Here is a 144,179-nt window from a genome sequence, read left to right on the forward strand (position 1 = left end):
GATCCTTCAGGCATGATTATATGCTTATTTTCCAATCATCAAACCTCTTAGTTATTACCCCAAAAGAAAAGATGGTGGTAGCTGCCAAAGTTATGCTGAATACCTCCTATCTCATGAACCAAGACACGAGAATGCTTCGTTCAGGATGTATTTCAGAATCTTTTATAAGCCTGAGATTGGAGAGTTACCACATTGGCTTCCTTTTAAGGAATGTCAATATGCAGTGTCAAAGAAAATAGAGCCAATCCTAAAATTTTTGGTCCCAGCACAGACAGTTGATGATTTTTGGGCCAGTATTTTGATCCCAAGGTTCATTTCGATTGGATTTTCCCCATCAATAACACACTTTTCAAACTGCAACTTTGAAGTGTACATTCCAAAACCAATGTGCTAGGCAGTTTGGGTTGGTGCAAGGAATTCTTGTCCCCCATACTCATCCCAGAATTAAGGATTTGGCTAGTACTAGGCCAAATGTGACTCAAATCTCCCTTATTAGGGAGTTAATTGGATAATTTCAAGGGACCAAGGCAAGCTTTGAATTAAAAAGCTTTGTAGCTAATCCATCTTCTACACCATAATTCAAAAATTCTGGGAGTGCATTCGAGCAATAATTTTTACTAAAGATTTGGATAACTGCCTTTTAAGGCTTGACCCAGAAAACACCCAATCAGGTATATTTAACATCACTCTTGTTGTAACTGTTTTAACTTGATACCGTTGTTTTACATTTTGATTCCTTGTTTATACAGTTTCAATTCCCAAGAAAGTTCTTGTCCCAAGTCAAGAAAAAGGGAAAAAAGTCAAGTCTATTGAAGACTTGTCAACTTCAAAGAAAAGAACTAGGGGTTCTCAAACTTTAGGTACCCTTCAGCATCCTCCATTAATGGCAGATGCTATGAAAAGTTATAACCCGTCTGATCGACGAGGGAAAACAACTCAAGCAGTGATAGCTGAAGACTCATAAATATTGGGGTTATACCAAAGAGTATGAACTTCACACTTGCTATTTGTGTTGTAAATTGATCCATCGAAAATATTATTTTGGTCTTTGCTAACATATATCTTTTCTATCAGAGAACAAGGAGAAAGCTTCAGCTAAAGGCCCACTCAGAGGATGAAGATGGTCAAGATAAAGGTTCAACCACTGACCTTTCAAAAATTGCAAAGCTTATGTCTCCTGAGAATAAACCCAATTCTCCTGCAACCTCACCTATCAAACCTCAAGTTGAAAATCAGAATGAGACAGAACTTGATAGAGGTGAGAATCTTCTAGTGGTATAGCCAACAGAAACATCCACTGTCCCAAAAGTTGTGGTGTTTGACCCTATCGCTGAGCTTATCCTTGGTTATGATCCCCATGATCAAAATGTTCCCACACTTCAGGGGGATAGGGGAACCCTTGAACCAACATCTCCTAGGGAAGAAGAAACTTCTGATTTGAACTTAGCCTTCCTATCCATCGACTAGCAGTCATAACAGAGGAACAGGATACTCAGCCACCTGCCCTGTCTATTCCTACTGTAGGACATGATCCTCTTCTGTTGATAGAGGCTATTGAAGTTTTGGAACAACCAGAAGCAACATAAGTCTTTCCTATTGTTGACCAAGAAGTGGCTTTTACAGCAAAAACTCCAATGGCTTCACCTTCATCAGTCAATGAGGTGAATCCCGATCTGATTAGAATGCAACCTCTGAATTGGACCTTATGTTGAACAAAGCTAAGCCATTCTCTGAATCCTATTCAAGGTCCATTTCAGAATTTTCTGATTCTTTAACCCCCCCCCCCCAAGCACCTATGAGCTTAGTGAAGAGACTAAGGGTGAGGTGAAGTCCTTTTTTGGAATGCTGGAACTCCCATTGGTAGAAATTGCTGCTGATCACTTCTCAGCTTTTACTAGCTGTGTAAATCATTTGGTATCCAAGAAAATTCTCCCATTGTCTGAGCATATTAAGCTCGAGGAGTTTGGTTCAAACCTAAGTGATGACCTAACTATAGTAGCTTATTGCCAAAAGGAGATGAAAAAAAAGTATAATACCATGAAACAATTTGCCAATGTCTCGACGAAGTTAGACATAATGGGGAACGATATCTGTCGGTTGAAGAATGAGTTACAACAAATTGATGTAGAAGAAGCTGGACTCCTTGCCCATTTGAATCAACTCAGAGAACAAAGAAAATCCCTATTGGCCCAAAAAGAGTTGATCAACCATGAACTAGCCAACATTACTTATGATGAGCAGGGGATTAAAGCTATCATATCAGTGGCCAAAGCTGATTTTCTGAAGAATCAAGAGAGATTCAACGCTATCAACAACAGATGGAGTTATTTTCCAAACTGTTCATGGAATTCAAATAAAAAATTCATTAATTGTTTTGGATACAACTGCAATTTTGGCCTATATGTATTAGGCTTCTTTTAGTTGTTACTTTTATTTCTCTTGTAACAATGTTCAGCCTATTTTAAGGCTTATATTAATTAACTTATGTTTAGTTAATTTTTATGTGATTCATATCAAACCTTTAGTCTAAGGTTTAATCTGTTTTATTTAATCCGTTGTAATTAACTCAACTAAACTTTTAAGATCGAGTAATCAATGAACCGACTCTTGTATTTCCAAAAGTAGAATTACAACTACAATCATCCGTTTGATGAATTGTAAGGGAAAGGCTGGAATTCTCTAAATTGGTCCATATTGTTGACATTTTTTACACCCCTTTGCATAAGAAATGCAATCCTTTCTTATAGTTGGCCTATAATAACCATACCTTTTAAGTAACCATTTCATCTTTTCCCTAGACTAATGAGATCCACAAATTCCTCTCTCTTTGGGGTGGTAAGCCATGAAGTTCTTCAGGGAAAATGTCGGCGTACTTGCAAACGATGTGTGGTAATCCCACTTCCATTCTATCGACTTCTTCCAATTGGGGGCTAGCTGGCCATCCAAATAGTTGGTTCTGCTATATTGACCTACTCGTCATCGAACTCGCCGCTTGTCTATCCCCCTTAAAATAGAAATGAGTCCCTTCTAGGGTATAAGTTGTCACTATCTTTTGGTGATAGTTTATGACTGCTTGGTGTTGCTGATAGCCAGTACATCCCCAGGATTACGTCAAAATCTGCCATGTCAATCATTCTAAGGTTGCAGGTCAGGTGCAGGTTGGCTACCTCGAGTTCGCACCCCCTACACACTAGACTAACAGCTATACTTCCCCCCAATGGTGATGTTACACTCGTACTTAAGGGTTCTGTTTCTAGGGCTAGCGCAGTTACGCAGCTAGTAGATATGAATGAATGTGATGCCCTAGAGTCAAACAAAGCTTGTACGCGGGTACTATATATAATAGAAGCGTACCTTGGATCACAAAGGGATCTTGCTCTTGTTCCTCAGTCTGCAGCGCAAAGATACACCCTCCAGTGCCTTACTGGGTTCCCATGGGCTGCTTTCCTTTATTTTACCCATTCTGCTGCTACGATGGACCTCCAAGGTTTTGTCTCACAAAATCGATCAATCCAGGTTGTTGAGCTTTCTAATTTCCAAAGTTCCCATTCCTTTCTCTTTGAAGTTGGGGGCAGTTGCACTTATAGTGACCCATAGCCTAGCAGTTGAAACACTGAACTATTGCTATGTCTCAACCACCTCTCTTTGGTTCGCCACTTCCAGGGATAGCAGTCCTTTAGGGTTGGTTGTTTTGAGGCGGGTTAGAGGGTTTGGTGGGGTAGGGTTCACGGTTGGCGCTGAGGGGTTGGGTTCGGATTGGTCCACCGGTGCTATTATTTGCCTTCTTCCATCGGGTTTTGAAGTCAGTCTCCTCACCTTTAGCCGGAGTGCACACTTCACAACTTCGGCATAGGTGGTAAAAGCTTGAGCCACCACAGCCCTTCGAGCAGTTGTCAGCCCCCACTCGAACCTTCTTGCCTTCTTGTCTTCGGTAGGGATGGAGTTTAGGGCATAACGGGACAGCTCCTCATATTTGGCTGCGTACTGGGTGACGGTCAGTGTTCCTTGCTTCAGATTCAGGAATTCATGTTCCTTGGCTAGGCGAAGAGGAGTGGGAAAGTACTTGTCGAGAAACAGGGTTTTGAACTCGATAAAAGTCATGGTGGCTATGGTATGGGTTGCTTCCATCAGGTCCCACGAATAGCGGGCTTCTCCCTTCAATTGGTATGTGGCCAAGGCCGCCCGATCTCCATCTTGGGTAATTCCTAAGGTTCTGAGGTCATTTTGATTTCGTTTAGCCATGTTTCGGCCACGACGGGATTGGTGTCTCCGTGAAAAGTCGGGGGTCGGGATTTGCAAAACTCGTTCATCGCTTGTGTTTGGGTCATAGGTCCGTCGTCGTGGTTTTGGTTTTGGCGGTTAGCGTTCAAAGCGGCTATGAACGCTTGCATGATTTGGGTTAGGTCTAGGTTTGCGTTAGAGGATTCTCTGTTATCGTGTCCTAATCCGTGGCGTGTATTCACCATCTACGAGTAAGAATCGGAAGGGGGAGGTTTTAGTCTTTTTAAACAATTTTCTTTTTTCAAATGGTGTTTCTTTCGAAAGTAGTTTATCAAGTAGTATGTAATAGTACTCTTTACATAAAGCAAGTTTTTTTTTATAGATAAGTAGAAAGATACAATCATAAGCATAGAGTTCTACTACAATGGCAAGCTGAGACTCAAGGATAAGCACATACATGAATTGTGACTAAATACTAAAGGTATCATATAAGGACAAGTAGTAATTGAAATAAGGCTTTTATTAAAAACATAGGAAGAGTACAGCCTAGGATATTCTTAAACAGACAGAAATGATCCTAGTTTTCGACATCCTACATCCCGAAGGGTTACAATTGCTCATAGGTCAACTTAAGGTATGCCTAATTAGTGTCCTCAGCATTTGGGGTCTCGTCCTCTTCGAAATTCCCTTCACCTAACAGGTTTTCCTCCTCGGTCACCTCGTTGGTGTCCTTATCACCAACGACTTCTTCCTCCTTAACTCAAACCTCAAAGTTCTCCATCGGGGGTAAGGCACCAAAGAACCCATGGAAGGCATACAGGATTGGGAACATTTCAGGAAACCAAGGGTCCTCCTCCACGGGAATAGGGGTATTCTACTGCACCCTCATGAAATCTCATTTTTCTGCGAGTACAACGGCAATAAAGTCGGGATTCTCCACTGGTTGAGTTGTCATAGCTTCTAAGGCGATTTTGAGTTGACGAGCTTCCGCCAATAGGTCGACTAAGTGATCCAAGTGGTTCATCTACAAGGAAAGTTTTAAACCTCAATTAGAAACGTCTTAGGACAAGGGTTAATTAGAGAAAACTTTTGAGTTTCTATATTCCACATTCGATCCTGGATTTAAGTCATCATCCAATTGTTCGGGAATTCCCAGCTCGGTAGTATTGCCAATTTCCACACCTTACTTCAATCCGAAGATTGTTGTGTTAGAATTCCACCCAATTTGGGACAGTAAACTTAAACTCAATTCACGTTTATGCAACGGTCAAACTATCTTATGGTCTACCCATTCTACCCATGGCCGAGGTTTTGAACCTAAAGCTCTGATACCAAGTTGTAACGCCCCTAATTTTGAGAACGTTAAATGGGTAATTTCATTGAAAAACAAAATAGAGTCTGGCTCATTATTACATCATAACTCCCATGGGAGTACTTTTATTACACAAGGGAAGGGAAACTAAGGTTCCTAACTATTGCTCCGCTTGCTCTTCCATCCTAGCCAACTCTTCGGCTCCAAAAGCCTCCAAGGTGTGCAGCTCACCCTGTTCATCTACCAAGTTTGACACATTATACCAGTGTCGCCACCGATATAATATGTCAGGCTCACCAAAGGTAACACCGTGAGCTACAAAAGCTCAATAGAATAACCCATACCCACTAACCCTTAACTTACAAACAATAGATCACAAATTTAATGATTTCCACATAGTTCATGCATATTTGACAAAACAATTAACAATGACACATCCACATTCACTATCCAACTAACGTAGGTGTCTTTGATTTCCTAAGTTTCTCCTATGCGACATTTCGTACACCATGTCACTATTTTCACCTGTCATTTACCAAATCAACATTTCCAAAATCGTTTTAACACACCCAAACTCGGTTCCACCGCGCCGGTCTCCCGAGTATCCTCACAATGGTTCCGCCGCACCGGGTTCCCATTGGCACACAAAAACATTGAATTTGGCATTGGCTCCTCTCCACGGATAACCAATCCACAATTAAAAACCCTCGGTTCCGCCGCTCTGGATTCCCGAGTATCCCACAATGGTTCCGCCGCTCCGGGTTCCCATTTGGATTTTTGAAAATCATTAAAACAATTGCGTTGGCTCCTCTCCACGGATAACCAAACCACAATTCATCCAACGGTTCCGCCACTTCGGGTTCCCGAGTATACCACAATGGTTCCGCCGCTCTGGGTTCCCATTGGGTTTTCGAAAAAACACAAACACACCACGCAATGGGCTACCATGTCCGGCCACATTGCGGTCTACCAAAACATTTCTCTTTCGCAAACACGTCTTTTCATTATCCACATCCTAGGTGTCATGTTTCCACTTTCTCAATTTCTGTGTCTCGTTACATGCATAGACTTCGCAGCAGGACTTTTCACGTAAGTACACATAAATCATTCATCGTAATCTTGAAACTAAACTAGCAAGATTATCCAACTCTATATTCTTAATCATACTCAAATCACTACTTAAAGCATAACGCCACATGTACGGATGCCTTTGGAGTGGAGACCACTTATGCTTTATCACACGTCAAGACAAATAATCCTAGTAAACACGTATGCATGCTCATAACCATCTTAAAGATCAAAATACGAATACTTTTATTCAAACGTTAGATTCCTATCTTCCTAAATCCATTCTTTCTTCTTTTGTGGAAAGTTCAAAACAACATATGTTTATTGAAGTAAGGATCGTTTATTCAACATGTTTATACTTCTATTAGCAAAAATACGTTGTTGACTATCATGCAATCCAAACATTATGTGTAACGACCCGGATTTTTGACCCAATTTTTTTTAATACAAATTTATATTGTTAAATTTCTAATTCAATAATTAATTAGATTGAATAATTAAAATATATTATTTTGTGTATAATTGATATTATTTGCACTATTGAATAAGATATGTATTTAAACTTTAGATATACAGGAAATCAGTGATTCATATTCATCTCCTATCTTTCCTATCTAAACCCTAAGTAGAACTCTATTCAAACTAACTCTCCACTTCTCTATCTCTCATCCTATACATAAAAGCGTCCAGATACATTCTCACCATGTACATACATGCGTCCACATACATTAGAATTGAAAACCCCCCAAATGTAGCATTTGTCCCCTATCTTTTTATCATTATCAGTATCACTCTCCTTCCTCATTCCACCACTTCTACACTTATCCTCTCACCTTCTCACTACTTTATTCTCTCTCATTATACATATCCACACAATCCGCAAATTGAACACCAGTATATTATTTTACTCCCAATTCTATTGTTGAGTCTAGAATAGAGAGAGAGATAGTTGTGGCTATAGGTGTGTGCACACCGTGAGTTTCGTGGGCACATCGCTGCTGCGGCCCTGTTAGAGTGCCGCCGGACGCTGCCTCGAGATTTCAGAACCACCACGGCGATCTATGGATACCGTACAACACTTATCCGAACTTAAAATCGCGTTTGAGGTAGTTTTCCGAAAACCAAAAACCTTTATCTGCATTTTAACGGAGTTACTTAGATTTAAAGTTTATTGAAGATGATGACCTGCTGTTAAATTGTCAATTTATTTTTAGCCCTATTTATATTAAAATTTAGTTTGGTTGTGCTAGAATGATTAGTGTTATACCCTGTGAAAATTTATGATCGTTTAACAAGTGTTTGATTGTGAAATTATTATTGATGATGCATTATTGATTTGTATTGAGTGAACGTTTACTGTTTAATAAATTATTGGGGTAGATAAATGTTTATGAAATATTCACAAGAATATTTTACTAGTAAAAATTTATTTAGATTGTAAACAAAAAATATTTTAGATTATATATTAGTTAATCTTTAACTTTAATAAATATTAACTAGAATAGCCTCGCATAATTTTGTTATAAAAATCTCATATTAATATTTAATATAGTTAGTAAATACTAAATTTAGCAGTAAGTATTTTCCAATAAAAAAAATTTGTTTGTAAAATCTATAAATAATATGACAGTTAAAGAAAATGTTTAAATAGTAGAAATGTTTTATAAAATTTCTAAACGAGAGAAATAGACTTAATTTTAAGTGTAGTAATTAATTGTTTGACTGAATATTATTTTGTTACTCGCATGATTAATTCTATGACATGATTAATTTGATCGCATGGTTATGTGTTGTTAGTACTTTTAGTTGAAATGTTGAACCGTGTGATATTTTGTTGTGGCTGTAGATTGGACAAATAGGTTCCCTGGGTGGTTACGAGTAGTGACTCATGTAGACGATGTTAAGTAAATGAAAATTGATAAAGTGTTGGAAGTGTGATTGTGTGGATTGTGATTTGAGCCATGGTGATGGCAAGGGTAACCTATAGGGCCCTGTGTTGAAATGGGTTACCTGAGGGGCCCGGTGTTGTGACGCTAACGTATGATACGTCATGGGAAGTTTCTCTTCGAGGAAGAGAATGGGTCCCATGAGACGGTTATAGTTAGTGAGACGTTAATGTATGATACGTCATGGGAAGTTTCTCTTGGAGAAAGAGAATGGGTCCCATGAGACGGTTATAGTTAGCGTGGGGTAGTGGATGTCCGACCCTAATGTACGATACGTCATGGGATGACTCGATCCTCCTGTTATGGTCTTAAGTGAGAACATACTCGGTACATAACTTAGATGCGCTCACCTAGGACCCTGGTGCAGGATAAGCAAGAGGAATGGTGGACCCATGAGACGATTGTAGTTAGTGGATGTGGGAGGAAAGGATCTCGTGGAGATGATCCTTAGATTTCATGTAAGATGATGGATAGTAAAGAAAAAGACGATGTGTTATTATTTTGTACCTTCGGTGTATTATGAATTATTATATCGTTGATCTGCATATTGTGGTATTGGGTTTTAGGATTTCTACTTAGTGAATTATCACTCAGGGTACGTTTGTATCCTGGCAAATCGTTTGCTTCGGCGTTCAATTTGCCAGAGTGTGCAGGATTCCACAGTGGAGCAGTTGATACAGGTGGGACCCCCTGGAACGGAGTCTGGGCCAATATTGCTTGGAATTTCGTATCAAAACTAGAGTCGCTCTGGAGTTGCTTTTGTTACATAGATTTTTGTATTATTTTGAGATTGTAATTTTTGTATAAGGATAAATAGGGGCCTAATATTTTGTAAAATTCAGTGTATTTTAGGGTTAATGCTTTCGAAATCCCTTGAGAAATCGGGGCGTTACATTATGAATGATAGATAACCTTATCTACTTAAAGAAAATGGTCAAGGATATTCCATATTATACTTTGAACTAGAGAGTAAAGACATTCTATTTTCCAACATACCGTTCTACGCTAGACAAGGATTTTCTACCTTTCTTCTTGGCGGTAGTGACGACTGCGAAAAGTAAGTCGGCTAACGGACGAAGTAACTTCCTACGGTAAGCTTCCGGTAGCTTCGAAAGAGAAGGGTTTCTCTCGAAACTAAATCTTGACTAAACTACTTAAACTTTATGGATCGAAAGGGTGGTCGAGTGGCGATTTGGTGGCGGCCTAGGATGAGTTTCTTGAAAAACACGAGAAGAACTCAAGAACAACTCAAGAATAAGGAAGAACAAAGTAAAAACACAAGATTTCTAGAGAGATAAATTGAAAGGTTTCAAGGTGTGAGTTGAATGGCAAGTGAGGGGTCCTATTTATAGCAAAATTTGGCCCTTCCTCTCCTCCATTTGGCCGGCCCTCTCTCTCTCTTCTTTTTCCCATGGATTTGTTCCATGGTCTTGTCTAATCAAGCTTTTCATGCATGCCAAGACTTGTCAATCAAACTTAGGTGTAAGAATAGGTAATTATGAAGATTTTCTAAGGCTTAAAGGCAATCTTATGTGATTATAATCTAGGTTGGCAAGTCTTATTCCTTTTACTCAAAGGATAAAAATTTTCCTACAAACTATTGCCCAATGGTTAATACATTTCCTAGTATATATACATATATATATATATATATATATATAGCTAGGTATACTTAGGCCTAAGTAGTCCTATTAGGTCTAAGGAAAAGTAATGAACAAAGTTAAGCTTTCAAGTGCAAAGTATTGTCCAATGGGTAAGGATTTTCCTAGAAAGCATATAGATATGATTATGGTAGGCTTATATACATATAGCCATGTGTACATAGGTAAAAGTAGTCTTGCTAAGCCAATGGAAAGGGTAATGATTATGGGCTTTCAAGTGATATCCTACTGACCAAAGGTCAAGATTTTCCTAGAAAGTGTACTTATGCAAGTATAGGCTCATATAGGTATGCTTATTATAGCTTATGAGGTATATGTGTGTGTGTGTGTCTAGGAAAGTAACCCTAGAATAATTAGGTTTAAGGCTATTACCCTAGGTTTGCATGCATGGCATGGCTAGGCTTGCTTCTTTTGGAAGCAAAATGATGGCTATGACTTGTCTTGTCCAAGTTATACACACATTAGCAAGTCAAATGTCCATTATCCAAGGGATAAGAATTTCCCTAGCATTTATTAACCAATGGTTAAAGAGATAATGATGATAGGTATGGCCATGAATGACTAGTCATGGGTGAAATGATTACCTCTAAAGGTAATTAGGGTTGGGAGGGGTTCATAAGGCTCAAAGATGGTCGAAAATGTCCATCTAGGATTAGGAAATTGTAACTAGGTGAATTGGTAGTTCGGTTCCTCTAACTAATCGATTGAAAACTAATTTTACTTGCCAAGTAGGATTTCTATTCAAGAAATATAATTTAAAAGGACTAAAATCTAATTATGACGGATTATTAGAAATTAAAAAGGAATTTTAAAAGAAACCCAAGTAATTTAAAATAAAATTTAAATATTTAACGAAATTTTTATTTACCGAAAATCAGGGTCATTACACTTTCGTTCTATGCAAGCTGTAGACATTTAAAAATTCTAGCCTATCACAAATTGCAACGTGTTGCTAGGACATAAAAATTGGCCAATCAAATGTTACCAAGTGCCTAGTCAAAGTCAAAGTTTCATGGACGAGCCAATCAAGTGATGCCAAGTGTCCGTGGTCAAAAGTCAAGAGACATGTAAATGGACCAATCAAATGGTGCCATGTGTCAAAATGATACAGTTATTATTTTATCAAGTCTGGCCAATCAAATTAGGCAATTGGTGAATAATAATATATCTCTTTATATATAATTAGTTTTTTCTAAAATAAAAAGAAAGGAAAGGTAATTATCAAATAATAATTATTCCTTTTTCAATAAAGGAAATAATTAAAGAGATCAATATGGAAGGTTAGGGTTGGAGTCTCCATCCCACATCCTTATAAATAGAGATGCTCCCTCTCATATTTTTTCCATCTGCACATTGAAGCACACAAGCTCCAGAGCTCTGAAAATCAAAAGCCCTCAAGCCCTTCAGAAGACTTCAAGTCTACATCCGACAAGAAGGTTCTTCAGATCAAAGCTTCAAAGCTCCGAAGAACATTCAAGTCAAGTCCACATCAAACAAGATGATTCTTCAAATCAAAGCTTCAAAGCCCTGAAGAACACTCAAGTCAAATCTCTATCATCAAATTCAACCTCCAGAACTTTGAAGATCAAAGCCTCCAAGCCCTTCAGAATTCGCATTCATCCATCACACGCAAGAATCCGGAGTTCTGAAGATCAAAGCTGCAAAGGCCCTTCAAAATCTTTCAAGTCCACATCAAGCCAGACGCTCTTCAGTTCAAAGCATCCAAGCTCTGAAGAACGTTCAAGCCAAATCCACAAATCATCAGTCTCCTTCTACCAAATTGAAGAAGATCTTAAATACCGATTTGAGTCAACATCTGCAAATCTGCATCTCCTTCAACCAAATTGAAGAAAATCTCAAAGTCTGATTTGAGAAGAAGCTCCAAAGCCCTCAAATCAATATCCACAAATCCGTCATCTTTTTCAACTGAATTGGAGAAGATCAAGCAATTCAACTTGAGAAGAAGCTTCAAAACCCTCAAGTCATAGCCCGACAAAGTCGCCATCATCTTTGCAAAGACCGTAGAAGATATCGCCGTTCAAATCGAGATCAAGCTATCAAGCCCTCGTTTCAACAACCGAAGAAAGAATCAAAGGATTAATTTTCTTTGAAAATTGCATCAGAGATTGTAACCTTAAATTTCTCAAATTAATAAAATTGACCTTATTCAGCATCTTTCCATCTTTTCCGTAGACTCGAATTTTGCATGATACACAAGCACCTTCTTCTTGTCTTCTTCCTTTTCACCACTCATAACTTCCTACATAGAAGTCTTTTTTTTTTTTGTTAAAACTTCAATAATAACAAAGAAATCTGTATATGCATGAGATAGATCTTACATTCAATATTAGAAGGGAAATTTTCTTTGAGTAGAGATGAGGTACATGCATCAAGAATTTTAATCTTTTAATTAATTGAGGGAAACATAATATATAGGAGATGAACTTAATGGGAGAAAATATTAACTTAGAAATGAAATCACATTTTTGTAGCAAACCAAATTTCGATATCAAAGATTCTATTATAGGATTGGTTTGATAAATTATATCAGTTCTTTCCTTATTGTGAGACTACACTATATAGAACATAAAATTTGAATCGGTTTGGTAAATTTTTAAAGGATAGATAGGATCTACTTGTACCATAAATATTGAATTATGAATCCATAATTGGACCAGTATAGAAGTTTCCATATAGAGAAAAAATATCCTTACTAAGAGCATCCACAATGTAATAATCAAAATTAAAAGGTTGCTAAAGTTAGCAATATTTGCTCAAAAAAGTGCTCATATTGTAATAATCAAACTTAGCAACCTCTTAGCTACTCATCAAATCTTGGCTTTTGAATAATCAAAACTAGCAACCTTTTGCCAATAATCAAATCTAATGGTCCCTATATTTTTTCAATCAAGTACACCCATTATTACATAAAAACATTCTCTCTCTTCCATCTTCTTTCTCTCCCTCAACAATGTTTCCAGAAAATTATTTTCAAAAACTATTTTTTTTAGAAACTTAAAAAAAAGTATTTACAAAAAAACTTTTTTTGTTTTTACACAAAAACTATTTTTAAAAGAAAAACCGGTTTCTAACAGGTTTTCAAAAAAAAAAAACTATTTTTTTAAAACTGTGTTCTTTTTGAAAAAAAAAATATTTAAAAATAAAATTCACTAAACTATTTTCTTAAAAAAAACCTTTTTTTTCAAAAAGAGTATTCAAATTATTGTAAAAAATTTTAGTTTTTAAAATTTTGTAGTTCAAAAAGGTGATGTGGCAAGTTTTGGTTATCCAATTTTGATTATTACATTGTGAACCTCTACGTTGCTAACCTTAGCAATGTCTTAAATGGATAACTAAAAGATGATGTGGCAACTTTTGGTTATTCAATTTTGATTATTACATTGCGGATGCTCTAAAGAATTTGTTAACTCAAAGAGTTTGTCCTTATTAAACCCACCAAGATTGGTCAAGCTTTCCTTTTGGTGTGCAATTTTTCTTCATTCCTTTTCTTGGATAGTGATCTCAAAAAATATCTTTAGCTAATTTATTTCGTTGTTTTCTTCTCTTCCAAATCCACTGCTTTGAATGTGAAAGGTTTATAAAGCTCAAAAAAAATATCTATAGCTAATTTATTCCATTGTAGCCGAGAATAATTCACCTCTAATTCTTCTCTGTGATTTCAGAATAGAAGTAGCCGAGAATAATTCACGTCTAAATAATAGAAGTAGCTGAAAATATTTACCATCCTTTCCAAATATATCATTTAAATGATCTTCTTGTGATTTCGGGAAAATAGAAGCATGATAACATTTGTACAATCATCTCTATTATAAAACAAAAGAGTGTAGGGACAAGTTGTTGAAACGGTTCAAATTTGTTTGATCTAAGGGTTGATGTGTGCTCTCCAACTCTCTTAAAAAAGTGTCCACAATCTTTCAAATATTTCACAAAAATGTCATCTCTTCTTTTTACCCAACTTCTGTCGCTGGCATAGTAAAAGAAAAAAAAAATTCAGCTCTTGTCGTTTGGGTCCCTCTCTCTCTCTCTCTCTGTCTCTCTCTCTCTCGCTCCTGTCATCTTTCAAATTCCCACCGAGGTTTACAAATTCCGTCGGAAGCTAGGCCAAGAAACATTCCCATGGAATTTTTGATTTATTCCGGCGAAGCTAGTTGAAGAAAACTGCATGAAAGCTGGGCCAAAAAAGCTCTGTGATAGCAAAGATAATGGGTCTAACAAAGAAATCATTTTTTGAAAGCCGTGTGAAACATTCATTTGGGAATTTTTTTGGGAGTTTTTGATGTCTGCTCTAGGAGTGAAAGCCATGACCATCTTTTCTTCAATTGTTTCTTCTCTCACAAGGTGTGGGACACTATCCTTTCCAAACTTCATGTTTCCTGGCCCTCTAGAGCTTGGGCTGATTGGATCGAGAGGAATGAGGAAATTTCAAGGTCAATCTTGTTCTAGTGTGGTAGTTGTTCACAAAATCTATTCCATGGTTAGAGCAAGACTTCTATCATTATCCAATCTACAACCATTTCAAGCAGACGGGGTTGTGAATGAGTGGAACATTAATAGTTAATATTTCTGTTGGTGACTGTTTTTGGAAATTATCTCATGCATCTCATTTGTTTACTTTTTGTAAAGTTGGGCAGGATGCAACAGGATAACAATATGGATACTTGGCTTCTAGTACCTCTATATACAAGGTAAATATCTTAATCTTAAGCTATTCTCTGTGGCAGCTGTTGTTATGGTTCCTTATTAGAATCTGCATATGGTTTCATATAAGCTACTTGACTTTTGAGTGTGCCACTATATGTGTAAACCTGTGAGTTGTGGGATTGAGCCCAATTTCTTGCGATAGGAGGTAATAAATAGTGGGAGGCATTTTGTGAGGGAGAGGCAAGGGAGTTGTGGCCCCTCTGTTGCTTTTAGAATGTTTGAGATTTAGGCTCCGAGGGAGGAGTAGAGTGAGGTGATATAAGCATTGGATTTCTAGTCGGTTGGCTTTATTCAATGTGGATCAGTACCTACGTCAATGTTCTGGACTGTTATGTCTGTTGTTCTGTCAAGTCCTTCGGCTGTTGTTTTGTTTTGTTGTTTTGGTTTCTTTCATAATGTTTTGTGACACATCATTTGTTGTTACTGATCATAGAATCTGTTTAGTTCAGTGGTGTTAACATTTGAGGTGCTGAGCATCATTGGCATAGCTTTGGTACCATATCACTGTTCGCTTTGTCTGCAATTGGTTGTATTGACCTATCCTTGGGGGGTTGTCCCTTGGAATGTTTTTGCTTTTCTAGGGGGCATGTCCCTAGTTGCCTTTTGCTTCTCTATGTTGCTGCAAGTTGCAATGTGGCAGTTGTTGTCTAGTGTTACTGTTGTTTGCTGATACTACTGATGCCTACTGTTGTTCCTCCTACTGCTTGCTGTTGTAATGGTAGCAATTAACTGCTACTGCTGTTGTTTCATACAGTTGCTGATGTTATTATTCTGGTTTTAAGTCTTAGCTACTTGAAGGTGCGTCTACGGCTGTAACTGTTATGCTGTGTGATTCACATAGCTGCTGCTGTTGCTACTTTGCTGTTCAGATTTGCTATTCTGTTTTGCTACAAACTGCTGTCCATGGTGGTTCTTCAGTGAGGTGTAGCTCCAAGGAATGTATCAGGGCTACATCCCAAGATCATTGTATCCCAAGTTGCTGTCCATGGTGGTTCTGTAGTTGGCATTCGTATCTCAAGATCATTCCTCCACTTTCATGTGAAGTTCAGATTGTGCCTTTTGCTGATTCAAGCATTTACGTCTAGGCATTAGGAAGCTTAGATTGAGGCATTCGTAATGTCTGGCTTTAGTTGGTTTCATGTAAACTAGTTACTTCTCGTCATGATGGATCTTTTATTATGCAGGTTGCACTAAGTGTAATCATTTTGCCATCTGTTTCATATCCCTTTATTAGATGGATAAGAAACAACTGATCTATTTTTCTAGTCCTATGTAGCCATTTGGCGTAGGCATTCTCTTTTGTTAGTTTTCTTCTTTTCTTTTTCTTTTCCTCCTGGGGTATGCTCCATGTAGGCTGTATATTCGGTTATCCCTTTTTTATTTTAAAACTGATTTACCCAAAAAAAAAAAATGGTTTAATAAAAAACTGCTCAAATCAAGCTCTTTCCGGTTACTTTTTGCCAATTTCTCGTGGGCACCTTTAAAATCACGTTCTGAACACATTGAGCTACTCAGATCGTCAAAATTTAATCGGGAACTGTGAGATTAAGATTTTGGGATCCCATAAGGGATCCCTTATGGCCTTACGGTGTGGGACTCTCTTTCCTGATCGAATTGTGACGATCCGAGCCGCTTAAAGTGTAAACACGTGATTTTAAGAGTACTCGCGAGAAATCAGCAAAAAAAATAATCAGGAAGGGCTTGATTCAAACAGTTTTTTATTGAACCGTTCAATAAAAAACTGTTCGGATCAAGCCCTTCTCGATCATTTTTTTTGCTGACTTCTCGTAGGTACCTTTAAAATCACGTTCTGATCACTTTGAGAGGCTCGAATCATCGCAATTCACTCGAGAAAGGGGAGTCCCTCACGGTAAGGCCGTGCGGGATCCCTTATGAGATCCGAAATCTATATATATATATATATATATATATATATATATATATAGAGAGAGAGAGAGAGAGAGAGAGAGAGAGAGAGAGAGAGAGAGAGAGAGAGAGAGGGGAGGGATCTAGGGACAAAAGATTTGCCAATACTTTTGACACTAAATCCTATCCATTGCTTTGGATGGCTAGGATTGAAGTATAAGACCACACTCTCTCTTCCCCCCTTTTCTCACGTGTTGTACCACTCTCTCTCTCTCTCTCTCTCACTATTATCTCTCTCGCTCTCTCTCTCTTTTAATTTTAAATCTTCAAATGTGTATAACTTATGTTGTACAAATTCAATTTTGATAAATTTTATATTTCTGAAATCGATTTGAAAAAATCTACAAAATGAGATCCATAATGGATGTAAAATTATGAAAAACCAAACTTTTAATTTTTTTCATGCGGCAATAATTTTTTGGGATCATGTAGATGAATTTGTTGAAAAAACTATTTTTTGTTATCTCTTCTCAATATTCCTATTATTTCGTAAGAATAAATGAAAGGTAATAAAAAAAGAGAGAACAATATAAGCTTTTGTTTTCAAAGAAACAAACTGAGAAAAAAACAACCTCTAAAAATGAAAATTACTTCAAATCCCGAGGGACTTATAGATTGTAAAAAAAATTTAAGGATTCAGCATTCACAAATAGACGTGGAATCTAACCTTAATTTTTTCTATTGCCTTTTCATTTATTCTTATTAAAAAAATAAGAATATTGATAAGATATTAAAAATTAGTTTTTCCAACAAATTCATCTACATGATCCCCAAAAAATTATTGCCACGTGGAAAAATTAAAAATTTGGTTTTTCATAATTTTACATCCATTATGGATCTCATTTTATAAATTTTTTCAAGTAGATTTCAGAAATATAAAATTTATCAAAATTGAATTTGTACAACATAAGTTATACACATTTGAAAATTTAAAATTAAAAGAGAGAGAGAGAGAGAGAGAGAGAGAGAGAGAGAGAGAGAGAGAGAGAGAGAGAGAGAGAGAGAGAGAGTGTGGTACAACAAGTGAGTAAAGGGAGGAAGAGAGAGAGTGTAGTCTTTTACTTTAATCCTAGCCATCCAAAGCAATGGTAAGGATTTAGTGTCAAAAGTATTGGCAAATCTTTTGTCCCTAGATCCCTCCCCAATATATATATATATATATATATATATATATATATATATATATATATATCTAAAAACGTTGAAAGCCAAATTGATGACTTGTCATAATTTGCCCATTTTCCCAATTTTAGTCCTCAATTGGGTGCCCTCTATTGTGCCATGAGGGGTAATTTAGTCTATTGTCCTAGAGTGGACCACATGCTCCTCTTTGTGAACCACAAAATTGATGGCTTGTCATAATTTGCCTGATTTTTCCAATTTTAGCCCTTCAATTGGGAGCCCTCTATTGTGCCATGAGGGGTAATTTGGTCTATTGTCCTAGAGTGGACCACATGCTCCTCTTTGTGAACCACATATGGCCACGTAGCCATTGTAATTAAAAAACCCAATTTTCCTTCCAATTTCCTCTCCCTGTGGAGTAATGCTACACTTAGAATATTTTTTTACAACATTGTTACAACATATTGACGTGGCAGCTTCAGGGGACCCACTGATTAACCCAGCCCAAAAAAAAATTGAAAACTCAAAAATAAAAAAAACGTCAATCACCATCCCAGGTTGTACCAACCCAGCCACCATCCCACCACCGCTAACCACCACCAATGTCTTCTCCACTCCGGCGAGCACTCCTAGGCCTCTGCCCTCGGTGATCACCACCACCGTACTGACGACGAGCTCGAACTTCGACCAAGGTCCGTCTCTCTCCCTCTCTTGATCGATCTCTCTCGATCGAGCATTGCGGCCTTTCTATCACTCTGTCCTTCTCGCACACAGTTTTTGTATGAGCCCTAATCCCTGTTTCAAGTGTTACTAATACTATTGCTACTTGTGTCTTCTACGAACTCTTTTCCTCTTTTAGCTAATGTATTTTGAATTAGGGATTGAGTGTTGATAGTGTTCTAATTTTAGGACTTTTCCCCCTTCTTGATCTATAATATGTTCTTTGATTTAGAGTTTTTTCAATTTTCTCCATGTTAGAGAAATGGAGAAAATCAGGAGAGACCTTGGCAATGGAGCTTCGGAGGTGTTGCCTCGGAGGTGGGTGATTCGATTTTCGCAATTTGACCGTGCTTCGGAGGAGCTTCGGTGGAGGTGGTCGCCGGAGGTGGTGATGGGGGTCGGCTATGGCAGTGGCAGTGACAGCTGCAGTGGTGATTTTCCTTTTCTTGGACCTCTGTAAGTTTATAAATTGAATGGATATTTTACTAAACCCCAATTCAAGATTTTACTGTTTTCACTTTTGATTTTTTTCACTGGGAACGATTTGGGGGAACTGATTTTGAATTGAACAATGGTGGCTAATTTTGCCACTCCTTTTTTTGTTAAAGCCACTTCCCTGCAAGTATATTTTTGCACCAAAAATACACTTGCAGAGGTGTGCCGTTAACAAAAAAGTGAATGACAAAATCATTTCCCTTGAACAATTTTGGTTTTGAGAGAGAGAGAGAGAGAGACGATTTGGGGGAAATAATTTTGGGTTGAACGATTTGGGTTTTTTTTTTTTTTTTGGCGGGGGGGGGGGGGGGGGGGGAGGGGGAGAGAGAGAGAGTCGTTTTTTTTTTTTTTTGTGCTGTAAAGTGGTGGAGCCTACTAGCTTATTGTAAAGATGTTATAGCAAAATGTTGTCATCGTAGCATTTTCAGTTCATGGATCAAGAATTTTAATCTTTTAATTAATTGAGAGAAATAGAATATATAGGAGATGAACATAATGGGAGAAAATATTAACTTAGAAATGAAATCACATTTTTGTAGCAAACCAAATTTTGATATCAAAGATTCTATTATAGGTTTGGTTTGATAAATTATATCAGTTCTTTCCTTATTGTGAGACTACACTATATATAGAACATAAAATTTGAATCGGTTTGGTAAAATTTTAAAGGATAGGATCTCCTTGTACCATAAATATTGAATTAGGAATCCATAATTGGACCAGTATAGAAGTTTCCATATTGAGAAAAAATATCCTTACTGAAGAATTTGTTAACTCAAAGAGTTTGTCCTTATTAAACCCACCAAGATTGGTCAAGCTTTCCTTTTGGTGTGCAATTTTTCTTCATTCCTTTTCTCGGAGAGTGATCTCAAAAAATATCTTTGGCTAATTTATTCCGTTGTTTTCTTCTCTTCCAAATCCACTATTTTAAATGTCAAAGGTTTCCAAAGCTCCAAAAAAATATCTATAGCTAATTTAATCCATTGTAGCCGAGAATAATTCACCACTAAATCTTCTCTGTGATCTCGGAATAGAAGTAGCCGAGAATAATTCACGTCTAAATAATAGAAGTAGCCGAAAATATTTACCATCCTTTCCAAATATTGCATTTAAATGACCTTCTTGTGATTTTGGGAAAATAGAAGCATGATAACATTTGTACAATCATCTCTATTATAAAATAAAAGAGTGTGAGGGCAAGTTATTGCAACGGTTCAAATTTGTTTGATCCAAGGGTTGATGTGTGGTCTCCAACTCTCTTAAAAAAGTGTCCACAATCTTTTAATATATGTGGTGGAGGATCCATAGTAATGCTTTTTTAACTTATTTACTGGGATTCTATAAGAAAATTGATAGTTTTTTGTAACTAACTTAAAAATTTAGTTAGGGGAGTGCCGTAAGCACGGGTAATTCTCTTTCGTGCCACTAATAAGAGGATCACATACTACACAATAATGAATTGATTTTGTGTTTGAGCTATTAGCTAGCAAGTGCCATAAGCACAGATAATTTCAATCAGGGTGCTTATTGCCGTAAGTACGGATAAACACTAGTTTCCAAATATATCGTTAGCTCATCTATCCAAAAAACAGAGCAGTAGAAAAAATATGTACCGATCCTTGGGTCCAAAATATACGGATTCAAAAACTGCTCTCCCATATTATATAGATTTAGGAAATTTAGAAATTTAGGAATTTGATTAGAATAACTCTAAGCAAATTTAACAACAATGCTAAAAAAAATATCTCACATTGTAATAAATAAAGTTACAAGTCTTTTAGCAAATAACCAAATTTCACCCATTCCATAAACAAACTTAACAACTTTTACCAATAACCAAAACTCAATAACCAAACCCAATAACCAAACTCAAAAACTCAAAAACACTCTACATTGGAATAGTCTCATCAAGAAGAATAATTTGGTGTGGTCGGGTGCGTAATTGAAACTCGTTTGCAATTGGACATAGGTGTATTTCGTATTGTGGGGGGTTTTTTTGTGTGTTAGAGATGCAAAAATAACCAATGTGAATGTAGAGATTGTTAAGTTTGATTATGCACTAAACGGATAATTAAATGCTGACGTGACATATTTTGGTTATTGATTTTGATTATTCTCATTGTGATGCCCTAATAGGATTCAAATTCCCGAAATATTAGTCATAAATTACCATTGATTAGGATAGCTCCTACCAGGATTCAAATTTCGGTAATATTAGATTACCATGATTGATTAGGATATTTCAATTCAAATGAGCTCCTTTTGTGGTCTTGAATTTTTCAATATTTACCAAAATGCCATGTTGTAGAAGGAAGGATGAAGATAAATGTGAACCGTCAGATTTTTTTGTATGGGTAGATGAATTTTGGACAGGGATAAATCTAAACCGTTGAGAAAGAATATTTTGTAAGATACCCGTCCTGTTTTATAATATAACTAGTGCTTGCCCGTAGGCACTACGCACCTCGGTAGTGCCGTAGGCACAGGCATTTTTGTAATATATTTTTGTTTTTTTATGCCAAAGCTAGAAGCCGAGCAGTGGGTAAAAAGAATCAATGTTATTTTTGTAATATATTTGTAAGAGTGTGAGTATTTTCTTAAGAGAGTGAGAGAGCACACATCATCCCTTGGATCAAATGAATCTTAGCCCTTCTTTGAACTTGTGTTTGTGTGGTCCCTACACCCTTGTGTTTTATTAGGTAGATATATCTCTACAAAAGTGCTACACACAACGATTGTATAATAATAAAACACAACACACAACAAATCTCTAACCATCCATTGCTATAATAAATGGTCAGAATTCGCTCAAATTCTTTCCCATAAAACTTAAATTTTTCCTTGAAAGAGTTTTTTTAAAATCTAGACCGTTCAAATACATTTGGACGGTCAGAATTACACACACAACCAACACAACGGTTGTGCAAGTAGTATTTTTGATATCTCTATTATAAAACAGAAGGGTGTGAAAACAAATTGTTGGAACGGCTTAGATTTATTTGATCCAAAGACTGTAGTGCATCCTCTCACTTTCCGGTTAAGTATCCATGATTTTCACCTAAATTACACAACTGTCATCCCCTTTCAACAGGGATGCGTAGTGCCCTAGATACGGGCTAACACTAATATATATATAAATAGATAGAGATATATACATATATATAATATAGTGCAGTAGTATGTATACCCGGGTACGGGAGGGTATGGGACGGGTACATGTATTTGGAGGTGGAGATTACAAAATCATACCCGCTTTATATCCGAGCGGGTTTTTTTCATATCATACCATATCCACTATTATTGAGAAAATTTCTGGATTATCCCCGCCTCCAAATGGGCGGGGCGGGTATCCACTGCCATATTAAAGACATCCTAGGGTTTTTCTTAACAAAACAGACGAGAGAGGAGACTAGGGGAGCGGCGACCGCCGACATTGAACTTCTTCTTCTCCGATCCACTGCTCCGATCAACTAGCCGGCGACCTCTCCTTGCTTAAGTTGTAAAACTCTCTCTCTCTCTCTCTCTCTCTCTCTCTCTCTCTCTTTCTCATCTTCCTCTTCTCGGAAAAAATCTGCATATGTACCAAGGAGACTAAACTAGTAGATCTGTTTTTTTTTTTTCGGTTTCTTTCTTTCCTCTCTCCTTTGACAGAATATTACAGTGACTATCCTGTGCGTGCGCGCGCGCGTGTTTTTAGTTTCTAGTGAAAGCTAGGGTTTTTAAGTTATACGATTGTGTATGAAGATTGATTATCTGAAATTAGACTTCTTTATTACTCATTTTCTCTGTTAATTGACTGGTTGAAACAAGTTATCAATCCAATCCAAATACTTTGCTAAATTTGTCTTTTTTAGTCTCTCTTCACAACTCTTGTTACTTCCATGAGTACTTAACTTGGATTCCAATTTTTTATGCATATGCTCCGATGCTAATTTTCATTCCTTACTTTTGGGAGCAGAACTGGTTCTATCTGGATCTGCGTCCACAGCAGAAGGAGATGGGATTGGGATCTGATTTGGGCATAGTCCAATCACCAATTGCAGCAACAGAGAGTTCATCTTCTGGTCAGGAGGAGTTTATTAAAAAAGAGGCTGAATGGGACCGAGAGATGATGAAGGCGACGAAAGAGATCGAAGAGTTAAAGGCTAATTTAATGGCCAAAGAAACTGAAATCAAGATTAAAATGAAAGAGAAGGAAATTGAAATAGAAGGAATAAAAGAGGACAATCGGTTAATTGAAATCAAGAGGATGGAAGTGAAAATGAAAGATGAGGCCCTCGCTCTACGGGAGGAAAATTCGAAGTCGAAGGCAGAGTTGAGGAGGTTGGAAGTGCTGTTGGACTAGTGGAGGAAGGCGGCAGAGGCGGCAGAGGTTCAAATGAAAGATGAGGCCCTCACTTTACGTGGAAAAAATTTGGAGTTGGAGACAGAGCTGGGTCGGTTGGAAAAGCAGTTGGACCAGTGGAGGAAGGTGGCAGAGGTTCAAATGAAAGATGAGGCCCTCGCTTTACGGGTGGGTAGGTTGGTAGATAAGTTGGACCAGTGGAGGAAGGTGCCAGCAGAGGCTGCAGAGGTTCAAATGAAAGATGAGGCCCTCACTATACGGGGAAAAATTTCGAAGTTGGAGGCAGAGCTGGGTAGGTTGCAAGAGGAGTTGGACCGGTGGAGGACGGCGGCATTTGAGAAAGAAACTAAGAAGGAAAGCAAGAACTTTTTGAAGAAGTTGTTGCCAAGAAGATTGTCATAAAAGCTTGTAATTTGTGGGTTTGCTCTATGAGTTGTGGGTTGGCTCTATCAAGTAATATGCTTGCAAGGAAATGGTCTTTAAGAATTCGTATAGGGGAAGTGGGAGAGAAAATTGAACTAAAAATTCATTGTCCTTTTCCCTCTGATCATGTTTGCTGATCATGTTTGTTTTGATATTCACCTCGCTTCGTTTCCATCTCAATTTCAGTTTTCAATCCTTTTTATTTTAAGGTTCATTTATGCCAGTTACATTTTACCCGTTTAAATTAGTTGCTCTGTCAAAAAAATCCTAGGTTTTCCCCTCATTGATTAAAGAAAATGGGGTACCAGGTATTTCGAATAATGTAGAAATAGCTGCTCATCTGCAATGGCAAAGAGAAGATTGCCTATGTAGCTTAAAAATGGTGAGTAAATTTCTAATGCGAACCTGGTTGGCATTTTGGAATCCAAAGAGTTGATAAGAGAAGAGGAGATACTACTTGTCATCGTCAATTTGTCCTGCCACCTGATCAAATGCTGTCACACGAAGACATACTCAATGCAGAAAATGTAGGTAATCTTTAGCCCTATCCTTTAACATTTACAATTGTTACATCCTTACTCATAAATGAAAAACCTTGTTTGTTCAGGAAGGTGCTAGAGTATCCCCCTCTTGTCTGGGGGATACGGTATCACCCCAGCCCAAAACCGTTTGAAATTTGTCACATTCAATGATTTTGAAACCAATTGAAATCATGACATTGTTAAATTTCTCATGCAATTGTTTGGGTGCTTACTTTAAACCATACAAAGATTTTACAAGCTTGCACACTTTCTTTTCTTGTCTTGAAACCCTTCTGGTTGTTCCATATAGATCTCCTCAAGAAAACCGTCTTAACATCCATTTGATGTATCTCAAGATTCTTTAGAGTTGAAAAGGCAATTAACATTCGAATGGATGTTATATGCGTAACATTGAGTAAATGTCAAAGTAATCGAAACCTTCCTTTTATCAGTGGGATTACTGGAACTGGAAGAGAAGATCTGTGAAAAATAATCCAAAACCACACTCTTCTCCTCCCTCTCCCCTTCCCTCCATACCCCATCCTCCGTCTCAAGGCCCCTTCTGTTTTGCGCTCTCCTCTGAACTGTTCTTGCATAAAAATACGAGGTATTTTTGTCCCCAAATTTAAGCCAATCCACCTGTGCTTTATATAATTTGTCATGCCAATATTTCTCCTCCTCGCAAACCTCTTTAAGACTGTTCTCCAATCTTCTATATTCTTTGCCATCAAAATCCGCTACTTCAAAGACCGTGGTAATTTGGTCTTGAATCTTGCAATCGAGTTCTGGAATTGAAGTTGTTCGAATTTTTCCATGCCCTCAGCCTTCTCCTGCATTGCTTGAGCTTCCACTGTAGTGTGAACCACCTAGACCCCGTAATCCTCAACCTCCAACATTCGTTAATAATTGATTCACGCTGAGGTTTAGCAATCCATCTTGAATAAAAAACAAACCGCCTCAACTTCATAGGAGTTTTTTTTATCAAAGTAATCCTTTTTTTAGAACTATTAGCCGGAATACTCTCATTTTCAAACTATTTTTAAAACTAATCGGTAGAGCCACTTCAAAAAGCGCTACCTAAGTAGCGCCATTACAATTGACGCTATTTGCCATGTGGCGTGACGCTATTTGCCATGTGGCGTGACGCTATTTGCCATGTGGCGTTCTGCCATGTGCTACGTTGGTTGTATGACGTGGACTAACGCCACTTGAAGTAGCTTTACTCAAATAACGCCATCTCAAGTGGTTCTACCTAATCAGGTAGCGCCATTTCAAATGGCTCTACCTTATAAAATAACAATGAAAGTAAAAAATCGTTTAAAAAAAATTGCGAACAACGTTTGTGGTGTTTTAATATTTGGCTGTTGAATAGCGAAAACTACTTTTTGCTTAAAGTTGAAAAAAAAAATGCTTGTTCAAAAATGTTTTCACTGAAAAAATTGTATTTATAATTCATACACTATTTTCAGCCTTATTAAATTTGTTCATGCTTTTTTATCTTTACTTTATTACTTCAGCTTGTTTCAGCCTTATTCAATTACTGCAGTCTTTTTCACCCTTATTCAATTTCTTCAGCTTTTTTTAGCCATGTTCAATGCATTAAGCTTTTTCAGCCTTAATCAATTCCTACAGTTTTTTTCAGCATTATTCAAATGGTTGAGCTTTTTTCAGTCTCATTCAATGGGTGTAGTCTTTTCAATTGCAGAATTTTCGATTCTTTCAGCTTTTTCAGCCATCATCAATTCATACAACTTTTTTTAGCCTTAAAAAATTGGTACAGACTTTTTTAACCATCTAAGTTTTATTCGTCATTTTATACAACTTTATCCATGTAAACTGTATTGAACTTTTATACAGCCTTATTAATATACAGCTTTTTGTGGTCCCCTACTGGCTCTTGTCTTATTGGATCCCATTAAGAGTATGAGCTAGGTATTTGGCCAAAGCATTTGTCTATAAATTATCTTTCAACTTTTACATTTCTGTGTAATAATCCTTAGTCGTGAGATAGTTCTATCATATGGCAAACAGAGGAGCAAGAGCTACAAAAACTAATAACCATAATAATTTTGCATTACATAGGTCTAACAACAATACTTATCCTCTAATTTCAATGAAAGAAAATAAAACTGAACATTACAAGTTACAGATCCATTTTAGCAATTGAAAAGTCAAACAGATGCATAGTTTTAAACATTACAAGTTACATATTTGGTACTGAAGATGACGCTTCTCCCCTCTTTGAACATTTTCGCTTGTTATGCCCATGTCCACCACACAAGGTACAAGACTGTTTGTGTGATAGTTGCGCCTCAAGCCAGTCGTCCATCATATCCATCTCATTTCGAAATCGATTTACTTGTGGACGTCCTCGACCCCTAAGATGTTCTTCATCAGGATGAATTATTGGCCCATCGTAGGAAGGCCAATATGGTTTGTCATGCAGCGGTACGAACGTTTCAGAGCTATATATGGCTATGTTTGAGTCAAGTTTCCAAACATTGCCTATGAATCGTGTAGGGTCCATGGCCATTCTATTACACACTGCAATCACATGCGAGCACGGCATCCTCCATTGTTGCATTTTGTTGCAAGTACATGTCTGCTCATTGAAGTGTACTGTGTGCCTGTGATTTCCTTTATATGGGCTAGTTGGATTCATTGGAGTTCGCACCTCGTAGATTTCCGTCTCTCTGTCAAACTCAATCACTTGGTGCCTTCTTGCTCTCATCCTCCATCCATCGTACATTTCCGTTGCGAATTTGCTAAATATTTTACCTGATTCGATCCCCTCCCTTGCTTTGATGGCATAGTTGTAGAAAAACACACTTATAGAATGTCGTCCTAATTGTGGCCACTATGGGGAGGTGTTTGACTTCCTTAAGGACTCCATTAAAACTCTCAGATAGGTTTGTAGTACGCGATCCGTATCGCCTACCCCCATCGTGTGCATAGGACCACTTACGTAGGGGTAGGTCATCAAGATCCTTATTTACTGCACCTTTGGAAAACCTTTGAAGTTTTTGCAGCTCAATCTCAAACTTTCAAACTTGTATTTCACAGGCTGCTAATTTTACTTGGTCGCCCACAGTTTTATTGTACCTCCGTATGTAGTTTATCCCTAAGTGGCGGGCGCAGTATCTGTGGTACGTCGCTGGGGGTCTCCATTGTGGAGCACCTTTGAGATATGAAAGAAGGCCTGAGTGCCTGTCTGAAATGAGACACAAGCCTTGACGTTGAGTAACATAAAACCTTATGCAATCGAGGAACCACCCCCAATTGTCCTTGTTCTCCTTCTCGACGATAGCGAATGCAATAGGGAAGATTTGATTCTCAGCATCCTGACTTACAGCAACAAGCAACGTTCCTTTGTATTTTCCTGTCAAAAAAGTACCATCAACACTAATTACTGAGCGACAATGCTTGAATCCTTCAATGGCAGGTCCGAAAGCCCAAAACACAGCATCAAATATAACATGTCCCGACCTGCCTGTCTCCTTTGTTATGATATGGGTTTGAGTACCCAGATTCCTCTCTTTAATAGCTTCCAGGTATTGAGGGAGTTCCGCAAATGATTCTTCCCAGTCACCGTAAATGGCTGCTATAGCCATTTGCTTTGCAGCCCATGTCTTTGCATACGATGGGTAGTTACCGTCGCACTTATCTTTTACCATTGCTTGAAAAGCCTTGACCTTCGTACTCTGGTCTGCTTCCACGGTTGACATAATCATATTTGCAATGTAGCAAGCGTCGAGCATCTGGTGATCTGTGGTGACATTGAAAGCCAAGCAGCTGTGGGGTTCTGCATATCACGTACTTTTCCAGACATCCTGATCCGGCTTCCTTATTGCTCGAAGTCGCCACGAGCATGGGTTTTGGTTTGCGCATGTGTAGACCAACAAACGGGTTGTGGACTGTTCTGTCTTTGCCACATAATTCCTGTCCATGCTATATTTTTTCACTGTATTTTTAACCTCAAGCTTCGAAAAGAACATCTGCGGAAAAAAAAAAGTTGATAGAGGTAAGAAAATGCAAAATTTTCAATGAATACCACATTTTACCTATGGCATCCATCGTTTCCGTGAACAACACGGGGGTGTAGCCGGTGATTTTATCAGATATATCAAACATAATTTGGATGCTACTATCATCCACGACATCAACTGTGGTGTATTGATATGTTGCATGAGGATAGCTCATAATTGGGAATGGGTATGTTATTTTCATCATTGTTGCCGGCATACCCGCTGCATTCCAGATCATCTCTTGCAAGTCATTAAGAGTTATCCCTCTCACAATTGATAAGGGAATTGTCCTACCACCGACGTAGGACGGGCCGTTTGGTTGTTGGACAACATGCCCACATATGTAAACCAATACGTAAATAGGGTTTGAACCGCTCATTTTTAGTGGAAGATGAAATTTGTAGTTCACGTTGTGTCTAAATTGGCTTTGGAGTTGGCAGAAATGATTTGTAGGGACTTGGCATTTTGTTTAGTCAAGTAACGCCTATCTAAGTAGCTTTACTGAAGACATTGCCTGTGCAAATCGATGGCTGACAAGATTCGGGTCAGTCTGGGGCGGTCTGTGTATGGGGCCCAGTCAGGGTAGCGCCACTTGAAATGGCTCTTCTTAGGTAGCGCCACTTGAAATGGCTCTACCCGTACGGCCTGCGCAAGATTCCATCGGTAGCTCCACCCAATAATGGTAACGCAACTTATAATGGCACCATTCCATAAGGATAGCGCCACTTCAAATGGCTCTACTCTTACGACTTGACAAGATTCAGTTCAGGTAGTCCAGTCAAGGTAGAGTCAATACGGCCTGACAACATCCATTTAGGAACGAATAGTCTATTCAGAGCACAGTTCGGTCCTTAGGGTGGATTTAGCTGTAAAAGTGAAATAGTAATTTATTTTGTCTTAATGCAAAAAAAAAAATCGCATTTCTTAAATTTGCGTCAATTTTTTGTTGATTCATCTCAGTGAGGAAAATCGAAAAAGTATGCAACATTTAGTCGAAACGAATACTATAAAAAAACTTACTTTTGATTCATTTTGTTGAAACGAATGAATAAATGACACAAGTTTGACGCAAAACAAACAAGTGTTTTTTTATATAAAAAAAAGGAAAAATTTCTTTTATATTCATTCGATTTTGACCAAAAAGTTCGATTACTCTCGTCAAGACGAATCGATAGGTCTCAAAAGTTTCACACAAAAACAGTCTACATATTGACGTACTTGCATATACCTGCTTCAACACAGGTTCAACAAAAATAGCAGTTTCAACACACAATATTCAATGCATGTACCTGCTTCCCATTGTCTCACAAATCAATCCAAAATCAGTGCACAATTCAAACCCATTGGCGTACTTGCCATTGACCATAATATTCAAAAAGTAAAAGTTAATTCAACTCAAACCATTCAAACCCATTCAATACATAATACGTACTTGCCAAAACAAACAAAGCACCATGACCCAAGTGTGTCATATCTACCACTGGCAAGGAATCAAAATGCATTACAATAAATCAATACCCATCCATTTCCTGTTTCGGCGTGTCGGATACGGACCCGAACCTCCTAAGACAATTAGGCAATAAAACATGGTTAGAGGATGTCAAACAAGTCTATTTTTAATGAACACAAGATCCTAGGGTAAAATTATAAAGTTACGTAGCTAGCTTTAAACGAACATTTTCTGCAGCTCTAACTTCAGCTCAAAATATGACATTGCACAGGAATAACAAAGACAAAATCTTCATGCATTTTTTTAGGTCTATGAGTCTAGTTTCAAAATCAAGAAACGGTTCGTTATTTCGTCGCTTGAGCTCAAAATTATAGCCGTTTCCCTAACACATGTCTGTGCAGTCAGCACAGTCCGAAACTGCGCGCTGCTAGATTACGAATTTCTACAGAATTTAATACTTCGAATATGATCCCGAAATTTTTACCATAGACAAAAGACTCATAGTGGAACTCTCAATAAACATTTCATAATTTTTTGAGTTTAGGAACTGCCTCAAAAAAATTCCCCAAAATCAGGACAGATTCTAGGTTTCTCAATTCAGCAGATTTCCAGAAAATCACCTCTTGTTCTTCCTGCTATTTTGAACTCTTAAACCCTTCCAAACTACTTCTAACTCACATCAAAACCTCACTAATCATGCTCAACCTCAAAGATCAAAATCTCTGAGTTCCACCAACATTACCAATAAAATCATATCTCCATCTTCAGCAAAAAGTACTAACGTTATCTATATTAAACAAAAAAACCTATAGTATAATATGCACATACCATACCTTTAGTGACAAGCCCGCTTAGTCTTTCCCCCTCCATCCTTGCACATTGTACCACCCATGCCACAACGTGGCTTCTTTCTCTGCCGCTTACTCCTACGTTGGGCAACAACAGGGGTCTTAGTAGTAGACTGAGTCACCTCTCCTCCACCCTCTATGTCTCCCCCTACAATGGAATCCTGAAAGTCCGCCTCTTTCTCAACCTCATCATCCTGACCATCATTATTCTACACAAAATCCAACTCTACCTCCGCCTTGTGTTGCGGGTCAACGTGCAAGTCTTGGGTGTCCAAACCTACCTGAGTGATATCTCCATCTCTAACCGACCCCCCTACATCCCCTTAACTACTTTCATCAATCCTCCTCCTCATATCTCCATCTCCAACCGACCCCCCTACATCCCCTAAGATACTTTCATCAATCCTCCTCCTCTTTGCCTCCACCAAACTATCATGACTGAATGTAGTTGCACCAAATCCAACCACTTCTAATTGTTCCCAAGGTACCTCTGAATGTGAACAAGTTTGAGATGATGAACCACCGCCACCTGTCGATTCAACTTCAACTACTGGAGAGTCAAAAATAGACGCACTCATCACAAACGAAGCAAAATGTGGGAGAGGAGAAAAGCTATGTTCATGTGGTGGTAGTGGTGGTGGTGATGCATGTAGTGGAATTGGAATATTATCGTTGGGGTGTTCCATGGGAGGATGGTCATGTCTGTGGCCAGTTGCATCCTCCTGTGGTTGGAATTCTTCCTCTATTAAGCCCTCTCCTTGCTGACCCAACTCTTGGTTGCCCTTCAAAACACCGTGTTGTGGGGGTTGAAGGCGCAAAACTTTTCAAACACACCCATGTGCATAAGCCCTGCCAAAGCAACATCTCGATAAGGGGTGGGGACCCCTGGCATATTGAGGGCCGTAAGACAACGAGTCTGCAAATGAAACATTAACATATGTTATTTGATGAATTTCGTAGTGGCGTAAATATGGAAAGGATAAAGTTGAAGTTAATTGTTCTTACCACTCCATCTATACCACAACCAACACGGCTAATACATCGACTGGTAATCCTATCATACCAAGCCACATAAGGGTCGTCGAAGGGGTATTCAACTAAGTCGATATCACCCGGCGGTACAACTAGATTAAGTCTATTATTCCAAACTTCTATAATTGTCCGGTACTTCAAGGCCCAATCTAACGCACCACTTTGAAGGGTTTTGCCATGGGGTGGATCTAGAGAGCGAGACGGTGGGGGGATGCATTGGCGGAAACCAAATTGGCGCATGACTCACTCGGGCTGGTGATATTGACAAACAACATAATATATTAGGGGAACAGTAGCCCGCCAAACAGCTCTGCCAGCCCGACAGTATTCTGGTAGAGACTCAAGGAGCTCCTCACTGTATGGGGTCCAAATGACCTGCAAAAATATATGTTCAAAAAATACATCAAAGTAGTTCAATGCAATTAACATGTTTTGTAAAAAAGGGAGAAAGATGGTCATGAAAACAATTAAAGAGTGGGGATTTTAATTTTTAAGCAGTTCAATGCAATCAACATGTATTGTAAAGAAGGAAGACAGATGGCCATGAAAATAGTGAAAGAGTTGAGGTATTGAAGCAAACTTGCATACGTACCTCATCCGGTCTCTGGATGTCAAGGTGGTACCTGTAAGCGCCTACGACATGGGTCGCCAAGTCAGGGGAATGAAATACATCATCCCACCTGAGAATTGTACAAGTTCAACATAAAGAAAGAATGGAATATCCAACAAAAATAACCTAAACGTTAAGTTTTGAACAAAATTAATTTTTTAACTCTTTTGTGCTTAAATTTGAAGTGAAGTTACCGTCCAATAAGTGGAGCACTAGCCTTCGAAGCACGCTTCCCTAATCGTCCTGGGGCAAGGTAGGGCAACCCCTCCCAAGCCCAAGACTGCACCAGTATGAAGCAGACAGTAATCTGTTTTTTGTCAGCCTTACAACCATGGCATAGGTTATGATAGAGATTGGCAAGTGCACCACTGCCCCAACTATACGTCCCAGCTTCATCAAAGTTCTCCAAATGTTCCAAGTTAGCCAAGTGCACATATCCCCCTGTGTGGAAAATGAACACACAATCAGAGGAAATATGAGGAAGGTTCATAATGGACTGTACAAAAATTGAAATATTTTCTACAAACGATGGCAAAATACCTGAGTAGTCAGCAAATATAGTTTCCCCCATAAGCAACAACAAGTAGCCACGCGCCTGGCGCGTAACAACCTCTGGGTCAGCCCCTTCCTCTACTTGGCCAGTGAACCTATCACTTAACCATTTGGCCTTGACCTTCATCCCGTTTATGTCCTCTTTTGTAGGTTGTTCCCCCAATAGACGCTTACACAAATCATAAGGCTTCAAGTTTGTATTTCCAGTCACAGCTTTACCTTCAATCGGAATGCCTAACAAAACCTCAACGTCTTGTAGCGTGATTGTGGACTCACCAGGCCGCAAGTGAAACGTGTGTGTCTCAGGCCGCCATCTCTCTAAAAGTGCCGTAATGAGACCCCAATCCATGGACACAAATGGCAATGAAGCCCTCTAAACGGGCACGCCGTATCAACTCTAAAACAGCGGGTGACGGCCATGGCAATGCTCGTATACCTTTCTTGGCACTACGAACTCTAACTTTTTTTGAATCCACAGACCGCGTGCGCTAAAATAAATTGGTAATTCATGTATTAGATTGACAAATTTACACTAAAGTTTATGAAGTACGTACATTATCCAAATGTCACTTACATCAGCTTCCCAAACTTCTCGAGAGCGGTGCTGCTGTTGTAAACGTAGAATCGACCCATCTCTGGGCCCCGGGTCAGGACTACGAAGCGCATTAAGGTTGAGGTCCATAGTATGACCTATATTTTAGATTAATTGTCAATTTCGACATATTATCCTCATTGCTAAACAAAATATAGGCAAATTTATAAAGACTTGAATAAGGAGTTTTGCACCTACTCAATTTAAGGTGATTTTCAATTTCCCATGAGGTACACTACCCAAGGTAAAAGAATGCGTATAATGAATAGGAAGTGTATATCTTGCCATTCCATACCTATTGTATTATGTTTAAGAAAATATGGATTGACAATAACTACTTTGCTTAAAATTGAACAAGATAAAATGATTGCCCATAATATAACTAATGACCAACAATTCATAAATTTGCATTACACAGATCAAACAACAATACATCACTAAGAACTTTCTTTAAAAAAAAATACAACAGAATTCATTTATGAATCATAAGTGGCTAGCTTTCCATTTCGCTTCAACTAATCCAAAAAACTATCTTATCCTCCAATCCCAAAAGATTTAAGACAAAAAAATTTAAATTCTTTTATGAACTTTCAAGATTCTAAAAGATTTTGAAGCATTAGTTGTAAAGACCCGAAATTTCGTTTAATAAAGTTAAATTGTTTCGTAAATGAAAAGAAAATTACGAATATTATTTGGATAATTGTTTGAGGGGTTCAATGTGTAACAGTTTTAAAGATTTGGGTAAATGAATAATATGCATTTTTGTGAGTATATAAGGGAGGAGTGTGAGAAACACACTCACACCCCTCACTCCCGTCCATCTCTCTCTATCTCTCGGCTCCCTCACTCTCTCTTGCTCCCACTCTAAATTTCTCACACTCAACTCAAAACCCATCCAAAGCAGCCTTCAATCTTCCATTCCTTCACACATTGTAGCCCGTATTGCGTTGGATTAGGCTCGGTGGAGACGTATTCCTTTCGGTTTCAAGAACTGTGGCTAGGGCTTGGAAAACCCTTTAAATTCGTTATTCAATCTTGAGGTAGGGAGTTCTAACTATCAATATATGTTTATGACTTGTTTCTTGTAGCTTGATTCTTGCCATTGATCGTTGTTGATATCGTTGTGGTTGTTGTTGTTGAGAAACCCATTGAAATCTGCAGAAAATCTGCTCGAACAGCTATGTTATCGATACCTCTGGTAATCGTTATCGATACCTTTACGTTACCAAGCCCAGAAAACCCGTTGTTATCGATACCATCTTCATAGGTATCGATACATTTGAACTCCAAAACTCAGAAAATCTATTGTTATCGATACCTTTGGCCCTTGTAATCGATACCCTTGCGTCTGGAATGATTCTGGACCAAATGGTATCGATATCATTTCCCTTGGTATCGATACCTGTTGCTTATCTCCAGCATTTTCTGTTTTGCTTCGTACTTCACCGTTTTGGGTTCCAATCACTTCCAACCCATTCTAATAATCCCCGAATGATCCCTTAACTTGATTACTCGTATCTAATGACTTCGTTGGACGTATCCATGATCTTAAAGCTCATTTGAACTTGATTTTATGAAAGTCGTTTTATAAATCAAAGTTGGATTTGAACGATACGAACGTGTTGATAAAAGGATTTTGAAACTTACGGACACGACGAGAACATATCAGGACATCCCGAAAGGGTAAAGAGCATGGCAGAGGACATTGGGGTCCTTTAATTGGCCCAGTTAGAGCTTCGGCTCATGACACATGTACGAGACACGTCTTGACATATGGTGTTTTTCAAAGTTTGTTCGGTAAGACTCACGATTGGTTTGAAATGGAGTGTTGGACTCAAATTGCTATTATTGTCCATCCGTTTGATCTTGCTGCCATTGTTCATCTCGTGACTATTCCTACATTTCATATGCATACATTGTTAGATTAGAGCTTTCTACTGGGCTAGTGTAGCTCAGACCCTCCATCATTTTCAGGTACTAACACAGGGCAGTAGCAACATGTTTGGAGTGCTTGGATGTGGACACGGTTTTGAAAGCTAACATTGAAGAGTTACTTAACCATCTTTGTAAACCTATTTTTTGGAAGATGTATTTGTAACTCCATTTGACACTTTTGTATATTTTGGGGGCCGTTGAGCCGATGATGTACTTTCTGTAAACATTTGGACAAAGAAATGTAATTTATGAGAATGGAATCGTCAAACCCTTTTTGGGGCATGGTACGGTTAATCGTGAGGTTTTATTGTGGAAAACCCCTTTATATTTATGTTGAAAATCGAGGATGTGACATTAGTTTATTCTGATTGGCACATGGTATGTCGAAGACAAAGCTAGAACATAAGAAAAAGATATGTAAATCAGCACACAGTAACAAACAGAGCTGTTTGAAAACAAATCCACATTACGCGCAAAGAACTTGATGATAACGATTTAGGATGGAGCACGATTCAGAAATTGAATTTTATTGCCGTCGATCCAAGTAGAGTTCTACTGTTGTTGACAACTGGACCTAAGTTCATTATTCAAATTGGAATTGGTTTGACTGTGTCCAACAAAAAAAAAAAAAAAAAATCCTTCTGTAGCTTTCACCAATCTATAGCAGGTATTTTTCCATTTCACCAAAGCCATATCTCACGTGTGGACTGGGGATTAATGCCCTTGGATTTTCTTCCTTACTCCTCTCCATAAATGCTTGTAATCAGAAAATAGTAGAGGGTAGAGAATGCAAAGAAAGCACAGAGAGAGCCGAAGAGAGAGAGAGATACATACAGTGAACGGCCAGCCACAGATTGTGGTCGGTGTTTGACGGCGTCCGTTGAGCGGTCTCGGCTAGCGCGAGTGGGGGGGGGGGGGGGGGGGGGACCTGAGAGATCGCAGAGAGGGAGGAGAGCAGAGCAGAGGAGAGAGGGAGAAGAAGTGCCGTTGGGATTTGCAGTATACAAGCCCTAGCTCTATTGGGGAAAACGCTGTTCTAAAGGACTAGAGCCAATTCGGGTGGCTCTAGTTGATTGGGTAGAGCTATTCCAAATGGCTTTAGTCCACGTCATACAGCCGCGTGGCGCGGGGTATAATTCTGTAACGTCTGTAGTGCCAATAGGAATAGCGCTACTCAAGTAACGCTTTTTGAAGTAGCTCTACCGATTAGTTTTAAAAATAGTTTGAAAATGAGAGTATTCCGGCCAATAGTTTTAAAAAAAAGATTAGTTTGATAAAAAACTCTCATAGAAGATACCTCTGTACGTTGCAAAAGGATTGGACAATGATCAGAACCCCCTGGACTCAAATGTTTTAGGAAGCCAGCCTCAAAATCAACTCTCCAGCGTGGATTCACCAACACCTCTCCTTTACATTTGCCCCCCGACACCCCTCCCCCCCCCAACTACAAGTATTTTCTTTGGCCCAGTGGAAAGGATGTCACTCTCTGTAGAAAATGTCCAGGTTCGAAACCCCGTAAGGATTCCGCTTTTTGTTTTTTTTATTCTCCATAGAGAGGATGACACTCCCTATAGAACATCTTTATTATTATTATTATTGCTTACACCTACTATTACTTCTTTTCCTTTTATTTTTTTCCTGTGATCGCTACTATTAAAAGGCTTTATGGTATACATTCCTCGTTTTATTTTAACCTTTTATAGTAGGCCTTTTTTTGTCAAAAAGGATGTGTAAAAACAATTGCTTCGGCAGAGAGCAGTTTTCCTTAGCTGAAGTCACATAAAAATTTACCTTCGGACTACTATGTCACACGAGAGATTAAATGAATTGGTTATCATAAAGCAATATAATCGGAGTTACATTTTAATTTTAATTTTTTGATGTAATTCAAGCTAAAATCACAACGTAACGTTGATTTTTTTTTACTTTTATTTTTTATTTTTTTGCTTTTTTATGACTTAATAATATGTGGGCAAACAAGTTTGTAGTCGGGCTTAGTCAACCCAAACATCGGGACCAGCCCTGTCCACGTGAAAGGGCCACATAACCAATATCTATCAGCCCATTGTCTTCCACAAAATTCCGAAACTCAACTAACTCCCAATTTGCCTTATCGTTGCGACTGCACTTCTCCTCGTTCCCCAGAATACAATTAAAATCCCCTATGAGAACCCACAGGTTCTACAATCTCCATTGCCTTCGCGGTCAATTTCTGCCAAAGTACTCTGTGTTCAACCATGTCAGTGCTTGCATAAACCTTAGTAAAACGGCACACCGTCCCACTAGGGCTTGTAATCACCACATCAATGAACAATTTATTGAGTTCTACTACATCAACTAAAAAACTATATTTACAAAAAAAAACACAAACCACCAGCAATACCTTCCGGTTCAACACACCAATTTTTTTTGAATTTGATGCGTCACGCTAGCCATTCCAACTTCTTCCTTTTATTCTTGGTTTCGACAAGGAAGACACGGCCGGGGGAATGAAGGTTGCAGACCTCCACCATGCGTCGAACTGTTCGTGAGTTCCCCACCCCCGGTAGCTAGTTCCAAGCCATGACATTCATGGGCCGGGAGGTTGGGTTGCCCAAGCTCGACAACATATTTTGTTATCCACTTACTTTTAAGTTATAAATAAAAAATAAAAAAATCTATGTTACATTATTCTTTTAGCTTAAATAACATAAAAAAATCAACATAAAAATAGAACTCTGGTTATAATGCTTCAAGATTATCATGAACCGATTCAAAGAAAACTTCTCTTAGCATTTTTTGAAGCAAATTCTTCAATTGAGTCGTCGTATTTTACTTATCCAAGAACTCAAGGCCCGTCCCGTTAACTTTTTGTTTTTTTACTTCTTAGGCCTTGTTCCAGAACTCATTTTAAGTACTTATTTTTTAAGAAGGCAATTTTAAACTCAAAAATAATGTGTCTACGCAAATAATTTTCCCAGCAATATGGATCTTGTTTGATAGATCTTATTGAGATCTTTTATATGGTGCAAAAAATTTAAAAAAATAATTTTTTATTTACATTATTTTTTAGTTTAAAAATATGAAATAAGTACTTATTTTTTTAAGAATGTGTTCTGGAATGGGGCCTAGGCCTAGGCTTTTTAGTTGATATACGTGAAGAGAATGACATGTCTCAAAGAGAATGAAAAGTTAAAAAAAATCAAAAAATGCTCTTAGTGGAACTCGATTTATTTTAGTTGATATATTGCAAGAGTTCCATTTTCTTAAGAAAATAAGAAAGCTTGCTTCATATTTTAACTATGATTTGTGTGAAAAAGAAAAAAGGAAAAAAATCTTGTTAGGTCACTCAATTTATTTTAACTATGATGTTTTTTTTTAATATAATCAAATGTAATAACATAACACTTGTACGTACGTTATTGTCGGGTTTGTTAAATCTAAACTTTTCAACAAAGTAATTTAGTAATTTGATTTTCGTAATATTGTGAATTGGGAGAAAAACAAAAGGAGCAAGAACAAAAATAGCAAAATAAAGGAAATAGCAGCTTAAAGAGCCTAGTGGAATTTGAACTCCGGTGTTTGGTACTTATGACAGCGTCCGGAAACCCCAAGGCCAAGCAACTGGTTTGTATTACTAATGAAACATTTTTGGATGATGCTATGGTGTTCCCGGTCATTTTAGAGACACCGTAATTTTTGGCATAACTTTACCATTAGGAGCATAACTAAAATCAATTACAAGCATAACAGAACCCAAACAAGGCATAAGCAAGGAATATCCAAAAAATCAACCAAGGCGTAACTAAACTCAACCAAGGCATAACATATATGTTATGCCTTGCTATGGTTTTGGTTATGCCTTGTTATGGTTCTGTTATGCTTGTAATGGGTTTTGGTTATACTCATAATGGTTTTGTTATGCCAAAAATTATGGTGTCCCCAAAATGATCGGGGACACCGATGTCATTCCCAACATTTTTATATTTATACGTAATATAATTTTTTTTTTGGTTGCCCCAATCCGAAAGGTTGCCCGTGGACTTGCTGGACTTATCCTTAGGTCGGCCCTGCCGGGAAGGGCCCATAAGGAAGGGCCACCACCTCCCTCGTGTCTTCCATGCCCGCAATCCTTCTTTCCTTCCTTGCATCTGTGCCATTCTGTTTACTCCCCTGCAATCGTCTCTTCCCCAAAGACATTCTGTCACCACTAGGCCCCTAAGTTTCACGCTTCCTCCTCTTCCTGATTTTCCTCTCCCTCCCCCCTTCCTTTCTTGCTTGCTGCCGAGCCCATCACATCCGCTTTGAAAGTCAGAGAGAAAATGTTGGGCCAGTGTTTGTCTATTTTTTACTTGTAGTCGACTAAGAGTCGTCGAGCGTGCTGGAATGTGGGTGTTTATGATGGTGGAGTTTGGTTCCTTGCCGTATTTCAGGACTTCTCTGGAAGAAAACTTAATGAAGTGAATGGAGATGAAAGAAGAACAACAAAATGGACTTTATTATTCTTCGAGGTAGAAGTCGATCGACGGTGAGAACACAATCGAACGGACAGTTACGTTACAAGCTACTCCTAGAGCAAGAAATGTAAAGTACAGATAAAAGTAGAAGCCTTTGGGCGATTGATTGGGGACTCTAAATGTCTTCTATTCTTGTATTTATAGGCCGTCATCGACTTGAAATTCAAATCAGATGAAATTCCCTCCTTCGATTTGAATTAAGTGGTTCCATGCTCCCTATTCTTGCTCCACTATCTGCACGATGCGGTTATTTCTCTATGATCTCTCATGTTCCCAATGTTGTAATTGCTTCAACTGCCTGCTTGCATTAACTGTCTTGCCAATGATCTGTATGTAACACATGCTCTGAAACGTGTTCTGGAGTTGAATATTAACCGTAGATCAGTCCACTTGATTTTCCTTAATAGGCTTCACATCGCATTTACATTAATTAGTCTAAAATGTGCTGACACGTATAATATTTTGACCCAATCAATCACATTAGACTAAATTACTGAATTATGGTGTAAACAATGCCCCCCTATTTACCTGAGTTAAAAGATTAACTTGGGTAAATAATCCCTTAGTAACTTACCGCCTATATAAAGCAGAGTACTTCAAATTTTAGGACACGAATCGAGTTTCTTCTCACACCAACACTCTGAAACAACTCTCAAACCCAAATGGCATCGAAATCAAAAATGGAGGTTTCTAGCAATCCAGTTGATGATCCGACTACCGAGTCGGCAACGGAGGACTCCTTCCGATTCCCCGAGTCGTACCGAAATGGGGTTAACCAGAACACCCAAGTCCTGATTCCTGATGATAACGTCAGTTCTCACTGTATATTGGGTCCAGCTTTTTCGTCAGCTCTCCCGGATGGCCTTCCAGAGGTTTACCCTGTGGGGGAACGTGACCCACTTCTCCTACAACTTCCATCGCTTGAATGGTCAGGCTGGGGTAAGAACACTTGCCTTCGCTCCTGGCCATATACCGTTGAAATGGGATGGGTAGACTGGGTAAGGCGTATGATGAAATTTCTCTTTGAAGATTGGAAAACAATGGGAATCCATGAGACAATCGAACTCTCACAATTTCCCTTGGAGATGAACCCTGAACTTCTAGCTGCTGCAGCTTGCTTCTAGTCCAAATCGTCCAATACCTTAGTTCTACATTGTGGTTTATTATCTCCAACAGTCTTGGACATTTCTCCTTTGACCGGCCTCCCCTCCTTAGGCCGTGAGGTAAATGCTCTACTTTCTCTTGATCCATATGATCCCCCATCCATTGTTCCATCATTTGGGGTTAGTTACTCGAAATGGCTAAAGACTCACTACAAAGCCAAAGCATCTGGACCCTACTTTCATAAGAAAGTTGCATTTTACCAATTTTGGATTTGTAGGTTTCTTATGGCAGTTCCCGGGCTTAGGGTTACCAAAGAATATCTCAATTTGGCCGTTTGCATGGCCCAAGTAAAAAGGTTGGTCCTTGCCCCATTTGTGCTAGGATCCCTGTATAAGGGCCTGTTTACCTTTGTTGACAAAAAGATAGCAGATTCTTGTGGTGGTCCCTTTTGGATTTTTCAGGCTTGGTTATATGCATATTTTCCTCAGCTGAAACCTAAGCTGAATAATCCCCTTCGATCAGATGAAACCTTGCAAACATGCCGTAGCTATGCTGAACACCTCTTAGGTTTTCTGACTCAAACAGAGGAATCATCCTTTCAAAGGTACTTCACCTTCTTCTATGAAGATAACAAGAAGAATTGACTTGTTTTCTACCCCTTCGATAAATTCGAATATGCATCTGAAAGATTAAGGCCATGTTTTGAGGGCATTCCACCAGCCTCTCCTCAACTCGTAGAGAAAATGACTCAGTCCAAACGGTTATTCTGGGCCAGCATCCTCCTTCCAAGGCTTATCCCAGTTGGCTTTGCCCTAAATAACACTCCTTTTGGAAATTGTGGCTTCGAAAATTACTCTCCCTGTCAATTTGCTCGACAATTTGGCCTTTCACAAGGCATTCTAATGCCTTTCGTTCACCCAGACATTGTTGAGATGGCTTCAGGTAGGCCAATGATTAAGGCCAAGGACTCTCAAATGATATCCTTGATGGTTAGCAAGTTTCACCATCGTGTGAAAGCCTTTCAGTTCATTGACTTCAAGACCAATGGTGTGACTCTGTCTGCTTTTGATGAATGGTGGTCGACTATGAGAGCCCTTTATTTCAGTGCTCCACTTTCAGATTGCCTGTACAGGCTTGACCCAGAATACAAATATCTTCAGGACAAGGCTGGTAAGCACAGCTATTTATTGGTTTATAATTCAATTAGTTATGCTTCTACTAACATTGTGACATTGTTTCCTTGACAGAGGTAACAGCTCGACTGCCTGATGAACCTTCCAAGGCCATTGTGCCTCATGCAGGAGCAGTTATTCCCATATCGTCTGTACCAAGTGGGAATACCAGGAAAAGGAAAGCCGAAATAATCAAGGACTCTGAAACTAGGCCACGAACACAGACTCTCAGAATCAAGTCAGGTGTGAGCCAGAAAGTTTCTAAAAGTCCTTCCGTTGGTAGATCTAAGAGACAGGTCGATGAAGTAACTACCCCCACGAAGCAATCAACAAGAAAACACACCAAGAAACAGAGTTTGAGTGATAAAGGATTGACTTCAAGGGTACACTCTCACCTTACTCTTTCCCCTATTGATTCATCCATAAGTCTTTGTATTCTCATTTTTCTTTCTTTTACAGAAAGGCAAGGGAACCAAAATTGTAGATGCTTTTGAAGAAATGGAGGAAGATGAAAATTCTTCAAAATCCTCATAAATTTAGAAGTCTTCCTTTTCAGCTGGAGAGACAGTGGACACTGAATTGGCGATCGACCAATATGAGTCCTTTGATACCGCAGTATCGGACCCTTTGGATCAAGTCGACTGGTTACCAGAGTTGCAAGAAAAGCTGCTACATCAAGAAAATCCTTTGTTGCAGGATGATAGCTCTTTTCTGCAAATTGGTGAGGGCGCGGCTTTGATGCCAGATGGTGCTGAGCCTGGTGTACATTCCACTCAACCATGCATTGTTACAATAAACCAACCTGCATCAGACTCAGCCAATGTTGTACCAGGGGAAAAAACCACTGTTGAACCAACTCCTCAACGAACTCAGAAGATTGATCTGAATCAACAGGGTGACAGTAGGGAGGAATTGGTTTCTCCTCGGATGGCGGATGTGCCTACTCTAGAGGCTCCATCAGCACCAATCGAAAAGGAATTGGAAAAGAAGGGACCAACAGAGGGTCCTGTCCAGATTGCCCACATTGCTCAAACCAATCCTAACAAAGGAAGTGTACAAGGTGCAAAGGATGTGGCCTCTAGTCCTTCTGGTAATCCCTCTGGTAATCAAGTCATATCATCAGCAGGTATGAATAATCCTAACCCTGTAAATATTCCAAGGGCTCTTACTGTAACTACATCCCCCCGTCCAGTGAACAAGGCCGCAATAAATCCTGTGGGTGTGGAGGATTCGGCTCATGTTAAGTCTTCAAGTGATTCATTAGACCATCTGATGGAAGAAATAGAGTCGACTTCTCAAGCCTTTCGATCACTCACTGAGGCGTCAGAATCCAGTAGCTCTTTCTTTTTCCTTCAATTCAGTGCAGAAACTCAGAAAGAAATTCAAGTTTTCTTTGATTTTCTAAAACTTCCTTTTGAGGAGTTGATGACAGTGAAGTCTGCAGAATTTAGTGCCTGTGTTGAATCTTTGTCTCAAAGGCATGTCTTCCCTCTCAGGGAATAGATCATTTTGGAAAACTATGCATCATCACTGGGTGACAACATAAGCCTTTTCCGGTATTACCAGAAAGAGATAAACCAAAAGTAGGAGTTGATTGGTATCCTTTCCAACCTGACGATGAAGTTATCGACTATGCATACTGATGCTTCGACTTTGAAGTCGAGACTTGTGGCCATTGATAAGGAGGAACAGGAATTGTTACATCGATTGGGTCAACTGCAAACTGAGAAAAAGCATCTTCTGGTAACAGCAAGCCAGCTTGACAAGGATTTCAAACACTTAGCAGAGGAAGGCAAAGGAGTTTCAGTTCATGTTTCTGCCGCTCGTGAGGACTTGCAGAGGAACATGATTAAATGTGATGAACTTGTTATTAAATGGGAGGCTTTTAAGTCCTCCTTTCTTCATGAGTAGCTCTATTTTACAGTCATCGACTAGTTTTGTGTCAGTACAAAATTGCAAGTACTGTTTGTTTATTACCTATCAGCAGGTGGCATGCCAAAAATTGTGAATGGCAATTGAACGAGTTTCGGGCCTTCCATGGTCCTTTTCTTACTTCTTGTTTGGAATGAACGGGTGTTAACAAAAACTTTGTAAATGTTTGGGTCAAGGAATGAACCCACATGTTTAAATTAAGGACTAAACTCACATAAATGTTCAAATTGAGGAATAAATCCCACATAATTGGTTCATATCCCTTTACTTACAAATGTGATGCGAGCAAGCCACACGATCAAAATCCTTGATCCCTATATATCCGGATCGTGGGCGCCTATAATCATGGCAACACCACGTCATGATTCATGGTGACGTTTCCCTTCTACTTTTAGGGAACACGCACAGTAATAAATGACGGTTAAGTACAACAAATGATGTCGTGCTGCAGTAATCCAGCCGCCTTACTTTAGGAAACAACAATTGAGAGCCCACTAACCCTATAAGCTGTCACGTCTCTTAATTTTCCCTCGGGGTAACTGCCCACAACCCACGTCTTTGGATCTTCTTTGGTCTATAAATATCAACACTGAGGACAAGTTCAAGCACTTGTGTTTCTACGCTATGGCTAACGTCTCATCTACTCCTCTTTCTGCACAAATCACTCCCGCTCACATCAAGCAATTGGCCACCGAACTCTCGTGGGCACTCATGGAAGATCACAATGAGTGCAAACGAAGGATTCAGGCTATCCACGATCGAGTGGAGGGCATGGCACTTCGCATGGAAAAGATGGAGTCTGCCATCAAACTTGTGCTGGCAAACTGGGACACCATCGACTACAAGCCTCCTTCGATCGATCTTGTTGACATCAGGTCCTCCATGGCTGGCACCTCTGGTCAGTGGAAAGAATGGCCTAAAGAATAGGCCTTCTTTTGTGGGGGAGTCCTGGTGTGTTTTTTTTGTTAGATCTTGCTTGAAATCTTTTCTTTTTGTAGATTGGTCCCCACAGGGGTCTTTTCTTTTTGGGTTCCCGTTTTTGTTCTGTTAGATCCTTCTTGGGATCTTTTTTTTGTTAGATCCTCCTTGGGATCTTTTGTTTTTGTTTGGCCTACCTCTTATAATGCTGCCCTACCCATGGGCAACTTCTGAATGAAATATTTTGTTTTAACTCGTGTTCTCCCACATAGACGGAAAATAATGCTTCAAATATTTACCATTAATGGTTCTTTCGTGAAGAACCCCTTCGATTGATGCTAAATGATATGTACCTCCTCGTAAGATTTGAGCAATACGGAAAGGACCTTCCCAATTTGGAGACCATTTCCCAAATCTTCCCTTCTTGCTTTTTGAATCGATTGGGAGAATTGTTTTCCAAACTAAGTCTCCAACTGCAAAAGATTTTTGTTTCACTCTTTTGTTGTAAGCCCTTTCTACTCTTTTCTTTTGGGCTTGAATTTGGCTTAGGGCATGCAACCTTTTTTCTTCCAACCCATCGATGTCCAAAAACATTGCTTCTTCATATTGTAAGTCTGGATCATAATGACGTGCCACCCTTAAAGACTGAACATTGATTTCGACTGGCAAAACTGCTGCGTGCCCGTAAACTAATTCGAATGGAGTTACCCTAGTACTATCTCTTTGTGATGTTCTATATGCCAACAAAACTCTGGGCAACAAATCATGCCATTCTCTTGGGTTATCATCGATTACCTTTGCCAAGGTGTTCTTTATAATTTTGTTAGTCGATTCGACTTGCCCATTAGCTTGGGTATAGTACAGAGTAGAATTCAAAATCTGTATCCCATACTTTTGTGCATACTGGGCATATTCCCTACCATTGAATATAGATGCCTGATCAACAGTAATGGTTTTGGGGATCCCAAATCTACATAAAAGATATTCTTCAATGAAATCAATCACTTGTTTTTGTGAAACACCTTTTAAAGGTATTGCCTCTGTCCACTTTGTGAAGTAATCAGTTGTTACTATAACAAATTGGTGCTGTAATGAAGATGCTGGGTGGATTTCTCCTATCATATCGATTGCCCAGCCTCTGAACGGCCAAGGTTTAATAATCGATTGCAATTGATGGGCAGGTATCCTTTGGATAGGTCCATGCCTTTGACATTGTTGGCAACCTTTAGCATACTGAATGCAATCAGCTCGGATGTTTGGCCAATAATATCCGTGTCTCTTAATTAACCATCTCATTTTATCACCAGCTTGATGGGCACCACAGGTTCCTTCATGGACCTCTCCCATGATTCTCATTGATTGGTCTTTGCTAACACACAACAGTAGTAGACCATCAGAAGTTCTTCTATACAAATCCTGTCCTAACAGAACATAATTGATGGACCTGCACCTGACAATCCTTTCTACTTTCTCATTAGGATTTAGAAGATAATTCTTTATTGGAATCATCCAATCATCAGAAACATCGATTATCATTACATCCAATCGATCCTTTTCCCTCTCCACTGAGAAGGGTAAATACCTTTTTTGGATTCTGATTACTCTCTCCATGTCCCCTTCAGGAATTTCAACTCCTGAAGCTGCTTGAGCCATTTGATTGGCCTCACTATTTTGAAGTCTCAAGATATGCTGAAAACATATCTCATCAAAGTTTCGAGCAAGGCGTCGAACTTTTTCAAGTTGCAAACTCAATAAGGGATTATTGCACTTATAATGCCCTGTAACTTGTCGAATGATCAATTGTGAATTCCCAGAGACTTTCAGATATCGTATATTCAAATCTTTTGCTATTTCTAGGCCTATGATTAAGGCCTCATATTCTACTTGATTATTTGTCAGAACTCTACTCTCATCAAGTTGGAAAGAGAACTGCAACATTTCTCCCTTTGGAGATGTCAAGACAACGCCTGCCCTAACTCCATTGTCTGTTTTTGAACCATCAAAAGACAATCGCCAAGGCCTAAGCTCCAAAAAATGCACTTCAAAGGTATCCTCTTCCAGGGGTAGATTTGGATGCTCGGATAGGAAATCTGCCAAGGCTTGTCCTTTCACTGCCTTTTGAGGCACGTATTCAAAGTCATACTCGATTAAGGCTAATATCCATTTCCCTTGTCTTCCCCTTAAAATGGGCCTAGACAAAATGTACTTTATTATATCCGTTTGGGAAATGATCTTTATCCTAGCCGGCAAAAGGTAATGCCTCAACTTAATCGCTGAAAAATATAATGCCAAACAAATCTTCTCAACACATGAATACCTACTTTCACAATCATTTAACCTTCTACTTAGGTAGTAAATCGATTGCTCTCGGCCTTGTTCATTATCCTGAGCTAATAAACTTGCAATTGAATGGTGTGTCGCTGATATGTATAGTTTCAATGGTTTTCCATTTATTGGAGGCATCAGAACAGGGGGCGTTACCAATGATTGTTTTAAAATATCAAAAGCTTTTTGATGCTCTTGTTCCCATCTGAAATCCTTTTCTGACTTCAATTTTAACAACAGGGAGAATGCCATTGTTTTCCCAGATAGATTAGCAATAAATCTTTGAAGGAAATTAATCTTTCCCAAGTACTGTTGGAGCTCTTCTATATTGGTTGGGGCTTGTGCTTTCAAGATAGCATCAGCTTTAGTTTTATCAACCTCAATCCCTTTTTGATGCACCAAGAATCCCAAAAAGTTTCCTGCTGTAACACCAAACGCATATTTTAAGGGATTCATTTTTAAATTGTAACGCCTCATCCTTTCTAGAGTCTGTTCAAGATGATGTAAGTGCTCATCAATTGAATTTGACGTCACAACCACGTCATCTATATAAACTTCCAAGAATTTGTGTAGAAAATCATGAAAAATCAAATTCATAACTCTTTGATAGGTTGCTCCTGCGTTTTTTAATCCGAAAGCCATAACCACCCATTCGAACGTTCCTATATATCCAGGACATCTAAATGCTGTTTTATGTGTATCTTCTTCTGCTATATATACTTGATTGTAGCCAGCATTACCGTCCATGAAGGACAGCATTTGGTACCCTACCGTTGCATTGACTAGCAAATCAGCAACAGGCATTGGATATTCATCTTTTGGTGATGCGGTATTTAGGTCTCTGAAGTCAACACAAACTCTAACTTTCCCATTCTTTTTTAATACTGGGACAACATTTGAGACCCATTCAGCATATTTGACCGGTCGAATGAACTTTACCTCGAATAAACGTTCCATTTCTTTTTTGACTTGAGGAAGAACGTCATCTTTCATTCTTCTGGGTGCCTGTTTAAAAGGTACATAATTCTCTTTTATAGGTATTTTGTGCTCGACTAAAGATCTATCTAAACCTGGCATTTCATCATAACTCCAAGCAAAGCAATCTTTAAATTTTTGCAACAAATACTTAAACTTCTCCTTTATTTCATCAGGCAAAGTAGCATTTACATACGTGATCTTAGGATCTTCTGGAGTTCCTAAGTTTACCTCTTCCGTGGGATCCTTCACCTGGGCCCCATCATCATTCAGCTTAGCCGGTGCTGGTTTCAAGTCTGCTAGACCTAACTCTTTCATGTTTAATGGGCTATCATCAAAAACACATTCAGCCCAATTACAAGAAATAGGCTCGTCTGCCTGCAACTTTCTGTCAACAAGAAAAGAAAACAATCTCTTAAAAATGGCTTTAACAGTAGCCAACTCTTCGTTTCCTGTATTAATAGATTTCTAAACATTAAAAACTTGTTGGTCGCTTTTGACAGGCCTTGATATAATGTTAGGCCTGGTGAAATCCTTACTTAGCTCCTGGAATCCTTCTTTAATTTATGTGAGGAATTGACTCTCAGTTACCCCAACTTGATTAGACCTAACTTCTGAGTCTTCTATCCTCGTTGGCCACAAATGTTCGTTGTAGAGATCTGCTTCGATATTGTTAGTCTCTGCTTTAAATGGATGTCAGTCTGCCCAAAAGACCTCCATTCCTGCTGCTTCTTCCTACTTCAGAAAGATCAAAGCCTGATGCAAAGAAGATGGCACACAACTATTTATATGGATCCAATCTCTACCTAGTAAGGCATTGTAATTAGATGACGAATCGATTACAAAAAATGTTGCATTCATCTTCCTAGTCCCAATTTGCAGTTGCAAAGATATGACCCCCTTAGCAGGAGAACATCCTCCAGCGAAATTGCCAACTGTAACCTCTGTTGGGATCAAATCGTCATTGGTTTTGTTCAAGACTTTCAGCATTCTAGAGGGTAAAATATTGACTACTGCCCCATTGTCGACCAACACTTTTGAGATAGGCTAGCCATTCATATGAAGTTTAATATATAGTGGCCTCAAATGCCTTATGGAGGCATCATCAAGTGTTCTAAGAACTACGATACTGTTTCCATGTTCATCTATCTCGACGTTAATGGGCTGTGACTGAGAATGCTTCTCTTTATCCATTATTTTTACAATCGATTGGGTCGTATCCTCAACATCACCTGCCAAGTTCATAGGCTGATTTGGTTTGGCCTTGAACTGCTTTGGCAGAACTAAAATCATATTACACTGATAGTTTATAGGTACTGACCCGAATTGAATTGCGGCCAGACTTTCACCAAATGTTGCAGATCTCTGTGGAGACGGGGAAGCATCTTTGATCAGATCTTCTTGTTCTGATCCTTCGTCAAAAAGATCATCATCATCTGCCTCCATTAGTTTCTGGAATTCCTCCATCTTCTTCTTCAAGCTCTGCTTCAACTCTTTCCTACCCTTTGGTTGGGCAGTCGACTGGGGAGAAACTTTAGCATTACTTTCTTGCCCCCCATGCTTGAGAGTTGGCTTTTTCGGACCACTGGCTTCTCCTTGCTCTCGGGTCCATATCATGTTTGAAACCTTTGATGGTTCCACTCTTTCTCGTGATTCGAAAACATGATCCCATGGATCACCATAAGCCCTGGTTGTAAATTTCCTTTGAAGCCTTCTCTTCTGTGAATTGGATACTTTGGTATACCAACCCTCTGCTGGGAATTTTGGGTGATTAAGCGTGCTCCAATCCTCATGATCATGATTAGGCGGCATTACCATCCTAGGTTGGTGCCACCCACGTCCATAAGGTCCTCCTCCTCGTGGTCCAATGCCTCTTCTGAAACCAACACCCCTTTGATTAGGGTATCTCCCTCGATTGGGAAATTGGTACCCCACTGCTTCAAGGTCTTGGCAAGAAGGCACCCCAGGCCTTGCAGGCACCACTGGGTGTCCTCTGAATAAGAATGGTCCATCATCTGGCCCAAACCAATGTTCTGACTCTATCCTGTTGAAAAGCCCTGGGTCTATTCCTTCATAAATCAGTTTGGCCCCAACATATATTTGGAGATCGTTTCCCCCCATTGTGTTGAACCTTAGTCCGGACTTGGAGAATGCACTTTTTTGCTCCTTTTTAGCTATAATTGCTTCTCCATACTGGACTTCATGTCCACACCTGATACAGAGGTAATTGTTTGGGAACCTGGAGGTATGAGACTTTGCTGACTCTTCTTCAGTCTGCATTTGATCTTCATTCCCTTGCTTCTGTTTTGCAATATTGGAACCCAGCCTTTTAGCTAGGCTGGCCGTCACCATGTTCACTTCAATCTTTGGAAACGGGTTGGATTCGATACCCATCGGGTCCTTTTCACCTTTAGCATACTACAGCAACCCTTTCTGGATCAAGTCCTGTACACAATTTCGAAATGTAACACAATTGTTAGTATTATGCCTAAATGAATTGTGCCATTTGCAGTATTCTTTTCCTTTTCAATCTTTATCAGAAGGAATAATATGCCCAGGACTTAAAGTGATAAACTTTTGTTTTAACAGTTCATCAAATATTTGATTAGCTTGTGCTAAGTCAAACGAATACTGTCTATAATTTACTTGCCCCCCACGCCTATTGGGTTGGGATGAAGGCATATTCATTGGTTTTTCTGCTTTAACCAGAGTGTCACAAATTATGGGGGTCTTTCCAACAACTTGTGCTACATCGATTTCAATATCTCCTTCCACATCTTGGTAATAAGTTCCCAGAGATGTATTCTTTAATTGCTCTTCTTCCTGCAGAATACCTTCAAATTGAGATGCTCTCATAGAAAGCTCAAATAGATCTTTGAAGTTAGATCTGTTAAACTGCTTTTTAAAGTTAAACTCGAGACCATCCTGAGCTATTCAAACTATCTAGGTCTCTGGCACATTACAGTGGCACTGGTTTCTTAATCTCTTAAACCTAGTTAAGAACTGTTCTGCTGTTTCATTTGGCTTTTGTTTTAACTTAGCCAAGTCGGCAATTGAAACCTCTGGTTCGTGCCTGAAATATTGAGCATGAAATTGTTCTTCCATATCTTGCCACGTAAGATAGAATTTGCAGGTAAGCTTATGAACCACGTGAATGCTGTCTTAGTTAATGAATGCGGAAACAATTTCAATTTAAAAACATCATCAGAACCTAGTTCGCCTAATTGCAGGCAAAATCGGCCTACATGTTCGATTGTTGACTGGTTCTTTGTACCACTAAAAAGTGATAACTCAGGCAATTTGCACCCCCTTGGCAGAGGAACATTGTCAACCCAATGTTGGTAAGGCTTCCTAAACATGGGTTTCTCTACCCTGCGTAACCCTGGTCCGTACACATCTTGGATGGCTTCCAATATTTGTGCCCTGTAAATATTTATAGGATCCGGGGCTCTAAGAACATTTGGTGCATGATGTGCATGATGTTGTACAAAAGGGACATTCTGACCGTTACCATTGCCAGTATTTGGCAGATTGTGAACGTACTGGCCACTATTTCCATTATTTGACACAGCTGGCATAGTATGGTACGTGTAATTGCCATGATTTGGCAAAGTTTGTGCAGTGCTGTATATGTGCTGACCATTGTTCATAACATGGACTCCTGTGAAACCATTCTGGGGATTCTGACTAGGATTTAGACCATTATTTAGACCATTCCCACTACTGTTTCCAACTTCATATATAGATGGAACATTTTGATAAAAACTGGTTGGCTTTATTGTGGATCGTAGAGCAGTTGGACCTACAAATGGTCGACTATGCACATTCATATTTGAGTCAAATGCTGGGTTTGAATATACCTGTTGAGGGGCCTGTCTAGGCAAATCACCAGATTGCAACTGTTCATGAACTACACCATTTGTATCAACATCTATGATAGATGGGGGTGTAACTACCCTTCTCATTAGGGTAATCAATTCCTGTGCCGCTTCGTCTTCTGGGTTAGACAAAACCTGTGCCAACTGCCTGGAAAGGCTCTGTATATCCGTTGGTGCACTCAAGCCATTTCCTTGGCTATTCTCTGGCATCCTTTGTTCAGGATGTATCACATCGTTTTGGGTTTTCAAGCCTTCATTCTGAGGCTCTGTTGGTCGGTCACCTTGCTTTCTTGTTGCCGGTGCCATTACTTCCAAATTAGTAATGAGCCTCCTTCTAGCGAGTCGACTAAGAGTCATCGAGTGTGCTGGAATGTGGGTGTTTATGATGGTGGAGTTTGGTTCCTTGCTGTATTTCAGGATTTCTCTGGAAGCAAACTTAATGAAGTGAATGGAGATGAAAAAAGAACAATAAAATGGACTTTATTATTCTTCGAGGTAGAAGTCGATCGACGGTGAGAACACAATCGAACGGACAGTTACGTTACAAGCTACTCCTAGAGCAAGAAATGTAAAGTACAGATAAAAGTAGAAGCCTTTGGGCGATTGATTGGGGGCTCTAAATGTCTTCTATTCTTGTATTTATAGGCCGTCATCGACTTGAAATTCAAATCAGATGAAATTCCGTCCTTCGATTTGAATTAAGTGGTTCCATGCTCCTTATTCTTGCTCCACTATCTGCACGAGGCGGTTACTTCTCCATGATCTCTCATGTTCCCAATGTTGTAATTGCTTCAACTGCCTACTTGCATTAACTGTCTTGCCCACGATCTGTATGTAACACATGCTCTGAAACGTGTTCTGGAGTTGAATATTAACCGTCGATCAGTCCACTTGATTTTCCTTAATAGGTTTCATATCACATTTACATTAATTAGTCTAAAACGTGCTGACACGTGTAATATTTTGACCCAATCGATCACATTAGACTAAATTACTGAATTATGGTGTAAACAGCCAGTCCCAATTTTCTATCGAGCAACTTCCTGACCGGTCATGTCTAGGTGAAGAATAGCCCATAGGTCCTGCCAAAAGAGCTCATAGCCCAGTAAGTCCTCTTTATTATTTTGTTGACAAAAATGCCCTTTACAAAAAAAAAATGCGATTTGAGGGAGACAATCCAACCACCACCATCACGCCGCCGCTGCCGCCACCACCACCACGCCTCCACCACCACCACCACCACCACCACTACGTCACCACCACCACTACCACTACCACAATGCCACCGCCGCCGCCACCACCACCACGACGTCAACGCCGCCGCCACCACCACCATGCCACCACCCCCACCGCCACCACGCCGCCGCCGCCGCCACCACAATTAACAGTGTTAATACTCGAATTAACAGTGTTAATCCACCACGATTAACAGTTTTAATACTCGGATTAACAGTGTTAATTTTTTTGTCTAAATTCACACCTCAATTAACAGTGTTAATTTTTGGCTAAATTCACATCCCAATTAACAGTGTTAATACCCGGATTAACAGTGTTAATCCTTCATGATTAACAGTGTTAAATTCTATCTAACTCCTAGATCTAAACAAAAAAAAAGAACAACAACAACTCACGGATCTTGGCTGCGGGCTCCGTGTCCCTGGCATCTCTTGACACTAGTGACTGGAGCACGATACTGGAGCACGACCGGATGCGGTTTCTGTGCGTCCCAGTGAGTCATCGCTAGCGGAGATGAGTGGTTAGACGGGGGGCGAGGGTGGAAGAACCGCGGCAAAAACAGCGACTGCAGTTCTAGACAGATGTGGCGGAGGCATCAATGTCCATGGAGGTGGCGGTGGAGGCATCGAAGTGCATGGAGGTGGCGAGGGTGGAATGCCGGAAGAGGAGTAATTGGTAGTGGATTTGAGACCGGCAGAGGAGTGGCCGGTGGCAGGGCTGAGACCGGCGAAGGAGTAGCGAAGTAGCCAGTGGTGATCGGGCTGACTGGAGGAGAGAGAGAGGAGAGAGAGGGGGGGCTGCTTTCATTTGAAACCCTAAATGATGGGTTGTGTTCATTTGTTACTATTTAAAGTGGGGTAAAGAAGTAAAATCACACCAAGGACTTAGTAAGCATTGCACTTTTACCCCATAGGATTTGGTGAACTATGGAATCCAATATTAGGACCGGTCGTCATGTTGACGCGTTTTGCTAGCGTCAGATGGGATTTTGATTACGTTGTTGTAGAGTGTCTTAGTTGGTGCAGAACTTAATTTGTAAGGAGTTGTAGCTAAGGATAGTTAAAACTTTTAAATTGTATAGGTCGTAATTAAGTTTGGTCGATAACTGGTATTCTATTTGAGGTTAGCCTTGGACATTGTGGATAGTCGAGTTTGTTGTAGGTGGTTGATGAAGAAGTTGGTTTATTCAAGTTGTAAGTAAGTCGTCGGTGGATGTGTTGAAGTATAGAATTTTTTAAGTACTATAATGCAGATGTTGTTTCTTGGTTGTACGATATAATGGTTGGTTGGTCAATACGTTGACTCATTTTTTTATGTTATGTTAAGGTGTTAAATCTTCCGCTGGGTGTTTATTTCTGATAGGTTGTGAGGTGTGGTTTGGTCTTCTGTATGAAATGCCACGTGATCGCAGCGACTCGGGCGCACTTTGAGAGCCGTTTGCGGGGCGGGGCGTGACAGGCTCAGAACTAACTCTTTTCTATATTTCGTAGTCTGTGGAATCCTTTCCAAATAAAGTCAATAGCCCACTAGGTCCTTACAAAAACAATCCCACACGCGCACCTAGAAATGGATCACATTCCCTTTTTCTTTGTCTCTCTCCTCACCCCATGTGCAAGTGCACACGCAGCACACCTAACACCATTCAGTGCATTCACACTTTTTTTTTAAAAGAGTGCATTCACACTCACACACATACACACACACACTCTCTCTCTCTCTCTCTCTCTCTCTCTCTCCCCTCTGGCCCTCTCTCTCTCTACTCTCTACTCTCTCATTCTCTCCTAGAGGTGTCAAATGGGCCGTGCCGGCACGGGCACGGGGCGGCACGGCACGTAACAGGCACGGTCTTGGCCTGGCACGGCACGACACGGCACGGTTTTAGTGGGCCCGGGGCACGGCACGGGCACGGAAGTGGACGGCACAGCACGGGCACGACACGAAAGTTGGCCTAGCACGGCACGGCACGGCACGGTCGTAGATGAGCACAGGCACGGGCACGGAAAGTGAACAAGAACGGCACGGCACGGCACGGTTCTAGCAAGGCACGAGCACGGGCACGACATGGGCACGAAAGGGCACAGCACGAGGCACGAAAAAACAAAAAAACAAAAAATAAATAAGCCAAATGGCTTTTTTTAATTTAAAAAAAATTAAACAATTTCTATTCGGTCAAAAATATTTGTTTACCTTTTTTAAAGGTAAACAACTAAGATATTTAATTTTTTAAAAAAAATGATTTCTTAAAAAAAATCATGTTTTTAAAAAATCATTTTTTTACTTTTAAAAAATTATCAATTTTTATTCGGTAAAAAATATTTGTTTTGTTTTTGTTAGTAAAATAAGCTTTGGACATTTGGTTTGTAAATTTAGCAATACAAGATAAAAAGTAAAATTAAAAAAGCTTATCAAAATATTTATGGTACGAAAGGAAATGTGCAAGAGTCATATATTATTTACCCCAAATCTAACGAGAAATAAGAAAAAAAAGTGTCAAACAAAAAATTAAAAAAAAACGTAGTTAAAATAAGGAAAGTAAATAAATTAAAAGGTGTTGGCTAGACAAGGACTTGAACCCAAGTCCTTAGATTCTTTCATACACAAACAAACCACTATGCCACAAATTAACTTGTGCTATAGATTTGAAAAATTAATATATAATATGTAGCTCTATTATATAAAAACAAGGCCATCAAGCAGTAGCCACACAATCACGATGATCAATACCATTCAATGCGTTCATTTTGTTATGCTTAGTGTTTTAATCATGGGATTCTATTTTTTTCTGCGTTGGATTTTGAAAGATCTTTCATCGGCATGCTAATTCATTATTTGATTGAATTTTGTTTACGTCCGATCAAGTATGTAATGATAAGCATTATACTTGATTATTGGCATGAATGATCTAATCCCTCCCACGTAAAAGTTAGATGGTTCCAATTTTTAAAAAATAGCTTGGGTGGCCCTCAAGTAGTACATTATAAGACTTTAATGCCTCTGGAAGCACAGAATGTGTTCCGATGATGTGGTTTCCGACATTCGATTATCACATATTCAAGTGAGAATGATAAATTTGATAAGACGTTAAATCGTAACGGTTTAGATCGAACATTTGGAAAAAAAAAAAGTCTACAGCTACCTTTCAAATCTATACATTGAACTTGGTTGGTTATGAACCAAGGTATTCTGCTATAGTGTAACGTATGTTAGCCACACGATCACAAAACAAATATGACAATCCATACCGTTCATTTTGTTATTCTCTGTGTTTTAATGACTCTCACCAATTTTTGGGTCTATCGGATTTTTAAAGCTCCTTCATCAACACGCAGATTAATTAATAAAAAAATGAACGCTATAAACAATCAAGTATATAATGATAATCAATTTACTTAATTTTTAGCAGGAATGATATAATCTCTTCCACATAAAAGATAGACACTTCCGATTTTCAAAAAATAGCTCGGACGGCCCTCGAGTGATGCATCATACGACTCTACGAGAATTTTCGATAAGTTGGTGCATATGGATTATGGTGTCTCGCATGCACCTGATCACACGGATCGTATAAAAAGAATGAGATGTCTGCTAGGTCTCATTTTCCGATGATCCGATCTCTCTCGAACTCTCAATCTCAAAGACTCAAACTCAGACTCTCTCTCTCTCACTCAACAGTCTCAACGTCTCTTTGACTCTGTTCTCTCTCTGGTCCTCTGACGAGCCTAACGTTCGGATTCTGAACTATAATCAACTCTCACTCTCTCTTTCTAACTCACTGGTCACACCTCTCTCTGTCTCGCTGCTCTCCTTTCTCTCTCTCTCTAATCTCAAATGGTGACTCGGTGACTTGGTGCTACCGTGACTCGGTGACCATCACAACTGAAGGGATCAGATCTGAACTCAGTGACCATCATCATCTCACTCTCTCTGTCTCTCAACGTCTCTGCCTATCCGACAATTCGACTCTCTCATCACCTCAGGTCCTTAGCCGCTGCTCACCGACTCACAAACTAGTCGCCGTATCTCTCTTTCTCTCACAGGTACCTCTATCACTTCCCTCTCCAGTCTCCACTTATTGTTATCTACTGACTACTGTAATTAGGGTTTCTGAAATTAGGGTTTTGACCTGATTTTTGAAATTAGGGTTATGAAATTAGGGCTTTTGTTAGTAATATTTGAAATTAGTAACAAGAAATTAGGGGTTTTCACTTTTGTTACTAATTTCAGAAATTAGGGTTACGAAATGGCTTTTGATGATTTTGTACACACACATACACTAAATGTTTGAAGCCTGTACTGCCGCATGTTATTGATAAGAGGAAATAAAAAAATTGAAACAATTACTTGTTGGTGAGAAAGCGTGCACAATTCATGGGGCATGTTTGCATTTGGAATTGTTCCAGTAAAAAAACAAAGGACGGAATTGGAAACACGGAACCAAGTGTCACACTTTTATGGCCATTGTAATGATTTTGCCGAGAAGCATTGCTGAACTATTCATGGGAAATAGGTTTTTTTTTACCTTCAAAAGAGCACAACGATTTCAAGAAAATTAACAAATGTGTCCAATACAAAGCTTGTTATCGGAGCAGAATTGTCAATCATGACTATTTTATTTTTGGTTAACATTTAAGTGCATGCATTTAGGCGATAATTAGTTTTGATGACAGATTGACAGTGGAAAGATTTTCAACTAGTTTTTCATTAATAACATTAGTATAAGTTATGAAAAGTACTGTGAGAGCTAAGAAAGAATACCATGTTGTCACTTGCTATAGTGGTAAAATTGGTAATTGGTACTTGCTATAGTGGTAGAATTGGTAGTTGCTACTTACTAAAGTTTTGAATACAATTTATTTTGGTATAGTTGCTACTTAGTACTTACTCTAGTTTAAAATTAGTAGTTGGTCAAATTTTGAAAACAGTTTTTATTTTGCTCTATTTGTACATTCTAGGTTTTCTGGACATGTAGGTTATTAACTTATTTAGATGTTATTAACTGATATTCTATTGTACTAATTTTCTCTGTTTTGTTTTCAGTTTTTTATGGGAGTGGATCCTGAAAACATTCATTTTGACGATAAGGGTTTAAACCCTGACTTGGATGATGATGGACCAACTCCACCACTGGGAAGGGAGTCTGTAGGTGAAGCTGCTTCAAACATTGCAGTAGGTTCTACTCCTATAGGCGTAACAGGCTGTATCCAATCGGCCCAGTCTGGTGAAACAAGGCGTCGCTCTTGGGTATGGAATCATTCAACCATAGTTAAAAACTTTAAAAATGCAGAGGGAATCAATATAGGAGCTAGAGCTGTATGTAATTATTGTCCAAATAATTATACCTGCGTAAGTAAGGGCGGTGTAGGGCATCTTCAACGACATTTACAAAACAAACATAAAAAATTTAAACATACCATAGTTGGCCAAGTCAGTGGTGAATCTGGTGGTTTTCATTCCGTAGGTAGTACTTCGAATTTCGTATATTCTCAATCTAGTATGAGAGAGGGATTGACCCGTTACGTAGTTGCAGCAGAACAACCATTTACGTTTGGTGATGATATTAGATTTGAATATTTTGTCAAACATTATCTTAATCCTCTTTTTTCGAAAGTTTCTAGAAATACAACCAGAAGTGATTCTTTGAAAGCTTTTGTTGAAGTTAGAAAAATTTTGACTAGTGAAATTGCAAAACTTGGTAGTTTAGTCTCTTTTACTTCTGATTTGTGGAGTGGTCGAAATAATCTTGGTTACATTTCTGTGACAGCTCATTACATAGACTCCAATTGGATTTTGAATAAAAAAATTATTGCTTTCCGTTTAATGGAGTATCCTCATAATGCTATGAACATTTTTCAATGTATAATGGGTGTTTTTAGGGAGTTTGAAATTGTTGGTAAAGTTTTCAGTATTACTTTTGATAACCATTCTGCTAATACTAGTTCAATTGATTTGTTCAAACAAAATTTGACTACTCCTCATGCTGGACAATTTTTTCATGTGCGATGTGTATGCCATATCATTAACTTAGTTGTGCAAGATGGTTTGAAACATATAGGACCACAAATAGAAAAAATAAGAGATGCTATTCTTTTTATTGCTACTTCCCCAGCTAGGCAACAAGAATTTGAAGGATTGTGTGTAAGTTATAACGTTAAACAAAAACAAATCAAAACTGATGTGAAAACTCGTTGGAATTCAACATTTCTTATGTTAAAATCTTGTAGGAATACATTGATGTAATTTCTGCTTATATTAATTCCAAGCATATGCGTACTGATGGTGGTTTAACTCGAGCTGATTGGAAGATTGCTTTTGAGTTTATGAATTTTTTGAAAAAATTTTATGCTACTACCTTAGCTTGCTCAGGTGTTCGTTATCCTACTACTTGTCTTGTGCTTAATCACTTGTATAATATGAGTCACACTCTTAAAATTCATAGAACGAAACCAAATTTTGTAGCTGCTTGTAAGTCTATGGAAGATAAATTCAACAAATATTTCGAGAACATGCCAAAAATATTTATTGTAGCTTCTGTAATGGACCCAAGGATTAAGGTAAGGGGTGTTGAAAAGCTCTTAAAAGGGATTGGTGAGAATTTAGGGATTACATTACCTTCTACTTCTACTGTCATTGCACTGTTGACTTCTATATATGCTTCATATGAGTCTAAATTTGCATGCACTACTACTGCTGCTACTGCTGCTCCATATTCTTCAAGTATTAATGACCCATGTTCTACAAGTAACAATGACAATGACCCATCTTGGTTTCTAATTTCAGGGCCAAGTAGTAGTGAAACTTGTTCACGATCTGAACTTACTCAATATTTAGAAATAAATTTAGTTACAGTTGAGGACTTACAATCATTTGATATCTTAGCTTGGTGGAAAAAAACTGAAAAGACATTTCCCATTCTTTCTATCATGGCACGTGATTTACTAACACCACCTGTGTCTTCAGTGGCTTCCGAATCTGCTTTTAGTGCAGGTAATAGAGTGTTGGATGAGAGGAGGAGCAGACTAGCTCCCGACATATTGGACTGTCTTATATGCTTAAAAGATTGGGAGGATGCACGTCTTGGAATTCAAAAATGCCATCCTAGAGATGAATTCAGAGATTATTATTCGGACTCTGATATCGATGCTGATTAGGGGGAGATGCATTGCTGATGCTGGTAACTTATGAAGGCCTTAAATGGCAACTTAATGTTGCCGCATCCAAGTGTTATTCTTTCTATATCTGAGTGTATGCTATGATGATATAATCTGAGCATAATTCGTGTTTAGTGTGGCTATGATGATATAATCTGAGCCTAATAGGTGTTTAGTGTGGCTATGATGATATAATCTGAGCCTAATAGGTGTTTAGTAAGGCTGTGATGATTCATGATATAATCTGAGCCTAAACTGCAGAAAATAGCATGCCAACCAGCAAGTTTCATAGGTTTTGGTGTTTGGTGGTATGAAAAAAGTATGAACATGGGTGTTATCTTATTTGTGGGCAATGATGAATTAAAATTCAATTTATAATTACGGTGGATACCTTGGCGCCTTGGCGGGGTATCATTAAATGCAGCCATGAGTACCATTCTAATTCCCAAAATATATTTTTTCTGAGCCCAATCATGTTTTCATTACTACCTTGATGCCATGCCTCTGTTTGGTTTAGCATGTTGTTCTTCTGCAGTTTTGATGCTGTTTTCTGGGCCAAAAGGCCTATATTTGAGGCTGCCCTGTGTGTGAAAAAAGCTGTCATGTGTGTAGCAGGTTTTACTCCAGTTTTCACCTGTTATTTGGAGTTTGAGAATAATGTGTATGAGTGTGTGCACTGGCATATATGTGTGAAACTGTTGTTGTTGCTACTGCTGCTGTGAGTGTGGCAACAGGTGTGGTTTTGGGCAGTTTTCAACTAGTTTGGTAGGTTTGGTTTGTATTTTTGGGGCAATTTTTAGGATTTGCATGCTATTCTGAGTTCTCTGGCTATGATGCTTAAAAATCTGAGCCAAAAGGCATATATTTGAGGCTGCCCTATGCGTAAAAAGGGTTGTGTCATGTGTGTCAAATAAACGTTAGTCACGTTACCCTCTTTCTATGCCATGCTCTGCTAGCTTCTCTACCTGACACACCTTCCTCCATCATTTCAATCACCATTCATTCTCAAACACAAATCCCACAGATTTACAGTACAGCTAAGAGGTATCAGGTATGCTCTCTCTCTCTCTCTCTCTCTCTCTCTCTCTCTCTCTCTCTCTCTCTCTCTCTCTCTCTCTCTTTCTCTCTCTCTCTCTCTCTCTGTGCGCGCAAACATGTGTACAATGGATTAATGGTGACATGCTAGTTTAGTAGGAACCTTTTTTCTTAGGGACTGCTCTAGAACCTTTTTTCTCTTTGATACTTGTTTCATATCTCTTTAAGGCATATATGCATGCAGCATGCTAGTTAAGTGCCGCAGCTTTGGTACATTCCAGTTCATCAAATCAAATGTAGCTTCCGTATTGAGTTTTCTTCCTGAATGTTGCCTTTTCTTTTGATACCATTACTTTGGTATCTCTGCATTTTGCAGTGGCTTTCCATTAAGATTTAATTATAGTTGCCATCTGATGCACTTGTCCTCTCTGTGGAGTAATTACCACACTCTGATTTCCGACAATTGTTTTGGAATTAGATAAACTAAACTTACTTGATATTAGTTTAAGCCAAATGTTCATTAAGTGACTTTTATGACTAAGAGGACATTAGCTGCAAGTATGGGAGATGAGTTTTGTGCCTCTCTCTCTCTCTCTCTGAGATACTTACCTTCCTGCTGGTGTTTTAATGTCAATGTCTTGCAGATACCTACCTGGACCGGATGATATGCTAGTTCTTGATATTGCATACACGATTTATCTGAAATTTGAAGAGTACCCTAGTGCACTTCAGATTGCTCTATTCCTGGACAATATGCAGGTTTGTACTTCATTGACAACAAACTATAGGTTTTGAATTTTTGTTGTTAGTAGAGTGCACGTATGCATTTCCAGAAAATGAGATTATTCATTTTCTTTGTATGACTTGGCAGTATGTGAAGAAGGTTTTTACATCTTGTGATGATCTACTAAGAAAGAAGCAATTTTGCTACATCCTTGCTCGACATGTAAGTCTTGGTATTCTAACTTGTTCTATTCTTTGATCTAATGCTGCTGTTGATGTATTCTCTATGTTATTCCCACTTAAATATTATGATCAAAGATGTAAACACAAGTTATCCTTGATGAATCATGCATTCTGAACGTAATTTTCCTTGATTGTAAATAGATTTTGCTTATTGAATTTGTTCCATGCAGGGTATAACTTTTGAGCTTGATGAAGAGATGGCTGCAAATGACGATGACCGAGAGACATTGCAAGAAATTATTAATAATACTAAGTTAAGTGAAGGTTATCTTACGCTTGCTCGTGACATAGAGGTCATGGAGCCTAAATCCCCTGAGGATATTTATAAGGTTAGTACTTGTTAGTTATCCATACTTGTTCTTGATATCATCTGTCAACTTTCCGTTTCGTCCAGCCAAAAAATAGTTCGTCAACTTGATAGTTATACTAACTGTTGCTTTTGAAAAGAAATTTTGAAGTGTGTCCAAGTGTCTTATTCGAAGTTGTTTTCTTCGTTCTTTGCTTGAATCAATTAGGCACATTTGCTCGACGGTCGGGCTAGTGCTGGTGCAAGTGTTGATTCAGCGAGGCAGAACTTGGAGCTACATTCGTTAATGCATTTGTGAATGCTGGTTTTGGGCAGGTGAGAGCATTGGTCTTTTGTATAAAAAATATTGGAGGTGACTATTTCGAGGTTGGGTGCATGTGACGTTTGTTGCTTATATTGTTGTAGGATAAGTTAATGACTGTCCCATCAGAAGCTTCAAGCGATGGTTCTTCAGGAAACTGGCTCTTTAAGAATAAAGAACATGGAAAAGCCAGTGCTGTAGCTAGTTTGGTATGTGCTGTTCACCCTCAATCTATTTTTTGTGTAAGTTCTTTTATTCCAAGATTATCATCGTAATTCCACCCTGTAGGGTATGATACTGCTTTGGGATGTTGATTCTGGACTTGCCCAACTTGACAAGTATTTCCACAGTAATGACAACCATGTCATTGCGGGTGCATTGTTAGGAGTTGGTATCGTGAACTGTGGTATCAAGAATGACTGCGATCCGGTGAGTTCTACTGCCTACTGCCTTTTTCTTAAAGTATTTGTGTTTAGCGTCTAAATGTACTCTTCTATTAGTATAATCAAGGTGTCGTGCGTTTTACATTCCTGAAAGCAATTGCTAACCTCTTGTCAAAAAAAAAAAAAGCAATTGCTGACCTAGATGTTGGGACTGCTCATCCCATCTAACAACCACTGGCCTGAAAGGAACTGGACTAGTTGTATAACTTATATTGTAGCTTTGCCGTCTAAATTGTACGGAGTACTATGATGATATAATCTGATCTGAGCCTTCAATGTTTAGTGTGGTTGTGATGATGTAATCTGAGCCTTTGGTGTTTACTGTCACTGCACTGTTGACTTCTATATATGCTTCATATGAGTCTAAATTTGCATGCACTATTACTGCTGGCTGCTGCTGCTCCATATTCTTCAAGTATTAATGACCCATGTTCTATAAGTAACAATGACAATGTCCCATCATGGTTTCTAATTTCAGGGCTAGGTAGTAGTGAAACTTGTTCACGATCTGAGTATTTAGTGTGGCTATGATGATATAATATGAGCCAAATTGGTGTTTGCTGTGGCTATGATGATATAAGCTGAGCCTAATGGGTGTTTAGTATGGCTATGATGATTCATGATATAATCTAAGCCTAAACTGCAGAAAACAGCATGTCAAACAGCAAGTTTCATAGGTTTTGGTATTTGGTGGTATGCAAAAATTATGAACATGGGTGTTAACTTATTTGTGGGCAATGATGAATTAGAATTCAATTTATAATTAAGGTGGATACCTTGGCGCCTTGGCGGGGTATCATTAGATGCAGCCATGAGTACCATTCTAATTTCCAAAATATATTTTTTCTGAGCCCAATTATGTTTTCATTACTACCTTGATGCCATGCCTATGTTTGGTTTAGCATGTTGTTCTTCTGCAGTTTCGATGCTATTTTCTGGGCCAAAAGGCCTATATTTGAGGCTGTCCTGTGTGTGAAAGGGGCTGCTGTTGCTGCTGCTGCTGTGTGAAACTGTTGTTGTTGCTGCTGCTGTGAGTGTGTGCAGCAGTAGGTGTGTGCAAGTGCAATGAGTGTGTGCAGTGCAGCAGCAGGTGTGGTTTTGGGCAGTTTTAAGCTAGTTTGACAGGTTTGGTTTGTGTTTTTGGGGCATTTTTTATGGTTTGAATGCTACTGAGTTTTTTGGCTATGATGCTTAAAAATCTGAGCCAAAAGGCCTATATTTGAGGCTGCCTATGTGTGAAAGGGGCTGCTGTTGTTGCTGCTGCTGTGTGAAACTATTGTTGTTGCTGCTGTTGTGAGTGTGTGCAGCAGTAGGTGTGTGCAAGTGCAATGAGTGTGTGCAGCAGCAGGTGTGATTTTGGGCAGTTTTAAGCTAGTTTGGCAGGTTTGGTTTGTGTTTTTGGGGCATATTTTACGGTTTGAATGCTACTCTGAGTTTTCTGGCTATGATGCTTAAAAATCTGAGCCAAAAGGCCTATATTTGAGGCTACCTATGTGTGAAAAAGGCTGTGTCACGTGTGTAGCAGGTTTTACTTCCAGTTTTCACCTGTTATTTGGAGTTTGGGAATAATGTGTATGAGTGTGTGCATTGGCATATATGTGTGAAACACATATATGATTATTGCATACCACCAAACACCAAAACCGATGAAACTTGCTGTTTGACATGCTGTTTTTTGCAGTTTAGGCTCAGATTATATCATGAATCATCATAGCCATACTAAACATGGGTGTAACTTATTTGTGGGCAATGATGAATTAAAATTCAATTTATAATTAAGGGGGATACCTTGGCGCCTTGGCGGGGTATCATTAGATGCAGCCATGAGTACCATTCTAATTCCCAAAATATATTTTTTCTGAGCCCAATCATGTTTTCATTACTACCTTGATGCCATGTCTATGTTTGGTTTAGCATGTTGTTGTTCTGCAGTTTTGATGCTATTTTCTGGGCCAAAAGGCCTATATTTGAGGCTGTCCTGTGTGTGAAAGGGGCTGTTGTTGTTGCTGCTGCTGTGTGAAACTATTGTTGTTGCTGCTGCTGTGAGTGTGTGCAGCAATAGGTGTGTGCAAGTGCAATGAGTGTGTGCAGTACAGCAGCAGGTGTGGTTTAGGGCAGTTTTAAGCTAGTTTGGCAGGTTTGGTTTGTGTTTTTGGGCCATTTTTTACAGTTTGAATGCTACTCTGAGTTTTTTGGCTATGATACTTAAAAATCTGAGCCAAAAGGCCTATATTTGAGGCTGCCTATGTATGAAAAGGGTTGTGTCACGTGTGTAGCAGGTTTTACTTCCAGTTTTCACCTATTATTTGGAGTTTGGGAATAATGTGTATGAGTGTGTGCATTGGCATATATGTGTGAAACTGTTGTTGCTACTGCTGCTGTGAGTGTGTGCAGTAGCAGGTGTGTGCAAGTGCAATGAGTGTGCAGCAGCAGGTGTGATTTTGGGCTGTACCTTGGTGATTTTGGCCTTCCAAGTAGACTATACAAGATCATTCCAGTTTGAGGCATTCCGAAGTTCAAGCATTCGGAGGCTTTCGTCCATGTTGGTTCAAATGAATGCTTTTGGAGCTTTTGATTTGATTTGAAGGTTGTTTTGGTTTTCTGCTAGAGTTTCAGTAGGTGTGAGCTTCAATTAATTGTAACAACTTCTAGTGCCCTACTGCCCTTTTGGAGCTTTTGATTTGTTTCCACGGTTTTGAAGGCCCTTGAAGTCATGTAACTCTCAAGTGGATTACTTGGTTTTGTTAATGTGTCGCAGCTCTAGTACATTCCAGTTAGGACCATTTGTAATGTTATTTTTTTAATTGTTAAATTTTAATTCATTTTGCATTTGATTGATCAGGGTCCAGGGATATCATTATTATTCTTATTGAATGGGTGGAATTGGAACAAAAATAACATTTATATTTGAAAGTCACATTCTCATCATTCTTATCATTCTTAGTGTGGAATTGGAACAAAAATTGGAAGTCACATTCAAATAGACAAGAATAACATCTATATTCAAAGTTTCAAACGGAGCGTAACAACCAACCAAGCTTCCATAGCCATTATCATCCGTATCCTGGGACTATTTCTCATTGATCAACCTATTCAAGACATTATCATCATCTATCATTGAAGGAATTCATTTAAAACGGCACACTCCGACCCGACACGATTAAGTAAACAGGCCGGCACGTCTTGACTCGATTGAAAATGGCACGACAAGACACGATTTAAGAAAATGGGCCAACACGGCACGACACGACACGATTTAAGAAAACGGGCCGGCACGACACGACATGATTGGCAAGCGGGCCAACACGGCACGACACGACACGATTTAAGAAAAAGGGCCGACACGACACGACACGACACGATTTAAGAAAACGGGCCGGCACGACACGACATGATTGGCAAGCGGGCCAGCACGACACGACACGATTTAAGAAAATGGGCCGGCACGACACGACACGATTTGCAAGCGGGCCGGTACGACACGACACGATTTAAGAAAACGGGCCGGCATGGCACGGCACGATTGACAAACGGCACGGCACGGCACGACACGATTTTAGCAAAATACTATAAATGGGCCGGCACGGCACGGCACGAAGCACGGTTAGCACGGAGTTAAACGGGCCGTGCATTTGACACCTCTATTCTCTCCTACTTTTCTACTTCAAATCTAATAATCTAATAAGCCCTATAACTTCTTTTGTAAATATTTATTTATTTTTATAAAGCTTACATTGTCAAAATGTACTGGGCAAGACGTATGAAACAAGGTTAATATTGAATATGAAATTATGTGTTAAGAAAATGATTTCTGAGGTGTAGTCACTCTTTTTTACTTCTTTCATTGTTGTTCTTTTAGTCTCTACATAAATGTCGGGACCACATGTAGAGACCTGTATTTTTTTTTTTTTTCTTTTGCAATAGTACGACTTGTCAAGATAGACGGTGTGGATTTACGGTGTGACGTGTTCGTGAAAGGATATAAGGATATGATTAGGTGAGAGGTGCATGTGTGCATTTGTGAAGTGAGAGCATGGGATAATTTTTCCCATCTTTTCCTCTCTTTTATTTCCCAGGAGATATTCTCTCCTTTATTTCTTCTCTCTCTCGGCCGACACTCTCTCTCTCTAGCTCTCACCTCTCCTTCATCTTCTCTCCTCAATTTCACCTCCATGGAGTATGATTCCAAACAAAGTCCGAGAATTAAAGTTGTTCTACGGAACGAGGGCTATCTATCCATCCAAGAAAAATTACGATCGGATCACGTAGGAGTTTCGGTTTCGCTCGGATCTTTGGGGTTTTGCTCAAAACCCATGAGGTTGGGATTTCTTACTCTTGTTATGTGTTTATACGGTGTTTATATACCTAGATTGTATCTTGCTTCGTTGTTTAAGCTTGTTCCTTCCATTTCTGAAAATCAGCAGAACAGGGCCTGTGTTTTTGGGGTTTACGCGTTCTTAAGCTCAGATTTGAATTTTGGTTCCTTCGTATGAAATAGAGTAGACTTAGAGCCGGTTCTAATGCCGCTGGAATCATACGAAACCGTTGAGAATTGAATTGATAGTGATTTTTAGAAAACTGGTCTGCAATCTGTCTCGTGTTCTGGATTTCAGCCCACTTCGAATGGCCATAACTTCCTCGTCCGATGTCCGTTTCATTCAAACTTTATATCGATTCGAAGGTCTTGAAGTCAGCTTTCATTTGCCACTAGAATCGTCTTAAAACTCTTATTACACAGAAAGTTATGTTCGTTTGAGTGGAGGTGTGTCAATCTGTCATGCTGCGCGACAGATTCGTGTAGCCTGGGAAAACCCCTGTTTAACCACCCTTTGAGGGCAGATTTGACAAGGGTTCCTTCGTGACTTTTAAGCTTCATTCAATCGCGCAACTATTGGGACCGGAATCACTCAAAAATATTAAGAACTCGATTTATAGTAATTTTTAGAAGATTGAACGAAAATCTGAAAATCTGGGCAGGGCATCGGGCTGCGTTTTCTTTTTATTGTTTGTTATGGTTAAATGATGCTATTGGTTATGGGTCCTTGTGGGTTTTAAAGATTAGTAAGTTGGTGATAATTTGGCGTTGGAATCATTGAAAAATATTGAGTATGCAATTTTTAATGATGTTGTATAATCGTTTTAACTCGATAATGGGTGTGAGATTGATTATGGATGGATTGTGCATAATGAAGGATGTTTATGGACCTATGATTCGAGTGTTACGGCTACGTTGACATCGAACTTTGTATGTATCATGGTGTGGCATGTCATAGCATATGGACAATGGATGGAGTCGTATCCAACTTCGGATGTCGACGAAGGTTACGGGGCCTAACACCGCCCGGAATTCACGTCAATATGAACGGAGCCCGGTTCACCTCATTGGTGGGACCTTGGCGAGGGTTACGGGGCCCAACACCGCCCGGAATTCACGTCAATATGGACGGAGCCCGGTTCACCTTCTTGGTGGGACCTTGGCGGGGGTTACGGGGCCCAACATTGCCCGGTGCATTGCTTTGCATCACATATCACGCATTGTTGATTGGTTGAGCTAGACTTATGACCTGTGTTGCTTGAGAAATGAAAAGAGAGATAAAGTTGTTAATCTAATGTTTGGCTTGTCGTTCGATTTTGAACCGTATCTTGGATTACTATTCTTCCTCACTGAGCCTCTTGTTCGGTACAAATCAAGAAAACTAGTTCTTGTTGCATGGAGTGGCTAATACTTGAGAAATGAAAGATAAATCAATTATGTTAAAAAAAAAGGAAATCCAATGATATGTTTGTGTTGTTCTGTTGATAGATATACTCATTGTTATTATCGTCTTGGGGTTCGTTATACATATATAATGTTGCTCACCTACCCCTGTTGGTGCATGATCATCACATATTCATATAGATCGAGGCAAAATGGAGTAATTGCGTAGCGATGGACAAGTGACAGTTGAGGATAAGTTGTGGTCTAATTAGGATAATTCGAGTTGGTTTATGCTTCTAGTTTGACGTATGAGCTATTAGGAATACCTTTATGAAATTATGATCCCCTGGTTGTAGTATGCTCGTTTGTGATGGAAAACTCACGTTTCTTTGTGGTATCTCGTCGCATCACTCAGTCTAGGTGTATGATTCATCACATTTTCATATAGTTTGCGTATAGATTTTCCTACTGGGCTAGTGTAGCTCACCCTATCATTTTCAGGTATGATTCAAGGAAGTTGACATGGAATACATGTTGTGCACTTGTGACCAAACCTTTAAAAAGGTATTCAAGAAGGATTTCATAGCACAAGATCTGAAATAGCATTTTTTTTGGAAAGATAGTATTTGTAAATTGTAATAATATTTCTCTAGGATATTGGTATTTTGATAATTTAGGGCCTTCGAGTTGGAATGTAATATTTGAATTTTATTTGAGAACAGTGAACAAAAAGATCTTTTGGGGTATTATTTGTATTACAGCAAGGACTTTATTTATTAAAAGTGTTTATTATTTATGTTGAAAATCGAGGGCGTGACATCACAAACCTAGGCTTTTGAAAGATTCATTTTTTTTTTATAAAAGAATTTTAAATCAAACCGAGTCTTATGTCCCAATCAATTGGGGTTGACTTTCATAATGTTTTTATAAAAATCAATAGACAACAATAAATTCTTTCAAGTTATAAAACAAGTTTGAATTTTTTAATGGAACAAATACATACTTTTAAAGGCCTAAGTTTGTGAATCAGACATTTATTTAGAGACAAAGGAAGAAATTAAATACTATTAAATGTGAATTAACAGTGTTAATTAACACTCTTATTCGTGAATTTAATATCGTCAATTATGAATTTTGGAAGAGATAAACACTATAAATTGTCAATAACACTCTTAATTGTGAAGTTCAAAATAAAATAGACATTGAAAAATAATTTTTTTTTCTTTTCTTATAATTTTATATTCAATATTGGTCTTATTATTTAGATCTTTATGAGTAGATATTAAATATATAAATTTTATAAAAAAAGATATATACAAAAAAAATTATGAATATAATAAAATTTTAAGCTTTAAATTAAAAAGGAGAGAGAGAGAGAGAGAATGTGTGATGGAAGAGAGAGATGATTGTGTGTGTGATGTAAGAAAGAGGAGGGAGGAGAGAGGAGGGAGGAGAGAAGGAGAGATGGTGCATGTGAGACAAAGAGAGAAGGATAGAAAAAAAAATAATGGTGCTAGTACCACATCCAAACTCGCATCCATATTCACATGAGTGGTGAGCTCCATACACACAATAATGTTTGGGGCCTACCACTCATGTGAGTATGAGTGTGCGTTTAGGTGTGTATAGGGCACACCACTCATGTGAGTATGGATGTGCGTTTGGACGTGTCACTAGAATTATTGAAAAAAAATACTGTAGTGAGTGAAGTAGAGGAGGCTGAGGAGTGCGTGGGTGACGGAACAGGAGAGAGGGACGGAAGGGATGAGCACGCGCGTGAGGGAAGGACCTCATGGGAAAATGATTGTGTGCATTTGTTAGCAAGGACTTGGAGGGACATAAGGCTCGTTCCAGATGAACAGTAAAAGGAACTTTAGCAAAAAGAATATAATTTCAAGCTTAAAAATTATGTGTTTACGCAAATAATCTTCTTACCAATATGAATCTTGTTTGATAGATTTCATTGAGATTTTTTTAAATGGTGCAAAAAAAATTAAAAATTTATTTTTCATTTTCATTATATTTGAGCTTGAAATTACATTTCGTTTTCAAGCGAAACGGCACCTAATTCACTTTGATAGGACCGGCTGAAAAGATCCCCAAAGTCATAAGGCTACCATCCAGACCCAAAGAATTATTTGGGCTTTCATGTACTGCCACCTCCAATAGTTCTCCAGCCCAGTTTATGGGAAAATGACGGCTCAAAATTTGTTTTGATAATAACCGCCAAGGATATGCTTAAAGTATTTTTTAATATTTAAAATATCTTTAACGGATATTAATTATCAAAAAAAACATTCTGGACCGTCATTTTCCTTAAACTTTGAAGCTGAATTAGGCCCAATCTTGTCCTCGGTCTCTGAAAGAAATGGGCCTATAACAGGCCCACCTACCTCCTCTAAAGCCTGGTCCGTCTGCTTCCCTTTATCCACGAGCTTCCTTCCTCCACTTTTGAATTTCAAAACAGTCGGATCATGTACCAAATCCCTCGTGCAAAGATTCTTTCCGGTCAAAGTTACCACCGCATTATCCTCAATTTCAATTAGCCGCAGATTTTGCGGGTAACTCACTACCCTCTCGCCACCAATCTCTCCCACCTTCCTTATCTCAATTTCAACTAGCTAGCCATTCAAAGTTAGATTTGTTTCATATCACTTATTTAATTCACCCAAGCTTGGTTAATATATATTTTAGAGGTTACTCCAATTATTGTTAAATAGTTTTAGGTTGAAACCCTTCAAAAAATCTAACATAGTATCAGAGCTAGGTTTAGGTCTTAGGTAGCCTTACTTCTCTTGGGAAAGTAGCCTTACTTCTCTTGGGAAAGTCTCCGTGGTCTTAGGTAGCCTTACTTCTCTTGGGAAAGTCTCCGTGGTCTCCGTCGCTTAAGTCAATCGCTCAGCTCATGGTATCTTAGTCTGTCACCTCTACGTGCATTTGGGCTGCACGTAAGGGGGAGTGTTAGACTTATCCCATATTACTCATTTAAGTCACTCAAGCTTGGTAAATATATTCTAGAGCACCTATTACCAATTAATTTTAGGTTGAAATTCTCTAAGAAATCTAACAAAGTTAATCAAACTTTCCACAGTATAAGGCAAAATGCAATGCAAGTCATGTGACTAATTAATTCAAGCTAGCTATGATCTTCTTTGATGAAAATGAAGAAGGTTTAATAACTTTCATCATAATCAAACTCTTTGTTCACATAGTTCATACATATTTGACAAAACACAGTTAACAATGACACATTCACATTCATTATCCAAACTGACGTTGGTGTCCATGATTTTTTCGAGTTTCTCCTATGCGACTTTTCGTATATCGTGTCACCGTTTTCACCTTTCATTTACTGAATCAACATTTCCAAAATCATTTTAACACACCCAACCTCGGTTCCGCCGTTCCGGTCTACCGAGTATCCTCACAATGGTTTTGCCGCACCGGGTTCTCATTGGCACACTTTGCATTGGCTCCTCTCCGCGGATAACCAAGCCACACACCCAATCTCGGTTCCGCCGTTTCGGTCTCCCGAGTATCTTCACAATGGTTTCGTCGCACCGGGTTTCCATTGGCACACAAAACACACACCACACAATGGGCTACCACGTCCGGCCACATTGCGATTTCCAAAACATTTCACCCTTTCAAAACGCGCCTTTTCATTAACCACATCCTAGGTGCCATATTTCTACTTTCTCGATTTCTGTGTTTCGTTCTCATGCAATACTACAAGAAAAAATCAATTGAGTGACGAATGAAAATCGTCACAAATTGCATATTTTTCGTCACAAATAATATAGGTGACCAAAAAAAAATTTGTCGACTAAAGGTTGTCGAGGATTCCTACCTGGTGACAAAATCTATTTTTCGTCACCTATAATGTCTTTTGATGACGAAATATTTCGTCACCAAAAAGTGAATAATTGGTGACGAAATTTTTTTCTCACTTATTGTGCTTTTTGGCGATGAAATTTTTTGTCATCAATTATTTCTTTTAGCGAGGAAAAAATTCATCATAAATGGGTCACATTTCGTCACCAATATAAGAAATCAATGACGAAATTTTTCCTTGCAAAAGATGTTTTTATATGGGAAAAGAAATCCTTGTTTCTTGCTCTTGCTAGATTTCGAACCTGAGTCTCTTGAGTTTTTCGCACAAGGTTAGACCAACTGCACCACACATACTTTTCAATAAATATTTGAAATATCTAATATATAACACATATGTTTAACATGAAAATATATTTCGAATGTAGTTTTGAACCTTGAAACATTAAAATTAGCAATTTTAATAAACATGAAAGTTGTAGGCAATTGAATTATTGTTCAAATCTAATTTGAATTATCTCAATCGGAGATTTTAGTAAAGAGTTATGTCCGAAATACATTTTAGTGAAAATGCGCAATTCATAAATTTCGTCACGAAAAGTACCAATTTGACGACGAAATATATTTTTCGTCGCTGAAAGTATTAAATGGTGACGAAATTATTTTTCATCACCAAAGTTAAGTACTTGGTGACGAAAAAAATATTTCATTACTAAATTGCTCTCATTTGGCGATAAAATATATTTTTTGTCACCAAATGATTATCTTTGGCGACGAAAAATAATTTGATCACATTTTTTAAGCTTTCGGCGACGAAAAATGTATTTTGTCGTCAAATGGGTAACTTTGGTGACGAAATTATTTTTTTCATCACTAAATAGGTATAATTGGTGACAAAATTACTTCGTCACGAAAATTGTGAAAATAGTGACGAATTTATTTTTTCGTCGCCAAATATACTCATTTAGTGAAGAAATTAAATTTCGTTGCCACTTTTTCGTCACCAATTTTCATTTTTCTTGTAATGCAATGACTCTGCGGTAGGACTTTTCACATATGTAATCATAAATCATTCATTGTAATCTTAAAACTAAACTAGCAAGATCATCCAACTCTATATTACTAGTCATGCTCAAATCACCACTTAAAGCATAACGCCACATGTACGGACGCCTTTGGAGTGAAAATCACTTATGCTTTATCACACCACAAGTAATACAAGCAATTCATGTATACATGCTCATAACCATTCTAAAGATCAAAATACAAATACTTCTTAATCAAACATTAAATGCTTGTCTTTCCAAATCCATTCTTTCTTCTTTTGTGGAAAGTTCTAAACAACATATGTTTATTAAAATAAAGATCAATTATTTAACATGCTTATACTTCCATTAGCAAAAATAAATTCGTTGACTGTCATGCATTCCAAACATTTAAGTAATAGATAACCTTATATACTTAAAGAAAGTGGTTAGGGATATTTTACATTATATTTAGAACTAGAGAGTAAGGACATTCTACGTATGCTTAAAGATAGGGGTTAAGGAAAATCTACATGATCATACAACTTTTATACTTAGAATTAATGAGTAAGGAAAAATCTACCATTCTTCTCGGCGGTAGGTACGATTACGAAAAAAGTAAGTATGTCGGACGAAGTAACTTCCTACGGTGAGCTTCCGATAGCTTCGAAAGAGAAAGATTTCTCTTGAAACTAGTTCTTGACTAAAACTACTAAACTTTTGGGCGAAAGGGTGGTCGAGTGGTGGTTTAGTGGCGGCCTAGGATGAGTTTCTTGAAGAACTCAAGAAGAACCTCAAGAACACTAAGAACAAAGTAAGAACAAGGCAAGAATACAAGATTTTCTAGAGAGAGAAGTTGAAGAATGAAAGGTGTGAGTTGAACGGTGAGAATGAGGTGCTATTTATAGCAAAATTCTTGGATTCCATTGGCAAGACTACTTCTATTATCCAAAGGAAAAATTTTTCCCCATTAATTATTGTCCAATAAATCCTTCCATGCTTGTCATGCCTTCCATGACTTGTCTTTTCTACTTTAGGCCATAACTTAGGTTATTATAAAGGGTTTTTAGTCTATTCTTGTACCAGGAATGACTTGTTTGGAAGAAAGAACAAAAAAAAAAAAAATCTAGAATAGGTTGTCATGTAGTACTTAGGAAGATTTGATGGAAGAAAGAATGGATGGTGCAAAGATGATTGGGTTGTAAGGATGTAAGAAGATCAAATCTCTCCCATATCTCTCCATCTTTCACTAGTACAAGGTACCTATATATATAACTTAAGTTGGTAGAAAAAATCTAAGTTGGCATGCTTAAAATAACCTATGAGGTACATATACCTATATATATAACTACTTAGAAAATCTAGGGAAGTGACTTACTTTTATTACCCAAGGGATAAAATTTTCCCTTGTAATTATTGACCCAAGGGTAAAGAAAGAGAAGAAAAAATAAAATAAAATAAAATAAAAAGTACACTTGGAAGATATAATGATTTTCTAGTTTAGGGTTGGAAAGGTTCACAATGCTTAAAGATGATCAAAAAGGTCCATCTAGGGTTAGAGAATTATAACTAGGTGAATTAGTAGTTCGGTTTCTTCAACTATTCGGTTGGAAACTAATCCTATTTGCCAAGTAGGATTTCTAGCCACGAAATATAATTTTTCAAGACTAAAATCTAATTATGACGGATTATAAACGAATAAAAGAAAATTTTAAAACAATCCAAGATTTAAATAATGAATTTTCAAATATATAAACGAGATTTTTATTATTGAAAAATCGGAGTCGTTACAATAGAAGTCTCAACAGGCCTAGTCCCCAACAAAATAGACTCCTCCAAAATATCCAACACATACTTTCGTTCAGATAAGCTATTTAACTGTGTGGTGTTAGGGTTTTGATGGTGATGATAGACTGACAACATCGGCGTATGGCTTCTTTGTTGACATCGGCGTATGGCGGCGGAAGGGCTAGATTTAGGGTTTTGGTGGTTTAGGGTTAGGGTTAAGGTATAGCAAACCATTACAAAGCTTAGTTAACTAATGTGGGACAACGACCAAGACTAACAATATTCAAACAATCATATTCCAGGGAAGGAGTAACATTTCCTAATCTTGTAAGGAACCACTCAGTAAATAAACCACTTTAGCAATTTTTTCCTCGTTAGAAGACAATGAGTTGCCAAGACAATCCATTGAGGTCTACCTACCAGCAATCCCCAGTGGTTTTCTAAATCGAAATTATTTCTTTTTCTACAATCCACATGTAGGTCTACCCCATCCTTCCCCCTCTAAAGAAGGAACGACTTCTATGATTGGAAGTCTTAAAACTGGCCTCTTCTTGTTTATATTGTTTGGGAAGTTTGGTCAGTCGTCATCCAATCAATATCGAGTGCAACTCCACTTTTCCGTACCATGGAAATGCTGGAGAAATAGTGTTAATACTTATCCTTCTTGCAGATTTTATACGAGATTCTTCCTGTATAGGACAGATTTTGTTTGCATTTCCGTTTGCAATACCATTGAAACAACACTCTGAATGCATTTCTGTTTGCAGCCCCTTTTGATATTACGCAAAAGGGTGATTGCAATTTTATTTTGAATTCGAAAAATTCTTTCTAGCCCTATTTTTTTTGCACCCACTTAAAAGTATAGCCTAATCCAAAAACGATCTCATCTTTAACAATTTGAAAACCTAATTTTTCTCTACGCTTATTACCCACTAGCAAAGTCAGCAACTAGCATCAACTAACCAAAAGGTCCACAACCTCCATGCAACTCCACTATCGTGCTCGCCAAAATTCCAACATTTATAGTCATCAAGGGCACTTTGAGTTTTGCCTTCAGCATAATAAGCTAGACATTTTTAATCAATTGATTGGTAATTACCTAACTGATTTGCTGATCAAAAAAAAAAAAAAAAACTTAACTGTTTTGCTATAAAACGAATTACATATTCTAAAACAGCATCTGTCATGGGAAAGACAAAAAACAGGTTGTAGGCAACTGGGCATGGGTGGCGGAAGGGCTAGGAGGACCGGCATGGATCATGGGCGAGTTTAGGAAATAATTTTGTTTAAGTTTTTTTTTTTAAGACGAGGGCGTTTTTGGATTAGATTAAATAACTTAAACAAAATCCATTGCATACATAAACGCAAATAATATCCAATTAAATACAAATTTTGATAACTCAGTAATAAACTGTTCCCACGTACAAATCACTACAAATATCTTCAACTACATTCCTCTAGCTTTTCTTGCATCTTCAATCACATTCTTTAGAGGCTCAAGCAGGATAGCTAAATCATAGCTTGCGGTATGTGAATCATAGCTTTGGGTGTAACATATCAACCCGACCACTTCTCCATTTGAATAAAAAATTGGAGCTCCATGTGAACCATCTTCCAAACCATGCATATTGTCAATTTAAATGTACTTCAGTTTGTTGTCGAGGGGGATATCATGCTCCACATGGTAGCAAGGAACATGACGTGTTGTAATGCTAGTTTGAATAACTTCACTCATTACAAAACTGTAATTCCATTGGTCAGAATGAGAGAGTGTAAAAACATTCTGCCCCATGCCTAAAGATTTGCTATCCCTAAATTTCCAAAAGTGAAAAGTGACATCTTTTGCTCCCTTCACTTTTAAAATCGCTAAATCTTTACCCTTGTCCATATGAAGTATCTCTGCCTCATGAATATCTTTATCACCTCCTTGTCGAAACACTCTTATTGTAAAATCAGGATGAGCAAGTGTAAGCACGTCAAAATATGCCCTTTCTCATTTATCACCACACCGGCCCTTCGAGTGTCTGAAATGATGGGTTCGGATAACATTTTATTTTCCTCCTCGTTCTCCAAATTGGCCCAATACATCTTACTCGAAGTTCCCTCACAACAATGGCCAAGTCTCTTACTTGAACCGTCAAACTCCAACAGCTAAAGCACTAATGCTTCATCCACTTCCTAGCTCAAAGGAATACCCAACAACAAACTCCAACTTCAACTTTTCCTTCCACAAAATTCCACAAACCCCATTGAATAACCAATGCACCTTCGAACACAATTACAGAAACATCTCAAACCTTCTTCTCTCTCTAACCCTATCAAGAACTCTCCCTAAGGGCCTTCAACTCCATGCCCACATCATCAAAACAGGATTCCAAGCAATCCCACTGATTTCTCACTACCTCATCAACTTCTATTTGAAAACCCAACTCCCACTTGATTCCCGCCAACTTTTCGAAGAGACTCAAGTGAAGTCCTTCTCTACTTGGAGCTGTCATTTCTTGTTTTGCTCAAAATGAGCTTCCTTTGTTATCTATTGAATTCTTTCGCCCAATGCTTGATTGTAGTTTTCGGCCCAATGACCATATATTTCCTAGCGCCATGAAAGCTTGTGGGATGCTTTTGTGGTGTGAGTTTGGGAGATCAGTTCATTGTATTGCTTTGAAGATCAGGTTTGATGGCGATGTGTTTGTGGGGAGTTCTGTAGTTGATATGTATGCGAAATGTGGGGCGATAAGAGATACACGGAAAGTGTTTGATGGTATGCTGGTGAGAAATGTAGTTTCTTGGAGTGGATTGATATGTGGGTACACGCAATTGGGTGAAGATGATGAGGCATTGAGGCTTTTTAAGCAGGCATTGTGGGACGATTTGGATGTTAACGATTTTACTTTTTCAAGTGTGATACGGGTTTGTGGCAATTCTACCCTTCTTGAATTGTGAAAGCAAATTAAATACACTATTTGTGCTTGAAAATGGGGTATGATTCATTGTTGGAAAATTTCCAAAATATTTAATGGATATTAAATGTAAATATTGGTGAATAATTTTAATTCAAGAGGCGTGACTATTCAGGTTAAATGAATAGACGTGAACATTAGATTTAAGCACAAAATGTGTGTCTATTAAGGTTAAATGAATAGACATTACCAGACCAAAAGGTGTAACCATTGGGGTGGAATGAATAGACATGACTATTATAAATAGACATGACTATTGCATTTAATCAAAGAGGTATAATCTTTGGCAATGGTCATGATCTATGCCTATAAAAGGCAAATGGTTCTACCAATTGAAAGTGGGAAGAAAATCAGAATCATTCTAATTGTTGTTTCTCTCTAGAATTATCTCCTACGATTATACTTAAGGGGTTCGCAAAATCCAAAGGTATTCAGGTCTCTCTTCGTTTGTGCATAACGCAGTTAGACAACAGTTGGAGACCGGGCTTCAATTTATCTTGGAGGCGGCTTCGCTGTAACCCGGTTCACATCGAATTCTCTTGAATTGGTGGGGGCGAATATTGTCTTAAGGACACCGACATAGTAACGTGACTTGAAGCATCTCTATTTATCCACTTTCATCGGCTACAACGATTTTTGCACTAACAATCTTAACACTGACAAAATCCTACCTATATGAGTGTGGAAGTGGTGCTGCTTCCTATAGGTCTCGGGGGCTTTTGACTTTAGAGCACTCATGAAACTAAGATATAGATCCAAGGCCAATACATGGGTCGGCTTTTATGAACTACCTAAGGAGAAGAAAATTTTGTGTGTGAGACGTGTCCGGTTAATCAACAAGGATTGCTAGTTCAAAGACAAGTCTACTATGCTCTTCCGACTAACTTTGATGTGTCTTCACTAAGTGAATGGTTCAAATCGTAAGATACCTTCATTTATGCACAAATTTTGCTGAGCTTAAACAAGTTTTATTTTCAATATTTTGAAAATGGTGGGGGATTGTCGGAACATTTCCAAAATATTTAATGGATATTAAATGTAAATATTGGTGAACAGTTTTAATCCAAGAGGCGTGACTATTCAGGTTAAATGAATAGACGTGAACATTAGATTTAAGCACAAAAGGTGTGTCTATTAAGGTTAAATCATGAATAGACATTACCAGACCAAAAAGTGTAAACATTAGGGTGGAATGAATAGACATGACTATTATAAATAGACATGACTATTGCATTTAATCAAAGAGGTATAATCTTTGGCAATGGTCACGATCTATGCCTATAAAAGGCAAATGGTTCTACCAATTGAAAGTGGGAAGAAAATCAGAATCATTCTGATTGTTGTTTCTCTCTAGAATTATCTCCTACGATTATACTTAAGGGGGGCTCGCAAAATCCAAAGGTATTCAGGTCTCTCTTCGTTTGTGCATAACGCAGTTAGACAACAGTTGGAGACCGGGCTTCAATTTATCTCGGAAGCGGCTTCGCTATAACCCGGTGCACACCAAATTCTCTCAAATTGGTGGGGGCGAATATCGTCTTAAGGACAGCGACATAGTAACGTGACTCGAAGCATCTCTGTTTATCCACTTTCATCAGCTACGACAATTTTTGCACTAACATTCATCGAGCTTTATGGGTAGTTCTCTGGTTTCTTTGTACTCGAAGTGTGGGGTCATCGAAGGAGCTTATCAGGTTTTTGAAGACATACCCGATAGGAACTTGGGCATGTGTAATGCATTACTTATTGCTTGTGCTCAACATGCACACACAAGAAAAGCATTTGATTTGTTCAGACAGATGGAAAGTGGTCGTATGAAACCCAATTTCATAACTTTCTTGTGTGTTCTATATGCCTGTAGCCATGCAGGACTAGTATAACATAAACAATTCTTGCGTTTCTCTTACCATCAAAGGCCCGAAGCGTCATTTATAAACGATTCTCATTCTCTTAAGCAGTAAATGGTGAAAGTCAAGAGGATTTCCACATAACTAATGCATCTATCCATGGTAAATTCACGAAGCTGGAGTATACGAGTAGTTTTCGAGAAAATGTGAAGCATAAAATTCAGCAATCAAACAACATGGTTAATTAGTCTAGGTTACTCTGCAAATACGGTGTGAGAACTCATTAAATACTCCGTAACACTTGTTATTGGGCTTAGGTGTTGTAACATGCACTACAGTCTTTGATACACCAGCACCATGGACCGTCAAAGCAGACTTCTCCTGGGGCAGGGACCAAAGTGTCGAGATATCAAAAATGTTAGATCTACTAACCTCAATGAAGCAGATGAAAAAAAACCTCAATGAACATCCAGAAACTTCATACTCCCTCCGTCCCTTTTTAAGTGTCCTACTTCGTAACTCCAACTTATTAAAAAGACATCATCATTACACCTTTCACATCAACTTTTTCCTCCACTTTCCTTACTTACCCATCATCATTACACTTTTACTCACTAACTTTTCAAAATAAAATATACTTTTAGGGACAAAATAAACAATACACCAACTTTTACCCCCCTAACTTTACAAAATGGACACTTATTAAGGGACAGCCCAAAATAAAATACTGGACACAAAAAAAGGGACGGAGGGAGTAATTCATATCACTATATGTTCTCACAAAATAGGAAGGATTAGACAAATTTGAACTCCCCGAAAACCTCTGATGATTGCAATATGAACAAATGCTTCACGAAAGTAGCCCCAAACGTGCCCAATATTGAAAGCACTTAATGCAGGAAACATAAGACTGAGAGAAGGCCAATTGCCTGGGAAGGTCTCTGAGAGATATTACAACTATTAGAAACAAGCATTCAACTGTAAATCAAGGACAACAAACTGGACTGTAAAGAAAATCAACCTTGTGAGGGATAAGATGGCGGGGAAATCGAACCCAATTCACAAGAAAATACCGATTCTTATTCACGATGACAAACCTATTCCTGAGTCCCTTATCAATGTCCGATACATCAATGAGATATGGAAGACAGGACCTTCTATTTTACCTTCTAATGCCTATGATCGTGCTACTACACAATTCTGGGCAGCCTATTTTCATGAGAAGGTAAGATTTTTTCAATTTGACTAAATGAGCTTAAAAGGGTAGAGAAAGAACGTACTCCAACTTAACTTATCGCAGTCAACCCAAGCCATTCGTTGTTCATATCAAATCCATGCCGTCCATCCGAACAATGGACGTCCGGATTTGCGCACTAGGAGTTTGTAGTGAGGGGATGCTGTAGTGAGGGGGTGCATTACAGCACCCCTGGAGCCCACTGTGAAAACAGATCATTTTATTGATCTAGACATTGAAAACAGTTCAGTGGTCTTTGGTACAAATTGATGGAAAACATATGAAGTTTCAAATTTGGGTACAGCATTAGAGATTCAACAAACTCCATCACTACCCAAAGTTCGTTTTTTTTTTTTGGGTAAACCAAGAAGCATATTATAAATAGAAACTAGGAAGCAAACAAGAGTCTAGGGTACTCAAACCCAGTTGAGTCATCTCAAAGTTGTGAAGTAATACGTATAGGAGCAAACATAAAAAATACGAAAATCTAAAGCATCATTAAATAACATATTTGGTAGCAAATCAGCGCACTTGTTCCCTTCGCGGTAGACCATGGTCAATCTTCTCCACTCCCAGCTGCCTCATCAACCTCTGCAATCATGAATAATATTAGGAAAGTGTTTTATGAAGCATAATGATGGCTTGATGGGAAAGTGACAAGTCAATGAAAAGTAAAATGATTAAAGGTGTAACGCCCCCAATTTTGGGAACGTTAAAAAGGCATTTTATTACATAAATACGAGAGTCTGGCTCATTATTACATCATAAACAAAATGTACATTTTATTCAACAAGGGAAGAAGCTAGGGTTCCTAACTACTGCTCCGCTTCTTCCTCCATCCGGGCTAGTTCTTCGGCTCCAAAGGCCTCCAAAGTATAGAGTTCACCATGTTCGTCTATGAGGTCTGACATATTATACCGGCGTCGCCACCAATATAATATGTCAGGGTCACCAAAAAGGCAACACCGTGAGCTACAACGCTCAATAGGAAAATCCTTAACCCCAACCTTAAACTTACAAATAGTATATAACAACGCATAACAATCACACATCCACATTTAATGTTCAACTACCGTTGGTGTCCGTGATATTTTGAGTTCCTCCTACGCGACTCAGTGTAGACCGTGTCACCATTTTCACATACCAATCAACATTTTCTAAAATCCTTTGTTTAACACACCCAACCTCGGTTCCGCCGTTCCGGGTTTCCGAGTATTCTCGCAATGGTTCCACCGTCCCGGGTTCCCATGGGCACACATTGCATTGGCTCCTCTCCACGGATAACCAAGCACACACCCAACCTCGGTTCCGCCGTTCCGGTCTCCCGAGTATCCTCACAATGGTTCTGTCGTCCCGGGTTCCCATTGGCACACACTCACACACACAACTCACATTATGCTACCAAAACTGGTCATAATGTAGTTTCAAAATGTTTCCTTCTTTGGAACACATTTCTTTCATTAACCATACCCTATGTGTCATGTTTCTACTTTCTCGGTTCTCGTGTCTCATTTTCATACATAGACTCCGCGGTAGGACAAAAGTATACATGAATCATTCATTGTAATCTGACAAGATCATCCAATTCCATATTATATCACAAGTAATACAAGCAATTCATAACTCGAATACTTCGAATCAAATGGTAAAGCTTACATTTTTGAAAATCGTTCATTCCTCCTTTTTGGAAAGTTCTAAACAACATATATTTATTCAAGTATCAAGTTGATTATCTTAACATGCTCATGCTTCTATTAGCGATAGTACATTGGTATTCCAAACATTACAAGCAATAGATATCCTTATCTACTAGAGAAAATAGTTAAGGATGTTCTAGTTATAAGAGTATCCTACATTATACTTGGGATGGAGGATAAGGAGATCCTACCTTTCTTCTTGGCGGTAGTGCGGCTACGTTGACAATCGAGCGGAGTAACTTCCTACGGAATGGTTATGGTCACTTCGAAAGAGAAAGGTTCTTTCGAAACTAAGTCTTGACTACTACTACTATTACTTTTGGATCGAGAGGGTGGTCGGGTGGCGGTTTAGTGGCGGCTTAGGACGAGTTTCTTGAAGAACACAAGAAGAATTTCAAGAACAAGAAGAACTAAGCAAGAACAAAGGAAGAATACAAGTTTTTCTAGAGAGAAGTTGGAGCAAGAAGTGAAAGTGTGAGTTTAAACTTGGAATGGCTTGCTATTTATAGGCCAAGGCTCCTCCTCTCCCTCTCTGAACCGAATCTCTCTCTCTCTCTCTCTCTCTCTCCTCTCTCTCTCTCTCTCTCTCTCTCTCTCTCTCTCTTTTTACATCTTTGATTTCTTTCACTTGTCAAGCTTGATTGAAAGCTTGATGGGTTAGGCCAAGGGGCTATCTAGGCTTGCATGGCTAGATTTTTGTACCTTGGGTTGGATTATGGAAGATTTGGGGGATGGAAGAAGGGTTTGTGCAAGATTTGGTGTTTAAACAAACATAAAAGGACAATTGAGAGGTAGATTTTTGGCTAGGAAGAATATACACCCATGGATTTGAAAAGATGCAAGAAGATCATGGTGATCAAAGCATGGTACAACCCAATCTTTCTTTCTTCTCTCTTTCTTCCTCCCTCTCTCTCTCTCTCTCTCTCTCCCCCTCTCTCTCGGCAATCTCTCTCTCTCTCCCTCTTTCTCTCTCCTAGTACACTATATATATATATAATATTGTAGAAGTACAAAGGTACTAGATTTTTAAAATCAAATATCCCATTAAAGAATTCTAATTAGGCACATGTTTCTATTAAACTAATAGATATTGTACTTTTGGAAATCTATATCTATATATAATATTGTATATATGTACACATGCCTATATATACATAGGTACCAAGAATATATGGCTTAAGATTTCCCCATTAAAATATAATATAGGTACCAGTACTAATTCATTAAAAAAAATACTAAAAAATCTAGGGTTTAGATTTGCCCACATATTCTAATGCATAAAAGCACATGGGAAAATCAACACTTGAATATTCAATAGGATTCTAGTACTTAGTAGGAAGATTAGAGTTATTACCCAATGAGTAATAGTTTCCTAACGGTTAATAACCAATGGATAATGGAAAAAAGATATCTAATAAACAATGCATTTATGTCCTTGCACATGTGAATATACACCAATATAATACTATATCCTGTACTAATCAAATATTCTAATGAATGGCCTATTGTCTAATGGACAAAGATTACCCTAACATTTATTGCCCAATGGGTAATGGTCCAAAGGTAACTAAAGGGATTGGTAGTTAGGTCTCTCTAACTAATTTGGTTAAAAGCTAACTATACTAGCCAAGAGATGTAATCTAAGTATGACAGATTAACAGAGATCAACAAGAAAATTAATAAGCCATTCAAGAAGAATTTAAGAAATTGAATAAACAATGAGATTTTTATTCACTAAAAATCGGAGTTGTTACAAAAGGTGAGTTGTCAAGGCAAAAGAATGAATAAAGCTTTTTAAGTAGCCTTAGCCTTTTTAGGAAATATGTATATACATATATGTATATATGTAGGTTAGGAAGGAAGTCTTACTTCTATTTCCCAAAGGATATGAATTACCCTACAAATTATTTTTTAATGGGTAAAGAGGTAATGATGAGAAAAGATACACTTGGAAGAAGTATTGATGAGAAATAAAGTCTTGAAATGACTAGTTATAAAGTGCAATGATTTTCTAGTCTAGGGTTGAAAATGTTCAACTAGGGTGTAGAGAGGTTCATAAGGTTCAAAATGTGCACCTAGGAATTAGGAGAATTCATAAGGGTCATAAAGTTCATCTAGATGGAAACTAGCCTTGAAGGGTAATTTGGATTGGCCAAACTAGTCAGTTGGGAAAAAATTAGACTTGCCAAGAAGGATTTCGAGCCAAGAAATAAAAATTTAAATATTTAACGAAATTTTTACTGATAAAAAATCAGGGTTATTACAATTTGGGTTTGTTGGTCCTTAATGACCATTTTCCCTTGCAAGAAAGCATTCAATTGATCCTCCAATGAATGTTTCGGGGGTTGTTGAAATTGGCTTGGGTTTTGGAATTGCTCGAATGGAACAAAACCCTGCGGACCTTGTTTTTGAGGAAATCAAGGTGCACTTTGCATTTGTTTCCATGGTTGTTATTGAACGGGAGGTGGAACTTGAGCAAAACTCGCATCATTTGATTAATTCCATCGGAAAGTCGGATGTTGTCGCGTCCCTGGATTGTATGATTGAGAGAAGGGGTTGAACCATTGGTTTACCGCATTCAGTTCCTCCGGTGCAATTCCATTGATGACATTCTTTAGAGCGGGTATGTTTGGGCACGCCTCAGTGGAATGGCCACAATTTCACATATCACACATCACACACACCTCTTCCACTAGACATATCACCTTAACCTCTTCAACTCCATTTTGTCTGCTTCTGAAAGATTTCTTCCAATCGAGTCTCGAAGGCATTATGCTTGGCAATAGAAAATAGGTCTCTCCATCCCGTTGCTTAAAATTCTTAATCTGATCCATGAGCAACTTTGATTGACTAACTAATTTTTGTGCCATTTTCTGGTCCTCTGGAAAGAATGCACACCCATTAACTCATAAAAAAACTAACTCCAAAAAAAACAGTGAGGACTCACTAATTCACAAGCCATGAAAACAGGGGAGGAGGGAAGGACTCCTCTGGATCCTAGCTAGTGAGTACTCACTGTTTTCTAATACTCACATTAGCAGGAAAATAGCGATTGAGTACTAACTGTTTTTTACTCAATAAGTTCTGTGGAATGGAAAGGAAGGGAAAAACAGTGATTGATTGTGTATGCTTTAATACATACACAAGGTTTTATATAATACTTTTGGCCCAATTCGTTCAAGTTGTAGTTACAGATATTCACGAAAAGCTTTTACAATTTACAAAAGCCACCCCTTTGTGTCCCATGTGTGTTCTCACCGTCTCAAGCGTGTCCTTCGCATGTCTCGCCGTGAAAGTGTTGAAAATTTCAAAGGGCAGGCCACACGGCATGTCCCATTCCATCCCTTATGCAAGTCGACAGCTAAATTAAGATTACAAAACAAAACTGATACAACAATGGGTCGTAGATGCTTTCTCATTGCAAAAGGTTTCATAAAAGGTGCTTTCTCGTTGCAACAGGTGGGTCTGGAGATTTTGCCGAACAAATGGGTCATAGATGGCGTTTTTCTTACAAATGAGATCCAAATTACCATAAGATGGGCATTCTTCTAGACATGCTCTTCCCATAAATGCCCAACGGTCTCATGATTTTAGAGACACACCGAAGGAGCAGTGATTGAAGTCGAAGATTTGCCATCCAAGAAAGTAAAGCCTGCCCCGAAGCTTCCATACTAGTCCCGACGATACGAGACAAAGAAAAAGCGGCAGATGATTTGTAGAAGTACAACATATCCCCCTAGTTAAAATTATGTCGCTCGAGTGACATTCCAAAGGAGAATTCTATCTCTACTTGTTCTATTGCAGCCATAGAACTATACTTATGCGCCTCGGTTGGTTAACAAAAAGACTTAAACCAGATGCATACCTGACCCTTCCACCCATAATTAAATCATCATTTATTTCTAAACCTTTTAGTATTGAACTCTCCCCACGCTCATCACACTGCAATGGTATTTTGAGTATTCCCCCAGTACCCCCTGGAGGGATTATTCCCTATCCAAACTAATACTGCACAAATACAATCCTACTCAATATTAATAACACAATAGAGAAAATCATCCAAGAGATTTAGCATTAAAATCCCAACGAAGATGTTATGAAATACCATAGACTAATAGAGGGAAGATGAAACTTGTTTCAGAGCAACAAAATTTGCTAAGTGACTCTTGACATGGAGCTTTTGTAAGGTAATAACATCTGTTGCGGGCCGCAAGGTAATAACACCGGGTGTGTCCAAGCATCAAATCTCCTAAACACTAAATCTTCAAATCAATCGACATGATTCCAAATAGTAAGTATTGATAGGCCTTGGATGATTTGAATCTTCTACCTAGTATTTTTATCTTCTAGAAATACAGATAATTAATCTTTCTTCCACTAAACAGAATTTTATGTCCATTACAGTCCCAAATATACGAAATATTGAATAGGAATGTTGTTGCACCTGCCTCACAGGCACAATATTGTCCATTCTGAGCCCAATAGCTCTCATGCATATGGCCTTGTTTGTGCCCATACGCACCAAGAACACGTTAAGCATGGAAAGGACCACAAAAATATGCTCAGGTTCGAATACTCCCCCCAAGACACGTACTGCTTATGGTCTACTCTTCTATATTAGAGACCAGTAGAGTATCCAGCAATACGGACCCGAGAAATGGATGAAGTCCCCCAATGCTTGGGAGAACATCTGAACCTTGATAAATAACTTTCAATGGGTATGGCCCGTATGGGCATACCAGTTAGGCTAGCGGTAGACTCAAAGTGGACAACAATATGCACGTAGGCTAGAGTATGGCAAATGGACTCAATGCGAGGTTGTTCTAACTTACATACGATATTCCACAATTCCCTGGGTGCATAAGAAATTAAATGACTAACCACTACACCCATGGATAACAAGCTTTAAAGGAAACATTATTTATCTCAAACAAAAGAAAAGATATACAAAGCTTTCAATTCTGTAAAGTATTCAGCAATTAGAATAATTGGCTTTAGCATTACACCTAAGGCAGCAAATATAATAAATAAAGGCTAAGAAGATTTAAATGAAGGCTTAATGGAAGTTATAACGAATTATGTGTAGCGGTTGTACCCTCAACTCTTCATTTTTTATAAGTGCAGTTGTAGCCTCAACTCAAAGACTCCTACAACTGCAAATTTCTCAATTGTTGGGCTGTTTCCATGTTTCCATAAGTTCTATCAATAGACAAGCGGAAAAACTCAGACGCTTATTTAGGTGAAGACTATTGGTCAACAAAACTATTGCAGAGCCACTCTAGACTATCTAAGGGGATATTTGATAACCTCCATTATGCCCTGAATCTGGCCTGAATTTTGATTGAAAGTTTCTACTTGCTCACAGCCGCTATATCATAATTGGATCTCCTATCATATCTAGCCCTCTTGATGATCAGATTACCGGTACCTTTGTGTAGTAGGCCGAGCACAATTGGGATTCCACCATTGGCCACCTCTATTCCACTGTTGCTGCCAATGTAAGGGAAGCTAATTCACTCTATCTGTGCTCGGCATGAGCCGAGGCACACCAGTCGTCAACTCTGCTTTTGCTTTACGTCCGTCGAGGAGGACCAACGCCAAGCTCGGCCACCATCTGTGTGCGGCCCCGCGGACTGTCGCCTAACGCGAGTTCCCTTCGGGCTCGGCTTCCCTTCAAGCTAGACAAACTGACACGCACTTCTGGGCTCGGCCACCCGCGTGGCCACGTGCCCACACATGTGCGAAGACGGTTACGCCCTGGGATAATCATGAGCGCACAGGGTTGTGCCAGCTCAGCCCTAAAAACGGTTACCAGATCTATTTGGTGACGTCACAATGACGCTGCCTGGCCCGCGCAAGGCATGTGCTTGTGCTTGGAGAGCAAGTGAGGGAGCTCTATAAATACCTAGCAAAGGTAACCCTAAAGAGGTACATGCTACTACATACTCACTCTCGTAATCTTTTGCCTACTCTCTCTGCACATTACTTATCCTCACGCCGGAGGGCCTTGCCGGGACAACCCCCGGCCTGGTCTTTAGTCGTGCGCTTACTGTGCAGGCTAGGAGAAGACTCAACTATCAAGCCATCAATGGAGGAGAAGATCGAGGATCACGGGCCACACAATTGGTGAACCTGACGTGAAACGCTTCTGATTCAGACGGCTCTCACATCCTCCAAACCCCCTACTCCTCCGTGAAACGACGACCAAACCACTCACCATGGGCGGAGATCAGACGGATGTAGCCATCTCAGGGACAAAAGACGCTAGCGGAAATGTCATCCCCACAACACCCCATGAGAGGCACATGTCCATCTCCCTCACACCAGGATCCAGTCTCTCACCAGTCGCGGACGACGTAACGACGGCCTACATCCGTTTCCTGCAGCGTCGCGACGACAAACGCGATAACGAGTTGGCCGCGCTAAGGGCGGAGGTTGCCCAAATGAAACAACACATGCAGCAAGACACCACCCCCGCCGCATCCAGATCTGGTGGAGGAGGGGGTAGAAGAAGGCAAACACCACCTCCACCACCACCGCAAAGACGTCAGGACGAGGGAGGCCAACGCGGGTCCGTGAAAGACCGCCTAGGCTTCACCCCGGCTCCGAGCGACGCCAGAGAAATTATCCTTTACAAGCAACCCACCGCATCTAGAACACACCGCTCGAAAGAACACCGCGATCGAACCAACACAAGGGACACCGAGTCGTTTACAAGCACCTACTCCACTGGCCGCGCAGAATTCTCTTGCACAACGGTTTCACACCGTAGCCGAGATTCCGCGCAGACCAGATGTCATGTATTTGAACGACTCGGGGAAATCCCTGCAGAAAAGCCCGAAGACAGTAACCATGGCCGACGGAACAGAAAGGGCGTGCATATTGACGAGCCAAAGGAGACCAAATCCCGTAAGGACAGAGGAGAAATGGTTGACGAACATCGCCGGGTGACAGCAGATCTACGAGACAAACTCCGGCATCGAAACCGCGAAAAGTCTCCAGATAAAGAGTCCAAGAGAACAACGGCAGACCGCCACGCCCTGGTTTTGAGCGGCAACTGAAGGATCTCGGCGTCTCTCCCTTCACACCCCACATAATCAACACGACGGCCAAACCCAACTTCCACCTGCCAAAGTTCACGAAGTTTGATCCTACCACATGCGAAGCCTACACCCATCTTATCCACTTCCGTCAAACCATTGAACTATGCACCACAAGAGACAAAATCAAATGCAAAGCGTTCCCGTCCAGCCTCGGCTCCCTTGGACTCCAGTGGTTCAACAAATTGCTCGCTGGATCCATACGGAACCTGGCCGACCTTGAACGCGCCTTCAGCACTCGCTTCATCACCAGTAACAGGACAGCTAAGGAGCCTGAGTCCTTGTCCCAGATGAGGAAGCTCCCAAACAAAACACTCAGACAATACGCCGAGCGTTATTGGCAGCTGTTCAATGAAATTCCAGGAATCGACGAATACTGGGCTGCACGCACTTTCAAAAACGGTCTGGAAACCGGCAGCAAGATCCTAGACGAGCTCGCCATCCGCCCACCACATGGCATGGGAGAATTGATGCGCGTCGTAGAGAGATTCTGTGCTCTTGAAGAGTTTTACGCGGACCGTGCAGCCCAGGGAATCCCGAGCTTGACAGCATCCTTCACCTCGGCCGCAACCCAACTGCCGGCACCAGCAATCACACAGCACCTGCAACCCAAGAAGCAGGTACACAACATCAAAGATGGGAAGAAACGCCAGCCAAATTAAAAGAGCACGACTACGTGGCCGAAACCACCCATTTCAAAGAACCCATCTGGTCATTCCTAAAAGAAATCATGAGGCAACCATGGTTCGAGTGGCCGCAAGGCAAGCTCGGCACGGACAATGGCCAAGCGGATCAGAACCCAAGAAAGAAGTGCTCATATCACAATGAGCTCGGCCACTACACAACAGCATGTGCTCCCTACAAGGCTTTGTTGGAACGTTTGGTTGCTCAAGGCCATCTCGATCAATACATTGACCGATCAAAAACACCCGCCCGGCAGACAAATCCCAACCCCAACGAACAGCGCCCACTGATACACGTTATCCACGGCCTCGTGTCAAAGGAATTTGAATCAACTCTTCAGGCCGACCTTAGTCGCGCGTCAACTTCAAAGCAGGTACTCGTGGTAGGACCTGGATTCAAACGTCCACGAACAGAAGAGTTACCCAAATGGACGATTACTTTTACCGAGCGCGATCTTGAACGTGTGCAAACACCACACTCTGACGCCCTCGTCGTAACTGTCAAAATTGGAGTACATGATGTCAAACGTATTCTTATCGATCAAGGAAGTTCAGCAGAGGTCATGTATTACGACCTTTTTAAGAAGTTGGATATACCAGGGTTAGCCCTACAACCTACCGACGTACCCCTCATCGGCTTCAACGGCGCACCTGTCTGGCCGCTTGGCCGAATCTTCCTCCCAGTCGTCGTCGGCTCAAAAACTCTGACTGTCAAATTCATCGTCGTCAACGTATCGAGCCCATACAACGCCATCCTTGGCCGAACCTAGCTTCACGGAATGCAAGCCATTGCTTCTACCTATCACCAGGTCGTCTGCTTCATCGGCGCCATAGGAAGACAAGAAGATTTGTGAGGCGACCAAGTGGCCTCCAAAAAATGCTATGTCTCAACTGTCCACAACTCCGCCAAAGCCAAACAAGTACAATGGGTTGAAGTCCCCGATGTGACAGTAATCGGCGACGTCGGCCAGAAAGCCGAGGACAAAGCAGATGAGGACCTCGTCCAAATGCCAATCAACGAGGATGGCTCCCGATTTTTCCTTATCAGCTCTTCAATCAGCGAGGCTGACCGCCAAGAAATGTTTCAATATCTTAAGAAAAATATCAAAGTCTTTGCTTGGACCCCCAATGAAATGCCGGGGGTCGATCCCAAATTCATCTGCCACTCCCTCAACATCAAGAAGGACGCTAAACCTGTCATCCAGAAGGCATGGCGTTCTGCAGCCAAACACGCTGACGCTGTCAATGAAGAGGTCAAGCATCTGCTGGAGGCCAATGCAATCCAAGAAGTACAATACCCGACGTGGCTATCCAACACTGTCGTCGTTAAAAAGAAAAACGGCAAATGGTGAGTCTGCGTGGATTATACCAATCTCAACGATGCTTGTCCAAAGGATTGGTTTCCACTCCCAAAGATTGACCAACTCGTTGACGCAACGGCAGGACATGCTCGGCTCAGCTTTCTAGACGCCTACCGTGGCTACCACCAAATTGCCATGGACCCCAACGACATGGAGAAAACTGCTTTCATCACACCATATGGCATCTTTTGCTACCGCGTCATGCCCTTTGGACTCAAGAATTCAGGGGCAACGTTCAACAGAGCAATATTCAAGATGTTGGAAGAACAAATCGGCCACATCGTGGAGGCTTACATTGATGACCTGGTCATCAAAAGCAAGAAGGAATCCAACCACCTGCGAGACTTGGCCGAAGTCTTTGACATCCTCAAGATCCACAAGCTTCGACTAAATCCTGAAAAATGCGCATTCGGAGTAAGCGCCGGGAAATTCCTCGGACACCTTGTCACTCGAAGAGGCATCGAGGCTGACCCCAACCAAATCAAGGCTGTTCAAGATTTGTGCCCACCCAGGACGATCAAGGAAGTACAGAGGCTCACTGGGATGGCAGTGGCTCTCAACCGATTCATCAGCAAATCCTCAGACAAATGCCACGCATTCTTCCACGCCTTAAAGGGAAAAAGCCGACGCAGCTTTGAATGGACCCCAGATTGTGACGCAGCCTTTGCCGAACTAAAGAACTACCTAAATTCGGCCCCGCTGATGGTAAAACCGAAGGAGTTCGAAGCATTATATCTCTACCTCGCCGTATCCGCTCACGCAACCAGTTCTGCACTTGTACGGCGGGAAGGCGCCGAAGACAAGCCCATCTACTTCATAAGCAAAACACTCCTTCCAGCTCAAACTCGTTACCTCCCACTTGAAAAGTTGGCCCTTGCGCTCGTCTCAGCGGCTAGGAAACTCCTGCCTTACTTCCAATCACACTCTATCATCGTCTTAACTGAACACCCCCTCAAAGCTCTCTTTCGAAAGGCAGATCTGTCCAACAGGGTCTCCAAGTGGGCAGTCGAGCTAGCAAACTTTGATATCCGTTTCGAACCACGAACGGCGATCAAAGGACAAGTCCTGGCAGACTTCATTGCTGAGCTTACTCCACAAGACACTGAACTCCTCAACACACCCATCCCAACACAAACCGTTGCCGAGCATCAATTGTCTCCGAAACCTTGGCACCTTTTCCAAGGCGACATATGGCGTCTACATGTTGACGGCGCATCAAACAGCAACGGAGGAGGAGCCGGGGTCGTCCTAGTCTCCCCCTGTGGAACAATACACGAAAGTGCTATCAGCATCGACTTCCCCGCCACCAACAACGAAGCTGAATATGAAGCCCTCCTTGCTGGCTTACGCTCAGCCATCGCAATGAAATTCACCAACCTTGTTGTCTACTGCGACTCCCAACTCATCGTCAATCAAGTACTTGGTGACTATGAAGCTCGGGACCCTCGAATGTCGAAATACCAAGCCACGACAGCTGAGCTCATCTCTCAGTTTCACAATTTCAGCATTGAACAGATCAACCGCGAGCACAACGCACACGCGGACGCACTTGCTGGCCTCGCATTGGCATCCACAGCCGCAGAATTCAGAACCATCAACTTCGGCAGCATTGGCCGTCCGTCTTTTGAGCCCACTCCAGAGGTACTCAATGTTGAACCCGGTCCCAGCTGGATGGATGAGATCGTTGCGTTTCTAAAGCACGACACCCTGCCCACAGACAAGAAGGAGGCTTACCGTGTGAGAAACAAGGCCGCTTACTACTGGCTTTCTGAAAACGGCCAATTATACAGGAAATCCATCTCCGGACCGTATCTCCTCGTTGTCCACCCCACCCAAGTGCCCAAAATTCTGACAGAACTTCATTCAGGCAGCTGCAGATGTCACTCTGGCGGCCGCTCCCTTTGTCAACGTGCCATGAGCCAAGGCTACTTCTGGAAGAACATGAAGAAAGACTGCGAAGAAGTTGTCCGCAAATGCCGACCTTGCCAGCTGTTTTCACCCATACCAAAGCAACCCGCCCAGAACCTCTCCCCTATTACCAGCCCTTGGCCCTTTGCACAATGGGGGCTCGACATTGTCGGAAAACTACCAACAGCTCCAGGAGGATTCAAGTTCTTGATCACCGCAACGGACTACTTCTCCAAATGGGTAGAGCCGAACCCCTTGTGACAATCACAGAAGCTGACGTTCGTAGATTTGTCTGGCGAAACATTGTTACCAGATTCGGAGTACTGTACGCCATCATATCAGACAATGGAAGCCAATTTGTCGGTAAAGACCTGACCAGCCTCTGTGAGGAATTTGGGATACGCTTCTTCAACTCTACACCAGCATACCCCCAAGGGAACGGACAAGCCGAGGCTACAAACAAGACCGTCTGCGTCGGGATCAAGCGACGACTAAACTCCAAGAGGGGAAAATGGGCTGAGGAATTACCACGTGTCCTCTGGGCTTACCGTTCTACACCCCGGCACTCAACCGGCCAAACTCCCTTTTCAATGGCATTTGGCATGGAGGCGGTTATCCCACTAGAATCCAAGTTCCCCACTTTAAGGACAGAGAATTTTGATCCAAAAACTAATGAAGATGCAGTGGAACAAGAATTGATTCTGGTAGAAGAAAAACGCGACGACGCTCTGCTAAAGCTCGCCGAATACCAACAACAAATGGCAAGAGGCTACAACCGAAGTGTTCGAACCAAGACCTTCAAACCAGACGACTTGGTTTGGCGAAAGGTGGTGCAAGCTAGCAAGAAGCAAAAATTCAAACCCAACTGGGAAGGTCCCTTTTGTATTGTCAAGATCGTTGGTGAAGGTGCCTACGTGCTGGAGGACATGAATGGGAAAGTTCTCACTAACCCATGGAATGCACAGAACCTCAAGAAGGCATACATGTAGCCGAAACCCCAACAGTGTGCCTCATGTTCGGCCACTGCCTATCCAATTTTCCTTTTGGCTTCGGCCCATGTCGTTACATTTCAACCTGTACTTCATGTTTGAAGAATCAAACAAATTTTATCTGACAAGCTTTCATTTGCAATTCAACCTGTACTTCATTTGCAATTCAAAATTATTCTTTTTTACTTTATATGTACTACCTTGGCTAACTTGGCCGACCACAAACGTTGACTTCGGTCACACCCACAAACGGCTCCTATGCCTCTACTTCGGCCACTATTACTGCCCAAAGAAGCAAAACGGACATCAGGTCCACCGAGCCCAAAGACACACAATATGGCTGGAATTTGGGCTCCGGTTCGGCTTAGCAAGACATTATGGTCGGCTACAGCCCAGTTATAGTCACGCATTGGTGAGCAAACTACCCACAAACGTTAAATACTTCACCCACAGGATCGGGGCTGGCAAGTTGACCGAGCCCCAAAGCACGGGTGCGTGTCCTCCACAACTTTGGCGACTAACCTAAGTATCATCCACAAAACTCGAACAGGCCGAAAACAATGCACGCTCGGCAAACTCTTTTCATTCTATTACTCTACTTTGGTTCAGGCTCGGCATTACTTACAGCTAGTAACTTCAACAATTGGACAAACATTCCTACCAATAGGCCGAACCCACACCAAAGTGGGGGCTACAGGATAACTACTACTCCATTAACCAGGGCTCGGCAAACCTTCACAATCAACACATATAAAATGGGCCAGGCTCGGCTTTATTATCACTATGCATAGTTCAAAGCTCGGCAAACACCAAAATGATGAAGCAGTTTCTACTTTGCTACATGTCAACATAACTCAGCCGACCCAAAACCATAGAAGGGGCTACGGATAACCATAACCTCAAACAAATTTCAAACCAAGCAAACCTATTCAAATCAGAGGTCATACAGAATATCAATCCAACTTCGGCAAAGAAGACCCATCGCAAACACAGAAATCAAAGAGCTACGGCATTCAACTTTCAATAGAAAAACAAAATGTTACTGAAAATCCTAAGCGAAGAGGTACGGCGTAATAAATTGTTCGGTGCCGACCCCTCATCAACTATTACACCTGGCAAGGCAAAACTCCCAAGTTCGGAGCCGTCCAGTACAACAAAAATTTTGAAATTCAAAAACAAAAGAGAAATCTTAATCTTGTGGAACGTCAGCAACGACATCAGCAGCCTTTTCGCTTTCGGCTTCGGCAGCCTTTCCGCTCTCAGCCTCGGCACCCTTCTCAGTACTCTTATTGGCCTGCTCGATGTCCTGCTCAACTGCCTTAACCATACCCACTTCAGCATCGGCACCGGTAAGATCATCAAAATCCTCTTCACTTTCAGAAAACTCCTCTGGAGGAAGCGGTGCACACTCCTCGTCGGTATAGGGTAGCACAAGCTCGGGCACTTCGGCCGCAGGAATTGACTTTGTCAGGTTCATATCCGGCTCAAGCTGCATCACCCCGCACGCAGCTTTCACCCCATCCTTATATCCTGCTCGGTATGCAATAGGGATCCTGCTCTTTATCTCTTCATTCACCATCGAACGAGCCTCCCTGACATATTCGGCACCAGCTCTATCGTACCCAGCCTGATAAGCCTTTTCATCCACCTCCTTAATTTTTCTCTTCTCCCTCCTCAACACCTGGCCAAGTTCACGCTCGGACTCCTTGACTTTCTCCAATGCTTCATCCCTCTCCTTCTCAAGTTCGGCAATCTTGGCCTTGGCCAGCTTCAAGCTATTCTTCGCAGCCTTCGTTTTCTCGTGCTCGGCTTTTGCGTCGTCTCGACAGCGCGTTCTCTCGGCAGCCAACAGATCAGCCTGATCGAAAACCCGCAGTAGTGTCTGTCCTGCCTGCAAAAAACAAAGCGATTATGCTCGGCAACAAAAAGAAAAACCGGACATCATATTTGAGAAGTTGAGTAATCAAATACCTGAACAAGGTAGGCGCTAGCATGAGCGATGCTCGGCTGCAGCTCCCTCGGAACCCTCTCCATATCTCTCGGAAGAGCAATACCATGCAACATGGTGATGGCCAACCCTGGTTCCAGCTTAACACTGTCATCAACACTGACGACCCTACCCTCGGCTGTAGCAAACGAAGGTGCGAACTCCTGCGCGATCACTTGACCCGCAGAACCCGCCGACTTTTCCACAGCTTTGGAGCCACCAGCAGCAGATGAATCAGTTTGGTCTTTAAGAACTGGCGTCGGCGGCCTGGTAGGAAAGAAGTCACGAGTGACCTTCTGCTTCTTGGAGGCAGGTTCAGTCGCCTCGGCCTCCTTCTGCCGAGCAAGAGCACATCCCTAAGATTGATCTTCACCACGTTCCTCCTGCCTATATCGTCGGCAAATTCAGGTATAAGTGTTCGAAGTGGAGGGATGCTAGTGCCTTGGAATTCAGCTGGCTGACTGTCTTGGAACCAGAAATCCGCTGACTTCTTCAAAGTAGGAAACTTCACCCTCGGTTCCTTTTTCTTCTTGCTCGGATTATGGGAAACGCCTCTAGCCTCCCGCTCGCCAGCAACTGTCTTCTTGCCCTTAGCCTTCGTGCTCGGTCTTGCTTCCCTTTCCCTTCTCTTCAATTTCCCCTTATACGAAGGGGTGTAGCCCAGCAGCGTCGGTGCGTCACGGCAGATCTGAGCCTTCAGCGTTTCAATGTTCCTTTCTACGGCAAAGGACTGCTGTCTCTTGGTAATTGCTCGGTGATCTGAAAAATAAAATAAATGGTGTTAGCCAAATAAGCATCAGAACTACGCTAAGTAGAAGTAAATCGTGCTCGGCAAATAAAGGAAGATGTTAAACGACCTCGGAAATCTTTTATCTTCGGCACAGAGTGCAGCCTTATCGACTGGTCGCCGAACTCGAAATTTCTGCTTACTTCAACGTACAAATTGGCCCACTTATCAGTATCGGGAAGCCCGTTTATCAGAGGGTCCTTACCACTACGTGTCGACAAGTACCTGCGGTCGGTCTTGCCGTGCCTGGACAAGATGTATGTGTGAAAGAGGTCGGCAACTGAGAACTCGAGATTATGGAGCTCCTTCAATTTTATTACCGACATCACTATCCTATAGCTATTTATGGCGAAGAAATGGGGAACTATGCCGAACTTAGTCAGCAACTCCCTCAAAATGGGGTGAAGAGGGAAACGGAGTCCAGCTTCACAAATTGCCATAAAGGGGACCGTTATATGTTCGGGACGGTCTTCCCTCTTATCCCGTATCCTGTTACTGGCCACCTGGCTAACAACAACATCGTCAGGGATGTTGTATGTTCGGCAGAAATCAGCGTACTCATTGGGATGGCCGCTGAAGTAGTGGGCGTAAGGACAAACCTGCCCTCGCTCATAAAGATCGGCGACCTCCCTGTCCTCGGATGAGTTTTCGGCCGGGATAGAACGGGAAGAAGTTGTGGCTTTGGCCTGGAGGCGAATCCTGGACTCGGCCTCGGGACCAAGTTCATGCTCGGATACAGATTCCGTACTAGTGGTGAAGGTTATCTTGGGCGCAGTGTTGTACCCGCCATCGTATTCATAGTCGCGCTCGGCGTTGGAATCACTGGAACCAGACATATTGGAGGCAATTGAAGAGGTCTGACGTCGGCTCCTGTACCTCTCCACGTACGCTCGGATCACAAGATCTGTGGAATCGTCCCCTGAATTTTCAGAGTCGGATGAAATGATGATAATTGAGTGAGCCAGACCTAACAAAGACAAGAGTGAAACAATGAGAACCCTCGTCGTTGGCTGGAAGGCAAACATCTTTCTACGTTCGGCTACCTAAAACTAGCCCACCCTATCATCACTTTCCACAAATCCAAGTTCGGGAAACACGGACTCAAGTCAACGAGCTCGGCCAAACCCATTGTCGGCCAAGCTGGTCAACATCAGAAATTGATGCTCAGCCAACCTCGTCATCGGCCCAGAACATCAACACCAAAATTGGGGCTTGGAAGAACACGATAAGGCAGGAGATGAACAGTTCGCCATCTCCAGTAATACACTGTTCACTCAGAATAGCGAACCCCAGAAAAACAAACAAAAAATGCAGTAGACTTGCGCAAACAATAAGAATGTTAAGAGGAAAGAACCCATACCTGTGATTTTCAGCAAGATCTAGTGAAGGGATCTCTGGAAATCAAGATCAGGGGTCGAGTCGTTGTTCTTCAAGCTCTGGCTATGGAGTTCTAGAGAGAGAGTTTGTAACCTCTCTCTCTCCTCACGTCGTCCTTATATAAGGCTAGGGTTGGGAGTTCAAATTTCCCGCCCATCATTACACCGACGAACCAGTAGCCAGTGAACGCTCGACACGTGGCAGTGACAGGTTAACTTTGCAGAACAACATGCGTGCCAGCCGTCCCCTGTCAACCGTACTCAATCAGCAATAAACACCTGGCGTACCTCCATTTGTTCTCGTCCATGACGGTTTGTTGAAAAAGGTTTAGGCTCGGCTAAGCTCCGTACAGCAACCGTGATCCATGTTCGGTGGTAAGATGGCTGGGCTAAAGTTAAACATCAATCCCAACCGCGCGCTCGACGACGGCTGAGATTGAGGGGCTATTGTAGTAGGCCGAGCACAATTGGGATTCCACCATTGGCCACCTCTATTCCACTGTTGCTGCCAATGTAAGGGAAGCTAATTCACTCTATCTATGCTCGGCATGAGCCGAGGCACACCAGTCATCAACTCTGCTTTTGCTTTACGTCCGTCGAGGAGGACCAACGCCAAGCTCGGCCACCATCTGTGTGCGGCCCCGCAGACTGTCGCCTAACGCGAGTTTCCTTCGGGCTCGGCTTCCCTTCAAGCTAGACAAACTGACACGCACTTCTGGGCTCGGCCACCCGCGTGGCCACGTGCCCACACATGTGCGAAGACGGTTACGCCCTGGGATAATCATGAGCGCACATGGGTGTGCCAGCTCAGCCCTAAAAACGGTTACCAGATCTATTTGGTGACGTCACAATGACACTGCCTGGCCCGCGCAAGGCATGTGCTTGTGCTTGGAGAGCAAGTGAGGGAGCTCTATAAATACCTAGCAAAGGTAACCCTAAAGAGGTACATGCTACTACATACTCACTCTCATAATCTTCTGCCTACTCTCTCTGCACATTACTTATCCTCACGCCGGAGGGCCTTGCCGGGACAACCCCCGGCCTGGTCTTTAGTCGTGCGCTTACTGTGCAGGCTAGGAGAAGACTCAACTATCAAGCCATCAACGGAGGAAAAGATCGAGGATCACGGACCACACACTTTGCTTCTCTTGAAAGGGATAAAAGCCTCCACGATCTTCCCAAAGTTGGAAAAAAAATTTCTAAACCAAGTGATACCCACTCCATTGGGCAAGTTGTCAACGTACACAGTGAAACTCCCCTTCGACACACTGAGAGGCCAGATGGCCTACTGCTCTCTCTCACACACTCTCTACCTCTTACGAAAACAAGGAATCACAATACTGATACCAACACAGCTCAGCCAACCACAATAGACAGAAAAAATACAGATCAGCAAAAAAAATAAACAGTGCCGCTGCCTCAGAAAAGGATCGAAGAAAATACGTACCTTGAACAGATCAATATGTCAATAGCTGTTACCTTAAGATCCATAAAGAGGAGTAGGAGAGAGAGGTGAAACCATAGTTTCAGGAGGGAGAGAGAAATGGAGAGGAAGAGTCGGGAGAGAAAGCGTTCTGTAGACATCGAAGGTGGAAAGAAACGAGAAGGAGCAGCTTCACCATGGTTTAAGCTCTTTTTTTTTGGGTGGGGATGCAACCGGTTGAGTGCCGGTTCCAAGTATTTTGAAATTTAATAATCGACAGTTGTGGTGAATCAAACGGTTTTGAGCTGGGGTGATACCGTATCCCCCAGACAAGAGGGGGATACTCTAGCACCTTCCTGAACAAACAAGGTTTTTCATTTATGAGTAAGGATGTAACAATTGTAAATGTTAAAGGACAGGGCCAAAGATTACCTTCATTTTCTGCATTGAGTATGTCTTCGTGTGACAGCATTTGATCAGGTGGGAGGACAAATTGACGATGACAGGTAATATCTCCTCTTCTCTTATCGACTCTTTGGATTCCAAAATGCCAACCAGGTTTGCATAAGGAATTTACTCACCATTTTGAATCTACATAGGCAATCTTCTCTTAGCCATTGCAGATGAGTAGCTATTTCTACATTAGTCGAAATACCTGGTACCCCATTTTCTTTAATCAATGAGGGGAAAACCTGGGATTTTTTTAACAGAGCAACTAATTTAAACCGGTAAAATGTAACTGGCATAAATGAACCTTGAAATAATTGAAAACTGAAATTGAGATGGAAACTAAGCGAGGTGAATATCAAAACAAACATGATCAGAGGGAAAAGGACAATGAATTTTTAGTTCAATTTTCTCTCCCACTTCCCCTATACGAATTCTTAAAGACCACCATTTCCTTACAAGCAGATTACTTGATAGAGCCAACCCACTACTCATAGAGGCAACCCACAAATTACAAGCTTTTATGACAATCTTCTTGGCAACAACTTTTTCAAAAAGTTCTTGCTTTCCTTCTTTTCTCAGGTGCCGCCTTCCTCCACTAGTCCAACTCCTCTTGCAACCTACCCAGCTCTGCCTCCAACTCCGAATTTTTTCCCCGTAAAGTCAGGACCTCATCTTTCATTTGAACCTCTACTGCCTCCGCTTGCACCTTCCTCCACTGGTCCAACTGCTCTTCCAACCTACCCACCTGTAAAGCGAGGGCCTCATCTTTCATTTGAAACTCTGCCACCTTCCACTGGTCCAACTGCCTTTCCAACCTACCCAGCTCTGTCTCCAACTCTAAATTTTTTCCACGTAAAGCGAGGACCTCGTCTTTCATTTGAACCTCTGCCGCCTCTGCTGCCTTCCTCCACTGGTCCAATAGCACTTCCAACCTCCTCAGCTCTGCCTTCAACTTTGAATTTTCCTCCTGTAGAGCAAGGGCCTCATCTTCCATATCCACTTCCATCATCTTGATTTCAAACTCCATTAACCGATTGTCATCTTTCATTCCTTCTATTTCAATTTCCTTCTTTTTCATTTTAATCTTGATTTCAGTTTCTTTGGCCATTAAATTAGCCTTTAACTCTTCAATCTCTTTCGTCGCCTTCATCATCTCTCGGTCCCATTCAGCCTCTTTTTTAATAAACTCCTCCTGACCAGAAGATGAACTCTCTGTTGCTGCAATTGGTGATTGGACTATGCCCAAATCAGATCCCAATCCCATCTCCTTTGGCTGTGGACGCAGATCCAGATAGAACCAGTTCTGCTCTCAAAAGTAGGGAATGACAATTAGCATATGAGCATATGCATAAAAAATTGGAATCCAAGTTAAGTATTCATGGAAGTAACAAAAAATTGTGAAGAGAGACTAAAAAAGACAAATTTAGCAAAGTATTTGGATTGGATTGGATTGATAACTTGTTTCAACCAGTCAATTAACAGAGAAAATGAGTAATAAAGAAGTCTAATTTCAGATAATCAATCTCAATCTCAATACACAATCGTATAACTTAAAAACCCTAGCTTTCACTAGAAACTAAAAACACATACGCGCGCACACACACACAGAGGATAGTCACTGTAATATTCTGTCGAAGGAGAGAGGAAAGAAAGAAACCGAAAAAAAAAAAAAGATCTACTAGTTTTTAGTCTCCTTGGTACATATGCAGATTTTTTCGGAGAAGAGTAAGTTGAGAGAGAGAGAGAGAGAGAGAGAGAGAGAGAGAGTTTTACAACTTTAGCAAGGAGAGGTCGCCGGCGAGTTGATCGGAGCAGTGTATCGGAGAAGAAGAAGTTCACTAATGTCGGCGGTCACCGCTCCCCAAGTCTCCTCTCGAGTTTTTTATCAAAGTAATCCTTTTTTTTAGAACTATTAGCCGGAATACTCTCATTTTCAGATTATTTTTAAAACTACTCGGTAGAGCCACTTCAAAAAGCGCTACCTAAGTAGCGCCATTACAATTGACGCTATTTGCCATGTGGCGTTCTGTCATGTGCAACGTTGGCTGTATGACCAAGTGGCCGTGGACTAGTGCCACTTGAAGTAACTCTACCTAACTAGGTAGCGCCACTTGAAGTAGCTTTACTCAGATAACGCCATTTGAAGTGGCTCTACCTAATCAAGTAGCACCATTTCAACTGGCTCTACCTTATAAAATAACAACGAAAGTAAAAATCGTTTAAAATAATTGCGAACCACGTTTGTGGTGTTTTAATATTTGGCTGTTGAATAGTGGAAACTACTTTTTGCTTAAAATTGAAAAAAAAAAAATTGATTGTCCAAAAATGTTGATGCACTTTAGTAACTTCACTGAAAAAAATTGTATTTACAATTCATACACCATTTTCAGCCTTATTAAATTTGTTCATGCTTTTTTACCTTTACTCTATTACTTCAGCTTGTTGAAGCCTTATTCAATTACTGCAGCCTTTTTCACACTTATTCAATTTCTTCAGCGTTTTTAGCCCTGTTCAATGCATTCAACTTTTTCAGCCTTGATCAATTCCTACAGTTTTTTTCAACATTATTCAAATCGTTGAGCTTTTTTCAGTCTCATTCAATGGGTGTAGTCTTTTCAATTGCAGACTTTTCGATTCTTTCAGCTTTTTCAACCACCATCAATTCATACAACCTTTTTCAGCCTTAAAAAATTCGTATAGACTTTTTTAACCATCTAATTTTTATTCATCATTTTATACAACCTTATCCATGTAAACTGTATTGAGCTTTTACACAGCCTTATTAATATACAGCTTTTTGTGGTCCCCTACTGGCTCTTGTCTTATTGGATCCCATTATGAGTATGAGCTAGGTATTTGGCCAAAGCATTTGTCTATAAATTATCTTTCAACTTCTACATTTCTGTGTAATAATCCTTAGTCGTGAGATAGTTCTATCATATGGCAAATAGAGGAGCAAGTTCTAGGGTCTAAATACTTTCCAAGTTCAAGGATCCATATTGGAAAGAAAAAAGAATCAGCCCGAAAGATTACTATATTGGTCTTCGACAAGAATGGAAATTTAGGGTTGAAGAGCAGGAGGGATTGGTTAATGATTTGCATAATATGGGAGTCAAAATTCCACATCGTCGATCTCTAGAGATGCCAACAACAAATAAGCATGAATATGAAGCAGCCGTGTCTCGAATCAAAGAGGAGAATAATAGAATGCTGATGCGCAGGAGTAGATATTTCATGCTTCAGTTAGCAACAGAGATGGCTAAGGCAAATCAGCGAGAACTAACGGAAAATGAACGTAACAACGCTTTGAATAATGAGAAATATCTATCTGACTATGCTATGTCCGATGAGGACATGTAGATCTCCCATTATTGGTTCTGTGTTAGGTATTTGAAGTTATGTATTGGATATGTATTAAGCATGTTAAGTGATTTGTCCTTTCTATGTTAAGTATGAACTATTGATGTATTAGTTTATGTCTAGTATGTTAATGTTGTTGTAATTCCAATAATGCAGATAATAAATATCACTTAAATTTAGTTATTTTGTATCGTCATAGATAAATATAATTTATAACTAATCACTCTCAATGGCTTGATAAGAAAAAAACATGAATTGAAAAGTAGTTGCAATAGTTACATCAAGATGATACTGCAACAAAATAAAAACTCCAACAATGACACTAAGATACAAAACGGAATGGATGACAAAATTAAAGAAACTTAGAGTTCCAATGGTTGTTGATCTTCCAATGATCTCGCATTCATGGTTCTTGATCTTCGTCTGACATCTCGATGTCGGATTGAACATCTTCATTCATACTAGCCTCCATATAAAAACGAGCTTCACCCATTAATCCTTCATCTCTTCATTCATTTGCTAAGAATCGATATTGATGTCATTGCAAACGCATTTGCATGCGGTTCACTTCTTCACGAAAATGATGCAAGGCTCTTTGCAACAACTGAGGAGTATCAATTGGCATGTCAACTGCTCGGCAACGTGAAATTGGAATGTTGAAAGTCCGGCAGTCGAATTTTAGAACTTCATATTGTTCAAGTCGGCATTGATACTCACGTTGCATTTCTCTAAAGACGATGGGTGTATATCTCATGTTTGGATTCAAAGGGTATTCAAAATCGTCATCAAGGTGCCAATGACGACCTGTTGCTTGAAATATATCACGCACTGTGTACCTCGTAGCTAGCTATATGCCATATAATAAAAATATGAAGTTACAAGACTGGTTCTTGTGTCTCCTTTTTATACACATGAAATTGAAATAAATTATTTGTCCATATTCGTTGAGAAATTATTGGAATCCAATACTCCTGCAATAGATGCCAAGACGTAGACCACACAATAACATTAATTTATGACTAGTAAATGCAAACCCGTGACTGACTTTACATTTTTGCAGCGGTCTTTCTATTGTTAGCCCAGTGGGTTGACAATAAGCACATAAGAGAATAAGGAAAACACATATTTCTATATATTTTTTTACATTTTTTAATACACATTCACACTTCTTATTGTCAGCCCAGTGGGCTGATTTTAGATTTTTTCTTTTTGCAATACACTGTTCAATGGTCTGTTTTCATAGTTGAAATGCATTATTTCAGTTACACTGTTTATTGTCTTTTTGTCACATTTGAAATGTATCGTTCAAAATATTAACCTTTCACTCCACATTGTCATGATTTTGCTATGCATTGTGTATATTTGTTTTGCTACTAAAAAATTATAATTATCACTTGTTAAATATAGTTAACTTTCTCTAATTTATTTCGAAAACCTCATTATAATGTTAACTTCCTTCAATTATGTGGCACTAATTTTGTTATTTTAAATGGCAATTTAACAATTGAACACTCAAGCGCTACAAAAACTAATAACCATAATAATTTCGCATTACATAGGTCTAACAACAATACTTATCCTCTAATTTCCATGAAAGAAAATAAAAACTAAACATTGCAAGTTACAGATCCATTTTAGCAATTGAAAAGTCAAACAGATGCATAGTTTTAAACATTACAAGTTACATATTTGGTACTGAAGATGACGCTTCTCCCCTCTTTGAACATTTTCGCTTGTTATGCCCATGTCCACCACACAAGGTACAAGACTGTTTGTGTGATGGTTGCGCCTCAAACCAGTCATCCATCATATCCATCTCATTTCGAAATCGATTTACTTGTGGACGTCCTCGACCCCTAAGACGTTCTTCATCAGGATGAATTATTGGCCCATCATAGGAAGGCCAATATGGTTTGTCATGCAGCGGTACGAACGTTTCAGAGCTATATATGGCTATGTTTGAGTCAAGCCTCCAAACATTGCCTATGAATCGTGCAGGGTCCATGGCCATTCTATTACACACTGCAATCACATGCGAGCATAGCATCTTCCATTGTTGCATTTCGTTGCAAGTACATGTCTGCTCATTGAAGTGTACTGTGTGCCTATGATTTCCTTTATATGGGCTAGTTGGATTCATTGGAGTTCGCACCTCGTAGATTCTCGTCTCTCTGTCAAACTCAATCACTTGGTGCCTTCTTGCTCTCATCCTCCATTCATCGTACATTTCCGTTGCGAATTTGCTAAATATTTTACCTGATTCGATCCCCTCCCTTATTTTGATGGCATAGTTGTTGAAATACGTAACACACTTATAGAATGTCGTCCTAATTGTGGCCACTATGGGAGGTGTCTGGCTTCCTTAAGGACTCCATTAAAACTCTCATATAGGTTTGTAGTACGTGATCCGTATCGCCTACTCCCATCGTGTGCATAGGACCACTTACGCAGGGGTAGCTTCTCAAGATCCTTATTTACTGCACCTTCGGAAAACCTTTGAAGTTTTTGTAGCTCAATCTCAAACTTTCGAACTTGTATTTCACAGGCTGCTAATTTTACTTGGTCGCCCACAGTTTTATTGTACCTCCGTATGTGGTTTACCCCCAAATGGCGGGTGCAGTATCTGTGGTACGCCGTTGGAGGTCTCCATTGTGGAGCACCTTTGAGATATGAAAGAAGGCCTGAGTGCCTGTCTGAAATGAGACACAAGCCTTGACGTTGAGTAACATAAACCTTATGCAATCGAGGAACCACCCCCAATTTTCCTTGTTCTCCTTCTCGACGACAGCAAATGTAATAGGGAAGATTTGATTCTCAGCATCCTGACTTACAGCAACAAGCAACGTTCCCTTGTATTTTCCTTTCAAAAAAGTACCATCAACACTAATTACTGAGCGACAATGCTTGAATCCTTCCAAGACGGGTCCAAAAGCCCAAAACACAGCATCAAATATTACATGTCCCGGCCTGCCTGTCTCCTTTGTTATGATATGAGTTTGAGCACCCAGATTCCTCTCTTTAATAGCTACCAGGTATTGAGGGAGTTCTATAAATGATTCTTCCCAGTCGCCGTAAATGGCTACTATAGCCATTTGCTTTGCAACCCAAGTCTTTGCATACGATGGGTAGTAACCGTCGCACTTATCTTTTACCATTGCTTGAAAAGCCTTGACCTTTGTACTCGGGTCTGCTTCCACGGTTGACATAATCATAGTTGCAATGTAGCGAGCGTCGAGCATCTGATGATCTGTGATGACATTGAAAGCCAAGTAGCTGTGGGGTCCTGCATGTCGCGTAATTTTCCAGACATCTTGATCCGGCTTCCTTATTGCTCGAAGTCGCCACGAGCATGGGTTTTGGTTTGCGCATGTGTAGACCAACAAATGGGTTGTGGATTGTTCTGTCTTTGCCACATAATTCCTATCCATGCTATATTTTTCAACATAAAGAAAGAACGGAATATCCAACAAAAATAACCTAAACGATAAGTTTTGAACAAAATTAATTTTTTGACTTTTTTGTGCTTAAATTTGAAGTGAAGTTACCATCCAATAAGTGGAGCACCAGCCTTCGAAGCACGCTTCCCTAATCGTCCTGGGGCAAGGTAGGGCAACCACTCCCAAGCCCAAACCTGCACCAGTATGAAGCAGCCAGTAATCTGTCTTTTGCCAGCCTTACAACCATGGCATAGGTTATGGTAGAGATTGGCAAGTGCACCACTGCCCCAACTATACGTCCCAGCTTCATCAAAGTTCTCCAAACGTTCCAGGTTAGCCAAATGCACATATCCCCCTGTGTGGAAGATGAACACACAATCAGAGGAAATAGGAGGAAGGTTCATAACGGACTGTACAAAAATTGAAATATTTTCTACAAACGATGGCAAAATACTTGAGTGGTCAGCAAATATAGTTTCCCCCATAAGCAACAACAAGTAGCCGTGTGCCTGGCGCGTAACAACCTCTGGGTCAGCCCCTTCCTCTACTTGGCCAGTGAATCTATCACTTAACCAGTTGGCCTTGACCTTCATCCCGTTTATGTCCTCTTCTATAGGTTGTTCCCCCAATAGACGCTTACACAAATCATAAGGCTTCAAGTTTGTATTTCCAGTCACAGCTTTACCTTCAATCGGAATGCCTAACAAAACCTCAACGTCTTGTAGCGTGATTGTGGACTCACTGGGCCGCAAGTGAAACGTGTGTGTCTCAGGCCGCCATCTCTCTAAAAGTGCCGCAATGAGACCCCAATCCACGGACACAAACGGCAATGAACAAAGGCCCTCTAAACGGGCATGCCGTATCAACTCTAAAACAGGGGGTGACGGCCATGGCAATGCTTGTATACCTTTCTTGGCTCTACGAACTCTGACTGTTTTTGAATCCACAGGCCACGTGCGCTAAAATAAATTGGTAATTCATGTATTAGATTGACAAATTTACACTAAAGTTTATGAAGTACGTACATTATCCAAATGTCACTTACATCAGCTTCCCAAACTTCTCGAGAGTGGTGCTGCTGTTGTAAATGTAGAATCGACCCATCTCTGGGCCCCGGGTCAAGACTACAAAGCGCATTAAGGTTGAGGTCCATAGTATGACCTATATTTTAGATTAATTATCAATTTCGACATATTATCCTCATTGCTAAACAAAATATAGGCAAATTTATAAAGACTTGAACATGGAGTTTGCACCTACTCAATTTAAGGTGATTTCCAATTTCCCGTGAGGTACACTACCCAAGGTAAAAGAATGCATATAATGAATAGGAAGTGTATATGTGGGCTATATGCCCGGAAAAATTTTTCGTCTCTCTTTTTGTATTTTTAGTGTTACAAAAAGGGGGAAAAGGTTGGTTCGTTTGAGAGCCACCTCCCGGGTTTTGAAAAGGATTAACCCCGAGAAACCGTTTATTTGAAAAAATGTGACTCTTTTGCCCTTTGAAAAGGTTTTGGTCTAAAAACAGATAGTTTTGGGTTTGGGAGCCAGGTTACGAGAGGGGAATGTTTTGTTTGGAAAGCATCCCTCCTCGCCCGATAAAATCGGTCTCTACTAATATTTGTGGAATTTGAAAATCATTATATTGCCTAACTTTATTCACGTAAACAGTTTATAGCATGTAAACAATTTGGAAACAAATATCAACAAGCATGCTCGAATTTAAACATTTAATTGCAGAAAATAGTGAAATAAATGAACTGGCCACCATTCTGTTCCAAAATAGGCACCACCCTACGGCATAAGGGTCTGTCGTACGGTACTGGCCCAAATGGTTGTCAATTTGAAATGAAACAGTTTGGCATGTATTGATCTAAAACATTTATTTGTGCCGATGTATCATATGGAAAGTGCTCGATTCAAGAGATAACATAAGACTAGCACGTGAAATTTTTTTGAAGATAGAAATGAATTAATGTGGTAAATAAGATTTGTGGGTAAACACTTTAAACATATGACAGAAAACAACACTTCAATTGAAACAGAGAAGAGAGAAAGTTTGTAAAAATGGACTATCCCCTGGAGGCTCTCTGCCGTACAGCAATGTTGTGTGCCGTACGGAGGAGAAGCGTAGGGTTCCAAGCTTTGTTTTTCTGTGATGTTTAAACCATTTTGGCCCGGGCTTGGTATAAGGAACCAGCCTGAGCTTGATGGTTTCCCCTCAGAATTCATGAACAAAAGTTTATACCTTTGAAGTGTGAATCTTCCTTTGGAGTGTTGTCGCTAATATGGCAGCCCTTGGTGTGCACTTTGGATGTCAGGGTAGGCTTTAGTTTACTGTTGTGACGAGGTAGGAGGCTTGGCGTTGGATTTGGATTGCTTTTGAAATAGTTTTGAACTTGATTTTTGAGAGAAAATAGAGTTTTTGGTATTTGAAAGAAGAATAAAATCAAGTATTGATTTTCAAAACATTTTTGGAGCTGTTTTTGGTTTTCTACAACTATTTTTCTGTCTCTTTTTCCCAAAAAATGTCCCCTCTCTCTGTTTCTTCAAAAAAATTGTATATCTCACTCTTTCTTTTTCTTCCAAAAAATTGTGTGTCTTGTCTGATGAAGGGGGAGGTATTTATAGGGTAAAAATGGCTTGGAAATGAAGCAAACTTGGTCTGCACGCATTTTTAACCGACTTTGTGTCCACCGTACGACACATAAACTCTATCGTACGGCACTAGGCTTCCACCGTACGGCACATCCCAACTGGCTTGTGTTAAGGCGGTTAAAAACTCTACCGTACGGTAGAAATATGTCCACTGTACGGCACAGTTGACCGCCGTACGGTACAAGTGACTGCTCAACAGGCAGAACTTTGCAAGGCCGCTCCGGACACTCCCGAACTCAGTTTTGGGTGTTCTTTAAACCGTTGGAAAGCTCATTAAGTCTACTTTTTAACCCAAGTAGTTTGGATCAAAGAAAATTTGTACATCAAAAGATATGATGATTCTACCCTCAGGTGGTCGAAAAAAGAAGTCGTTTAGGCAAAATCCTTGTATCTCCCTCATTTCAAATCGGATTAAGGCTTATTATATATCGATGAAGAAGGTTTTGAATGTACTAAAAGATGGTGGACTCCAAACATAAAAATAAGGAAGTTTGATTTATGAAAATGAGCTGAAAGCAGACTAAACCGAAGACCGTTGATACCACGACGGCCAAAACACGTACTCACTCATTTTTAAGTGTCATTTGGCACTCTCATACCTAGTTCTAAGGTATTTCCTCACTCCTTTGAGTACAAAGAGCATTATTTGAAGCTTTTCAAGGCACGTTTTCATCATTGGGAAGCTTATCGGCCACTTGTCTATGATTTTCGAAAGGTAGCGCTCCAAAAGGTTTAGATCAATCCAAAGGTTTAAATCATTCTTTGTTTATCATCAATGGGGACTTAAAAGGTGTCCGGGATTTCCAAATTGGGGTGTCTACAGTTGCCCCTCTTTGACGAGACTTGATTACTACTCTATGGTTCAAGTTGCGTTAAAGACATAGACCACCCAATTTGGTTATCTAGGTACCTTTTAAGTAAATGCATTGAAAATGCAACATATGAAAACATGTGGTCGGGCTCTTTTAAGCTGCCTACATACCCTTTTGTAGAGATCAGACCTGCGTAGTTCATGGGGGCAAATGCGATGTATGATATGCAAACATGATACCGGTAATGTAACAAATCAATCCCATCGAGGAATTAATGCCCTTGGATTTTCTTCCTTACTCCTCTCCATAAATGCTTGTAATCAGAAAATAGTAAAGGGTAGAGAATGCAAAGAAAGCACAGAGAGAGCCGAAGAGAGAGATACATACGGTGAACGCCCAGCAACAGATTGTGGCCGGTGTTTGACGGCGTCCGTTGAGCGGTCTCGGCTAGCTCGAGGGGGGGGGGGGGGGGGGGGGACCTAAGAGATCGCAGAGAGGGAGGAGAGAAGAGCAGAGGAGAGAGGGAGAAGAAGCGCCGTTGGGATTTGTGGTATACAAGCCCTAGCCCTATTGGGGAAAACGTTGTTCTATAGGACTAGAACCAGTTCGGGTGGCTCTACTTGATTGGGTAGAGCTATTCCAAATGGCGTTAGTCCACGTCATACAGCCGCGTGGCACAGGGTATAAGTCTGTAGCGTCTGTAGCGCCAATAGGAATAGCGCTACTCAAGTAGCGCTTTTTGAAGTGGCTCTACCGATTACTTTTAAAAATAGTTTAAAAATGAGAGTATTCTGGCCAATAGTTCTAAAAAAAGATTAGGCCAATAGTTCTAAAAAAAAGATTAGTTTGATAAAAAACTCAATAATTGGTTCTCTCTTTTTTTCTGAAGCATCTCACCTAAAAGGACAGGGGAAGGGACGCATAAGCCTTCCCCCGTTTGGACATTGACGGAAGATAATGGCAAAGGTATAATTGAAGAAATGTTGTGAACTTTGGAGGTTTAATTGATATTAACTAAAGTTTGGAGGCTTATGAGACATTGCGGTGTAAGTTCACAGATTTTTTTGAATTTTTCCCTATGTTTTTACTTCAGACCTGTTTTGACCCCGCTTAAGGTGATATCTAGACTTTCCATAAAACAGAAATTTTGTTTCAAATTTGATTATCTATATCCCTGTCGAGTTTTGTGATTTATAGAGTTAATTTGCTAATTTTAGTGGGCTAAAGTTGATAAGTCACTTTTAGCTTCCGTGAGAATCGATCACTTGTTATTGTTTCCTACTTGATAAACTGTTGAACTTACATGATATTGGTACCCATGTGATGCATGATCCCATAATGTCGAGACCGTTATGTTGACTTATTAATTAAGATAGTGGATACAATTTGTGATTGTATGCGTTGGGACGGTCCTATCCGGTATGGGTCTTGAGGCCAATTATTGTGAATATTCCCAGAGGTTTCGCTAGCCTAAAGGATTGTATATTCGTGGATGGAAACCGATGCCGGATAGTGAGATGGTTTGAATTGGGTTATCCGGTATGGGTCTTGAGCCAATTATCGCAAATATTCCCAGAGGCATGGTTGGCCTAACGGATTGTCTATTTGTGGATGGGAACCGATACCGGATAACGTGGTGGAATGACTTGAGATTACTAATTAAATTGTGGGTTGTGAACCCTACTAATTAATTGAGATTGAAATGGAGAAATCTAATGTGTTGGATCTTAAAGAAATGAAATTATTTAATTGCGATGTTATTGCTTAGATTATTGTTCTTTGCACTTATGTGTTTTAAAATGTTCTTACTTGATACATGAGTAAATTTTAGTAAAGGGTTGGCTTTGGGTGCCCTACTGAGTGTTTATCGCTCATGATGCTTCTTTTTGTGGCCCTGACATTTTACGCCAGGTATTGAGGGTAACGAAGGATACAATGACCTACCTGCAGAATATGAGGCGACAGAACAAGATGGAGATAGATTGTCGGAGCCATGGCTCTACCTGCGGATCATCGCTAGATGGCTCTATGTTTTAATTAAGGTTATACTTTTGTGAAGTTACAAGTTTTCAGACAATATCTTATTTGGCTAAATTTCAATTGTAATAAGTTAGTTAAATTTTATTACCGTTCGAATTTGGAGATTTGAAATTTTAATTATTAATGAAGTTGACATTTTTCTTCAAATGAAATGGAAATTGAATTCTTAATGTACCCAATTTTTGGGGCGCTACAAAAATCATGGGGAGTACTGCTTGACCATTTCTACTAATTGTTGGCCCCAATATGAATTCTGGAATCACAATCCTATTCCTGTCTCTCCCAAACATGGGGATCCTGAGAATGTGGCATCACATTCATATTCCTGTTCTTTCCAAACGTCGGAATCATGGAAATGGAAGTATGGTGCATGTCACATTCCCATTCATCCTCAAGATTCCTATTATCCAAACTGAGCCTAAACTTTTAAGCAGATGAACCCCTTGCAATCGGGATAAAATAGTGGAGTACTTGATATGAATGATATTTTCCCTCCTAAACGTAACTTCTTCGGAGTAGCAATGAAAAGGAGAAAGGTGTTCAGGTGCTACTTACACCCTTCGTTACAATCAAAGGAAACTACTCTTGGGATTCCTTGGCTTCAGTAGATGGGAATCCCAGTTATAGGTTGCACTACCTGTAGTTTCTATATATATGGTGAACAGGGGCATGTTTTGATGAAATCCTCGTGCTTTGGTGCAATTCAGGATAAGGTAGCATTCACTAAGAGAGTACAATCACAAAGAATTGAGAGGATCACAACACACACCGGAAAATATTATTGCTTAAAGTCTGAGATTACATTGTTGTTGGCCTTCCCTTTTAATAGAGAAAGGAGAAGTCTGGCCTGAGAACTTTCCTAGCAAGCATACAAACATTCATGGGTCTACACTTGTCTACATTATTAAACGGCTACATTATTACATTGACATATTTACATAGATTCCCTGAGAGTTTTTTTACAGACAACTGACAAACACCATTATATTATTACACCAAAATTAGATGACTGAAAGTAAAGCAACTCAGACTTTACTTTTCCTTTATTTCACTTCACACACACACCACTCCAAACATCAAAATCATCCACTTAGTAGAGCAACAGCTAACACTAATCTGAATAGTACTGAAAATCATCCAAATCATATTGTCGAAGCAAAACTTGGTAGGTTGGGTGGTCTCTGTGGACTAATGCAACCCAAACTGAGAGGGTCATTGTGATTAAGAATTGAATTCTCCACTTTGAAGTACCCAACTACCCTCATCAGCTTGCTAGTTCATCGGACTTTTTATTTAAAGGAAAATTCTAAAATCAGCCCAATGAGCTGACAATAGTGAGTGTGTGAATGTGTATTAAAGGATACAAAAAGTACACAGAAATGCATGTTTTCCTTGTCTTCTAGTGTGTTTATCGTCAGCCCAGTGGACTGACAATAGCAAAACCGTTATTTAAATTTTAGAATAGAATTGTGATTTTGACACTCTAAAAATTGATGGAGGGGCTCCAAATTTAAACTGTGTTAATACACAAAACGACGTCGTTTTGGAGCCTCTCCATCAATTTTTGGAATGCTAAAATCAATTTCCTTTAGAATATGAAAAGTAGTGAGGAATTGGGTAGGGTTAGGTTAATGCTTAGGGCAGAAACTGCCGACTTCGGATCCCATGTCCCAGCTCTCGTTCGCAAATTCTGGAGAAGCAAACAAGGGTCTGTTCCATCGGGTTTCCAATTTCGTGAATTAGGCTTTCGTTACTTCTACTTGGGGCTTGTGGGAGCCGAGTGAGATGGGGGCAGCGATCAGGGAGGTGACTATTTGCCTGGAGGAATGGTGCATTCACGGTAGAGAAGCGATTGGGTGTGGTGTAACTTTTTGGTTTCGGGTAGGAGAAGCGATTGGGTGTGGTGTAACTTTTTGGTTTCGGGTAGGAGGGACACGTGTCCAAGCACTGGGTCAGAGGATCCGAAGCCCGAACTGCCTGCTTCAAGTTCATATGGTGATTGGGTGTGGTGTAACTTTTTGGTTTCGGGTAGGAGAAGCAATTGGGTGTGGTGTAACTTTTTGGTTTCGGGTAGGAGGGACACGTGTCCAAGCACTGGATCAGAGGATCCGAAGCCTGAACTGCCTGCTGCAAGTTCATATGGTGAACACCTCAACGGCTCGGTAGCACAAAAACCCATCATTTCTTGGACTCGTTACTTAACTAGCTCTACAAAGCAAAGATAAAAGTGACTCAAAGGAGACCAGTAGAAAATAATCAAATCAAATCAAATTCTCCCGAAACAATCTCCAAGTCGTTCAATAACTGGTGCTCAGAGAGCTATATAAATCAAGCAAAGAGTTCTGCTTATATATTACAAATTCACAACTTAATGTTAGATCACTAACCAAGTACAACATTATTTTTTTCCCCTTACCGAGAAAACCCAAATTACACTCCAAATGTGGAAGTACAATAAATAACCTCTGAATAAAACAAGCACAATAATTTGAGTCAGATCAATACGCTTGTCTTCGCCTAGTATAATGCGCGAGGATCTGAGTCTAAAATACAGAATAACAATACAAGAGAAAATAATTTACTTGATTGGGCTTCTTTTTATCACAACAAGAGGCTTCAGTTCGAATCACTCATAGTTTGCAAGAAACTGTCACCCCTGACGCAGAGTAATCTTTCCATTCAGCAGGGCTGGCAAAAGGTAACCAACCGTTCAACTAGCATCGGCAGAAACAAAAACTTGATTTAGTACAAGTCAGACACTATCAACGTTTCTTAAACTGATACTCCAGTACGTAAGAGAAGCACAACCATTTGAGTTCACTCGACTGCTCGTCGCCAAGCATAATAACGTACGAGAATCTGAGTCTGAATCACAAAGTAGTGTTACAAGAGAAAATAACTTACTTGACAGTCAAAATGGAATAGGCTCTTTTTGCCAGACCACTAACCTTCAGTTCCATTCGCTTGTAGGTTGCAACAAATCCATCACCTTTAATGATAAGTGATCTTTCCACTCAGCAGGGCTGGCAAAAGGTACTAGTCCACGTATCATCGGCAGAAGCAGAAGCACAATGGCGTAGCAAAAAAATCGCCTAATCCAGTACGGAAACATTGTCTTCTCCATTGCTCCCCCGTGAGACACACTAATGGGCCCATAGAGGACGTGAAACAAATCTGAGGTACGAACACTTGAAAAGAAATGCGAAAGGCATAGTACTTCCCAATACAAGAGCCAGTGGTATCCACTCCCTCCCAATGTATCTATGCAAAGCTTGCCAGCAAAACCACAGGCAACTCCTAGGATGAGGATGAATGTGACTGGCATTGTTTGACTTGAAACGGACGACTGTAGGAGAAGTAAATAAGTGATTGCCAAGATCATGAACAAGCAGAATATTACACGGCTCAAAACTTGAAGATAACATGATACGAACCGTAGTCCTGAATTGAATGATGACACGTGCTTTGGGACCCAACATGAATTGGATTCCTGAAACGGAACAATAACAAGAAGGACTAATCTAAGCACCTAAATGCATAAAAGAGGAAAAGGAAATAGCCAGACTTAGACTATCAATTAGGCACCCATCTTTGGCAACTACCTGAGACCCTCCTCCAACCTATTCCAAAAGTATTACTTTTCTCTTAAAACCTTTTGATTACAAAGAACTTGAAATTAGAAAAGTAAAGAGCTGTTATCTTATGTATTTGATTCATTTTATTTTTCCCAGATTGGCAATATCACCAACATTTTGGATATTGGAAACCAGGTGAATCATTAAATCAAAAAATATGGTATTTTGCCACAATTTCCAAAAAACATATCTCCATTTTTCCTATCCAGGCAATATTGGGATCCAGGATTTCTGAAACAAAGAAATTCTAACACCCCCTTTAGAATCAACGGTGTATTTACTGTTCCTTCCCTTCCACACAGCACTTTGCAAATCCCCAGGACTTCCGTAGAATAAGCATTTTTTATTCTGGTTGTGTTCAAAACTTGGTAGCACAAAGCGGAGGAGGCCGCGTAAGAACATATGGACCATCCCAAGGTTAGGAGCTTCTATCGGAGGACATGTGTATTTCAGAAGTGAAGACAAGTTAAATAATAGTAGGATATTTTGATATCTTAACAAGAATAAATATCAGAGATTATCAGATTGTGTTTAGTAAATGCATATATCCAATAGGAGGATCCTGCAACTAAGGTTCAAAAGCAGCAGGTCGTTTATGATCCACAGGTTTACCACAGACACAACTCCACTTTAATAGTTATTACTTATTATTGGGATTTGCTGATGGTAATGTCCAAATAACTAATTGAGAACAATATGGTGCCGTAACTTCACTAAGAAAATGGAGATGCCATAATTTATCGTAGATAGTAAAGTCAATAGTGTTAGGCATATAATGAGCCATTCGATCAATGAAAAGCCAGAACAAGGATATAGTACTTACCTCGGAAGGCATACAGGATGCAGTAGCTTCAGTTATCCTGCGGTGTGAATAAACATACGTTCCGTATCCAATTGATGCCAACATGATGAGCAAGCCAGCAACAAGACAGTCTGTGCACTTTTTAAGCAGCTCAGCATGTCTTGTTTCTTCTAATTCAGTTTTGAATTTCTCGGCTTTAAAGAACGCCCTTTTTGTACCCATAGATAATTTACACCTCTCCAAGAAATTTAAATCAGAGTGGAGAGAGAGCTGTTTCTCTGTCATCTGCAATTTTTTCATGGTGAGACCAATCTCAAACGTCTTGAGGTCGTTAGAACGAGTTTGCTCAATCACAGATCTCTCAAAAGTACTAAACATAGACTGGTTTACTGAAGAACTTGAAACACAAGCCAACTGTTGGTTAATTTCACCACCATTCAAAGCCAGCTCCCGGTTTAGTAAACCTGATCTTGTATTTTGCTCTGTCTCTCCTAGAATGCCAAAATGCTCCTCGGAACTGATAGTGGGCCCAACAGCTTCTGGCTGACAAGATCTTACACCAGAAGTGCATGTAAGACAGTGTTCGTCGTTGCGAGACACTTGAGCAGTCATATCTGAAAAATAATTGCTTTCTCTGTTTAAATGTCTTCGGTGTTCTCTGTCGCTTTGAGAAGACTCATTAATTAATCTAAGAGTCATCAAGTTGCTCCGGAAGGACTTCTCAAAGTTCTTCACAAACGAATCAAACTTGTGACCGAAGACCTGTTCACTCATTACAAAAGGAAGCAAACAATAATTACACAAAATGTGAGTTTAGCATATTCGACTTGTTGTTTGGTAAGGTTAACTGTAAAATGAACCTTAACTTGACAACCAGTCAACAGACGAGTCAGCATTTAAGGTCGGGCTTACATTGGCTAAAGATTCTCTAACAGCCAAACTGCAGATCTGCAAGAGAGAGATTAAATTTCAACACTCAACACACATTTTTCTAAAGCTGACAAAAATGTGCAACGTAAATAAAAGGAAATTTGTGACCCCACCCCACCATCATTGGTGGGTTTTGCCTCGCAATGCACGAAGGCTCAGTTTGGATGGAAGATATCGAGGAATGGAAATGTAATACCATATCCACAAGATTGCCGCGTTTGGAATAGACTGGATTAGGAATGTGATTCTTAATGACATACTGTACCATGTATCACAAACTACGTGGGAATCTCATCCCTCCCCTGCCGCATGGTAATCCTAGATTCCTGGCATAATACTTTAAAAAAGAAAATATTCAATCTAATAACTTTCCAAGAGCAATGTATCCCAGATAAGACCACTAAATAAATTCAACCATCGTAATAGAATTACTTCAGGTATTGGTTTGCTAGGAATATGATTCTTGGCAACCAATTCCCGTTCCTACCCAGGATTTTGAGCATCCAAACATAGCCCAAGTGTTTCAAGAACCCAAGTGAGAAACACCAGGATGATCCGCAAAACAATACGTATACAACGTAATTTCAACACTAGCTGCAATTTGGGAAAATTGGTGTGCCATGCCAAGATATAACACATTGAAGGGAGAACCTTTGTCCATCACTGCACGGAACCATTTGTGTAGGATAAAGACTCCACAACAGAGTAGGTGAAGCAAAGAGAAGTAGAGAAGTACCTCAGAAAGATGATCAACTGCAATTGCTCCCCCTGTAGCATTCTTCCTTTCCAAAACCTGTGATCAACATTCGCCACAGCCATGTTAGTAAGGAAAGCAAATGTAATATTAAACATCAACTGAACAGGAACAAGATCCTACACAACAAGGTCTGCATTACCAACAATAGTTCTTTCTGGTCGATAAGTAGGGCAGAATACAAACAACAAACATATTGTGTAGCCAAAATCTAATTATAAAAGTGAAGAACTGATTTCAAAATAAACATACATCATAGGCCATGCCACCACTCCAATAGAAGTAGAAGTTAGAACACAAGACTAAGTAACCAAAGGTTGGGTAGACACTGCAAGGAATGTTTTTCTTCCTTGGGAACTTAAGGTTAAGCGTGGGAAGAGTTAGGTTGGCATGTTCCGAGTGTATATCCTTGAGTCTATAATCATTACCATCGTTGGCTAATTCTTTCTAATATGACGATTGAGGTGTGGTGGTACAAGTATCGCTTCCATCACGTAGAGGTCTAAATCCCTTTGAGCTCTTGTACTAACCCTGAGCAGGCTTGTAGGAACTGAACTTTTTTTCCCCTGATGCGTCCATCTTGACCTAGTTAAAATTTACATGAGCTAGAGTTACTCATGTAAATAGGAAAGCTAGAGCACATTCAAGCCCATTACAAGGTCTTCACTTTAATCCCACATTCTTGTTCAATCTACTTTGGCTTTGCTACAAGTGTTTCGAATCTACTGTTATGTGAGAATAGGGTGTTGAATTACCTCTTTCTTCGCCTCTAATCAAGGATACACCTTTCGACTTTATCATGCTGATTCAAACTTTGTTTAGAAAAGAAAGAGATTATTCCCTAAGTGCTTGCTTGTCAGTGCTTGGCCCCTCTTTAGGGCCCTAGACTGAGACATAAAACACTCAATTTCACTTCTCCTATTTATTGCTTCTCCTACATGGTTCATTGGTTCTAGACAATTTGCTTCCAAAACATGAGAGCTGAAAAGACAGTAGTAATCCTCTCTTAATCTATATTGTATAACCTCAACTATTTGTACTACCATGGCAGAAATACCTCAAAATTACAAACTTGATTCCTATATACTAGATACGAATCGCAAAGCATTGCCTTAGCTTTTTTTTCGTTTTTCTTTTTTGTCACTGGAAGCTTTTTAAAATCAAGTACAAATTACAGGTAAACAAAGTCGTCAACTACTATTATACAATTTGACTGTAATTCCAAAGACCTTGAATCTCCACGGTCCATAGTATACATCAATAGATTAGTTTTCCAATCAACGCATCATCCATTGCACAGATTCATGTTATCAAGAGTCAAGACAAATATATACTATTCTTTTATTCTTAATATAAAAGCATACCCTCAGTAACGCATAGATGGAAACCAACGATCAAAAGGTGCTCAGTGAAGTAAATTAATTTCCATTCCATTATATAAGCAGAGAAATCACAGCTAAGAAATGGGAATTCACAAGTGAAAGGCAATCCAAAATCTCTATTTCTGCTGCTCTGCATCAAATAAAAGCCGGAGTACCCACCCGGCTATATGGGGTAAATCTCAAATATAGATGTTAGCCTTGGAAGGTGGTCATTGGAATGTAGTTATATGGTTTCCAAGATCCAATTTTTTCTCCATTAAGCTCATTACCGTCATATGCCACGGGAACTGATTTTATCTTTCTCTTATTCAAACTTCATAGACAATGGTACGAATTGATGTTGAAATTTGCCAAGGACAAATGGTCAAATGCAATATTCCCAGAGTTCTAGTACCATAAACTGGAATATGGAGGGAGTGATGAAAGTAACATAGCCTTATTTCTTCAAATTTATTCTTCGTTCTAATCATTCTTTCTATTTGCGTAATGACTATAATACCATACCCTGTTCAGAACTTCCCGAAAATCCAACTGCTCACGAACTTAATAGACTTACTTTTAAACTCGAAGACCTAATTTGGAAGCCACAAAAACATTTAAAAAACAGCTGTACAATAAAGACTACTACAACCTAACCCTCTTACGGTCTCAGGTTCAAAACCTCTTATTGGACCTCCGCAAGTGGGTGGTGGGATTGGTCACCCAGGATTAGTCGAGATGTCCGTAAGCTGGCCCCGAACACCTGAGTTATCCAAAAAACTTTGCAGAACACTTTCAGAAACTATTTTGGACACGGAAAAAAACCCAATATTGCTCATATCTTACTATTATTTGTTTCAGCAGGAACCCTTTTCCTGAATACGAAGAACATCTTCCAAGTATCTTTTTTTTTTTTTAAAAAAAACAGGATCTTTTCCAACAGAATATTACAGAAAACAAAATTTGGGAAAATAAACGTCAATCAAACAAGTTTGGGATGTCTACTTAGGAATCTTCCATGAAACAGAATATTAAGGGGGCGTGTCTAATAAAGACACCTTACTTTACACACCAAAAGCTAATTTTTATCTTTTTATCGGGAAAAGTGCGAACTTTACGATTGAAAACAAACACGGCAGAGAAATCCCGATCGGTAACACATAAACGTGCATACATAAATTCATACAACACCAATAGTTATAATGACAAAAACAAAAGCAGCAAAATAGATCTTGCCTGAGCGACAACTGCGGAAATGGACATTCCCAGAAGAAGAGCCAACGCCTCGACTCGCCCCCCTTCTGCCGAGCCGAGCCAATGAAGACTCTAGGGTTTCGTAACCGAAGCCCTCTCTGCACCGGATGCGAGGTGGAGGAGGAACAATACGACGACGTTGAGGACGAGGGCGCCTCGGATCCGTCTACAGAGAGCTTTTTCTTGTTTTTGAGTTTTTTGGTTGTGGTTTTGGTGGATATGGAGGTGGGTTTTCCGGTGGATTTTGAGGGTGGCGGGATGGAGGTGGTTTGGGTGGAATCGGCGGCGGCGGGGGGGGGGGGGGGGGGGAGTGGAGGGGGTCGAGGGGAAGGGTCAAGCTCCTGTCCAGTATTCTTTACAGTCCAGTTCCGGCCAGTCAGTCATTTTCCGGTCAACATCGATATGATATTCTCCTTGAGCGAGGGAGAAGTAGCACTGAAGAGCTGAGGAGAGAGGTTCAGAGAGCCGAGGAGAGTTCAGATTTTGTGCCAGATATTCTCCGTGAGTGCGGGAGAGGAAATTGTGCCTCGAAACCGTGCCCCGCCAAGAGGGAAACAGTGCCTCGCCCCATCAAGAGGGAAACAATGACAGTGCCTCGCCCCATCAAGAGGAAAACAGTGCCTCGTCTGTGTTGTCAAGGTACTGTAGCTCCGTGTATAATTCTTTGTCGTTCAAGTAAGAACCTGAAGTGGAAAGACTTCTTATAGCGAAGGCCGTTCAATGGGGATTTAAACTCGCTACTTTAGCGAAGGCTTAAAGCCTTTTATTGGGGATTTAAACCTGCTACTCTAGCGTACATTCCCCGAGCCTCAAAATAAAGCTCTATACTTTTCTATACAGCCCCGAGCCTTTGACTGTTTTATAGTTCATTCTGTGCGCTAACTTCTCGAACTTATCGATGTGAGACTACAAGTGCTTTCTTAGATACTCTCTCTCTCCAATCCTCCCATGGACGCCGCTCCACCTTCCCTCGGGGTCAAGCTCCTGTCCAGTGTTCTTTACTGTCCAGTTCCGGCCAGTCAGCCATTTTCCGGCGAAAATAGATTTTTTTCAATGATCAGATTCGTTCATATTTTAGATCTTGTCGAGATGCATAATCATGCCAAAAATCATGTCCATTGAATATATTTCAATACACGATCGGAATCCAACTATTTTGAAAAAAATACATACCCACACTGGATTGGAACCCATCTCATCCATTTGTCCAAAATAAATGTGTTTCGATTGTGCATTAAACGATATCCGATAGACATGATTTTATATATGGTTATGCATCTCGACGAGATCTAAAATATAAACGAACCCGATCATTGAAAAAAATCGATGTTCACCGGAAAATGGCTGACTGGCTGGAACTGGACAGTAAAGAACACTGGACAGGAGCTTGACCCCGAGGGAAGGTGGAGCGGCGTCCATGGGAGGATTGGAGAGAGAGAGAGAGTATGATATCTAAGAAAGCACTTGTAGTCCCACATCGGTAAGTTCGAGAAGTTAGCCCACAGAATGGACTATAAAACAGTCAAAGGCTCGGGGCTGTATAGAAAAGTATAGAGCTTTATTTTGAGGCTCGGGGAACGTACGCTAGAGTAGCAGGTTTAAATCCCCAATGAAAGGCTTTAAGCCTTCGCTAGAGTAGCGAGTTTAAATCCCCATTGAACGGCCTTCGCTATAAGAAGCCTTTCCACTTCAGGCTCTTGCTTGAACGGCAAAGAATTATACACGGAGCTACAGTACCTTGACAACACAGACAAGGCACTGTTTTCCTCTTGATGGGGCGAGGCACTGTCATTGTTTCCCTCTTGATGGGGCGAGGCAATGTTTCCCTCTTGGCGGGGCACGGTTTCGAGGCACAATTTCCTCTCCCGCACTCACGGAGAATATCTGGCACAAAATCTGAACTCTCCTCGGCTCTCTGAACTCTCTCCTCAGCTCTCAGTGCTATTTCGAGGCACGGTTCCCTCTCCCACAGGCTCTCTGAGAGTAACTCTCTCCTCAGCTCTCAGTGCTATTTCGAGGCACAGTTCCCTCTCCCGCACTCACGGAGAATATCTGGCACAAACTCTTAATCTCTCCTCAGCTCTCAGTGCTATTTCGAGGCACGGTTCCCTCTCCCGCACTCACGGAGAATATCTGGCACAAACTCTGAACTCTCTCCTCAGCTCTCAGTGCTACTTCTCCCTCGCTCAAGGAGAATATCTGGCGCAAAATCTGAACTCCCAGTCATTAGGTAAAAAAAAATGGTGAATAGTACATATTTTTTATTTTACCTACTCATATTTTTTTCAACACTATATCAATTCTCTCTATTTTATCTATCCCTAAATATAATATTATTAGTTCATTATGTGGTGAAGCATAAGAAAAAAAGGTAACCAATTAGAGAAGGGAGAGAGAGTGCAAAAGGAGCATAAAAGAATAAAATAATCAATACGTAGTGAATAGTTCTAAGGTATTTATGCCTAAGAACTGTAGCTGCATTCATTTTACCTGTGCATATAACTTAACTTTTACTACGTTTGCTTTGGTGATCTTTCAACGAGATATCAAGAACAAGTAGTGGGTTAGAAATTGCACAGCTATGATGATAGGTTTTTGACGGTTTTCATTGGTTGAGCCTTATTGTTCTGTCCAATGATAGGCTAATTTTCTGAGCCATTTCAGTTGTGTGAGGGCCATGACGAGCTTGAACATTTGGACGTTCCACTAATTCTCGGAACCATTTGAGCCAAGCTCACATATGGACGTTCAACTAATTCTCGGAATTCACATCTGGACGTTCGACTAATTCGCGGAACCAGGATTTTGACTAAACCATTGGAGCCGAGCTCACATCTGGACGTTTAACTAATTCTCGGAACTCACATTTGGACGTTCGACTAATTCGCGGAACCAGGATTTTGACTAATTCTTGGAAGCCGAGCTCAAGTCGTAAAGGCATTTTCTCACTTTAAGGGATTTTCGGTTCTACTACATTTCAGGTATGTATGTGTGTATATATATAGATTTTTGTGTCTCTCCTGCTGGCAAGCAACATCTGCCTCTTCTATACGTGCAGCAGTACATATGTAGAGGAGATGTTTATTGCCAAGTTTTTAGCTATTTCCTTTTTCCTGTGATTTCTCGGGAAGCAAACAGGGATTCAATGCTATAGGTGCTTTGTAACTTAAAAGGTTTTTCTTCTTGAAGATTGGGACGATTTCCTTCAATATTGTATTTTGCCCTTCTTGCTAATTCTCGAATTAAGCATGACCGATAGGCTTGAAATATGGTTTAAGGTGCTCGAATTTCTGGTTCGTTTTTACTTTTTTATTGAAATTCGTATCATAATTTTGATTGGGAGGGTGGGTTTTAATTTGTTTTAGGAGTTATCTGAATTTAGCAAGATCACAAGAAGGGAGGTATCGGGTGAAATATTTCTCTTGGGTGGGTCTTCATGAGTTATGTTTTCTTTTAGATAGGTCGAATTTTCTTGGAGTGGATAGAAAGAATGTTGGCTGGAAAACTAGTAACAAGGTGATTGTTCTTATTTTTTCGTGATATCATTTGGATTTTGTTGATAATGCTTCATTACCATCTAGCATCTGCCCTTTTTACTTGTTTGATATTATCTTTTGGAGTGAAGGATGTTAATTTTAGGGTGTTTTTTCATGTTGTCATGGGGTTGTCCCTTTGCACTTCGCGTAGATGGTTCCTTCTGTCAATTGATGGCATCATGATGGTGACTATTTCATGTAATGAGCTTGTAATGATAAACCTTGCGTGTCAGTGGCATGTGATTAAAGTGTCAAAAGTCTTGGAGCTACTATAATAGCTTATGAATGATGCCTGAAGTCTTAGATTTGATTACCTCTTAGAAATTGATATATAGAGACTAATTGGCAGATTGCCTGATCAAAGGGTTGATTTATTCCCTGATAAGGGGTTGATGCGTTGATAACCTGTTAGAGGGCACTCCGTATAGGCCCTAATGCTTGGCCAAAAAGGACACCAATTGCTTTAGGTTTTAGTCTGAATTTTGCAAGATCACAAGAAGGGAGGTATCGGGTGAAATATTTCTCTTGGGTGGGTCTTCATGAGTTATGTTTTCTTTTCGATTAGTCGAATTATCTCGGAGTGATCAGAAAGAATGTTGGCTAGAAAACTAGTAACAGGGTGATTGTTGTTGTAAGAGTCATCCATTTTTCATTTGTAGGCCAAGGGCAAGGGAGTGTAGTGAAACTTGGTAGTAGATGTAACTAGTGTCTTGGCCCTTTGATGAAAGGGGAAGGGAAAAACAACCTGAGAACCTTTTTTCCTATTATATTTGACATTTCGTAAAAAATATAGAATAATGAGAAAATTCCATGTAGGTGAGAGAGAGTTAAAGGAGGTAGCTTCATTTTATTCCGTTTTATCTAAACCAAACCAAGTTATCCAATGAACCAATTTTTTTTTACTCAAATAAAGGGACCGTGAAACAAGGGAACTAGTTAGCTGCTAGCAATTAGTTAGTAAGAGTTCAGTTAGCTAAAGGCAGTTTCCTGTAGGTGCTTCAGTCTGCTACTTTGAGATCAATTGCTTTATTTTGTGTCCCTGTTATGTCTTTTTCCCCGTTGGTGGTTAGGCTTTGAGTCCATGCCTTGTAGCAATCTGTTTCTAATGTATTGGACCTTCTGTTTTCCTGCTGCAAGCTGCTACCTTTGTTCATGATTGGGATCACTTGATTCTATGATTCTTTGAAGCTACTGCTACCTTTTTCCTCATTCTTCGACAGAATTTCTCTCTCTTTCGGCAGCAGCTCTTTGGAGACAATAATGGCTAACCTAGGTATATTAAAACCCTTTGTTGATTAGTTTAGCCTAAACCCTTTGTTGATGATGTATTTCGTTTCTTTCTCTAGTTTGGTGGCTGGCATATTGCCATCCTTCTTTGCTTCGGGTTTTGTATGGTTATGGTTGTGATGCCTTTTGCTCTTTTTCCTTTAATCATTGTAATTGTCTCCCATTTATGGTGATTAATAATTTTTTTTTTGCAGGTGGGATTGCAGAGGATTACATGTGGAGAGGATGTTCTTCAAAATCCTTTGAAGTACCTCTAACCTCAGATGAAGAAAAGGATGCTCAATTAGCGGTCTGTACGGTGTTTTATATTAATATCGGAGCAGTTAAAGAGGCCTTTGGGTAATCTTTTTTTTTTTAAGAATGTGAGTGAGGATATCCAAACACCGATGTTCCAGTGGGATACAAGAAGCGAGGGGGAGTTCTTTAGTATGGGATTTCTTGCAAGAGCTCAAGGAGCAACTCACATCAAAAATTACTATTCTTTAGAGGAGCAAATCACACAAGGTGGTTTGCCTCTTGTTTCCGATGGACGACACATCCCCACGGCTTTGTTTCAACCACTGCAAATAAACTTTGGATACCGAAACCCACCCCTAAGCAAAAAACTGTGTTTCAGTATGAAATATTTGCTCCTGGTGGCATTCTTGCTTGTCAGTCTATGGATGAAAGAAATCATTACACGGAGCAAGATGAGGTCTCATTTGTGGATGGTATCGCCCCGCGATACATCCGTTCTGCTCAAAAATTCAACCATGTAATTGCTGAAGATGGCGTGAGGTAATCTATGTTTTACTTTAGCCCTATACAAAAATCTATGTTTTACTTTAGTCCTGTACAAAAATCTGCTGCACAAAGCAGATAAAAATCCAAGGGAAAAGAATTTCTTTACAAAAATAAAAAACCACTTTTCGTGAAGTCACTAAAAACGGGAAACTCATCCTAACCAACAAAATGTAAAAACTTGTACAAATATATTTTCAACCAACAACAAAATATCACACTTGGTATTTTACAAGTGGGGTTGTCATATACAATTATGTCTCCTGACAATGGACACGATATTCGTGCAAATGGTACGGATATAATGCTTATTGACCATTTGGTTGACCACTTTTTTCACTACCGGTTCGGTGTGACAATTATTGAAACTAATGGGTACGATTCTCGTGCATGGCACGCGGCCGTGCACCTAGTGTAGAATTAATATTCTGGTGATTTCTTTGCAGTAAATGGGAGCCTGCTGATAATGTTCTACTAATTAATTCCGACTTCAATCCAAAAGACGGAGGGAAGATCAAGGAAAATTGCTTGTTAACTTGTTACAAATATCCAAATTCAGATCAAGAACCTCTAGAACTACAAAATTACGTGTGTCAAGTCAAAGCCCAAGAGGCTTACAAGGCTCCGATACAAGGCCCCGCCGAATGTGGATGTGGATTTTGTCAGAACCGGGACTAAATGCTCTATCCTTGATGTACCCTGATCCAAATTTTGTTTACTGGGACTAGATGCTATATCCTTGATGTTATTTCTTCCAGTAGCATTTTATTATGTGATCATTGATTTATCTTCTTGCGGGTATACTCATATGAGCCCGGCGCTGTAGTTTCTCTCTTTTTGCTTTCGGTTGGTTCCTGGCCAATTGTGCTTTGGGGGGTTGGAGCGGCATATGATTGTCGAGAGGTTGGGTGTCAACCTACTTGGGATGCTTCCTTCTCATTGTGATGCTGTTTTTCTCCTCTCCTTTTGATCTTGTAATCACTTCCAAGATAATAAAATTTCTTTCGCCGTTCAAAAAAAAAAAATTGTAAGTTGATTTTTGTGCGCTCTACTATATTGACTGTGAAATTCCAATTGAGTTATTTACACTAATTTGCCTTGTGTTTGTCTTCATTTCTTTTATGATTCTATCCTCTGTGTTTGGAACTTGAGAAAAGTGAGGAAAAAAAAAGGAATGTTAAAATTTATCCCTCCTCTTGTTTGTTTTGGAGAGAAAGAAGAGATAAAATAAAAAAATCTAAGTATTTTTGAAGAGAAAGAAGAGTGAAAATTTCCTCCCACTTTTCTCTCACTTTCCTCTCATTTTATTTTCTCTTCTTTTTCTTTCCCTTCCACATGAGAGAGAGATGACATTTTTATCATTCGACCTAACCAACTTGTCATTCCAATTATTTGCATTTGAGACAGCCAAAAAGGACTGAACTGCAAATACCACCTTTGTCGTTTCATCTTTATCTTTTTACATAACGGGTGAGTTTAAATTTATGTTAACTGAATGATCGAGACATGATTTTCACCTTCCCTTCTACTTCTCTTTGCCATGGTCGACCCTTTTACTTTTGGAGGCCTTGGGTGTACTCAAAACACAAGGCCCTATCTATTTTTCTAATTTTATATGGAACCAAATTAATCAAGTCGTACCATATCAAAAATAAATTTATAAAAAATTGGAATTAGTCCTTATTCGAAAATGGAAAAATGACGGCTAAGGATGTGTTTTCATAATTAATATCCGTCAAGAACATTTTCAGTATTAACAAATGTTCTTAGCCTGTCCCTTGGCGGGTATTAATTATCAAAACATGTCCTGAGCCGTTATTTTCCCTTTGAAAATCAAAAGACCAGTGGTCGAGTTCAGGTATCGATCCGAAGGACAATTTGGCTAAGTTACTATGAATTCGATTGATTTTGATTGATTTCTAGATTAATCAGAAAGGAAAAGGAGATACCACCTTGTCGTTTCATTCTTTATACATAACGGATGAGTTTAAATTTATGTTAACTGAATGATCAAGACCCTTCCCTTCTTGACGGTGTGACCCTTTTACCTTTTGGAGGCCTTAGGCATACTCGAAACACGGGGCCCTATCTATTTTTTAATTTTATTTGGAACCAAATTAATCGTGTCGTACCATATAAACCGAACCGAGCCTTGTGTCCCAACTAATTGGGGTTGGCTACATGAATCCTGATTTTTCATTAAGCTCTGTGTGGGGCTACCCCTTCACTAGATTTAGTAAGCCCAAGTCCTTTGGTATCATAGCCTTCAAAGTTAGTTTAGGTATCCCTCGTCCCCTAGCCATACTATCTACTACTATCATGACACTCTTCTTGACTACTACGTTTGTAGGTCTATGATAAATATGTCCGAATCACCTTAATCTATTTTCTTTCTAACAGTTGATTTTTTCTTCCTTGTAAGTAGTAACTGGGGTAAATTCCAAGATCAAATGAGGAAATAAAAAGGATAGCGAAAGCTAAATAAATCAAATATGCTAAACCCATCTAATTTTATGGAGGAAAAAAAAGGGAATTAAGAACAAAAAACCGCTTAACCAACCTGATGATCAGAGCGAATATTAGCCCGTCATATGCCTAGTTAGGATCGTCTAATTTTTTTTACCATACATTTGTCAAAATAATACGTCTGTTTTCTGCTTATATTTTCTGTAATATAAGTACTCGTCTTTTGTGAGGAAATTATCGATTCTTAGACGGACTTACTTTTGTGCAAAGTAGGGGCCTATGATCCATGAAAAAATGGCTGAAAATGCCATAGAAAAAAATTAGGAAGACTGCAAAATGGTGGAAGGAGAGAATGAAGAAAATGGAGAGAATCATGGCTCCGAGGCATATTTGGGAATAAGCACAACTTTTCTTGGCAAGCTCAATCTCATTTTAATCCCCTCATTTTTCTCATTATCCGGGGAAGAATGCATCGATTTTGAGGAGAAAGAGAAAAATGAGAATGACAAGTTTCTTGAAGCGAAAGACCCTGTATCAAGATTGCATACTAAAAAGCGAGAAATAAGCGCATTCAAGGTTGTCGAATAGCGAATGCCAAGGTTTCAGACAAAGATAAGAGATTACAGGCAAGATTTTTGCATTTGTAGTTTTTCATATTTTATTATGAGAAATCTTTGAAAACTAAATTGTTTCGAGAGGACGTATATTTAGGGTCCAGTATATAAAGATACAAGTAGAAAATAAACAGGTTTGGTAGAAAAATAAAGTTTATTAGTAGGAGATTAACTGTTCCTTTACATTATATTCAGGCACTGCAGAAGAACGTGAAGATAGCACAAGATCTAGCAGCGAAGGAGGTAGATGCCAGAGACTAAATGTTGAATAGTTTTGTTCAATGTCTTGAGAGGAAATAGAGTGATTTAATCACCTCGTTGTGCCTGCAAATTGATTCTATTTTGATGGAGTGCGCAAGATTCATGAAAAGAAAGTGAATTTTGTGCTTGTTTAGGAGAAATCTACATGAATTTTTCATAAGATGGTTGTGTTGTTGAACAAAGATTTTGTTGCTCATGCCATTTTTTGTTGCATTGCTGTTTGCCAATTTTTTGGGGGGCAAACTTCACTTGTACGGTTATACCCCATGCGAATGCAACAAAGTGAACCAAAAGGGTATAACTGCACTTGCCCAAACCACATGGGTATAAGTGAAGTTTGCCCTTTTTTCCCCTTGTGTCAAGTCCTTTTGTAGCACATATGTGGAATAGCTCCAAAGAAAGCTAAAATACAAATTTTGAGGCTTTAAACCATGCGGTGTAGGATTACTTGTTTTCATCAGTTACTCTCTTCTGTTAGAAGTTGTAGCAACTAGATTTAGTTCCCTCCAAACTAATCCAAGTTGTCAAACTGCGGCCAATTTATGTCTCAAGTGGGACCCATAACATGTTTCCAGCAAATATACTAACAGACATTTCAATGGCTCCAGATCAAGGAGAGAGAGAGAGAGAGAGAGAGAGAGAGAGAGAGAGAGAGAGAGAGATTTCAACGGTTCAACCCTCGAAATATTTCTGCAACACTTGCGCTATCATTGGAATTGGTACAGTGAATGATTGTAACCCTATCATGTGGAGACTAGGTTTTTTGGAAGAGGTCCAATAAAGGTATTCAATGAAATAATGTTCAAGCCTCACATAAGTTGCTTCCAATCTATCCATCCACATCAATCAGAGCTTAGAAGAATTCAAAGGAACATTGGATAAACGAAAGATAAGAGGGGATGATATAAGATTGACCTTCACTGAATTGGGGACCAAACCCTTGTATAGCGCCCTGAAACCCTCATGCCGAACATTTTTTCTGAATGTATCAATCATGCCATTATATTCAAGTGCAGCCTTGCTCCTCCCAACCCCTGTGATAACAGACGCACATTGTTCCATCCCACCATTTGCATCCTTCGACGAATGACAGCAAGAGGGTAAGCAACAGTTTGGCCAACAGTTCCTGCTGCAGCTCCACATGCAAGCCTTGTGGTCACACTTAACTCGGAATCTTCAACAAGTCCAAAGGGTCTGCTTTTAATCAACCAATCCTTCAAAGATTCATACACGGCAAAGTTGACACCCACGTATGGAACCTGCAAATACCAAATCAGATCATAAACTCAGTGTACATGACCCAAGAAGGAAAGATAAAATTCTTAATAATGTTTATGGAAGGGGCAAATGGTGGAGTTCTAGGTCTTGTTTTTATGACAGACAAATACAATAGAATGCCTGCTTCAACTTTCCCAGCCAACAAAGAAAGATAGAATAGATATGCTACATCCGAAAAGAAATAACATAAACTATGCTTAGATCAAGTGTACAATGAATATTGTTCCAAACCATAGTGGCAATGGAAAATCTTATGTGCCTGCAGGAAGTCTATTTCAAGTGTACAAGTAGATAAAAATGCAACTACGACCAGAATGAAATGGCGCCACAGCCATGTTGAATTCAAGTACTAAAGTTGAAAGATGTGACGACGTTGTAACAAGATAGCAAGCAGCTGATCCAAAAAAATTAAATTAAATTAAACTCAATAGTAAGCTACCTTTACTTGGCTTCAAGCCCATAAGAGGCAGGAGAATAGTTGGAAGCCAGTGATTAGCTGCCCAGCTACAAAGTTGAGAAGCTACTCGTTTATGAGTAGGAATAAAATTTCCCTAAAAGGACTTAATGACTTATAACTCTCTCATTGATGCATCAAGGGCAAAAAGTGAATTCTAAGAATTGTGCAGCAATGGTGTTTTGTCAAATGTGTGAAACTCAAAGCTTCAGTTATTTTATTTTTGAATGGTCAGATTTGAATTTTGGACATAGCAAATCCTTCAATTTTTTTCATTTTCAGCTATCATAATTCGAATAATTGATTTTATAATTTGGTTTCACTGGGAATGCATGGATGCTAATACATTTTTAATCTTTGTCTACATGCTTCACCACAAACCTAATCGCTGAAAATAGGTTGAATTACCCCGAGCATAGGGCTAGGTCTATGTCAGCATAATATCCGGAAGTCCGGAATCGTTCCCACAGAAGCTTGTTAGGATTTGTAGATGTAAGGTTTGCGGCGTTTAGACGGCCAACTTTTGGTTTTGCTTTGAAAGGTGGAGAAATACTCTTATGAAAAAGACTAGAAATGAGTTTTAACTAGATTAAACAAGCGGCAAGGCGTTGGAGTTACTAACACCCGTAACTTAAGCCATCTAACCATTCTCAACGAAAACACGGTTGAATCACACGGCATAGGCTATCAACCGGAAGATTTAGCAATGGAACCATTAAAAGACTAGAAATGTAGTATGGAAAACAAGTGAGCTCTTTCATTCTCTTGGCAAACACAAACCGAGACATCGCTCCGGAACCATGTGAGCAAGCACATGATCACCAAAGATTAACATCACCAAGTTTTGTTACATAAAAGGCGAACCCTTCTCATTTTTCATACCGAACCTCTAGTCTTGAGTTGAGAAAGACAAGATTAATCTAAGTCACGAGGTGTTATTCACCCCGATGCCAAGCCTAAATGACTACTCACACATACTCAAAGAACTAAGCATGATAAGAAATTTAGGCATAAGATTTAACCGATAAAACCGGAAATAAACTTGATATTATAAAGGATCCCAACAATACAAACAACTTTAATACTTGGGATTTAAACACACTAGCAACACTTGAGTTCTTGAAAGATTACACTTAAAAAGCTTCAAAGGCAACAATGGAGTTCTAAGAAAATAAAAGACTTAAAGTAGATTGTATCTAGGTACAAACATTGTGATGGAGAGCCCTATATATACACAAGGGCTTTCTCTCTCTACAAAAGTCAGAAAATCCCATAAAAGCTACCTATTAAAGGAAAGTTTCCATAAATGGAAAGCCTGAAATAGCAACAAAAACATTTGTCGAAGGCAATAGGTATCGATATCATTATACATAGGTATCGATACCCTTTGATTTGAGATTCCCCATAGAAGACTGGTATCGATACTCTTTGAGAAAGGTATCGATACCCTCACGTTTGGACAACTTCTGGACCAAGATTGACCAAAAGGTATCGATAACAACATGAGAGGTATCGATAAAGATCTGCAAAACTGCAGATTTCAGGTGCTTGCTCTGCCCTTCTTGCATTGGCACCTCTGGGGCATCGTCACTTGACTCGTGAGACTTGGTGGCACAGCACCTCATGGCCTCGGGTGCTCAGTTACCCTGAGGATCGTCCTTGGCATCAAACTACGCCTTATTCTCGCGTTTTACTTGAAACGCTTACAAAAATACCTTATGCGCAATATTTAACAAAAACAGCCACTTAAATATACAAACGCCACAATTTGGAAGATTTGAGCACCAAGATTATACAATCTTGAGTGCTTATCACTACAAAATAGAGCTTCTGTAGCGGTTATAGTATAATATTTTACGGACGTGTTCTTGGCCACCCTAAAGACAAAATCCTGCCTTCCCTGTAGTTACCCAAAAAATAAGACTTGCAACTCCAATAACAGAAGGAAGCCAACCCTTGTACAAAGCACGTGGGCCTCCCTCCCGCAGCACAATTGATAAAGCATGGAACATTCCTCTGTACTGATAAGGAGACTTATCTGTCTGCAGAAGTAAGACAAAGGAAATACGGTGTCATTCTACTGCAAATACAATGGGAGAAGCTACCCAAAATTCGACACAAGACCCTTGACACTTACAATAGGGAATCATCAACCATAAAGAAAAGTTAAGTACCTGTGCAGTCAGCCTGCCACGAACCGTGTCCATTGGGTAAGTTGCCGACATGGCAATTATTCCAGCACAGGCTCCAGCTCCTAGGCATAATACAGGAGTGAGCTGAGCATCTTCTGCAATTCAGTGGCAAAAATGTGAGATGATCCCCATAATATTTGTCAACTTCCATATACAGATAGATGTCAACAAATCAAAGATAGCTTACTATTTGCGAATAAACTTGTCATGGATGCAAGGAGGCTTTTGAATATCAGAAATTAATGAGCTTATTTTATAAGTGCTTCTTTAGGAGTTAAACATCTATTTGTCCATCTTTCAAAAAAAAAGTATCTCTTCTCTTTCAGTCCCATTCCCATAAGAATAGCTACTATAATTGGCATATCGCCAGACAAAAAATAGATGATTTTTGAGCTTGAAATTACCTTTCATTTCTAAAAGTTCTTTTTTTAAGAAACTGGAACACCCCTAAAACAGAAGGAGACTCATATCCCCACTGCACATGATGCAGGAGCAGAACCCTTAGCTACTGGATTAATGTTAATTCTACAAAGAAACCAAAACTTTATAAGAAAAACTTGAATGGTGACAAAAGGAGAACAATTGTTTGCCTCTTTTGATCCTAGTGCAATTAGAATACTGGAAAATGTTTATTGGAGTAAAATATATAAGATGACCAAAAGACAGGCAGTTCACCAACTTCCACTCCACAAAACCAGTAAATGGAAAGAGAAGATCTACAAACACTGGGCAACAGCAATCTGAAAACCCTTGCATCCGAAATAACAAGCTAATTTAGGTTTCCAATTATTAAGCTACCAAACAACTGCCACTTAACACGTGTATAAACTATTGAGATAGTGCTTTATATCCACATAACTGAAATAAGGTCTCTGAACCCAAGACAACAATGAAACATAAAAAAATTAAATAGACATACCATTGCCAGTTTGCTGCTGGTAAAACAATAAGATAGCCCTGTTGTATAAAGCAGAGAACAGTCAGCAGAACTAACATGATACGCAATAAGTCAAGAAAATGAGTGATACAGAGATGGTGAACGCACAGTAAAGAGAGATCCATAAATCACATAAGAGGCTTGAATGTAGCCATTTTTCTAGTACAAACAAACATGGACATAAAACCGAAGTTACTGAACATAGTCCGAATCCAACAATTTAAATTCGCTTGGAACTCGTGAACAAATCATGTTCCACAAACAGTACAAGAACCATTGAACTGAAAATGCTGGAATCAGTCATCAAAATAAAGAACAATAAATAAATAGTACTAAAGAGGACACCCAACAAAAGAAAAAAGTAATCAATGAATAGTTATATTTGTCAAGAAACCAACAAATCTTACTTAGAAGCTTGCTCGTAGCTGAAGAACTTGACCGCTGAGTTCGGTACAATACGAGCACAATTTGTACCATTGCCTTTAAATAACCCTCTCAGGCCCTCGGTTCTCCATATATACTTCAGGCCTTGAACGGTACCATTGTACTTAATGTTGTGCAGATTTTGTACCTGCACGTCACAATTCAAAAGAGCCAAACAAGAGTTAGCACTCCTAGTCCTAGATGCCTTGAGTCGCACAAACCTAAGATATATATCTCAACATGTGGTTGGATGAACGCGCCATTTGAAGACCTCCATCCCCAGAATCAGTGATCCTACCCTCTATAGCAGTGATTTTTTATTCCTCTCCTTTCACCTTGTGAGATCCGATATTCTAATCTTGCGACGGTGATTGTTGCAGATTCTGCGCCTGGAAAAGGACGTCCTCATAGGAAAAGGACATCCTCAGATACATCTTTCTTAAAAGCTATAATGCGCTTAGATCTGAGGTTCCTCACAATCGAACCTTGATGCGCAAGAGTTGATTCTATACTGATCGAAGGCGTCTCAATATCTCCAACTGACATCAGAACCGACTCACTACCTGAAGTATTAGCTAACACGTCAACATTGGACATGCTCCGTACGAAAGCTTGAGAGTCACAAGTCATAGGTCCTCAGGATACCCGCTAATGCCGCCGATCTCAATGGGTAAGTAGTAATTTTGGAGAAGAGAGAAGGCAGGGATAACCTCTTTTTTTTTTTTTTTTGTTGTGAAGGCATTTGATAAATAAGCTGCTTTGCTTGTAATAATGGGCAACCCGACTCAAAAGATCCACAAAACAAGCATAATGTTCATGCCTTGGTTCCACTAAGTACATTGCAGTCATACGGTTGAAATACTTTAAGCCAATATCAACAAGACCACAATGGCTGCATCCGCAAAACAAGCCAGTAAATGAGATTTTATCAGGTCCATACTTCCTCCGTCCTTCGCAAGCTGTGTTCCTCCATACTCCTGTTGATATTCGGAATTAGGGTTTCAGAGGCCCAATTGTGGATTCGGAGAGAATTGAACAACCGGGAAAGAACATACTGTCGAAGTTCCCTTACAACCATGGCCAAATCTCTTACTTGAACCTTCAAAGTCCAACAGCTAAAGCACTAATGCTTCATCCACTTCCTCAAAGGAATACCCAACAACAAACTCCAACTTCAACTTTTCCTTCCACAAAATTCCACAAACCCCGTTGAATAACCAATGCACCTTCGAACACAACTATAAAAACATCTCAAACCTTCTTCTCTCTCTAACCCGATCAAGAACTCTCCCTAAGGGCCTTCAACTCCATGCCCACATCATCAAAACAGGATTCCAAGCAATCCCACTTCTCACTACCTCATCAACTTCTCTTTCTGAAAACCCAACTCCCACTTGATTCCCGCCGAGTTTTCGAAGAGATCCAAGTGAAGTCTTTCACTACTTGGAGCTGTCATTTCTTGTTTTGCTAAAAATGAGCTTCCTTTGTTATCTATTGAATTCTTTCTCCGAATGCTTGATTGAGGTTTTCGGCCCAATGACCATATATTTTCCTAGCGCCATGAAAGCTTGTGGGATGCTTTTGTGGTGTGAGTTTGGGATATCAGTTCATTGTCTTGCTTTGAAGATCAGGTTTGATGGCGATGTGTTTGTGGGGAGTTCTGTAGTTGATATGTATGCGAAATGTGGGGAGATAAGAGATGCACGAAAAGTGTTTGACGGTATGCTGGTGAGAAATGTGGTTTCTTGGAGTGGATTGATATGTGGGTACACGCAATTGGGTGAAGATGATGAGGCATTGAGGCTTTTTAAGCAGGCATTGTGGGAGGATTTGGATGTTAACGATTTTACTTTTTCGAATGTGATAACGGGTTTGTGGCAATTCTACCCTTCTTGAATTGTGAAAGCAAATTAAATACACTGTTTGTGCTTAAAAATGGGGTATGATTCATCGAGCTTTGTGGGTAGTTATCTGGTTTCTTTGTACTCAAAGTGTGGGGTCATCGAAGGAGCTTATCAGGTTTTTGAAGATATACCCGATAGGAATCTGGGCATGTGTAATGCAATGCTTATTGCTTGTGCTCAGCATGCACACACAAGAAAAGCATTTGATTTGTTCAGACAGATGGAAAGTGGTTGTATGAAACCCAATTTCATAACTTTCTTGTGTGTTCTATATGCCTGTAGCCATGCAGGACTAGTATAACAAACAATTCTTGCGTTTCTCTTACCATCAAAGGCCTGAAGCGTCATTTATAAACCATTCTCATTCTCTTATGCAGTAAATGGTGAAAGTCAAGAGAATTTCCACATAACTAATGCATCTATCCATGGTAAATTCACGAAGCTGGAGTATACGAGTAGTTTTTGAGAAAATGTGAAGCATAAAATTTAGCAATCAAACAACGCGGTTAATTATTCTAGGTTACTCCACAAATGCGGTGTGAGAACTCATTAAATACAACACTTGTTATTGGGCTTAGGTGTTGTAACATGCACTACAGTCTTTGATACACCAGCACCATGGACCATCAAAGCAGACTTCCCCTGGGGCAGGGACCAAAGTGTCGAGATATAAAAAATGTTGGATCTACTAACCTCAATGAAGCAGATAAAAAAAAAAAACCTCAATGCACATCCAGAAACTTCATAATTCATATCACTATATGTTCTCACAAAATAGGACGTATTAGACAAATTGGAACTCCCCGAAAACCTCTGATGATTGCACTATGAACAAAATGCTTCACGAAAGTAGCCCCAAACGTGCCAAATATTGAAAGCACTTAATCCAGGAAACATAAGATTGAGAGAAGGCCAATTGCCTGGGAAGGTCTGTGAGAGATATTCCAACTATTAGAAACAAGCATCCAACTGTAAATCAAGGACAACAACCTGGATTGAAAAGAAAATCAACCTTGCGAGGGATAAGATGGTGGGGAAATCGAACCCAATTCACAAGAAAATACCGGTTCTTATTCACGACGACAAACCTATTCCTGAGTCTCTTATCAATGTCCGATACATCAATGAGATATGGAAGACAGGACCTTCTATTTTACCTTCTGATGCCTATGATCGTGCTACTACACAATTCTGGGCAGCCTATTTTCATGAGAAGGTAAGATTTTTTCAATTTGACTAAATGAGCTTAAAAGGGTAGAGAAAGAACGTACTCCAACTTAACACAGTCAACCCAAGCCGTTCGTTGTTCAGATCAAATCCATGCCGTCCATCCGAACAATGGACGGCCGGATTTGCGCACTTGGAGTTTGTAGTGAGGGGGTGCATTACAGCACCCCTGGAGCCCACAGTGAAAACAGATCATTTTATTGATCTAGACATTGAAAACATGCAGTTCAGTGGTCTTTAGTACAAATTGTTGGAAAACATATGAAGTTTCAAATTTGGGAACAACATTAGAGATTCAACAAACTCCATCACTACCCAAAGTTCGTTTTTTTTTTTTTCTTTTGGGTAAACCAAGAACCATATTATAAATAGAAACTAGGAAGCAAACAACAGTCTAGGGTACCCAAACCCAGTTGAGTCATCACAAAGTTGCGAATTAATACGTACAGGAGCAAACATCGAAAATACGAAAATCTAAAGCATCATTAAATAATATATTAGAAATGAACTTACAGGGGGACTTTAAATGAAAATTTCAGAGCAAAGGACTGAAAAAATCCTTTTTGTCTCGAATTGATACCTATAATTCTCTAGAAACATCTGTTAATTTAATGTACGATGGTCCTTAGAACTTATTTAAAGGGTTGAACACGGATTTGATTCCCGCAATACACGGATAACTGTTAAATTTTTTGTATCGACACATTAACCCAAAACGATACGAGTCATACGACTTGATTAGTTTTGACTCTTTAAAATTTTCTAAGGAGATTTGATTTTTAAATTCATGCTTGATTAGTGTCAAGATATTTGACACAATTATGTTAACATGTATTTTTGACACGAACCCTAAAAGACACGAAACCTGTAAACAACACGAAACCTGTAAACACAACTGGACATGACACAATGCCCATCCCTACCTTTGCAGTTTGCACGACCAAAACCACCCCCAGCACTCAGCTGTCGTGGTGTTGAGAGACAATGACATTCTCTACCACCAGACTACGTGACACCCATCCAACCCGCGAGGACCCAAATATGACTCAAAATCTCATACAAAACCCTTCCAACGTTGGGCAATTGGTTGACATCAGTAAAGGAAGCTCAACTTCCACGCATCACGAGCCAGGGGGCTACAATAAAAAAGACTAGTCACCTTGAGGCAAAGTTATTATACCCCTTGTATGCGCAAGATCCCTCAGTGTTCATCCAAAGTGAGATTGGGATTACAATTTTGGCGTGGGCACCCACCACACACACACACACACAGAGTGTTAACCTTATTTCCAAAGAAATTTTTTGAGTTGTTTGTAATTGCTTCAATGAATTTCAGCTTCCAATATTGGACTTGTTTGCTTTTGCTTCTTCCAGTCCTTTTGCTTCTGGACTAGTGCTTTTGCTTCTTCCAGTTCTCTGAAAGATTATACCACGCAACTTCTATGGATATGCTTATATACGAAATCAGAGAGATCCATTTTGCAGAATATAATACAAGCATCCAAAAGATAGGGAAAAATAATTCACCTACAGAGATCTGCAAAATCAACGTACTTCCCGCTACGAAGCTTTCTTTCCTTAGCAGCCAAAGATAACATTCAACACCAACAAAAATTAAATGAACTTAAGGCTTGAAAAAAATCCTCTTTGTCTCAAATTGATACCTATAATTCTCTAGAAACATCAGTTGATTTAGCATACGATGGTCCTTGGAACATATAAACGTTCAAGACCTAGTCTGTCACAAACTCTAAACATTAAGTAGCACTTTATCTTTTCCTCAACTTGTATCAATGTCAAGGGGAAAAGGAATGAATGCAAAAATACAGTACCTTTTGGCCTCTTGTTCAATCGCAGGGAAAGGAAAAGAAACTATAGGAATATTTAACTTTTCTGCATTTTAATTGTGTTCAACTAGTGAGCATGTTGTGGGGCCCATGTCTCTGACTTTCCCACTATGATTAGTTTTAACTCAAAACATGTCATGCAATTTCTACACAAGTTTCTACATAATTGAACTGCTTTTCAACTTTCACTTAAATTTCTTATAACAAATGAAAACGCAAAGGAAAATACTTTTTAGTTTCCTTTACTTCACGTCACTATAATCTACTAGGGATAGTTTTCATGCACTAATTTCTTGACAAGTGTACTTTTTGGCATTAAGGAGAGAAAAATAACCAGCATAGTACTCTAAGCCATTCCATTTCCATCGGTCTGTAAATACGTCTTGTATTTCCAATGGAAGGGTTTGGGACACAGCCGTAATGACTAACATGACCATCCAAACCAGATGTTTCTTAAAGAGGGACACATTTGGCCAATATGAAGGAAAGGAGTATCAAAGCGTCTGGTGAGGGAACCAAATTTGATCCATGCCCAGCGATCTTTTTTGAATAAGACAATTAGTTATGCTCTTAGCAAACACCACCTGAATTCCACTATCAAAAAAGGTATCTTTCAAAATAGGAAAGAATTCAGCGATCGGACAGATGGTGCCGACAAGGCCGCAGTTATCAAAACTATAGTTTATACAAACACACTGGTCGTCTTTGAAGAGGAAAGCTTCATTACTTTTCCAAGATTCAAGTGCAGCGTCTATGTCGCTTTCGAACAGAGTACATTGCAAGAAATGGAACATCTCAGTGATTTGTTTAATGTCATGACTCGGGTTTGAACTATAGTTAATCTTCACACATTCATCTCCTAAGAAGAAGATCGCTTCATTCTCACCATATCCAAAAGCTACGTCTAATTCATACTCTACAAAGAATGTGAACCTAAGGAATGGAAACCCTTTGCAGATGGGTAGGGGTCCCTCCACCACTTCGGCTCGTGAGGGGCCTTGAGAATAGTCAAACACCACATACTCGTTCCCCATGAATAGATAGGCTTGGCTTTCCTTGGATGAACGGAATGCAGCATTTATGTAGCTATCATTCTCGTTCTCGAGGTCAAAGTGGGCAATGGGCGCTTGTAGTTTCTCTTGCATGTCGGCTTGGGGTTGGGGTTGGTGAACAACAATGAAATCACTAGGGATCCCACCTGCAAGTTAATTGAAAGTGATCATGTTATTGCCAAACAATTGCTGCCTACACTCATTCAAATTACTAAAAATGCCACGAAAAGAAAAAAAAATACTTACAAATCCATCTCTAGATTTTTAGAAATTACTTATTAACACAAGAAAAACCTTAACACCTTCTAAGAGCATGTTGATAACACTTGTTTTTTATCATCATTGGAAAATGTTTCATTCAAGAATTGCCCGACGACACTTAGTGGAGCAACGAAAACATAAAGGAAAACCTAAACATCTCGTTCTTAAAACATGCTGCAAAAGAAGATAGAAACCGAGTCGGGGATGAAAGAGGAGGAGAGGACTATCTAAACTACGGGAGAAGAAACCAAAGCAGGAGAGATGAAACCCAAGAAAGGGTAGCTCATATTGATGATTAGAACATGTATAAATACAGATTTCGCAGCAATTTTTTCTCCCCTACCACATGAACAAACTTTTGTCCACTGGAATTGCATATTGATGAATGGAAACAAGGTCAAACCACTTGTGAGTTAAAGCAAGCTCACACAATTATTTGCAAACCAGGTCACAAACTTAAAAATTTCTCACTTCTCTCTCTGGATGGGAGATATCACAGAACACACAAACCCACTTTACTATGAGAAAAAGAAAATAACTCAATTATCGTCCTCCTCATCCCCTTCCGCCATCCCTCACGCTATGTTTTTCTCTAGGAATGGAAACGGGGCAGATATGGGGATATCGGTACACAATACTAAAACCATACCCGAATCCGCCCGATAAAAAAAACTGTGGTAGGAGAGAACAAATTCTACAAACCCTAGATTA

General features: G+C 39.8%; 8 protein-coding genes, 1 long non-coding RNA gene and 1 pseudogene across 27 annotated transcripts in view; 5 read left to right on the plus strand and 5 right to left on the minus strand.

The window, feature by feature from the left end:
* The first annotated feature begins 22,394 nt into the window (after window positions 1-22,394).
* Window positions 22,395-24,141, plus strand: LOC131303613 (uncharacterized). Of its 2 annotated transcripts, none has more exons than XR_009192108.1 (3): window positions 22,395-22,689; window positions 23,152-23,673; window positions 23,758-24,141. It is a non-coding gene; the product is annotated as an uncharacterized LOC131303613 (long non-coding RNA). The 2 variants fall into 2 exon arrangements; XR_009192107.1 differs by having other exon boundaries at window positions 23,767-24,141.
* A 7,451-nt stretch (window positions 24,142-31,592) lies between these two features.
* On the minus strand, window positions 31,593-33,689 carry LOC131303614 (serine/threonine-protein phosphatase 7 long form homolog). Of its 2 annotated transcripts, XR_009192109.1 has the most exons (6): window positions 33,574-33,689; window positions 32,988-33,487; window positions 32,642-32,888; window positions 32,430-32,517; window positions 31,811-32,212; window positions 31,593-31,721 (listed from the first exon to the last, which is right to left on the minus strand). XR_009192109.1 is itself a non-coding variant. In XM_058330568.1 (5 exons), exons 2-5 carry the CDS (start codon window positions 33,346-33,348, stop codon window positions 32,081-32,083), a joined length of 828 nt encoding a protein of 275 aa, XP_058186551.1. In that variant the 5' UTR covers window positions 33,349-33,487; window positions 33,574-33,689; the 3' UTR covers window positions 31,746-32,080. The 2 variants fall into 2 exon arrangements, 1 of the variants encoding a protein (XP_058186551.1); XM_058330568.1 differs by lacking the exon at window positions 31,593-31,721 and having other exon boundaries at window positions 31,746-32,212.
* Window positions 33,690-62,128: 28,439 nt separating this feature from the next.
* Window positions 62,129-63,743, plus strand: LOC131303615 (26S proteasome non-ATPase regulatory subunit 2 homolog A-like). Its single transcript, XM_058330570.1, has 6 exons — window positions 62,129-62,504; window positions 62,617-62,691; window positions 62,882-63,040; window positions 63,227-63,333; window positions 63,424-63,528; window positions 63,608-63,743. The coding sequence occupies exons 1-4, from the start codon at window positions 62,373-62,375 to the stop codon at window positions 63,314-63,316; spliced, it is 456 nt and encodes a 151-aa protein (XP_058186553.1). The 5' UTR covers window positions 62,129-62,372; the 3' UTR covers window positions 63,317-63,333; window positions 63,424-63,528; window positions 63,608-63,743.
* Window positions 63,744-77,442: 13,699 nt separating this feature from the next.
* On the plus strand, window positions 77,443-79,054 carry LOC131304087 (putative pentatricopeptide repeat-containing protein At5g52630). The gene has a single exon (XM_058331187.1). It carries the CDS (start codon window positions 78,658-78,660, stop codon window positions 79,045-79,047), a length of 390 nt encoding a protein of 129 aa, XP_058187170.1. The 5' UTR covers window positions 77,443-78,657; the 3' UTR covers window positions 79,048-79,054.
* Window positions 79,055-91,672: 12,618 nt separating this feature from the next.
* LOC131303063 (uncharacterized) lies at window positions 91,673-92,573 on the plus strand. The gene is made up of 2 exons (XM_058329853.1): window positions 91,673-92,356; window positions 92,460-92,573. The coding sequence occupies exons 1-2, from the start codon at window positions 91,673-91,675 to the stop codon at window positions 92,571-92,573; spliced, it is 798 nt and encodes a 265-aa protein (XP_058185836.1).
* A 9,706-nt stretch (window positions 92,574-102,279) lies between these two features.
* Window positions 102,280-103,798, minus strand: LOC131303546 (interactor of constitutive active ROPs 3-like). Of its 3 annotated transcripts, XM_058330462.1 has the most exons (3): window positions 103,683-103,798; window positions 102,790-103,209; window positions 102,280-102,693 (listed from the first exon to the last, which is right to left on the minus strand). In XM_058330462.1, the coding sequence occupies exons 2-3, from the start codon at window positions 103,168-103,170 to the stop codon at window positions 102,502-102,504; spliced, it is 573 nt and encodes a 190-aa protein (XP_058186445.1). In that variant the 5' UTR covers window positions 103,171-103,209; window positions 103,683-103,798; the 3' UTR covers window positions 102,280-102,501. The 3 variants fall into 3 exon arrangements, with proteins under 3 accessions (XP_058186445.1, XP_058186444.1, XP_058186443.1); XM_058330461.1 differs by having other exon boundaries at window positions 102,280-103,209; XM_058330460.1 differs by having other exon boundaries at window positions 102,280-103,209; window positions 103,680-103,793.
* A 12,671-nt stretch (window positions 103,799-116,469) lies between these two features.
* Window positions 116,470-123,378, minus strand: LOC131303544 (protein CPR-5-like). Of its 15 annotated transcripts, none has more exons than XM_058330449.1 (7): window positions 120,317-120,376; window positions 120,013-120,243; window positions 119,846-119,917; window positions 119,563-119,598; window positions 118,672-119,412; window positions 117,118-117,703; window positions 116,470-116,927 (listed from the first exon to the last, which is right to left on the minus strand). In XM_058330449.1, the coding sequence occupies exons 3-6, from the start codon at window positions 119,846-119,848 to the stop codon at window positions 117,164-117,166; spliced, it is 1,320 nt and encodes a 439-aa protein (XP_058186432.1). In that variant the 5' UTR covers window positions 119,849-119,917; window positions 120,013-120,243; window positions 120,317-120,376; the 3' UTR covers window positions 116,470-116,927; window positions 117,118-117,163. The 15 variants fall into 15 exon arrangements, with proteins under 15 accessions (XP_058186432.1, XP_058186436.1, XP_058186430.1 ...); XM_058330453.1 differs by having other exon boundaries at window positions 119,511-119,598; XM_058330447.1 differs by having other exon boundaries at window positions 119,777-119,917.
* Window positions 123,379-132,308: 8,930 nt separating this feature from the next.
* On the minus strand, window positions 132,309-138,633 carry LOC131303064 (mitochondrial adenine nucleotide transporter ADNT1-like; annotated as a pseudogene).
* LOC131303547 (putative pentatricopeptide repeat-containing protein At5g52630) lies at window positions 137,302-139,223 on the plus strand. Its single transcript, XM_058330463.1, has one exon. It carries the CDS (start codon window positions 138,651-138,653, stop codon window positions 139,071-139,073), a length of 423 nt encoding a protein of 140 aa, XP_058186446.1. The 5' UTR covers window positions 137,302-138,650; the 3' UTR covers window positions 139,074-139,223.
* A 3,426-nt stretch (window positions 139,224-142,649) lies between these two features.
* Window positions 142,650-144,179, minus strand: part of LOC131303066 (albumin-2-like) — a 2,396-nt gene continuing 866 nt past the window's right edge. Inside the window, exon 2 of the mRNA XM_058329854.1 lies at window positions 142,650-143,353. Within this exon, the coding sequence (XP_058185837.1) occupies window positions 142,650-143,353 (704 nt within the window). The remainder of the gene's footprint in view (window positions 143,354-144,179) is intronic.

This window comes from Rhododendron vialii, chromosome 10a (genome assembly GCF_030253575.1).
Source record: "Rhododendron vialii isolate Sample 1 chromosome 10a, ASM3025357v1".
Lineage (NCBI taxonomy): Eukaryota > Viridiplantae > Streptophyta > Magnoliopsida > Ericales > Ericaceae > Rhododendron > Rhododendron vialii.

What these genes read in the sequence shown, in the direction of transcription:
- LOC131303546 (XM_058330461.1), bottom strand. Translation starts at nt 103,170, where the DNA reads ATGGGATTGGGATCTGATTTGGGCATAGTCCAATCACCAATTGCAGCA.
- LOC131303544 (XM_058330445.1), bottom strand. Translation starts at nt 122,958, where the DNA reads ATGTCCATTTCCGCAGTTGTCGCTCAG. An exon ending in CAGTTGATCATCTTTCTGAG is followed by an intron (nt 119,599 to 120,316) that starts GTACTTCTCTAC and finishes TCTCTCTTGCAG; the next exon opens with ATCTGCAGTTTGGCTGTTAG. An exon ending in CATCCTGTATGCCTTCCGAG is followed by an intron (nt 117,704 to 118,671) that starts GTAAGTACTATA and finishes GTTCCGTTTCAG; the next exon opens with GAATCCAATTCATGTTGGGT.
- LOC131303063 (XM_058329853.1), top strand. Translation starts at nt 91,673, where the DNA reads ATGAGGCAACCATGGTTCGAGTGGCCGCAAGGCAAGCTCGGCACGGAC. An exon ending in TCAAATTCATCGTCGTCAAC is followed by an intron (nt 92,357 to 92,459) that starts GTATCGAGCCCA and finishes TCGGCGCCATAG; the next exon opens with GAAGACAAGAAGATTTGTGA.
- LOC131303614 (XM_058330568.1), bottom strand. Translation starts at nt 33,348, where the DNA reads ATGGATTGGGGTCTCATTACGGCACTTTTAGAGAGATGGCGGCCTGAG. An exon ending in TATATTTGCTGACTACTCAG is followed by an intron (nt 32,889 to 32,987) that starts GTATTTTGCCAT and finishes TTTTCCACACAG; the next exon opens with GGGGATATGTGCACTTGGCT. An exon ending in AGTGCTCCACTTATTGGACG is followed by an intron (nt 32,518 to 32,641) that starts GTAACTTCACTT and finishes TACAATTCTCAG; the next exon opens with GTGGGATGATGTATTTCATT.
- LOC131304087 (XM_058331187.1), top strand. Translation starts at nt 78,658, where the DNA reads ATGCTTGATTGTAGTTTTCGGCCCAATGACCATATATTTCCTAGCGCC.
- LOC131303547 (XM_058330463.1), top strand. Translation starts at nt 138,651, where the DNA reads ATGAGCTTCCTTTGTTATCTATTGAATTCTTTCTCCGAATGCTTGATT.
- LOC131303615 (XM_058330570.1), top strand. Translation starts at nt 62,373, where the DNA reads ATGTCAATGTCTTGCAGATACCTACCTGGACCGGATGATATGCTAGTT. An exon ending in TATTCCTGGACAATATGCAG is followed by an intron (nt 62,505 to 62,616) that starts GTTTGTACTTCA and finishes ATGACTTGGCAG; the next exon opens with TATGTGAAGAAGGTTTTTAC. An exon ending in CCCCTGAGGATATTTATAAG is followed by an intron (nt 63,041 to 63,226) that starts GTTAGTACTTGT and finishes TGAATCAATTAG; the next exon opens with GCACATTTGCTCGACGGTCG.